Source organism: Aulonocara sp. 'chitande type north' Nkhata Bay, linkage group LG12, assembly GCF_057382095.1.
Source record: "Aulonocara sp. 'chitande type north' Nkhata Bay isolate Kocher_YH1m ecotype deep benthic linkage group LG12, A_spYH_male_GT1.1, whole genome shotgun sequence".
NCBI classification, from domain to species: Eukaryota; Metazoa; Chordata; class Actinopteri; order Cichliformes; family Cichlidae; genus Aulonocara; species Aulonocara sp. 'chitande type north' Nkhata Bay.
The window spans coordinates 28,295,330-28,422,895 of NC_141355.1; the positions used below are offsets into that span (position 1 = coordinate 28,295,330).

At 39.3% G+C, this 127,566-nt stretch overlaps 4 protein-coding genes across 11 annotated transcripts; 1 reads left to right on the plus strand and 3 right to left on the minus strand.

Annotated features, from left to right (window-relative positions):
* Positions 1-3,465: 3,465 nt before the first annotated feature.
* commd10 (COMM domain containing 10) lies at positions 3,466-69,995 on the minus strand. Its single transcript, XM_086312940.1, has 7 exons — positions 69,849-69,995; positions 67,161-67,251; positions 65,799-65,909; positions 65,325-65,480; positions 62,629-62,739; positions 4,248-4,307; positions 3,466-4,037 (listed from the first exon to the last, which is right to left on the minus strand). Exons 1-7 carry the CDS (start codon positions 69,875-69,877, stop codon positions 3,999-4,001), a joined length of 597 nt encoding a protein of 198 aa, XP_086169066.1. The 5' UTR covers positions 69,878-69,995; the 3' UTR covers positions 3,466-3,998.
* A 974-nt stretch (positions 69,996-70,969) lies between these two features.
* Positions 70,970-81,846, minus strand: ap3s1 (adaptor related protein complex 3 subunit sigma 1). 2 transcript variants are annotated; one of them, XM_086314810.1, is made up of 7 exons: positions 81,535-81,846; positions 77,756-77,847; positions 76,781-76,892; positions 76,582-76,653; positions 75,310-75,417; positions 73,832-73,873; positions 71,585-71,723 (listed from the first exon to the last, which is right to left on the minus strand). In XM_086314810.1, exons 1-6 carry the CDS (start codon positions 81,601-81,603, stop codon positions 73,838-73,840), a joined length of 489 nt encoding a protein of 162 aa, XP_086170936.1. In that variant the 5' UTR covers positions 81,604-81,846; the 3' UTR covers positions 71,585-71,723; positions 73,832-73,837. The 2 variants fall into 2 exon arrangements, with proteins under 2 accessions (XP_086170935.1, XP_086170936.1); XM_086314809.1 differs by lacking the exon at positions 73,832-73,873 and having other exon boundaries at positions 70,970-71,723; positions 81,535-81,843.
* A 4,573-nt stretch (positions 81,847-86,419) lies between these two features.
* Positions 86,420-91,522, plus strand: cdo1 (cysteine dioxygenase, type I). The gene is made up of 5 exons (XM_086314811.1): positions 86,420-86,682; positions 87,969-88,046; positions 88,726-88,883; positions 89,412-89,581; positions 90,555-91,522. Exons 1-5 carry the CDS (start codon positions 86,513-86,515, stop codon positions 90,582-90,584), a joined length of 606 nt encoding a protein of 201 aa, XP_086170937.1. The 5' UTR covers positions 86,420-86,512; the 3' UTR covers positions 90,585-91,522.
* An 18,690-nt stretch (positions 91,523-110,212) lies between these two features.
* Positions 110,213-120,715, minus strand: cep78 (centrosomal protein 78). Of its 7 annotated transcripts, none has more exons than XM_086314813.1 (17): positions 120,578-120,715; positions 119,147-119,200; positions 118,317-118,585; positions 118,041-118,216; positions 117,816-117,888; positions 117,608-117,711; positions 117,000-117,174; positions 116,791-116,904; positions 116,417-116,481; positions 116,222-116,324; positions 114,811-114,925; positions 114,551-114,593; positions 114,324-114,467; positions 114,132-114,209; positions 113,354-113,535; positions 111,829-111,976; positions 110,213-111,433 (listed from the first exon to the last, which is right to left on the minus strand). In XM_086314813.1, the coding sequence occupies exons 3-17, from the start codon at positions 118,576-118,578 to the stop codon at positions 110,837-110,839; spliced, it is 2,379 nt and encodes a 792-aa protein (XP_086170939.1). In that variant the 5' UTR covers positions 118,579-118,585; positions 119,147-119,200; positions 120,578-120,715; the 3' UTR covers positions 110,213-110,836. The 7 variants fall into 7 exon arrangements, with proteins under 7 accessions (XP_086170939.1, XP_086170938.1, XP_086170943.1 ...); XM_086314812.1 differs by having other exon boundaries at positions 120,561-120,673; XM_086314817.1 differs by having other exon boundaries at positions 118,770-119,200; positions 120,561-120,673.
* Positions 120,716-127,566: the final 6,851 nt, after the last annotated feature.

The following is a 127,566-nucleotide window of genomic DNA, read 5'->3' on the forward strand; positions in this document are numbered from 1 at the left end:
CTTCAATGAAATTGCCTCAGTTTGCCCAGATCAAGTACATTCATGTGGCACTTTCACATTCCAATGTCAAAAGTTTCAACTTTTCACATGTAAATGTGCAGTGAGGACTGCTCGCCAACTGCTGAGTCTGAAATTGAGAAAGCATCCAATTTTATACAGACGTGTTCTACTGACTAGGAAGCACCATGAGTAGAGTTTTCTCATTTGTAACAATTTGCCTCAAACTAAACTGGCGACATCCAATGACGAACCCTGCACAACCTGCAAGCCACCATTTCAATGAGCTTGGAATGAATTTCACAGGGAGATTTTTTTTTTGCAATGACCAGGCACTTTAAAGAGTATGGGTAGGTTGTGTTACTGCTTCTTTTTGTATTTGCTCAGTCTGGGTTTTTCTTGGTGTAACAGCTTGCGTAAACATTGTTGCAACTTACTTTTAAAAAGCTTCCCTATCTGCAACACATAAACCTGTTTTTTTCTACTTTACGTAGAAGGCATGACTGAGTAAAAACGAAGAGGAAAATTGAGTCAGTGTTGTGGGTAGTGGCGCACTACTGAGTTCAATTGTTTGTTGGCTTTTCTGTATCCTAGAAGGGAACTATCAGTGTCTGTCATCTGTGGCTCAGCGCTGTCAGCCCTACAGGACCACAGCCACATATGGAGGTAAGCCCATTTGAGACTTATTAAAGCTAGACAAGTACAGCATCCCCCGACTAGCTGCTTCGTAAAAAAAGTGTGTTCCTCTCTGCGTGGTGTCCAGCCTGACTTAGTTTGCCTCATAACACACACCAGAGCAAGTAAACTGCTTTGACAAGTACACGCAGAGACCCAACTCACCAGACATTAATACACAGGCATAGACACATACTCCTCCTATTCCTCTCATTGGGACTGTGTGTGCTGTATCTTGCTGGATCTCAGTGTGAGTCTCAGTGTGTGAGTGTCTTTTTTCCTCATCTTTTTTTTTTTTTTCTTTCCAGGCATCCATCTCTGCATCTCGGCCTTGCCATCTGTTCTCCATGCTGTGGAACATGGCGCTCCCTCTGGCTGCAGGCGTTTTCACATGGTGGCAAAAATTGTCAATTGTGGAGTTTTTAAAAAAAGGGAAAAAAAGCTGAGGACAGAAATTGTTTAGGATGTGGTCTAAAATGCCGCAATTCAGACGTGTGTAAGGAGTGTGTGTAAACATGTCTAGTTTTGATCTTGTTTGAAAGGTGTGGATTATTTATATATACGTCTTTGCATATTACTTTGGAAGAAATAGCAGTTTTATCTTTCCTTTTTTTTGCACTATATTTAAATAGTTTAACAGTTGCTACACTAATTGGCAATTACTGGACCTACTGCAAGCAGGGTTCCCATAGTAAAGTTTTTCCATTTTAAAAGCTGGAAGTGGCAGTAATTTTGTTTGGTTGAGTGCGTATTTTTGTTTTTATCATCTGTCTACCTGCTGATTATCCTATTAACAGAGCTTGCCACCTGCTAAAGTTGGACATAATCAGCAGTAGAACCACATGAAAAGTTGCCTTCTGACTGAAGGAGAACTTTTTGAAATGCAAATATAGTTTGAGATTTTTTTTTTTAAACATTTCCAAAGCAAAGACAGGCATGAGAAGTTTCTCCTAACGTCATATTTACGACTCAATTTCTCCACCACTAATCTGGCTTTAGAGCAGCAGCTTGGGGTTAAGAAAAGCAGCTTTCTCCCCAACATCTTTCTGCCAGGAGGAACCAGAGGGGTTCCTCAGCCAGGTGGCATTTATTATCACTCTAGTGTGTTTTGCACACGACTCATGAGATGTCTCAAATGACATATCCAAGAAGCATCCTGATCCGAACCCCAAGCCATCTTAACTGGATCCTTTGAGCTCCTCACCCTCTGGCAAAGGAAAATTCCAGGCATCCAGCAAAGAAAGCTGATGTTTTTCATTTTTGAGTGTTTCTACTGATCTAAAGCCACAGCTTACTAACACCAACACAGCAATACACCACGAATCGCCGGCTGATGTTATCCTGACTCATTAACAAGACTTCTGATGTATTTGCAATAACAACCTGATCCAAAAACAATCCCAAATAATTTGTCTTCAGAGAGCCACAGACAGAGAAACTAAGTCACAGATGGCTGGAAAGCAGCCTTACTAAATAAATGTTGGAGATCAATGTCTGAGGGCAACACATCAATATCACCAGCAAGAAGCATGAATGCTTTCTTGAAGTTAAAACGCCATCTCTTAGTAAACAAAAGAAGAATCATGACAAGGTACAATCTGTTTCTTGTATGCTCATAAATTGAACTTGTAATTAAGGCCTCAGTCACACAAGGCAAGGGGCTGGTTGTCCTGGCAACCTCTGGTTGCTAGGGAAAAATGTATATTCCCCAACTGGTTGGTGAGTGGTCGCTGTCAGCCCCCGAATTAAATTGGTCACAAAGAGGCCACAGCACCCAAAGCTTCCTTGTCATGGCTTTGGTCATTAACAGACTGGTGCAGCTGCCCATAGCTTGTATAGAAGATGTCACGATGTTTGCAAATACTTGCCAACTACTAGCTGGGCAGAAGGCAATGCTAAACAGTGTGTTGCAGTTTTCACAGTTTTGTGACTGCTCGGTTAGTAGTAAGTGTTTGTGGGCGAGTTGGTGCCTTCCATGGAAGTTTGGGCGACTATGGCAATCTGCTGGTGATTAAAGTTATTACAAGGAGGTCTCCTTTGCCACCAAATCCACCTTGTGACTGCCCGGAATCATTTTCCAATTATTTGAAGAATATACAGGCCACCCTCCCAGCCAGTGATTGGGGTCTCTGAATAGTCTCCAGGCCTGCATCACTGGGGCTTTTACAATCAATCTCACCCTAACTTCAATCTCTAGCAACCACTTGCCAGTCTGTCAGGGAGTACACATTTTTCCCTACCGGTGGTTGCTAGATGTTGACCTACTGTTCCCTCTCTGGTGCCTAACGGACTTAAAATTTCAAAAGCCATGTGACAAACACTACCATAGGTAAACAAGTTTGAACATATACACAAATAGGAACTAACACCATATACACGCCACTGACTCTACACTTTACAAATGAAATTCTTCATTTTGCCAGACAAAAAACCCCCCCCAGTCTAACAGATCGAATCACCAGAGAATGCAGAGAAGAGCTATTGGATAGATCTAATAAAGTAAATGGGTTCACTAAAGCTCCAGGGGAAAACAACACCTGGGAATTAGGGAACTTCTCAAGCTTTAGTTCAGTGTGGACGCGAGGAAATTATGCACATACAAGCATACACAAAAGGGCAGACGCACAAACAAGGACACAGTCATACACCCATGTTCTCACAGACACACAATTGTGCACACAGTCTCATACACACAATCACGCTGGAGGTCTGCTGTGCCTCCCAGAACTCCCATCTGTTGAACCAGCAGTCCAGGTTGGTCTTAATGAGAAATAATGAGCCTTCACTAAATAACAACAGCTTGGATGGATTTCACCTCCACTTCAGATTTTATTAGAATGCCATGGAGAGTAGTTCATTCTTCAAGCTACACAATGTATTTGTTGTAGTTCAAAAGACATTTTGACATTTAATTTCCTTTTTTTTTTTTCTTTCTGAGAGTACAAAGGAAACTTGAAGCTAAATGACTGTTGGCACATTTTCATCATCTACATCTTGTTATAAGGAATGTATAAGGAAAGCAAGCATTAATTTACTAGAGGGTGGAGAAAACATTATTAAACAAACTTGTTCAAGTACAACTCATACTGATGAATTTGGGGTAATTTCCCGCTATAAAATCCAGGCTCTGAGTAATGAGTGCAAAAAGGAGTTCAAAAGGGAACTCATTTCTTCAAACTTGACATATTTCTCAAATAAATCAGAGCACAAAATTTAATTGCTAGGCCTCTAACAGCTGCATGGCTGTCAGCAAAAACACCATTAACATATAGTTCGTGTGCTTGAGTGTGTCTGTGTGTGTGTGGCTGTACAAAGTCCAAAAGGCATCATGTCAGGGAATCCAGCTGTCCTTGGACGATTTCGAGCTGAAAGAAAGAGGGGAAATGATGAGTTTTTGGAGCGAATGTGTGCACAAAAGAATGACACAAAGAAGGAGAGGAAGTCTGAAAGAGATATTTAAAAAGATCGAAGTATGAAGGAGTGCAAAATGCAACATGGATACTTGGCACAAAAACACGAAGATGATGTGGCATGAAAGTGGCACGGACACACACACGAAACATAATGAAACAAACCTTGTTGTACAAATCAAGCAGTTGCTGGTGGTTAAACTCCACGAAGACATTTTCCTGAACCTGGAGAGACAGAGAGAGAAACGAGGTTAGAGACAAGCAGAGAGGCATGACATTTATGGGAGGAAACAATCGAAAAAGTAAGAAAACTTCAGAAATATACAAAAGCAGCAGCGATGAGGAGAAGCAGCGGCGATGAAAGCACATAGGTAAGAGGCATGACGCAGATTTCTCGAGCTGGCTTCTTGCGCTTTCTATAAAAGCCTTCATCAATTATTACTGGTCTCTGACCAGTATGCACCATCTTTTAAGTCTTATCCATCAGTTGTTTAAAAATACACAGAAGAAAAAAAGCTGTCCACCATCTTGCACAGGGAAAACCCATCACTGTCTCCATTCTGTTGGCTTACTTTAAAACCGTGTCACCAACCGTAGTACAAAACTACACACGACTCAATAATACAGGACACTGCTTCTTCTACACTGTCAAGCATATAAACCATCATCCGCTTTCTATATTAGAATTAAATAAATCAAATACTCTTTTTTCAGTTTATTCTTTAACAATGTTTTTTTTTCCCATTTCATAAAACAAAAAATATCAAGTAATATAGATTTGAAACACCATGAATGCAATCATGTGATAGTTTAATGAAATTAGTCCTGTTCAAGAAACATTTGCATATGCATGGTGTGACTTTTAGAGCTAAAAACATTTCGATTCATTTGTCTACATTTTTGCTTTTACCAGCAGACAGGTGTAGTGTAATGTCACAAACAGCGGGTCACCCAGGGGAAGCTCATACAGCACACTGACGTGAGGTTAGCACACTGCAGACATTCAAGAAAGAAATGTGTGATTTGAGTAATGGGGAGCCTGTGCCACAGTAGATCTTTATGTCTAACAATGCCTCTGGCTCCTGTTATAGACTCAGGAGTGAAGTCATGTTAATGATGGATCACGAAAGTTAGAGGAGCTTTTGTTTTTTTATACATTAAATGATGCATTTTTCATCTGTGAAGCTGGAATATGAAACTAAGATACATGAACAGTCCAAGTTTGCCTTTAGTTTCATAAAGTTTACTACTTTATGTGCTAATTCTTAGGTTAACACTGGAGCCTTTTTTCTCTGCAGACTCTGTAGAAAACTACAGAACCAAGGGCAACCATCACTGAACTACCATCATCATCATCGTCATCATTATCCCATCAGAAACTCAGACTCAACGATAATCCACCTATGTGAGCGGGCGTAATGGGGAGACACTTTATCAACACCCATCACAGAGAAAATGAGAACAGCAGTTTTGTAGCCAACTAAAGTGCATTTATTGATGTTACCCTAAATGTACCAAACTCTGATCCAAGAAGGATAGCAGACAGGAGGGAAAAGACAGAATGAATGAGATAGACATGAAGGGGAAAAAAAGGAATTAAATAAGTTCATGCTGAAAGGCAGTAAAACTAAATGTGGGTTTTCTGATTGTACACTCCCATCTAAAGCTCCACTCCCAGCAGTTCGGTGCTTGGAGACTAAACGGAGCTTGGGGGCTTGAAGCTAACTGGCTGGCTGGTTGGGTGGGTGGAGGGAGGCCATGTGTCATGGTAAATTAATGACAGAGATATTAATTAGAAGCTACATTAAAAGTCCATAAAAGAGAGAACAGAGGGCTGTTATCTCTTGTCAAAGCTCCCACTCGACAGCAGCTTCACAACACAAGGAAAATGTAGGACAGCCTTGAATTTAGCTACAGCTGAGGGAGCGCTGCAAGGACAGCCCAGCAGGTACTGAAACAACTAAATAAAGTGTTGTTACTGAGCGAGATAAAATGAAAAGAAGATGCACATCAAAGAAGATCTACGAGGTGATAAATCATTTCTCAGAGGAAAGACAGTTGCCGTTAGGAAATGATTTGATTTGAAGGAAAAAATTGTGCATGCAGTGAAATTAGTTGAATGATGAACACGTTTTGCTTCCAGTAGCATTAATCAGCCTCAATTCACGCAACTCCCTCCCATTGATCTCCACTGTGGCAAACACTATTATAATGAGCAGACTCCTGTGCTGCATAATAACTTATCTCGGTTAACAGTCTTTAAGTGTGCTCGGGTCACAGCAGCACCAGGAGACTTGGTGGAAAAGCAGAAATAAACACTTGTCAGCTGGCTGAGCTGCCTATTGTTTTCTGACAGAGGTAAGACAAGGGACAGCCAAAATGACGGTTGTATGTGTGTGACTGTGATCAAAACTAACCTATGAGAAGAAAAAGCGTACAACAAACCGCAGTAACGCTCGGTGTCTTCATGTGAGACTGACACTGTGTTCTGATAAGATTTTCAAAAGACTGCTGTGTGTGTGTGTGTGTGTGTGTGTGTGTGTGTGTGTGTGTGTGTGTGTGTGTGTGTGTGTGTGTGTGTGTGTTTTATCTTGGAAAACGCATTCCTAAATGTGTATGTGTATGTGAGTGTGTGTTTGGCCCATCAAATTGTTCCTCAGGGTTGAGATTTTGCCAGGCAGTAACCCAACAAGGCTCTGACAGATCTGGGCTAACACTAATGGGGATAGGATGCATCATCCTTGTCATCACAGCCCTGTACAGCCCTAAAGTAGGCGCACGCACGCACACAGATATACATAAACGTTTCATCTGTCGTAGTGCTAAAAAACAGAAAACAGGATAAACCCATTAACATAATCACAGAATCACTTGCATCTGGTGTTCCATATGCACTACATGTTAAACCGTATATAGGCTAGACACTGAGGGAAACCCAAAGCACGAGGGAGAATGAACAAGCAAAGGCGTAAATTAGCAAATAAATGACCTATAAAGTCATAAAATAAATCAACAAAACTCCTTGAAATATATCCTTGAAATGTAGGACAAACTTTTCTTCTCTCAGTGCTAAAAGCTCTCAACAATGTCACTTGTACAATTCTCAAGATGAGTCAACAAAGTCACAGAGGATAAAGACTCTTTGGGGATTACAGCATAACTCACCATGAGGACACCCTGTTAATTCTTTAGTCTCTGGACACTTGAAGCAAAATTACAACATGCACATGATTTCCACAGCTCTGGCCTTCAGTGCTATCAGTAATAACAATGTTATGTCAGTTTCTCCAATCTGGATGTGTTGTTCGATAGCAGAGAAACAAAGACAGTGAGATATTAAATGGATGCACATTATAGGAAATGTTATTTAGAAGGGAAAAAAAGGTACCATTAACGAGGAAACTGGCTGTAATGTCAATGTAACATCATTATGTAATAAATGGTTACTGATATTCTGGCTGTGTTCACTTGAACTTTTACTTTTAAATCGTGGTAGACAACCTGTCTAATTGGCAGCTTTAAAAACTGGACCCCAAACATCCACCAGATTCACCAAATTTTTTATTGCACAAAAATTGGGTTAAAATTCTGTTGTGATTATTATTATTTTCGTTATTCCATTTTTTATATATGCCTTTCATCCCCAGGACTGCCTTAATTCTTACAGGTACTGGAAACATTCCTCAGAGATTTTAGTCCATATGGACATGATAGCATCACACAGTTGCTGCAGATTTGTCAGCTTCACATCTATGATGCAAATCTCTCATTCCATCACATCTCACAGGCGCTCTTCTGACATCTGATGACTATGGGGGCTATTTGAATACAGCAAACTCACTGTCATGTACACGAAACCAGTTTAAAATGATTTTGAAGCTTTGTGACATGACACGTTATCCTGCTGGCAGCAGCCATCAGAAAATGGGTACACTGTGGTCATGAAGGGACATGATCAGAAACAGCAGTCAGGTAGGCTGTGGTGTTTAAACGATGCTCGGTTGGTACTAAAGGGCCCAAAGTGTGCCGAGGAAATATCCCCTACATCATTACACTAACACCTGGCCAAACTGCAGGTACAGAGCAGGATGGATGCATGCTTTGGTTGTTGCTGTTTTTGGCAGATTCTGACCCTACCCCAGCAGAAATAAAGGCTCATAAGACCACACACTGTTTTTCCAACCTTCTACTGGTCAGTTTTGGCAAGCCTAGGTGAACTGTATAACAATTTCCATTTCTTAGCTGACAACAATGGCACCCTTGAAGCAAACGAGCTCTAGTTGCTGCTATAGCCCATTTGCTTCAAGGTTCAACTGTTGTATTCAGAGATGCTCTTTCCCCTACTTTGTTTTGCAACAAGTGGTTATCTGAGTTATATCAGCTCGAAGAAGTATAGCCATTTTTCTCTGTTCCTCTTCGGCAATACAACCCTTTCTCTGAGAGATCTGCCACTCACTGAAAATTTTTCTTTTACCGTTTTCCCCTTCTGATGCTGGATTAGATATAAGCTATTTGTATTAAGGATAAACTGTGGCTGTTGCTCAGGAGGCAGAGCAGGTCATCTACTAATCGGAAGGTCGGTGTTTCGTTCCCTGGCTGCTCCAGTCTGCATGCTAAATATCCTTGGGCATGATACTGTGAATGTGTGCAAATGTTAGACAGAAAGCACTTAAGCACAAAAAGGGCTTATATGAATGCATGAATGGGGTATGTTGTATAAAGAGCTTTGAGTCCTCGAGTAGAAATATATAAGAACCAGTTGCACAAGTGTACCCAATGAAGTGGCTGGTGAGTGTATATAGTTTTCAGAGATGGATTTCTATGAACTTGCCACATACATTTGTTGCACCCAGGTGAGGAAACCTAGTAGCTCCAGTCATCCCCTGACTTTGTATCCAGAGCTGCAAACACCAAATCTTTAAATCTTTCACAAATACACTGAAATATTTCAAAATTAGATGTTGGAATTCATCTCTTTTTCCACCAGCATGACATTTGTGATTCATAGTGCAGGTCTGGATGAACCTTAGATAAACTTCTTAGGGTGACCCGACTTTACTGGTCCATTGACTTTCCATCGAGTGTCACAATCAGGTCAAATAAATATCGGCATATTTGTATGACAGGTGTGTTTTCTTTCGTACAACCTGTTTACTCTTGGCCTTCTGAGTTTTTTGGGTTTTTTTTTGGCTTGTCATATTTTATTTTACAGATCTTAGTATTTCTGATCTGAGACATTACTCCGAGGAACACAACAAAATTTGACCATGACCTAAAACCTAAACCCAAACTGAAGCATTTTAAACAAGAATTTCCCCTTTAAATAAATATGAAATGGAAAAACACTACTCCTCCTGAAGCTCAGAGGGGCAATCATCTACTGTCATCTAGACGAACAACGGGTAACTGCAGCACTGACGTTGAGAACAGAGCAATTTCGTGTTATTCAGCTTAAAGAGGTTTGTTGTATTCTTGAGTGTGTTCCAATTGATAAAGAAAACGACACTTTCAACAAATGGTGCTTTTATCTCATCAAGTTGTTACTGTGGCCAGTTCTAACAATTTTAAAGAGACTGTGGTGGACAACATGGAGCAGTAGCGGCTTTTAATTCACACGAGTTCATTGGAATGGGGCTAGGAGGACGCAAAAACGCACTCTTCATAAATTATTTGCTCCAGTACAATAAAGTAAAGCTTGGATTTGAAACACTTGTCAAAGGAGTGATTTTTTTCTTTCCTGAGTGCTACACAAAAACTGGATTTCTTACTTCTGACAAATATAAAACAAAGAAGGGCATGATGGGAATAAGGAATGGGAGAGTGAGTACAACATGAAAAGAAAAATAGAATGACAAAAAAAGAGAGGATGGGAGAAATGAGCAGCATACTGAAAGAGTAGAGGACAAAGTGAAGAGTCTCAAAGACAGAATAGTATCTTAAAGGGTAAAAGAATTGTGATTATCTAAGAGAAGGTTCTTTGTGACAAACAAAAAAAACCTCTTCTATTACTTAAATACAGAAATTTGCAAACCAGATATAAAAACACAGCTGTGGATAATTTCACGGAGAGCGATAGAGACTCAAAGCGGGCACTTTGTCAGCTGTCTGCTGGGTGAAGCAATCTTAAAATATGCATGGCAGGGTCGATACCAGACAGACACAATGTGAAGCAAATCAGACTCAAGTGTTGAATACAAGTGACAATCAATCTTCTGCAGAATAGTTAAATGATATGTGTGGCCGTGTGAAGGGGCATCACAGTGGTGCCGCGGTGAACACTGTCACCTCACAGCAAAACAATTTTCGTGTTTGATTGAGAGCCTTTCTGCGTGGAGTCTGCGTGCCATCCCTGTGCCCGTACAGGTTAATTGACCATAACCTCGAGTGTGAGTGAGAAGGGTTTGTACTCTCGCATTTTTGGAAGATTGTTTGCAAATTTAAAGTTAGGTTCTCAGAACAGCAGTTTTTTTGTGTTTGTGTGTCTATTTTCAAGGCACATTCTGTGAAGTTCAGGGTTGACAGCACTCACAGTCCTCTGTGCAAAAACATGCTCACTGTACAGCTTTGTTTTGCTGCTGCGCTCACGACAGTTTCAGCTGAAAATAGTTGTGAAATACGACTGCGCTCGTCTGTATCACTTCTCAAGAAGTGGCGGCATTTACAATACAAACACTGTCCTGTCATGTCTGAGGTGAAACTAATCCTAACTGTGACTAACCTAATTATTTTGATCCAGTGCCTGTGAACACAGACCCTTAAATTTTTCTGCAAGATGAATTCACGAGTTATTTTTTTAATTCTGGTGCAGCGATCATCACGTGATTACTTTCTGTAACTTCTCAGCCTGCCTCTGTCTCTGTGTGTGTAGAAGCAACCAGCTGTGCCATAGACATGACACTATCTGGGAAAAAGCATTTCCCCAGATAAGCGTTTTCCCTCTGGGGCACCCAGATACCCATGTGGAAGGTTTTTAACATGAAACTTGGCATATCTTCCAGAAATGATGTCACATTCATGAGAGGTCTTAATTAGCAGAAAGAAAAACATGAAGGTTGTGAAAAGTTAAAAAGAAAAGACTCATCCTCTTGGTATTTACACAAACTGTAAAGAGTAATAAAATATTTTTAGGCCTTGATATGTCCCACATGTTTATGGCAACTGACATAAATGATTTAAGAAGTTTTGAAGCCACTGATTCTGACAGATTTTGAGAGCATTAAAGTTGAAATATTTAGCACGAAAAAATGTTTTGCAGTTCATCTCAACCAAAACAAATGTGATGCAAAAGTTTTAATGAAAAACTTTGAATAAAAGTGTTATTAACCTGCCTTTCTGGTTCCTTTAATACGACACAAGAAAGAAAGAGTTGCTCTAATTTCACCAGCTGAAGAGCTCTGCAGTAAGAGGATACGGTACAATCTCTATGACTTTGCTGCATTACAAGTTTTCTGTGACTATGAGCTCTTTCAAAGTTTGTTCAATCGGCAGACTCTGTTGACTTTTCCAGACAAAGAAATCTCTATTCTGAAAGACAAATAGATAGATAGAAAGGGAGATGGATTATGCAGGAGGTTAAGCTGTTGGATTTTCCAGGCCCTATTCTCACCACACACACACACACACACACACACACACACACACACACACACACACACACACACACACACACACACACACACACTTGTAATTAGTGACCATCTTTTGATGGGAATACACCAGCTGTGACACCAGCTCTTGGACCTCAACTGCTGTGGAAAATATTATATTTTAATATACATAAAATGATTTTAAAAAATTTTAAAAAAACTACAGCGGCCTTGAGAGGTCAAACACATTGCAGCGTAAGAAAACACCCGCAAATAGAACAATGTTGGAAAAACCTTGCAATACACAGCGGAAATTAGGGAAGGTAATGATGCTACAGACACTCTGTAAATGGCAGAAACTGAAATATGTGAAAGATTACACTGAGACACACTTAAAAGAAGTGGAGGATTCATCGGTACTGTGAGGGGGAAAATATGCACGTTAATGTGTGTTCTTATTGCTTTATTCAGATAATACTGTAGTTACAGGCAGCTGCTCCAGCTCAGTGTTGACTCCTCTAAATCACTTCTTTTTTTCTGTTAATTTGCTGGTCTTTTCTTCAGTTTCAGTGTGTTTGACCTAAGGTAAGATGACCATGGGATCGTTGCCTGTCCCACAAGGCTGTGAAAAAAAATGTAGGTACTCAATAAAACGAATTGATATTAAAAATTACTATTGGATTAGGTATGCATTGGTAACAGCAATAGTCCCGTCTTCACCTCCTCCAGTTAAACGACTTATAACCAGCATGTTTGCAGACTGGCAGGCACTCGCAGTGGAAGTAGTTCATACCAAGTTAAGCCCCAGTCACCCAGGTTTAGATAGTGACCTAGTAGCAACCCGAAATCCTTGCGATGTCCGGTAATTGCTAAATGACCAAAATAAAAATTTTCATTTGCTAGCTTATTTTCCATTTGCGGTTGGTGTGTTGGAATACACATTTTTCCCTAGCGACCATTGGTTGCCAACCCGTCACTAGGCCTGAGTGCTCGGGGCTTTACTCAGTACTCATATCTCAGACCAGATCCATCTTCAGACTTTAACTTCATTTGAAACCACAGCTGTAAAATTTGGGCTTTGCATAACTAGCGCTGTTATTGTGTTGACAAACTATCTGGACAGACCGACATAAAAACATCTGCCAAAGTGCTCAAAACCCTCTTTGTCCTTCTTTGCCCCTCCAGGGCCAGACTTTGTCGAGATGACACACAGACACACAAGGTGAAAACAATACAAGCTGTGCTTTGGCGGGTGGTTACAAATACACCCTTCCCTTTCCTGGTTGCTATACGGTATTTTAAAATACACATATGTTCTTTGTTTCAGCTTGGCTTCACTGAACATACAGAGCATTAACAAAAAAAACAAAAAGGAGCAACAATGGAATGAGCGTTGGTTTATCTTATTCTTGTGGCTCCAAGTTGTCTTTATGCTTGACAACTCTCTGTAGCCAGTTTACAGTAAGTCCTCTGTACACCCCTGTTTGTCAGTTAGCCTAAAGTGCACGCATCACTGCAAACCTGTCTGCTTCTCTGTGTTCGTGCAAGCCAAATTTCACAAGCTCTACCTGGTGTCTCTGTTTCTTTCTGTCATCTTGCTGAAGGGTGATCAGCAGGAGTTACTGAAAGAGGATACGCTCGTCTTTCACTGTGCATGCAGACAGGTGATAAAACTGTGGCATAAAGACTGAGTGGCGTTTAGGAGAAAACAGCAATTACATCAAATACGCTGGAATCTCATCATTGTTGATGTACTTAATAAAGTTGCATACTAAAACTTCCTTTAATATCCAAATTAACAATCAAAACACATCTGTTGCATCACAGCAAAAAAACAAAGTCAAAATCAAGTGTGAGCCTAGTTTATTTATATATAAGAGTGCTTTTGGTTTGTTTGGTGGCGCATGTGTTTCCATGTAAATGGTTGTAAAGGCGCAAAGCTGTCTGTCACTAACAACTCAAATACTGGCAGGTGTGCTGACAAAACAGTCTTTAAACCTCTCAAACATTTTTGTTGTTTGCAGCACAGCCACAGGTGTGCTACATCCTGTTTCATGCCACGAGTGCTTCTGTCAATGTGTCTATCTCATCAACACTTCTGAAATTTGCCTAGATTGCAGCCACCTGATTCACCTTGTTGGATGAAGAACTCAGGTGGGAAAATCAGAGACAGGTCAAAGTTGCAGCTGAGGAGAAAAACTAATTTGTTTAAGCATTATACTGTGCTGGGGAGCTTTAAACTCATTATGGCACACCAATCAAACAAAATGTAATGTATCATAAATCTAACATGTGCTGTAACTACATTTTCGGAACAAGCACAGGGTGCCATAATAAGACAATTACAAAATGGTGACTACTGACCCTTAAAACTTCCAAAATGTCATGATCTATTAGAGCCAGCATTTCTCAAATTAAGGCATGTTGCTGGGTATTCCCTCAGCCAGTTAGTGGACAGGCACAATACATGGTATTAGTATTCAGAAGGTTTTATGGGGTAAAGCATGATTTGCAAGTAAATTGTCACTACTGATTACAAGACGTAATTAATACAAAGATGTTTCTACTCAAGAACTCCACCCAGTGAACTGAAAACTGCCCACAGGTTACAGATTATAGAATTATCCTATCCTAGCATCCAACATTTGCACTATTTTTGCGTTAACAAAAGTGCTACCTACATAGAACTTCAATAAAGTATGACATCCTATCTCTGCAAAACCACAAGACAATTACCTGCTTTTTTGTTTTGCTATTACTTGCAAAAAGGGCGACAAGGTTAAAGATTGTTTCATCTCCCTGAGCCGTCAGTGTCTGACATTTTTGTCCTCACATACACCACCATTAGGCAAAGATCAGAGTAGTTCAGTGCTCTTCAGTGCTGTGATCTAACTTTCGTTTTAGATATCTGATTGCCAGAAAAGTGAGTCGAAAACACTGAAATACTGGTATTATTTTAACTTTTTTATTTTATATTGTAGTAGTAAAATGCACAAATAATAATAGAAATGTGAAAAGCACATTTTCAGTAACATTAAATCTTTCTTTTAAAAACATACAGTGTAACAGTACACAATAGCTCTTATGTTCAGAAATGTAAAAAAAAAGAAATCACCAGCTCAATAATTAACCATGTTTAATCTTCCCATGACCCATTGAGACCATAGCCATTGAGAAAAAGCAGTCTATAGGAGCCACATATGCTCTGTGCATAAATGCTGAAAGAGGGGCAACCATTAACTGGTATCCACTCTACAACACTGCCCTGTAGCCATCACACAGTGACAGACATGGAACCTCAAAACGTCAGCCATTCACCAAAAGCCCGTTGAGTGCAACAAATAAGAGCTGTCAAAGCCAAACACTAGAAACTGTCAATCACCTCTGGTATTTATAACAGAAACGGGCACGAGCAGATATGCGCGTACACGTGCACTCCCCACACAAATACACAGAGAAGAAAAGTTATTTTCCAAAGCTCTGTGAGACTTATGACATACAATAGATGACATGATGGAAAACCCATCCTGCAAACGGTAAGTCAGGGGCCTTCTGAAAACATGTAATGGGGCCAACACGTCACTCAGACTTTCTAATTTCTTTGATTTGGAAAAAAAAAGAAGAAAAAAAAAAGCATCGAGCAATAAACTGGCCCACTGACTTTATCCCTCTTAATATTTTCTTCCTTTTCCAACTGTCCTTTTGATAAAACCCTCATTTTCTCTAAACTCTGAAAACCACAGGGAGTAACTAAAAGCATAGAAGAGTGGAGTGCACGTCAGGGGAGACAGTGGGAACTTTGACGTCAATAAAAAGATAAATAAAGAAGGCAACACAATAAACAAACTGTAGCTCTTGTTTTGGTATGAAGACAAGAGGAAGCAGCAGGTTCTAAGCCCAGCGGGTAGGATTCCTGAAAGCACACCAGGACACACACATCTCTAACTAGCCCCCACGACAACAAACAAAACATAACACATATATTATAGGCTCGTGGGGACATATATACACAAGCATGCATGGGTACAAAAGCTCACCCACCCAATAACACAAACAATAACCATATACATATTTAGGAGGAAGTAACTTAGAAGAGTTGCTTTTATGTTAAAATGCTATAAAAAGCACCGTTTGTTTGCATGTACACTAACACATCAATTACCCTCTGGATGTTATATTAGGCCATTTATTATTTAAAAGCGGTTGCTGCAATGATACAAATAAATAATTAATATTTTCCGTGTTGGTCTGGGTGAATATGTCAGTGGCCATTAATTTCTGATGAAGGACACCTGCTAAGTGGTTCCAGTTAAGCTGTCTGTTCATTGTTCTTGATTAATGGGTAGCCTCTATCTCTATCTATCTAAGTTTGCCACCGTGTTACAACAGTTAGCGAGTTAACCAGACGATACCAAATTAAATAATTCACACGAAGCACGGTCTAGAACAACGCTCACAACTGTCAGTGATCTGGTTTTTTGTTCTTATCGTAACACCACGCATCACACTGTAGAATCCTACGTCAAGGTCTTGGAGCAGCTGCTCCCTGAATTTCCTCCTGATGAAACATCTGCTTGAAAGATTGGGAAGTCCTGTGTTCAGAAAGTCGAGCGAATTTCTGCCCACTTCCACCAGGAAATTCTTACCCAACTTCAAAACGTTGGCTCAGGTGGCACTAAAACTAATTCTAGTTTTGAGTGGGGCAGTAAAGCCTAAACTCATAGTTTAGAAATTATAAATTAAACTGGACATGAAAAGCAGTCACTCTGGGGCCAAAACTTGAAAGCAAATGACAATCACCTCTGTAGGCAACCTCTTTCAAGTAAGCATCTACTTCAAGTCTTTCTTTTTTATCAAAACTGCTTGTTTAAGCACAAAGACTGTGGTGTTTTAGTAACATGGGAAAAAAATCATCTGCTTTCATGTGATGCCTCATTTTCATCTCTTCTGTCTACCCCCTTACAAATGCACACTCTGTTCTCCATCTATCCATTTTCTTTCGCTTATCAAGGTTTCTGAGAGGCTGGATCTATCCCAGCTGTCATGGGGTGGGGTGCAGCCTGGACTGGTCACCAAAGAGACAGACAACCATTCATGCTCGCATTCACATTTACGGTCCATTTAGAATCACCAGAGATTATTAGGAGAGCATGTAAACTGCACACAGAGTTGGAGCTGGTAGATTTGAACCCAGGACCCCTCTTACTGGGCCATGACAATCCTAACTGCCACACCACTGTTCCACTAATGCGCATATCTTTATACTCAGTCTGCTATGTTGGTTATTATTGTGATTGTTTCTTTTAAACTACTTCAAGTATACAAGAATTGGGATGCAACTAATAAAACAATAAAACTGTGAAATGTGCAGTTAATACACCGAGAGTCCTTCTAGCACATAGAAATGAAGCATCTCCCCTATGAAAAACTGCACTGCCGACGCTCTGAATGTGAAACTACAGGAGTTTAAAACTGCTGTGCACTCCAACAAGTCAGATAAAAAGTACAGTGTTACCAACCTACTCTTCTAGTAACCATAGTTTAACTAGATTTAATGTCAAGACTAGAAACAAGGTGTTTAAAGCCAGACAAGTGTGTTACATTATAAGTGGTGAAGAGACCAACCTCCACCCCTCAAACCTCCCTGCATCTCTTTCTATCAGTGCATCCCTCTGCCTGGTTACAAAAATGTTGTTTGACATCCAACTGTTTTTTTTGGCTCTGCCTGACAGGATGGGCAAGTGAGCAAACCATCTTTCATCCTCCACAGAGATGGAGTCAGCCTGGTGCACAGTCAACAAACTAAGAATCATAAAAACTAGACTAACGCCCACAAGGAAAACCCAAGAGGCTTTTCTGTTTGAAAAGTCTAATGATCTGCTCAAATCTGATACAATCTTTAAGAAATATCACGTCACGTACACATAATGTCTCTTGATATAAAAAACATGACAGGCTTAGACTAAATATTGTCTCCTCCACCCCTAAACCTATGAAATATCCTTATTATTTAACACCTTAGGCATTTACCCAAACCCCAACATTCAAAGCAATGCTTCGGGTCAGCCCCCTGACACAGGCCCAGAGAGCTATCAGATAATGTCAAGACATTAATGTGAGGGCAGCCTGCAGGCTCACTGGCCCCCATCACTGTGGGAGAGATGAGCACAGAGTCGTGGCTTGTCATATTCCAATGTGCCAACAAGCAGTACCCACCATGGCCAGCTGACAGCTGACTAACAACCTGCTTCATAGGTCACTCAGTTTTCTAGTTTTTAGTCTTACTCAATGCAAGATTATGTTAATTTTGTAAATTATGGTTCCTGTTATTGTCAGAAAGGAGGATGAAGCAACTTTAGGGTTGGTCGACCTGCAGATTGACAAGTTGCTACCACGCGGGCATGCAGTGTCCCTCAGTTTCTTAGTCACCTCTACCACTTACTCGTCATGACTAGTTTCAAAAGCGCTCAGCTAAATGCTTTAAAAAGTTATCTGAATAACAAATGGGTGATGTCACAATTGCCAGGACCTGCCAACACATTTGCATGTTCTAAATATTTACTTAATGTATTTTAACTAGGAATATATTTAATTTAACTACCTAAAATGTACTTTTAGCTGTTATTGTCAGCTAAGTAGTTCTGACGCAGGTTATTATTGTTCCAAATAACTGGCAGCCAAGTTGGTATCAGCTGAGCTTTGAACATCTCCTTTGGTAAACCCAGTTAGAAAGCGTCGCACACACAAATCACAAGTTTGCAGACTCACAGAGATACATCACTGCTAGTACGTGACCTCCTTCCTGTCACACATGCCATGTGGTTTCACAATCACTGCCCTCAGATTGCAGTAGCATGAGGTGAGGTTTTGCTCCGTCTCCTTCTTCCTGTTGAGGTAATTTCTGCCTCCCTGTCCCGCTTTCATCTTTCCCCCATCTCTCACTGGCAAGAAACACTACCCTTTCTTGATGTATGCTTTTTTCTTTATCTCTGTAACTTCGCCTCATCTCCTGTCTTGCCTTGCATTAAGTGACGTCTTGTTATAAACAGCCCATCAGTGAGCTGTCCATCCGTAACCTGCCCGTGGACTGACATTTATTAGGAGTCAGCTTTGCCTGCAGTCTCCCTGCCTCGTTCTGCATCCCCACATGAATACAGAGAACCAATTAGAGAAAGAACAGGGCATATGTAACGTCTACATGCTCAGAGAGGTTAAGCCACATACACAAACAGATATCTAAACAGAGACAGCAGACAGATGGAGGAATGGACAGAGAAGAAGAGGAGAAGGGGACAGAGAGCAGATGAAAGAAGATGGGAGTAGATGAGAAAGAAAAGGGTGCAGGGGAGGATTTGAATGAACCTCAATAAATAGAGAAATAGAAATACTACCTACGGTGCTAAATGGCTGCTGCAACAAAGGCAGAGAACGGAAACACACTAGCTAAATAAACACACAGCACCTTTATTCAAGAGATTAAAAACACTGGGAGACTGCAGACAAGTAAATTGTGCAGCAAACTCATTCAGCAATGATGAGTTTTGACATTTACCATGAGCAGCAGGAAGCAGCTCCTGGGGCTATACAAATAATGTCCTCAGTGGTGGACTGAATAGAACGAGGGATATTTTGCCTATTGGTTTAGTCCCACATGGATGAGGTCACCTATGTCCTGCCTGTCCAGTTTCGGTGTTTGTGCTTGTTCCTTATTTGTTTGTGTGTGTGTGTGTACAGTCCACCACATCCTGTGTTGTGGCTAGAGACAATGGGACATGACTAGGTTTCCACATCCGCCTCTTGAACCTTCGCATGCTATGCAGCAAAACACAGCGCAACACAAACACAAACACAAGTGACTTATTGATGATGAGCTCCATGTGACGGATTAATTTAGGCATGAATCACACTCGGACGAGGCAGGGAGACACAGAATGAAATAAACTCCAGTTAGGTATGACATCTGGAACAAACATTGTTCTGTCTGCCTTAACCTTACACGAACAGGTCTTCACTTTGAAAAAGTTCCTTCTGAGCCTAAAAGATCAGAAATGCAACACAGAAAGTTTATTGCAGGCACAAGTTGAGAGACTGTTTGCATTCCTTACAGCCATCACATTATCTCCCCCTGAACAAGCAAAGACTTTTCTATTACACATACATTTTCTTCCACATGTGCAACTTTGATCACGTACCTTGCAGAAGTCTAATGCCTTCAGAGTAAATCTCCCACTTTGAAAAGGAATCTGTGATCAGCTTTTTTACCTAAATTATGAGGTTTAAGAATGTAAAATTTTAATCTAGGTTTCCAGTGACAGCCTTTGAAAATATATGGTCATTGAACTTTAAATTAAAATCCCTACATACGCCGTTTACTCGCCAGCGTTTTTCCTTAATACTCCTCTTCTCGGGACGGTATAAGCAAAAGTGCTGACTGATACGTTGTGTTTTCATCATAATCGAGCTACGAAAACACATCACAAAAGACTGCCTGAAATGCAGTGAACTGGAAAAGATATTTTAGTTACCTGTCTCATACAGCGTCCAGGATCATTTAATTTCTTTGCGTTGGGATAGACTGTTTAATGTCTGAGGTTTCTGTAAGCACTATTAAAGCAGAGACACACACAGGAACAATATACCTAATATGGATACTTCTATTTTATTACCAACTATTATCACCACGTTGAAAAATATGATCCCTAATCACAGATTTTTCTCACATCATGCAGGCTGTTATTAGTTTATGTTCACAGCATAGTACCGCACAATTTCATTCTGACTGGAGGATTAATTAGCATGATGATTGAAAACGTGGAGTGTGTGCAGGACAATGCAATGCTTTTCACTCCGCACGTAGTAAACTTTATTAACAGGCAGAGTGGGTATAAACATGTGGAAAATAAATGGTTTATGTACTAATAAGTGCAAGCACACCGGTAAAGGTTTTATTTAGATTCTTAATAGTAAACCTAAATGTCTAAAAACTAAAGAGCGTGAATTACTGCGTAAACAGTAGTAGGTATGTAGGTAAACAATAAATAAACAGTGGAAGCCACTTGATCAGTGAATTCTCTGCTAAAGGCAGTGCCAATCCTAACGCTGTATCTCAAAAGTTTAACGAAAGTGATGCCAACACACACAAAAATTGATTTAGACTTCTGTGGGAAATCTACATCTTCACTCACGTAGTAACCGGACACTTCTTATATGCCTACACTGCAACCTACTACACCATGCAAGTTGTAATGGTATGTGTCGACCCAATGTGTAGTTACATTTCTCTGGAGGTGCACATCAGGTTACGTAGAAGGTTGTTGTGTAGGGTTAAAATGGGCTTCTGGTTATGGCGTAAGTTTTTATGACTTGTTTTGGCTCATTGCACTGACCAGAGGAAAACAGGCAGAATTTACATGGATGCTGAGATAATAGTCTAACCACACAGTCAGTGTAATGCCTGAGGAAAGAGTGTACAGAGGGACACAAAGACAAACAGAAAGAGACAGACAGGCAGCAACAGTGGAGCTGGGTCTGAGAGAGAACAGTGCAGCGCCTGCCAGAGGTCATTTGTCAGGCCATTAGGTTCACCAGTTAATGCAATAAAGGAATAATAACAAATTCCCCTGTAATGTCCAACACAGAGACTGGCTGTTAGTGTGGAGTCCTTTTTCACCCACCACTTCACATCCTACACACATATGAATACATGTACACACACACACACACACACACAAGCACTGTCTTTTCTTTCTGGGTTTCTTTCTTTCTTGCACACATACACACAGAGCTGACAGTCTCTAGGTGGGCAAGGGTGGGATTTTCACACGCCTCACTCCCCAGAGCACATTCAGTACAGTACAGAGCGTGGCAGCAGGACATACACACAAAGGCTGGGATTGTCGGCACCCCATAAGCCACTCACTGAACTAGAATGACAGAAACACACTGAAGCAAGGATGCACACACATACACAGGCTCCTTGGGGGCATGCCTGAACACACACACACACACACACACACACACACACACAGATTCACATTTTTCAGAAGTCAGCAGAGCAAAAGCTTTGCCTTTTGGGGCCCCACGACAAGAATGAAGACATCGCCATACAGATTCATTATTTCATCCAAAAAAAAAAAAAGCTAATTATGCAGCGATGCAATCACTCAACAACATTAAACTCACACACTCACTCTTTGGCGAGCTTTGGACTCAGGCATGTTGTTTACAAGCTCAACAAACACAATTTCAAATAGAACCAATACTCTATATGCAAATAATACCCTTATCAACCTGCAGTCAAGCCTTTGCTAACTTTAATGCATTTTGACAAAAGTTCAGCTGTTCCACTTTGATGGCCCTCCTGCAGAGTCATACATTTTTTAGGCATTTTTAGCAGTTAATTCATAAATAATGACCAAGGCCACAAAGGACTCTGGAACCTAACTGAAATAAACATCCAAATCTCACTTACTGTTCGCTGAATAAAATATTCTGCTCTCCTTATTTTATCAAGCATAGCAATATGAAAAGCTCCCTGTATCTCTGTCAAACATGGATGGTTTCTTTCAGGACTGGCTGTTGACATGCTGTGCTGAAAGATTAATAGAGAATGGATAAACAGTAGAGAGTGGCATATGCACTAAGAGTGCTAATTGTTAAATTTCCTTTCAAAGTGTGGTTTGTGCAGTTTGTTACAGACAACACTTCAGTTTTGTTTTTTTTACATTTTAAGTACATTCTTATTCTTTTCTTACTTCTTTACTTCATCCCTCAGTAGTTTAGTGTCTTCCCATTAAAGGCATTATTTAACTTTTGATGCTTTTTCTAGAAGCAAAGTGACACACTTAAAACAGCATGCCAAAATATGCTAAAAACAACAAAACTGAAATAACAAAAGTATAGATTAGCTGTCTAATAACTGACATTATCACTTCTCCAAGAAAATAAATAGAAAGATTCTTTCCGCTGCTCCCCTCCTCACAAGGCGTTCGCATACTTGATCTGGCAGATTTTATGCTGAATGCCCTTCCTGACATAACCCCCCAAAGGATTTGTGTCTCCTCCCTGTCTCGAACTGGAGACCTTCCACTTCACAGCCAAATGTGTAAACCGCTAACTATGGACTATGGACCACTGCAAGAAGGAAAATAAGTCACCCTTGAAAGATCAAATTGAAGTGCCTACAGTAATTGATCTACTTCACATGCAATGACTCCACAGGAACACAATTAAGAGGTAATAATCAGCATCCAAGCAGATTATGAGCATCTGAACTTTTAGCCTTTGTCGACCTCGATGAATACTTAAAAAGACACTGTAATTATTAATTACTGTAATGTTAACAAGTCACTTGGGGAATCAAACCCTGGACCTTTGAATCCTCCGAGAAAATTACTCACTCGTATCTCTGGGAGACGTTATTTTTCTCACTACCTACAAGTTGAGGCAACAGTATCAGATGTCCAAAACTATTTACAGTTAAAAATGCTAACAAATGTCAAATGAGTGAAAAAAACACATCTTTCTGCTTGTTTTGAATGGACTGTCAAATACTTTGGTGAGGTTTGATAAAAAATAAATAAAAATGCTGTGCATACGGTACTAATTACAGTGAGGAGGGATTCTGCCAGTGTGTTACAAATCCCAAGAAGCACCAGACTGACCCGTTGGCTTAAGACCCAGGAGATTTAGTACTTTAAGATATTTACGGATATAAACTGCAACTGCTAAGTCAGCTAATGTATCTTATTAGCTAGTCTAACCTGAAAGGATTATTAAAACTCTAAAGAAAAGAAAAAGCAGTTTAAAAAGGAACCAAACAGATGTTATGTCTAATAACTGTGTTGCTAAAGTGGTTCATCAATATAGGCTGCGTTACATTTATATTTATGAAGTGAGAAATGAACTCCCTATTGTATCTCTCACTCAGCTGAGTCGTAAGACCTGCACCTATGCAGCTCTGCATATTTTAGAGCAGATGACCAACAGAGCAAAGATGCAGATGATCCCTGAGTTTTCAAAGTCAAGTCAAAGTCAACTTTATTGTCAATTCTGCCACATGTACAGGACATACAGAGAATAGAAACTACGTTACTCTCAATCCCTAGATAAAATAGCAAATGAACATTTAAATATAAGAGTGATTAAAAAATGCAGGTAAAATAATTAAAAAGTAAAAATTTAAATAAATACAATACAATTTTACATATAACAAGAAAGCTATACAATATACAATATAATGGGTAAATGACATTGGGTGTAAACCAGGCAGAGTAGTGCAAATAGGCAAATTTGTGGGCTGAGTAGCAGCTAGAACCAGGATCTGACACTGCATTTGCATCATATGTGTGCATTGGACATGTGCACAAAACATGATATTAGTATGTGACTTTAAGTTAAATGAAAGGCACAGGTGACCCAAAATCAAAAATTTCAGACTTTTCCTCTGGCCTGTAGTACTAATCCTTCTACCTTGTTTTACCGAGGGTTGCTTATATTTTGAAATACAGGCTGTAGCTCTACCTTCTTCACTGTAGCTAGCCCAACACTAATACTGATTTCTCTGCTCTGCACTGATGACATAACATTCACTTAATTAAAGAAGCAAAATGTCAGTTTGGGCCAGAATGTTAAGAGTTCAAATAGTTGTGTTGATAAAACTCTAACAGATAAAACGAAATTAATCATTTTAAACACCAAAGCTTCCATCTAACACTGGATCTGATGAGAAATCTTATCATGGAAGATAATCCCTATGTCTTCCAGATAACTGTGTCATGACTTCACTGGAAGGCAAAATATCCCCGAATTCACTTAACGTTTCATTAAATGAGCCAAAGCCATAGCCTGCAGGTACAAAAATGCAATGTGGATTTTAAAGCAAGATAAATACAAGCTGACAGATACGTTTGTCTGCTTGTGATGAGACGAAGGGTTTCTAGTGACTTTCATAAATGGGTGAATGTCAAGCCATGATGTTTTGGAATAAATCTGGTTCACATCTTGCAGGGGCGTGCACTCGTGGTGCTTCAGAGGCAGCATCTGTGCTGATCAGTGGCCTCTTTGAGGCTAAATGACAATGACTGGGACTACCGCATCACTTCCACATCCTTTATGCATGTCTGTCACTGCTTAGCAGCCTCAACTTTAATCAAAAACACAAAAACATGCTCGGCCACAAAAAACTTCTGTGGGGTTAAAAGCAATGCAGTAATTTTTGTGGTGCCAGTGACTCTTGTGAACTTCCATGACAAATGTTCCGATTTCTCTCCTCCTTCCGTGAACTCTGTTTCTCCAACTTCACTCAAGTGAGGTGCAGCCAAATTATTATTCATCCACATGGGAATCTCTCTCTTCTTGCTCAAGGGAAATATGACAGTTCCTCAATCCCTCTATCCTACTCCTACTCCTCCCTCCCGACTGTGGTCACTGTTGTATAGAAACAGAGCCTGGTTCTGATCATTCTTCTAGCACGTCTGCAATGCGTCATCTGCCATATGCTGCGGTTGCTGGGTTCTCCATGGCTTCACAGGCTCTAAGCCTAAACCAATATACAAGGAATAAGTGCTTGTGTTATTGATTGGCTGCATTTTCACTGCCTAATGTTAATATGCATCCCCACTGCCTAAAGATTAAACCAGAAATCAATAATTCAAGCTTTCAGTGATGAGAGTTTTTCCTTAAAAAACACCACGATGTTATTTTAGACTGGCTGTGGTGGGTTTTTTCATTCATTCATTTATTAATTTACTTTTTTTGCTTGGTCATTTTCTCTGCCTAATAACTGTCCTTATACCAAGCCTCATGTGTCAGCCAGGTTCGATTATGCTTCCAGGCAGCATCGCCCAAAGCTGAGCCAACGGCAGCAAAAAGGAAACAATACACACCATAGCATCTACAAAACAGCTTTTAAATTTTTAATAACTGAATCTGGGGCACTTTCTTCATTTTTTAGAAGACACTGAAATACTTATTGAGGTTTCATATCAAAAACATCCCATCCATTTTATATATAGTACATTTATTTCTATGCTTTCTGTTGTACTGAGTACATTTTAATTCTGTGCCTGACACACTATACTTTGATATATCAGTAATTCCCCCTTTGAAGCCCAGCGTCTGATGCATGACTGATAACTGCTCACAATAAAAGAAAATACATGCAGAAGGCTTTATTAGACTCTAATTAAACCTCTCCATATGTGGTGCGGGAAGAAGCAGTGAAAGCCATTAAGTTTTTTCTACATCAAACCAGTCCCCCAACCACCTAAGCTTGACAATCTTAATGTGACAAACCAGAGCAGTTCGTGACTATTTCATTGATGTATGAACTTGAAAATTTGTAACAAAAGCCTCCAGAGAGTCTTTAAATCCAAGTGCACCCTTAAAAACTCATCTGAGACAAGGCTCAGGCACCTTTTCATCATCGCAAGAGGAATCCTGAGGTTTCAACCCTGTAGTAAATTTCTGTACTGTGAGATGCACAAAGCAAGAAAAAAATACATTTAGCTCCCACCTACAAACCTCCAACTTGTATTTCACGCTCTTTAAATTCGCCCCTTGTTGTATCTTCCAAAAAACAAGCACTGTTTAAGCTACTACCAACGTATTTTACTCATTCACTCTGTTGTTCTGCTGTGGAGCTTATGAGTATGGGATTCACAGAAAGAAAGCTGCACTTTGAGAGGAATTTGGTCAAGATGAGAAAGTCAGCTTAATGCCAGCTTAACATAAGTGGAAGCTTGTGTTTAGGCACTATGTTGTGTCTGCAAAAATCTTCTCTGTACCTGACCTCATTTTAAATATTTTCTCAACAAAGTAAATCATGAAATGACAAACTGGAGCATTAAAAGATAGAAGATACTAGGGAAAAAGAGACAAAGAGAGCATGGAAGAGGACGTGGAAATAATCCAAGAGCTGGGACAGCAAACTGATGGAAGAGGACAAAGAGAGAAGCCCAAAGATGAGCAATTTCATTTTGATTGTAAGAGAAAAAAAAGTTAATCCATTTCATAGTCACCCACCACACCACCCATCATATGTGGTCTGTGGGAGTGGCAAGGGCTGGGCTGGCCTAGATACATGCAAAATGAATAAAGCTATATTATCCTTTGATACAAGTCTTTGAAACACGTTCAGCTTCGAGCAGCATCTGTTCCCACTTTTAATCTGGTTAGGGTATTTCTCTAAATACAGCCAAGTATTATCGTCATCAGCAGGCGTTACGGATAGGGGGATGTGACATGATCAATGGAGTGCACTAATTTAGTGGAAAATAATGTCAATAATCCTTGTTAATTCAATTTCTCAGTGTACATTTTTAACTCTGTCAGCGACTGTGAGATCCGTATAGGAGCACCGGAGGAAAAACAAAACCCATATAAACACAATAATGTTGATGAATAATAAAACAGCTAATTTGGGTGTAAATCTGAGAGAAAATAGGTTTGCTATTTGGCTCATACTGTGCTCTATATCTCCAACAATCTCCCCTATGTGGCCTATTTAGCTATTTAGCCCAACTAACATCCAGCATCTGAAAAGGACCAGACCTCAAAGTGTGTGAAGCCTCTCCCCGTGCTCGTCATTACCATGTTTGTTTATCTACTGCTCACTCCCTCAAAGGAACACCCAGCCTTGTTAAGGAGGGAGAAGAAAGCTTTAAAAGTGGAAATAAGGCATACATTTGAGTCCGATCCCAGGACGATGCGCAGCGCCGAGCTATTTCCATAATGGTAGCTTAACGGGAGCTAGCCGGCTGAGCGAGGGGCACGTCGCCCTCATTAAGGCACTCGCTCAGGAACAGATTAGCGCTTCATTAACATACAGAGAGAAGCGGGGGAAATTACCACTCTCCATTTCACAGTCTGAAAGGCAGGCAAAGACCAGTTAGAGATAAGTGGTAGGGAAAAGATGGACTCAATTCAGGGGATGATAAAAATCGGTGTACGGTATAAAATTTCCTATTAAAGCATCCTGAATGTCTCTGACCATAAATGTGCATGACAGAGTTTCCTGTTTCTGTCCCCATATTTCTTTCGCTCCTTGTCAATCTCTCTTTTACTCTCTCTTTTTAACAACTTTGGCACTCTTACTGCCCCATTGCTTTTAAAAAGATACCTTCATGGCCATCATTATACATTAGTTTGAAGAGAATGCGAGTAGTTTCCCTAGGCTGTATTGCTATATCCTAATACCCTAAGTTTCTGCACAATCAGATGCATCAACAAAGCCAGACTTCCCTCTTCCTAATTAGCCTGATGCTAAACGGGAGGAAGACGAGGTAGGACAGTGTGTTGAATAATGAACCAGCATCTGAGAAGCCAACCTGCCGTTATAGCAAGTCACACTGAACATTATGAATCTTAAATTTTACTTGTAATGAGCTCCTTTAACTATCTCAAATCAACAATGTACATATGAAGGTCGTTTGATGTTCATTTAAGTTGGAAAAAGAATACCGTTGTATCGTGGTGGGTCCCTTCTGTCAAAAGTCGAAGCTCAGGGAGCACGTTTGGCAGAAAAAGATTAATTAGCCCTTTGTGAAGAATTTTAAAAGAAACCAGAGTGGTAAAAAAAAGCCTTTTAGAAAAAATATGATTAGGCTTTCTCCAGCCAATTCTCCAAATGCATATGGACAATGTTCACAACAATTTCCTATTAACCTGCCCTTCACCTTCACAGTCTCATGTCCGATCTTTACAATGATAAATTCCGCTAAAATGTATTTACTGGTTACATTTAATGCGCCTAATTAGTGAAACTACCTGTCAGAAGACGGCAGAAATAGAAATGACCCTTTTGTTAAAAACTAAAACTTACCTTAAAGAAGTGTCTAATTAGGGAAGCTACCTGCAACAGGACATTTTCACAAAAAGGGAGAATGAACTTTTCTCACCTCTAACTTCATGAAGCGACTTTTACACGTTTCTGCCCTCATGTTAGTGACCCTCACAAAATTCCATATTTTAACCTTTCTAGGATGTTTAATTAGGGAGAGGTCTGTCTTGGCGCTCTGGCCAATTAACATAAGGAAGATGTGAGCATATCCTGGATCCTCTCTGTATATAGGATAAGTATACAGCTATGCTAACTGATCCAAATGCAAACTGTAACAAAAATATTTTGAGCCCTGCTTGGCTCTAATTAGCCTCTGGAATCTAACAAAGACAACTTAGTGCTGAAGTTAACTTACCTATTTTATTCCTTGTCCCCCCCCGCTGGTATTAAATAAAGGTTGGCAGGGTTATTATTATCTACACAGTCTGAGCTGACTTTGGCCAGACGGACTCTGACTGAACAATGTGCTCCAAGTTAATAATCTGTGCTTCATTCTATATAGAAAAGAATATATATCAAAGCTCTGTGAACTACACCTCACTGAAGCCATATATTAAACTTTCAGGAGTTGTTTTAAAATCTCTGGTGTCAAAAATTATTTTTTCCATACACATTTTTATTTAACCTAAGCCAGAAGGTGAAGCATGAGATAAAAGCAAAAAAAAAAAAAAAAGTAGTCTGGTGTGACACCACACTATGTCGTATTCTCCAAAATTCAAAGCCTTAACCCATCAAATTTCAAAATAATCAACAACACAGATGATTTTTGCCTTCAGGTTTCCTTTTGTTTTTGCAGCTTATGGTGAATTAAATGACCAGTAAAAAGCTAATCTACTACTACAACATCACTTTAAGTTAGAGCTGGGCGATAGAACGATAACGATATGTATCGCGATATAACTTTTACTCGATAGAGAAATTAAGCTATCGCGATAGACCTCGCCGCTCTTGTCCTCTTAAAAAAAAAAAAAAAAAAAGGTCAGCCAATCCAAATTAAGTAGCGCAGAGCCGAACCAATCACAGCCGCAGCGTCACGTCGCGTGACTTGTTACGTACAGCACAAGTACCAAGCCGCACATGTGTTTGTTTGGGAAGCAGCCAGCGGGTAATGGAGCCAGCGCGTAATGGAGGAAATGAGTGTGCCGACTAGAAAAATCAACCGAGCGTGACCGAAGGTTACAGAAGAGAAAACAGATGATGGTTCCAATGCCGGAGAGATTGTCGAACGGAAGAGCCATAGAAGTTCCGTAGTGTGAAGGTATTTCGGCTATTTCAAGTCTGACAAAAAACAGTAGCGTGCACTGTAAATTGTGCCGAAAGCAAGTCTGGAAATACAATAAACTGGTGCATGCGTCACACTGTGCGCCACGTTATTGTTTCGGTGAAATGAATTTCTACAATACTGTTACTGTTAATTCTACTCTCTGCAGTGTTTAAATGCTTACATATACACACAGTTACTGTCCCTCAACATACGACTCTGTTCTGCTTCTATGCCCCAGCTTTGTTTACTTTTTCCCACCGAGGCTTCTAGACTTCTGATTGGCCAACATTTCTGCACGGTTAGGAATCTAGCGCCACCTGCTGCTTTGGCATGTTCATAGCAGCGTTTTCCTTCATTTCTGCCTTTATGTGTGGACGGGATTATTTTTAAAACGAAAACGGAAAATCTCAGTTTTCAAAAATACCCGTGTACGTGTGGACGTAGCCTCAGTCTCTGACTGGAAGCGCTAATTCGTCATTCGGCTTTTGTCAGACTAAAGTAACTGTTAAAACTGTTTGAAAAGCTAAGCTATACAACAAGGAGAGATTGAGAATTTCCTTTTAGTTCTCAGTTTATTTGATATTGACAAAAGTTAGTCAGTTTTGTCTGTTCTTCTGTAAAACAAACTAAGATTTATTTTTAGAATTAATATTTTGTTTCTAAGTGGAATTGACAATTTAGTAGTCTGTTTCATTTGTTCTATTTTGAAACTTAAACGCTTTAGCGGCTGCCTTTTGTGTAGTTTGCAATATTTGCCTTTATCTATCTGAAAAAGTCTCATGTTCCTTAAGTACATCTACCCTGTCGAACTTATTATGGGAAATAAATATTTAAATAAAAACAAGCTGCTGATTATTTCACATTTTACTTGTGAGCAACGGCACATTTAAATCTTACAAATATAGTTATTTGGCTTATATCGTGATAGATATCGTTATCGCCTGAAATGAAAAAAACATATCGTGATATGAAAAAATCTCATATCGCCCAGCTCTACTTTAAGTTAAAAAATAAAATGTAAGAGCTACCATTCAAATTAACCCCAGCACAACATGACCATGAATCGGATAAGTGAATAAGAAAATAGGTGGGTTGGCAGTAATATGTTTTTAACAATACTGGATATCGATTTTGATTTCGGCTTTAAAAGCTGTCCACAGTCTTGCAGTTTGGTACTTGAAATGATTTCTCGAACACGTAGGAATATTTGCAAAGGTTGTCTGAGTAGTAAGATTTCTGTGCTGCTCTGTAGCTCACATAAAAACAGAGACCTGTCGGACACCAAAACAATATAATTAACATGGAGTTAGTGGTGTAAGATACACTGGACTTTAACTACAGCCTACAGATTGTGATAACTTGCAGTTCAATAATTAAAATTCACATTTTAACCTTCTCAACTCTCACAAAATTAAATGAATTAACTTCAGCTCTCATGCAGTAGTGTTCTCCTCTCCCCGAGGAGTATGTCAGTAAGACTACAGTTGAAATTAAATGATAAATGAACCATACAGGCAGCACCACTGCTGACAGTGAGAACACTGATTTACAACATAATGAGCTCAACCTGTGCAATACGGTTCATTCAAAGTGAGACAATTGCGTCTTGCAGTATATTTTATGTTTCTCAGAGAGCAGCCACAATAGTTTATGGTAAAAGCAAGAAATCGAGTTGACTTATAACCCTTGCTGTGTAATATTAAATAAATATGGGCATTTTGGGAGGTAAGTTCTTTTCAGAAGTTTTTTTCAATACCTCTCAAAGTATAAATAGTCATAACTACTTTTCTATATGGATGCGTATCGTTTAGGTTTTATCCGATACCAGTACCAAACCGCTACTTTTGAAACGGTGCCGGTGCTTAAACGGTGCTCAAACCAGTGCTTAAAGAATGAAGAACACAAACTTTGTCCAAAAACCTCTCATGTTTAGCTGTTTTTTTGTAAAAGGATAACAATGTTAGCCTTTTCTGCAGCTATAGGGGATTTATGGTATCACTCTTGGCTGGAAGCAGTGCTTAATCAATGGAAAAAAAACCCCAAAAAAACCCACCAACTTTGTCCAAAAACCTCTCATGTTTAGCTGTTTTCCACTTTTTCTTTGGTCATTTTAGCTTTTTTGGCCAGGGTGGAGGGAGTACCTGCCATCAAACAAGAAGACAGCCGCATGTAACTACCACGGTGTTTGCTAGTTCACCTTACATGCATTAATGTAATAACGTGGTTAGCCTACTCAACGTAAATTACACACGAACAACATTAAGCTACTGTTCCAGAGAAGAACGGCTGCTGCTGCCATCATCACCCGTCATTATTTCTGCTACACTGGCAGGGCTAGGGGCCAGGACTCTCCTCTTCGGGTTCTTGGGGGATGTTGCTAACTCCGGGTCCGATAACAGGCACCACACCCGCAGTAGATGTGCTCAGTGTGAGCTCTTGCAGCAAGCTATTAAATACGGTGCTTTTCTCGGCTTTTAAAAAAACGCTATGCGTCGCCAGGTGTTTCATCAGATTTGAGGAGTTACCTCCTTTGCACAGTATCAGCTTAAAGCACTTGTTGCAGGCTGCTGAGTTTGCATCTTTTGCTGAAATAAACCGAAATGCACCGAAATAAAGCACCGAAATGTGCGCTGCTTTTTGGTCTGGTTACTACCGTTTAAGTCAGAACCGGTGCCATCCGGATACTGGTACCCATCCCTACTTTTCTATTTGTTATACAAATGAGATAAAATGTAATAATTAGACAGCCTTAAAGGTGTCTGCTGGCAGTTTTGTTTTAGTTTTTCACTGAGCCAGGATAGCTGTTTTAAACTGCTTCCTACACCAAGCTAAGCTGAGCTAAAATAAACCAAGATAAGATAAGCTGAGTTGCTTTGAGCTCTTGCTTCACATTTAACACATACAGCAAGACGCTATTTCAAAGTTTGGATTTAATCGTCAACTCAAACCAGCTTTTACTCCCATATTATCCTGATTTTATCAGAATTCTCATGAACTTGAGTAGAAATCACATTAAACATCAACTCGATAGACAAAACATTCTCAACACAGGAGCCAGTAAGATAGCAGAGGTGTCCACATTTTCAATCGTATCACATGATCTTCCTTAGCAGATGGAGGTTACACGGTTATGATGCAAGGAAACAAGTTCAATCTCACCTCCAATCTTAAAAAAGGCATCTGCTGAGCATTTACCAACAGTTAATGTTTCCAGTGCTGTAGGTGAACTCATTTTAACTTCAATATTTCATACTGGATGTCATATAGTGATATACAGTGGCAAAACAGTTAAATTATAATAATTATTAATTATTCTATTAAAAAAAAACTATTTGTATCCACTGCATCATACTGAATTATAAGTTTGGTCACGTGCAAGAAAATAATTTTTATGATTTCATTTTAATGGAGAAAGACAGAATATCCAGCTCCTGTGGACTGGCCATGTGCCCATGTGGCACAAAGATTACAATCAACTAATGCACAAGGCTGGAATATCCATCAGCAATAAGCTTGGTGAGAAGGTGACAACGCCTGGTGCGATTATTTGGGAACTTAAATAAATATAAAATGACCGTCAGTCTCACTCGGTCTGGAGCTCTGAACAAGAACCTCCTTCTTTCACCCAGAACATAACAATGACCCAAAACATACCGCCAAGACAACAAAGGCAGAGCTAAAAGAAGAAGCTTATTGAGATCACAGAGTGGCCCAGCCAGTCTCCAGACTTGAATCCTATAGAAAATCTGTGGAGGGAGCTGAAAGCAGCTGCCAAGAAATCAAAAAGATTTAAAAAGTTTCAGTCAAGAGTCATCTTTTGCTTAGAGGTCAAATAGTAGCATGCAAATCAATTTTGCAATCAAGTCTTTCTCCATTAAAATGAAACTACCATAAAACTTAGACACTGTTTATTTCTTTGAATGTGAGCAAACTTGCAAATTCAGCATGGAATCAAACAATTATATTCCCCCCAGTTTACCTAATCAGTATTTTACTAGTTATTTAAATATTGTTGTGAAAAAGATCCCAACCTCCTCACCTAGTCTAAATAGAAGAGTAAACATTCATTCATTCATTATTCAGATTAACTGAATAATTTCACATGCAAAGGGAACATATGTCACAATTTCAGCATGCTTTAAAATGATGCATTCCTGAAATAAAATTCAACCCCATAAAATAACATCACAGACTCAGCTCATCCCAATGCAGTAGCCTAGTTTCTGTTTCTCTCTTTCAACATCTCACAGAGGGGGGAAGAAAGATATGAAAGCTTTGATTGTACTTTATCCTTGAAGTATGAAAAAGTAAACGCACAGAGAGAGAGAACGGGGGAAAAAAAGGTGGGAAAGGAGCTTCAGGTGCCATCCAGATTCCACCGCTATCTTTTAGTCTTTCATGACCAAATCAAAACATATCTAGTGTCTCGTCTTTATTGTCAATCCCTTTAATGTCTTTTCCCCTGCTTCAGCTCCTCCATCCATCCATCAACCCATGTTTTTCTAACCTTAAAGCACACAAAGGCTCATGCACAGACAAATAAACACTAAATAGTATCCCATCCATCTCACACTAACAGCCATAACCACACACTTATTACGCAGAAACAACACATGCCCGTGCGCTTACACATGCACGCCTGCATATGCCACCCATTCAGAGAGACACACACCTCAACCACCTTTAACCATTCCTGTCTCCACACTCAAGTCGTGATGGCTGCTTCCAAGATGTGGGAGACAGTAGACGCGTAGCCTCTGCTGAGCCTCCTGAAATGCAAGAGTTGTTTTTCAGCCAGGCTTTCACGATCTCAGGTCAAATATGCTTGCTGCTGAAGGCATTTCATCATCTCGCAAATTTTAGAAAGGTCTATGAAAGGTTTTCCGATGTTTCGAGTCCAGGTTGCGTGCTGTCTCTTTCAAAAATGGATGACTTCTGTCAACTTAAGTGCCTTGCTGGAAATGCAATTCCAAGCTGAACCATTTACCTGCGTGGGTGTGTTCAGGTGCTATCCAACTTTAAAAGTCTTTGTGGTGTCAGTGTTAATAAGAAACTTTATTCCATGCTGCAAGTACAAAATATGAACTCAACCCTTAGACTAATGTGACAGCCATCCAATTTGAGATAGTCCAGATAACTTTGTAGGTTTAAAAACTGTAAAAGCAAGAGTGAAACATGCCTTCAGATAGAATTAACTAAATATTAAACCAATGGTGACAAAGATGAAGTGTTAAAATGTGGGGTGTATGTTGGGGTAACTGTCTCCCTCTGAGGGTTTCTCCCATCTCTGCTGTGACTAAAAGGATTGCAGAGACTTTTTTTTTTTTGACGTAATAGCAGAGAGAGGAAACAGCCTTCTTGGAAGCAACTGCCAAAATGATTTTTCCATCCTTGCCACCCCCTTTGCCACCTTCCTCCTCCTCCTCATCTCCTTTCTCCTCCTCCTCCTCCTCACTAACCTATCTCTTCATACTGCTCTTCACACCAATGTGTCTTTTTTAGAGCCTTCAGAGGCTGGGTGTCTTATCGAGGTTTCCCAGGTCTACGGGCAAAGCTGAGGAGAAGCTACTGTCAACTCCTCTCTCTGCTATCAGCCCCGTGGCAGTCACAATGACACTGACATGCATACTCAAGCAAGCACATTACCACACGCACACAAATGCACGCACGCACACACACACACAAGGGAATTTATCAATCCCAAACAAAAGTCTGCTTTAGACTGGAGTCATTTTCCCAGAGGGCTGCAGCAGAAAGAAAAATTGTGCTTAATGGACATTATTGTAAAAGTGCTTTATGAAATCTGTCAAAAGGCTACCAGACCAGTAAATAGAGCAGGGTGAAGCTTACAAGAAGCCGACACCTTATTCAAATAAGATGCTGAACACATCTAAATCCTATCCAGTCGGTGAAAAGCAATGCATAAAAAGCACATTCTTGCCAAAATGATTTCAAGAAACAAAGAACAGGACCATTTATTTTTTTCTCCTCAGTTGCCTCAAAATGATGTAATTGACTATGTTTCTCAGTGTTAATAAGACAAAACAAAAAGATCCTTTACCAACTGTTTTAACTCCATATATCAGCTGTTTGTTTACTTCGTTGCTGTCATTTCACGGCTAACTGTCATGTTTGTCTCTCTTAAAAACAAAGAACAGTCAATGAAGAATCTAGACTGTGTTTATTATTATAACGTGGTTAACTACAAATTTGTGATGAGTCATGTCATAGACAAAAAAGTACGCTGTGAAATCTTCCTGTTCCTCAAATTTACATAAGATCTCTGATAACAAAAAAAAAAACAGAGAATGGAGAGCCATTCCAAGAATGAGGCAACATGAAAAGACATGCAGACACTTTAGTTCTTGGTCCATTGTTCTCTCACCCTTTGCCAGCGTGTTTATCAGATGAGCAATGTGAACCACTCCCACTGGCTTAATTGGTGACCCATGTATCTCATACAGTAAACAAACACTCTGAAATAACTTATTACGCCCTGTGCCATGTTATTAATGTGTGTGTGTGCGCGCGTGTGTGTGTGTTAAAGGGAGGCTGAGTTGGAAGGAGAAAAGGTGGGTGTGCTGTAGCATGACAGAGAAAAACATTCTCACAAATTAAAATTACTACACTAAAATGGGCTTCGCTTAGCAGAAGGCAGCCAAAGAAATTAACAAGCATGTCAGAAAATTCAGCCAGGATCATCTATCTACATCATCAGAGGTTCCTAACTGAGAGAGTTTGTCATTAATATTGCTTAACATAAAGAGACTTTTAATATATGTAGATATTTATATATAAAATGAGTAATATCATAAGAGACACCACAAGCCTCCACACTTTAAGTCTTTAAGTAATGTTAGATATGTTACATGCTCCTTGGGGAAATTTGTCTTCTTCATTTGACCCATCCAATCTAATTAGAGGCAGCAGGCACTCACAGTGCAGCACCCAGTGGCCAGCTCCAGCTCCTTGGTCAAGGGCAACAGCAGGAGTATTCCCAATATCTAACACGGTGTGAGAGAAAAATGGCACACACAGTGAAAGCGAATGCAGAGAGGACAAGTAAAGTTTTTCCTCTCTCTTCTGTTCTGTCTTTATTTAACCTACTTCTCTATATCTAGGAGAAAATTGAAAACAATATCAACTTCATGCAAAGCGAGTTTAATATTGCCTTGGAGAGTTGGGGCATGTGACATTTAGCTCTGGTAACCTTTGCTTTCTGTGGCTTTACTCTCAAAGCTGCAGGCAAAGTTAAATCCCAGCAGTTTTGTTTACACGGCGTCCAGTTTTCCTGACATGCACAACAGGATGTGTGTGTGTGTGGGGGGGGGGGGGGGGGGGGGAGAATCACTTGCAGGATGCATTTAATCAATAACAACCGCTGCAAGTTGTTTGTGTAAAAAGATGTGCAACACCAACATGTGTATGTTACATGTCCAAGAAAGGTTGCCCGTTTTGCTGTTGTACAGAAACTTAAATATATATATGAAGGGGCCAAAGTCTGTGAAACGTAGAGGAAGAAGACGCCTACATAAACAAGTGGGTTCTGACACTTGTACTAGACTTAGAACAATGAGGATTACTTCTCAACACCCACCAACACTGGCATGTTCTGGCCTATCTGACAAGCTGTCATCTTCTACATTGTTCACTCTGTGCAATTGCACAGTGACAAATGGTATGAACAAAACTGTGTAGGAGAATAGCACAGATTTAAGAGAAAAAATGTCAAACTACAGTACATAATCTCTGCTACTGGCAATCATTTAAACAGCTAAGCTAGAGCCATGTGCACTGAATCTACCTACACATCAAATATCGAGCTGAACGCCACATCTGCACTGTCAGATATCTTCAATGGTAATCCTTCGCCATTCATATCAACTGTACAATGCTAATGCTAATACTGAAAAACAGTGCCAACAGCTACTGCCCTTCTTTAAACAATAAGTTGGCTGTCTTTCATGCGACAGTGTCAGTTTTATTTGGCTCTCAACAACACATTATACAAACTGAAAATTAATGCAACCTTCAAGCTGTTGAACCATCACCAAGTCACAGCTGGGAGCCACTTGGAAGGCTTTTATAGTTGCTTTAAAATGGGGGATATATTCAGAGCACTAGGGGGAATTACAGCTGAGTGTGTGTGTGTGTGTGTGTGTGTGTGTGTGTGTGTGTGTGTGTGTGTGTGTGTATGCATTACTCATTTAGTGGGGACATAAATCCGTTTATATAGTCACAGTTGAAGGGCTTTCCTTTTTTCTTTTTAAATAAACAAGAAATATGACAATTAAATTAATTAAATAAAATTTTATTTTGTCCAGTCTAATGATGGCCTCCTTCACTTTCATTGACATTTCTTTGGAGAATTCAGTTCAACGCTTGGATCCAACTTCAGATCTTCTATCTGCTTAACTTGTCATGAAATAATGAGGGAACATGCTTCACCTGGACCTCATGACTGCTTAATTGTCCAATTAACTTTTCAGCCCTTGAAACTGTGGGACTGTGTATAAAAATCACTCATTCCTCAACAGTTAATTCAATACTTACATTAAACCCTTCAAGTTAAATGCACTCCAATCACATCTTGATGGTCTAGAGACAAAATCACCAAATATTACCAGAACTTTGTGCTGTCCAAATACTTTAGGACCTCACTGCACCTGTACCTTGTTTGTGTGATGAAAAGCATGTGTGCTAGAAATGTTACAGCTGCAATAAAGAGGTGAAACTGGAGCCTTCTGATGTGTGACCTGTGGCTTTTTTTGCATTCAAAATGTTGACTTGCTTTGAGCCCAATACCTTCCCTGTGTTTTCTTGGTATGGATGTGTGTGTATTTTCTTCTACGTTGCTTATCTGTACCTAAAGCATAAAGTTTAGGGTACGCATCCCGATGAATGTGTCCTCGCAAACACAAAGAAACCAACAAGTGCGGAGTGTGTGCACTGCACATCTGTTTGCACATAATGTTTGAACATGAGAGAGCGTGTGAGTCTATGCATGTGTGTGCACCATCATTAGAGGAAGGTCAGTGTGACACCCTGTATGCTTTATAAATAATGTAAAACAGCACAGGAATTAGACTTTGTAATTATAACTCTTCACAGCACTATGGCTGCTCTTTGCATGTATACATGTGTGCATTATGAGCATCTGTGTCTTTGTGTGTGTTTGTCTAATCTCTAATTAGCTCCAAGAGAATACACTGCCTACTAAAGTGTTGCATTACTTATTGCTGGGGATGAGGGAAGTGGTGGAGGGCTAAAAATGCCTCGGTTCATTATCATTTGTCTCGTGTAGTTTATGTGGCTGTTTTAAAGAAATTCACAAAAGGAATACGTGAGAGAAAGAAAATGGGGAGAAAAGAAAGACAACATTTAGAAATATGCAAGCTCACAGGCTTATACTCTATTTGTATGAATGAGCATGAGTGAATGGCTCATGTTTATAAAGTGAGCCTGGCAGTGAGTGTATGTGAGTGTTGCACTTGTAATCATATTCATCCCTGTCAGGTCAGCCACAGTTTACACTGCCACTTTCAATCTAGCGGCTGTGACTTCGCTTTAAACAGCACACACATGGTATTTGGCTGCTATTCTAATGACATTTAACGCTGACCGATAGGGACTGCATGTCACTCTAATTAGAAGCGTTCCCCTGTATGGCTAACTGTTAGACTAACATCGACTCCTCCCTGCAAATTTGGGGATGAATTATTGAAAAGGGCAAAGCTGAGCACCTTGATGAGGATGGCACATTTGGCTGGCTGAACGGTCAAACTGACACAGCTCAGAGAAAGAGAATAAAGGCCATCACTATCACACTAGTTCAGAGTGCAGCTTTGTGTGGAACCTGGACCTTATCATAGAAACTACTGGCAATCCATCCCAAAGATGACCTAAAAGCCAGAAGTTACCAAAGTTCAAATTAACATCAAATTTTGAACAGCTGCCTTCGTGGTCGTATTTATCAGAAACCAGCATTATGGCTCAGCCACACTAGAGTAAAAACAGGATGGCAACTCCCTCGTGATTAGGAATAACTGGTGTTTGCACAGTAATTACAATTAATTTATGTCCACATTCAGCAACAGACTGCTGGCATTTGGGGTGAACAAGTGGTTGTCCAGAGGTTGACTCACAAGACAACTGCATGGCTCACCTGGTCGGACTAAATCTGTCTTCAAACAGTCGCAGTTTGAGAACTGACTGTAATCACCTTCAGACAGACTGACGAAGATTTGCAAATAATCACAGTCTAGTTTATAAATGCAGACACTGTCCTAAACATTCAGTCAGTGTGTGCACCACAATTCATTTATGACGCATCTCTTTTCAATAACGGACTTTGCTGAACTGGTTGTCAACTGGTTGTATGAGTTTCTGGCTGAAGTTACTGCGAAGTCCCGTTTAATGAGAATTTCTATGCATACAGATGCAATACATTTGCAATTTCCACAAAGTTACCGTAATCGCTGTATGATCAGAAACAGTTCTCATATAACTGCCAACTTGACTGGATAGCGGACATATTACTAGTCATATTATTGTTTTATCGTAGTCTTGATAATTGGTCACAGTAACTTTGGTCATGCCACAGTTTCCAACCTCTGTTTTCCCTACTGTGACTAGGGCAGAGCAATTTGGCCAAAAATATTTATCACGATATATATTTGAAAATTTGCAAATACTTTACAACTCCACAACTTTATTAGTGCAAAAAAACCCATCAATATATTTTCACTTAAACAAGCAGCTGTTTTTTATGTGCATTAAAGCTATATAAAAATTTAACAGTGCAAATGCAAATTCCTTGCTGACAGTTTAACCAAAAGGCATTTCCAGTGGAAATTGGCCGACAGGTCCTCATCATAACCATGTATAATATCCACAAAACTTAAAAAGAGGTTATACACACACACACAATACCGTAATATTATGTTGAAGAACAGTACATATCACTCCGCGAGGCTCCTGACTACAGTAGCCGTAATGCTGCGACAATCCATCAAGCGGAGGGGCTTCGTAGCTTAGCAAAGTCGTACTAAAACATTTTTTGACAGATTTTCAAGCGCCGTGTACGACATAAAATGGGTTCGAGGTCAGTAAGCACGACCAGAATTCATACATAAGACACACGGGATTATACGATTTTTCAGAAAATCAAAGGATTGATTTTAAGTGTGCCTTATTTTCTGAAAAACATGGTAATAACGACGGCCCGCTTGCATGCTCTACCAAAAATAGTGCTTTGGTGTGTATCTGACGGATGAAAGCCAAACCAGTTCCACACCACTGAAGTTCATTTTTTCAAACCAGTTCTGGTTCATCTATTTCATTCAACGATCCGCTTTCGCCCTTCTCATTCTCCGTTGCCGCCATGCTTTTTCCGCCATGTGCGAATGAAAACAAAGGCACTGCGCATGCGCGTTTTACCCATATTCTATCGCGATATTTCACTTTCTTATCATTGCCCAACATTATACTGGTATTACCGTGAACGGTATGATATGGCCCAGTCCTAACTGTGACTGTAGCATTAGGTATTAAAATGTTTTGAATGCAAAGGGTGTAGCTTCAGTGCACCTAGCAGCAAGAGCTTAATGGCCCTCATTTACTAATATGTGTGTAGAAATCTTCTTATCCTGTGCAAATAACAAGTGTGTACACAAAATTACCGCCGAATTTATGAAAGGTGCACACTTGTGTATTTGGTTCTTACCACTATTTGCACATTAATAAATCAGAACCAATAGCTTTGTCTATTTTCCATACAATCTGTGTACCATCTAGATATTGCCACGACCTAATTCCTCTAAACTTGTTTGCTTCCTGGTGAAGCAAAGGCAATGTTGTGAGACAAAAATCTACACCTCGCAGGAAAGAAAGCTTGAGTGTGTGTGTGTGTGAGAGAGAAAGAGTGTTGAGTGTTGCGTGTGTATGTGACTTTGTCACAAAATGTACTTAAAATTGAGGGTGGCACTCCACAAAAATGCACCCCCCCCCCAGGAGCCAGAGGCAGACAGAGATGGATGCAGGAGAACTGGGCCATCCACAAACCCCAAGAGTACCGAAGACCTAAGGCCACACATCTCGGTGATATCTGTGCTCCCATCCTAGTAAGAGAAGGAGCCACGGCCAAGGGGTGGAAGTCCCAGAGGACCAGAGTCGACTGGTGCGAGCAGAGATCAGGCTCCCAGGGCTCCAGGTGCCCAAGAACCGCCCAGAACCCGGTAGAGCAGTTTATTAGTCAGTGTAAATGTTTTTTTGAGGACACTGTAAAAAGAACCAATACATGTGCAAGTACCAGCCTGTTTTTATAAAACCATAATATGTAAGTGAACTGCAATAAGCGATATGGTGTGTTTTTGCTGGATGTCACTTGAATTCTTAAAGGCTGCAGAAAAAAGATCAGACTACCTCAAAGTGTCCGGTGAGGTGTTGATAATCAATTGTACATTCAGACATAATCGAATAAATGTACTTCTTTGTTTTCAGTAGCAGACGCAGGGAAACAAAACAAATTCATTGATATGCCTTCAGCTACCGTGGGGACATTTACTTAAATGACTAAACTGAGATGACTGAAGATTGAAATCTAATTTGTTGCTTTGCTACATTCCAAAAGCTTTCTTACCGATCGCTTTGATGGCTGAATCCAAATTTTGCTACAGAGCAACCCAAATAACTAAAAGATTCAGTGCAGTTGTAGATCCTGAATATGTGTATAAACCTCTTTCATGTGTGAGCGTGAGAGAAATAAAGAGTGTGTTAGCCGTTCCCAAGTGATGATTGACGCCGCTGATGACAGAACGGTGGCATCGGATTCTTTTCCGTCTTGCTCCCAAGGCTCCTGACCCACCTAATTGGTTTTCATTGTTTAAAAGACCAAACCATGAAAGGCACCACTGTCAATCTGACGGCTTTCACTTTCAGATTAGGCTCTCTCTATTATTTATAACTGACAAGAAACTTTCTGATATACTCTCTCAAATATACAGACAACAATCCCAACTTGTCTACATACAGACCACATTTTGGTGATCACATATGCGCACTTATGCTTTCTCTGCGAGCGTGCGCGCACACAGAGTGTAAGTACGTTCAGAGACAGCCAGCACACCCTGACACAGCAAAGAGAATATATGACCAAAGGGACTTTTTCAGTGTGTCTGTGTGTGATTGTTTGTGGATGTGGTATGTTTGAGAGAGGAAAATGAAGATGGACAGTGTGTGTTTGCATATGTATGTATTTCAGAAGGAGACAGACTGATTTTGTGAGTGTGTGTATGTGTGTCTGTGTGTGTTCAAAGCCTTCATATTTTGCCTCTGTACAGACTCTGCAGAACTGCTTGACAGTGCAGAACTACCGACACTTATACAAGTTCTGTGAGAGTTTTTGCTCCAGACAATACAGAAAAGGCTCATTCTAATGATCAAAGCACTAGAATAACCCAAGGAAATGTCACTACATAATCCTGGACATTAAAAATAACCTCATAAATTCTTGTTTAACTTTGCTGAGCACAAAAATAAACACCACGCACAATGGACTCGGAGGCTTAAATGTTAAATTCCAATCAGAGAAATATTTGACATAAAATAAATGTCTCTTCCCTCAAAATGACTTTCCCATCGCCACAAATAGGCTAAACTTCAACAACTCCTCTGACAGCTACACAAACATCCTCCCGTTCAGCCTGTTCCACATCAGCACGTTAGCTAACGGCTGAAAAAATAGTCAAAACCACTACAAACAACATTTTCCTTCCTGCTATGCATCTAATCTGCACCTATCTCCACATCAGGGATACAAATTTAGCACAGATTGAGTCGTACTTTGACAGGAGGCTAGATGCTGTGAAGCTATCTTTCTAGGTTGGTGGAACCCCAGTATGCAGTCTGATAACATCAGATACATCTCAAACCAGGAGAAGGTCCGACTCCACCTACTTCCACCTACACATGTTCAAGGTATTCACTACACAAACACATACACACACCTCTTTTATCCCAAGCTCTGTTCCCTCTTTAAGATGCCAATCAAACATTGATAAGCACTTGCTTTTAGACTTACAGTGACAGCATCCTTCTCTACCTGCCTGTCTATTGTCCTTTCTTCTTTACACAGTTCTGACAATATGAGTTTTGTCAATATTGCATAGCAGCCTCTCTTTCATTCTCCCTCTTTTTTCCTACTGTGATAGTGATCCTAGCGATAAAGCTTGCCTCTATTATTAGCAGAGTAATAGAGGGCTGTGGTTGTGAGGATCTGACAAGGAGATGATAACAGAAGTGCTTACTCCTCTGTTCTCCCCGTTCTCCTCCTATATCATTTAGAAAATAGTTGCAGTGCCGCAGCAGATCATGGCTGGCTAATGGCCTTAGAACATAACTGCTGCCACAGTAAGACACACTTACCATTACTCAATTTGTACAGACATTAAAAAGAACATCATTAAATGTAAGAATGTATCTGTTATTTCACTACTCAAACATGCTCCAATAAATATTTGTGACCAGGCACAAGGACCAGAAGCCAAATTAAGAGGTGTAATTAAGAAAGAGTGAGACTTGAGCTGTGCAGGCCTAGGGCTGCTTTCAGGATTGAGCTTCCTATTACGAACTCGCAGCTGCTTTGTCTGAATGTGCATACCTCCTGGTTTTGGCAGCTCTCAACCAAAACATGCATCTTTTTCTTTTGAAATTGCCAGTGGGTGCATTTCCAGACATACTTATCTTCTGTTACAAATTATTTTCTTTGGAGAAGCTCCAGATCTGATACCTGGCGACATCAAGGAGTTAAAATTAGGTCTACAACATTAGGCTTTAGGGGAGTGTGCTCATTCAGTCCCGAAATACAGATCACATTTTGTCTGCCCAGCAATGTAACATCCATGGAATAAAGTAAAGACCCTAGTTGAAGAAGGAAACCACTTTATTTGTAGTTGGGTCTAATTTCAATAACAATATGCAAATGTAGACAAGTAAAATACTGAAATCTGAGAAAACAAAGCCAACACCGCATCACAGTAAAAGAGGGAAGGAAACAAAAGCAGTCATTGTTAGAACAGCAAAAGTAACCATCACCAGTCAAAGTTATGGTCACTTTTAACAAACAGACTGGGTAAAACTGTTATAAATGAGTTCATCTTAGTGTATCTGAGGGTTTCTTTACAACTTGTAACATGTCACGCCTTTTGCTGTCAAGTATTTTCAATTTTATTGCTCTTATTTTATTCACTAACCTTTAGTGTAATTAATTTGTATATTTTAATCAATTTTTTGTCTTTTTTCATTAATTTAACAAAGGGTTTCTTTGAAGCTTTTTCTTAACTGCTCATTTTTTTAACACTGTGTGTAATTACCAGTTTGTTCAATCGTCTGTGAAGTACTCTGAAATACACTATCCTTCATAAAAGATCTTATACAGCACAAAGCCTGATTGATGTTCACTTAGTCCGTACAATGCTGTTATTACCAGCATGAATTTTTTGTATGGCGTCCAACAACAACAGAAGACAACACAACATAATGTAGTAGTGTGGCAGTGAAGAAAACGAATGAACAGACATGAATTAAGATTTCAGCAGACACGACGTAAAATGGACCACATCCCAGTTTCAAAATATGTGTGAAAAAGTCCTGTTAAGAACGTGTGTGAAGTTTCTCTATCTGTTAAGCTCAGAAAAAGAACTATAAACCACGAGCTTATTTCCACAGGCTAATGATTATTACACTGCAAGTATTCCTGAGCCTGTTCTGAGAGAAAGGTCAATAAGAGGTGCTTTTTGTATGAGTTTGGCTCTGACAGCATCACTGAAGACAACCAAGACCTGCATAGATTTCTAGGGGGTATTTATTTGAGCGCTGTGGGTGACTATGGAAAGCGTTCAGAATAAAAAAGGAATAGTTCTCCAAGAGACCACCTGCTGTGTGTCTCTACACTGAGTTTTCTGCTATGCATCTGTTACTTACATACACACAATTTAGGCTCGGTTTGAACACATTCACCTCAAATTGTGTGCTTCTCTGTGTGTTTGTGTGTCTGCATCGAGTCTAGCGCTCTCAAGTGTGTGTTCCACCAAGTCTAAGAAGGTGACATATCGGCAGAGCTTCCTGTATCTATAATTCATAGTGCAGCCTCTAAACAAAGAACTGAGTGCTCGACTCCCATCAGATATGCTACAGGGGAACTGACACGGTTGCAAAAGCTGCAAACAAAATATAGCTGGATAGCTAGGACCTGGAGCTAATAAGAGGTATTACAGACTGTGATAACAGAAAAGAGTACACAGACTGACAAGCAGGCTGACAGCCACATGTGGAATAAGGAATACTATTTTCTTTCTGTCTCTTTTTCTCGCTGCCTTGATGGATTTTCTCTGACCCACATTATCAGGAAACAGACAGGCAGACGTGTAAACAAGTTCAAATATGACTCAGTGTGCTGTCTACACTGAAACAAAGGCTCTTTCAACGCACTGCAATATTTCCTTTGTTGTGATAAACACCTGTAATCACCCCGTGCTCACAATGAGGACAATCATGCAATATTTAGAAACTCAAACTCCAATCATTCTCCGAGGGAAGATGCAACATTTATACCTGTTGTGTGCTGAGGTTTGTCTTCATGCTACACAGGTAGAGGTTTGTCGCATTAGTCAAGCAAACCACTCAACCCTGCCGAAGGAAACATTGTGCACCTTTTTCTTTAAAACACGGGGTGGGGCGGGCACAGATCATTTCAAATAAGAGAACAGCCAGAGTGCAAATATTGAACATAGCACAAAGGTGAATAACTGTAGAGCTGAGAAGATGAAAAGCTTATTTGTGTGAGAAAAATTAATAATCTGCAATTCTTTTTAAATCAACTGAAATGTTTAAGTAATCTTTCATCTGTTTTATATAATTAGCCAGTGAATACATGTGGATTTTACAGAGTTAATATAGATGTTCCCTCTGACCACACTGACAGAGGTATATGCAAACACTTCTAGTCTCAAAATGTGTTCATGGTGTTCTGCTTGTTGGTACTCGCAGTTGCGTGGAAAATGAACAGAGAGTTTAAGAATTTATCTTCTGCCTGCTGTTTGTAGCTGTGCATGTTTGTGAGTTTGGACATGTCTTCAACAAAAAACATGAACCCTTAAATTTATTATTTGCAGAAGTTCAGACAGACCGAAGTTAATCTTAAACAAAGACAATCAACAAATTAATATTCTGTGTTTAAATCTATAAACCTATTTCAAGTTCCGACATTTGCCTTTCCTAGAAAACAAAATTTATTGGTGCAAATAATGAACACTCTAGTCACACACTCTCTGAACACTAAGATGCAATGATGGCAGCATATAGCACCAACCTCACATCTGTTCCTGTGAGTCTGTGTCCTCTTAATTAAATAGCTCCATATTGTTAATAGCAGGTGACAAATGTGATTCTCTCAAACACAAATTGTCATGGGCTTCTGATAACAATGAGATGCTTGCTGCAATTATCGCACAGATGAAGGAGCCAGGCAGAAGGGAATATGTTCATTAAGACGGTACAAGGAAAAATAACTTGTTAGAAGAAGACAAAAAGAGGTGGAAAAAGAAGGATAGGTGATTGCAAAGTTGGTAAGATACATTTAGATTGGTGTAGACGAGACATCGGCAATGATGGAGTGGGAAAAAAGTGGCTTTTTCACCACTGATGGAAGAATCATTCCTCGTCTATTCAGATGTAACTGGCTCATCCTTCAGTACAGCCAAAAATAGCTTCCTCGCCAATTGCACATGGTACATTCCCCATCTCATTCATTCTGTTCAACACAATCAGAGGATGAAGGAAAGTAAAGGATGTTGGGATTATAATTCATATAAATATGTAAACATGTGCAACAGCATAAGACTAGTACAGGACTGTGATATGTTCACTACGGTGCAATAATGTTCCACAAGTGTAAGATTTTTTATAAAATTTGCTGTGATTACTTCTGGTTGTAGAAAACTGTCACATTTGCATGAAATGATTCATTTATTTCTTTAAAAAAATCTGTTTTTATTAGTTAAATTATCATGATAACTGATAATGATTTATTAAAAATAAATAAAGCAAAACAAGGTTTCGAATTTAAAAAAAAAAGTATTATTAATAAACTCCCAGAAAGGTCTGTACATCAACACTCCCCATCCCAGCCAAGAGTCTGGCTGATTTTGCCAAGAAGAAAAGGAAAAAACCCAAAAGAAAGCTGTGCCAAGCTTGTAGCAAAATTTCCACAAAGACCTGAGTCTGTCAGTGCTGCCAAAGGCGGTACAACCAAGTACTAAGTAAAGGGTCTGAATACTTCATATTTTATATACCCAAATATACTGTTCTGTAAGTTTTACTGTGAGAAAATTAATACAATATAGAGTGGTGTGTTTAAATTAATGTGAAATATATTAAATTAATTAAGGTGCATATTAAATATTACAAAATTGAAAGGGTCTGAAAAAGGGCCAAGTATACAGGTATTCACTGAGTGAACACAAGACTTGATGTATTGTGCATTCAGAGTTACTCCTGCATACTTTGGTTGTAACAAGAGGCTATTTTGGTTACCGTTTCCTTCCCACTAGCTTGAAGAAGTCTGGACATTCTCCTCCGACCTCTGACATCAACAAGGTATTTTCGCCCATAGAACTACTATTCACTGGATATTTTCTCTGTTTCAGAAATGCGTCTGTAAACCACTGAAGTGGTTGTACAGGAAAATCTCTGTAGATCAATAGCTTTTTAAACAGTCAGACCAGTTGGTTCGCCACCAACAATGTCAAGTAATTTAAATCACCTTTCTATGTGACTGGCTGATTAGATACATCCATTAAAGACCAGTTGAACAGGTGTACCTAACACCTTCGTAGCCAGTGAGTGTATATAAAGCACAACTTTAACGTTTTGCAAGTTTGTCAGTACTCCTGATGATGCTTGATATTGGCACCAAAACCAGGGTTTGGGGCAGTTATATAACACTCTTTTTAAAACGACTGGGCCATCAGGACTTATAAACACTGACAAAGGCCAAACTGTAAACAAAGGCAAGAGTAGTTGGAGAAATGTAACTAATGTGCAAGTGGAAACAGATTTAACAGCAAAAAAGCAACAAGTACAGTATATCCTATTAGAATGGCACCTGTCTGGAAGTAGCCTGGTGCTTTCACATTGTTTGTTGACACCGCCCACGTTGCTTAGTTGGAGGGTGACACTGAAAGGACGCAAATCATATTAGGCACCTAAAAATTACTGAGTCCTGAACTGGAATGACTGGAGCTGGCAGCTTATCCGTGGGCAGAGGAAATGCTGCCTGTGTGGACCATTTATCCAGTGCTATTCAGCATCTGATTTTCAGATCAACCCTCGCAATGCTTTCAGCTCATTTAGGCTATGCCCACACCAATGAGATACAATTAAAATGCCTTAAACAGGTGAAGAAGATTTTTTGGAATACTGCCTAAATTATTTTTTTTAAGTTGAGGGCACAAGGGTAGTCTGATATGTTGTTTTTAAGCAGCTTAATTTTTAAGCAGTAAAATCTTCCCTAATTAAAAACTAAATAAATAAATCAGACTTTTTAGAAGTTCGATTGAAATCAGTCAAAGTTTGTCCAATTTTCAACATCACACTTGTCTAAGTTACTCACTGGATTGGGTTTGAGTTAAGAAGTCACAAATCTTGCTCAGTGCTGAAGGCGCTCATCTTCAGCACATATTTTGAGTTCAAACTCTCAGCAGAAGCATTTCAAAATAAAATTTCAAGTACTTCTAGTGAATTACTTTACCTCAAATGCATTCGACAGCTGAAACAGCAGTCGAAGAACAAGCCGTTTATTTCTCATAAACATTAGTATTGATCACATTTATGTATTTATCCAAAAATCTTCAATAAACCAACTTTATTTATGATGTAATGTTAACTTTAAATTAATGTTTACTAATGCAATGAATATTGGGAAAAAAAAAAAGAGTTATAAGAGGCATCTACCCTAAAGTTATTTTCCACAAACTCAAGGCAACTAAATGCTGGCACTGCATTGTGCATCATGTGGAGCTGAAGCAAGTCGTGTGTAACTTGAAGCCACTTTTGAATTTCTCATGAACAATTACTGAATGACTTTATTAAACCATTTAAATGTGTCTGGCAGCACTGCAGACATAAACAATGCTCTTCTGGTGCCTTCCTGACAAAGTAGAAGCTTAATGAGTGTTTGTTCACTGAGCTGCACTCATTGAGCTTATTGTTAATACCAGTAAAACTGCCAAGGAAGACAATTTTGGGAGAATCAGGTCAGGATATTTTTCCACAGCTGTCCTTTCTAACATGCAGAGCACCTGCAGGAAACACACTAATTACTTGTATATACTTCTCATTAACACTTTGTTAGAAGCTCACATCATCAGCTTGTATCGAACAGCTGCAGTTCCTTGCGTTTTCACCCACATGCTGATCTAACACAGTCCGTTATTTCCTCAAATTCTTTTTTTAAACCCACAACACTCATGTTTAAGAGCATCTAAATCAGGAGGCTTGACGCTGCGAGCCAGGGAAAATGGAGACACGATCAGCTCAAGCGCCAAGACAAACAAGCCAAGGAACACGAGCCGCTTGTGAGCCATAACAGGATCATTATGGTGGTGGCAGCTAGGTACCCTCGCCTGATATGCAGAAACAGGGAAGATGCCATGTCATGTACCAGTCTCTGCTGCCAAGCTCATACACTCTGTCTCCTTTCCAACAGGTCTGGGAAATAACGTTCCCACTGATGTGCAGCTACCACGGGAAAGCTGCAAAGACTATATATTGACTGCATGATGTGAACTAATTTAAGAGCTCTAAATTTTGGGCTCCTTTTGCATAAAACCCCCATGTTTGACAAGCCCCAAGTTGTACAAGCAAATTTAAAGTTTCCTCCATCAGACCCGATGCTCACCTCTGAATCTGCTTACTACAACATGATATCGAGACAGCACAGCTAAAAAAAAATCTGTGTCAAACCTTAATCATCTAAATGTGTGTGGGGTGAGTTGAGGAAGAAGTGCAGCTAGCCAACATCTTATAGCACGGGCCTTAACTAAGGCTTGGTGTGCCAGATTTGAGCATGAGAGGCACTCAACCCCTTCAGCCAGGGCCTCCATTTTGAAACAGTAGGCATTTTAATGTATTAAGTTGGCACAAGGTTAGAGTGGAGGTCATGGGTAAATGAGCTGGGTCCGTTAAGGAGAGAGAGAGAGAGGCTCGCAGAGGACGAGTAACGGCTGCTATTCACCACTGCAGGCCTGCTTCTCTCTGCTATGTGGCAGCCCTAGACGATTACCAAGGCAGCCACCCTGTGCCCCTATGGTATGTAGACACTGTCGCTCTCATACACAAGGAAAGAGAAGGGGGAGTACTGAAATGTGCGTGTGAGAGAGAGACAGAAAAAGAGATATGGGGTGGGGTGGGTTGAGGGGCAGTTTACAGTACAGCTTGCAAGAGACAATAGCCGTGATCCTTCCAATACAGCAAAACATTCCATCTCGACCGAACAACACAAAGCTAGATATAAATATGGTGTCATCAACAAATACTGTAGCTATGAGAAGAGACAATGAAGTGTTCCCACTTCTTTCCTGTTCTATAGTTAATGCCAAAATACAAAATCTATTTATTGAACACGGCTGGTTGGAAACCTAAAAATGTAAGAATCAAAAGGAAGGAGAAAAACAGGTATTCAATGTCAGGTCAAGTGTAGTTTTCACTTAAAACCCCAATTTTGAAAACACGGAGATGTTTTGCAAAATGTAAAAAAACGAACAATAAAAAAAACCCAGAATGCAATGATTTGCAAATCTCATAAACTTTTGTCTTATTTACAATAGAACAAAACAATAACAATAATCTGTCATTTTTAAAACTGATGGTCTGTCTACAAACTGTGCAACAATTTCAGAATAAAGCCCCTAAACATAAAATTGAAAATTCTTTGAATAACTTATCGTCTACAGTATAATATCATCAAAGTATTCAGAGAATCTGGAGAAATCTCTGCGCGCAAAAGACAAAGTTAAACAAAAATAGTGGATCCCCGTCACTTCTGGCTTGCACTGTATTAAAAATCAGGCATGACGGAAAACACTGCACGGACTTGATGATTTCTTAAAAAGATTCCAGAAATCACTAACTGTGTATACAGTTTGCTGTGCGATCCAAAAAATGCTGGTTAAAGTGCTATCAAGCAAAGTTATATAAGAACATGCTGCTGCCTTCTTTGGGCCAGAGCTCATTTTAAATGAACTGAGGAAAAGTGGAAAACTGTTCTGTGGTCAGATTAATCAAAATTTGAAATTATTTTTGGAAAACATCTCGTCCTCCGTGCTAAAAATTACAGAGAGACCATCTGGCTTGTTATCAGTGCTCAGTTCAAAAGGCTGCATCTCTGATCGTATGGGGGTGCATTAATGCCTATGGACCTAGCAGCTTGCACATTTGGAAAGGTGCCAACAGTGCTGAAAGGTATATACAGGTTTTAGAGAAACATATGCTCCCATCCAGACAACATCTCTTTCTTGGAAAGCCTTACATATTTCAGCAAGACAATGATAAACCAAATACTGCCGCTACTACATCACCATGGCTTTGCAGTAGAAGAGGTGGACCTGCAGTCCAGACCTGTCACCAACTAAAATTTCATGCATCATGAAATAAAAAATACAACAAAAAAGACTTGGACATCTTTCCTCTCCCAAAAGTCCAGAAACTGACTTCAGACGTTTACAGGCTGTTAAAAGAAAAGTGGAAGTGACACAATGGTAAATGTGGCCCTTTCCCAACGTTTTGAGACATGCTACTGCCGTCAAAAGTGAAATGACCTTGTTTGTTAAAATGTTCATTTCCTTAGTTTAGACATTTAATATGTTTTTAATGTTCTATTGTAAATAAAATATGAATTTATGAGGTTTAAAAATAAGCACTTTCTGTGATTATTTACCTTTTTACACAGCGTCCCAGCGTTTTTTTGTTTGTTTTCTTGATTGGGGTTATATTTCTTTGTTCTTTAATCACTACACGTCCATGCTACAGTAGCGTTTGGCCTCTTGGTGCAGATGACTATGAAATGAAAATGATTCAAAGCTTTTTAGAGAGCTGTAGGTACATATAGGCACAAAAGAGGTCATTTTAGCCTATTACTAAGTGGTTGCTAGGAAACATGATGACATCATGATCTCTGATATGTACCTTCAGCCACCTAAGATGTACTTGCAACACACAGACAGAGATGTCGTGTATTACAGTACAATACTTGTGTGTATTTAAAATGGCCATTTCTTGTACGGCTTCCTGTTTTTAGACACCATTTGAGATGCTTGATTCATTTTTGTTAAATCAGAAAACAGGTTTTATAGAAAATCGTGTTTATTTGTCCATCTCACAAATGCAACGGATCGCATATGCTTCTGATCAGTCAATACAGCTGTCTGCACAGCAGGAGCAACATTTGGTGTTCCACTGGTGCTTTACAGTTGCAGTCAAGAGCCTAATTGAATCCATATACGTCTATACATGTGTACTGTGTATACATCTATACCCATGGTGCAGGTGAAGCAAATAAATTCCACTCTGAACATATAAAGTAATTTCAAAAGTACTGCTTTATCTTCCAACAGTCAAATACCAGTGTATCATCAAAGAGGGTGGGCATTCAATAAGAAACTGGTGACAATTTGTTGATATAGGCAGAGGGAGCAGTCTTTGCCCTATCATATATCAGTGTCAGGCTGCAACCCACTCATTATAATCATTATTTCAAGGCAGGCAAAAAGCCTATAGCTCAGATCCTTTCATTGTGATTACATCTCGTCACAGTGTGATGCAAGCCGACAAAGACAGCTCGGAAAACAAAAGAACACAGCGACAAATACAATAGAAACCAGAAGAATAAACATCCAAACCTGTTCCTGATGCGACGATATGTCTACATTACTATCAATATCTGGCATTTGAATAAAACAAAAACAGCCTTTTCATTCTGTATGCCTATCAGATAACTTTCACTGGAATGAATGGATGTGATTTGGCTCTATGCTTCTGCAATCAGTGCGTCTTGTTTAAACTCAAATAGTTCAGCCAAGTAGCAGAGCATCTTCTCAAAAATAAATGCCAAAAAAAAATGAAACGATGAACAGAAAAAACACACACGCACATCTGAAAATGGCACTCTTAAGCATTTCCACCAGCTTCTACAAAATGGCCAACAGATTAACAGGGGATTAATGATTACTTCACAAATTGGGTGTAAAACAAAACAGGCTGAATAACCAAAGAGAAATAAAAGCTGATCACAGGAGTGGGAGATGTGAGAATAAAAGGGAGACGTTAAATCAATGAGATTTAAGTGGAAGTTGCAGTTGGATTTGCAGGGTTGACGGTTCGCCTATCTGGGTGTCAAGCATGTACCGTGGGTGTGCTAAACAACATCCAAACATACCCAAATCCCCCAGGCGCCTTTTAAGAGGCGAAAGAATTTGGGAAGGGGATTGGCTGAGGAAAACAGGAGTGGAGGTTGGGGAGAGAGCGGGGTGGACAGGAGAGATATAGAGAGTGTGTAATGGGGAGATCGAATCAATGGGTACCCCCGGAGCAAATAGGAGCCATGACATCATCGTATGGCAAGCAGCAAGGAGTGGGGTGGCGAGAAGTTGGGGGGAGAAAGAGAGAGAGAGAGCGAGAGAGCAAAGGCAGAGACGAGAGGACCCACAGTCACCCATTCTGCATCTCGGGGCCCATCCACTAGAATGGATAAGAGCTGAACAATGCACTCTGAATGAATGGGATCCCAAATCCCAGAGGAGAAAAACAAATCACCAGTGGGAAAGTGGAAGGGCGAGGGAGAGATGGAGAACGAGACAGAGAGAGATGGAGAGAGAAAGGGAGACCCTTAAAAAGATGTGCACACAAAGCAACAAAGCATCTTGGGACATGTAGAGCAAGGCAAGTAGAGACTGAGACAAAGCTGCTTTTGTCCTTCCCGGCTGGTGGGTGGCTTGGTGTGAAGGATTTGAACGTGGTACCATTTACATCAAAGCTCTCAAATATATTGATTGGGCCATGTAATCCCTCAAATGGAAAAATGAAAAGGTTGGATCTACACCGGATGAGTTGTTTTTTGGGTCTACATGACGACAGCATGTGGGAGGCAAGAATGAGGCCTTACGTAACTTGTCAGGAGGACTTTGAATTGCGTTCAAAGTTTGCCCGGCATCTTCGTGATGCCGGTTTGACAGAGACACGTGAGGCAAGCAGGGATGTTCAGGGAGGCTCTGATCACAGCACCTCCTCGCAGAAGTCAAAAAGGGATGTTTAATTGCGCGCCTCATCACACAGTGTTAATAAATAAAGTCACAGCCTTCACCGAGAGGGCTCAAAACGTGTGCCGAGTGTGTATTGTTGTGTGCTTTCGAGCACAGAGCTTTCATTCCTCCGTCATTACAGCACCGGTGCTATATGCCAAAACAGAGAAAATAAATTAGAATCACACAACAAAAAAACTCTTTCATGTTGGATGCCTTGATAAGAAAAACAAGCAGGTTTCCACAAACTACATTTAGTTGTCTTATAGTTTGGAGCTAGCTAGGGACAACTTGACACACAAAAAAAAAATAATAATACAAATTTATGAGATTCACTCATAAAAAAATCACGAATAAAAGATAGGAGAGAAAAAAAAGTAGGTCGTGAAATTTATTTGGGGATCGATAAAAAGGAAAAGTGCTGAAAGCGTGGACTGGAGTAAAACTATGCAAATTTGGAAGAATCAGACAGAATAAGACCCAGAAATGTGAATCAGGAATCAGAAATATGCTCTTTCTGAAAAGAAGCACTTGCCTAGGAATGAGCACAATTAACAGCAAGCTTATTTGATGCTTAGAAACACTCTGCCTACGAGAAAGAAGCCGCTCTCCCGAGTCCAAATTTTATTGAGAGCTGTTTAAACTACCACAGCATCATCCACCATCCTTCAGGAACAGTGACGCAAAACAAGCTCAATTGTTCCCTTTCCAGACGCTACAACAAGTGGACTGTTGACTGTTTTACTTTGGTTACAGTTTTGTGTTATACTATAGTGATCTGTTTGTACTCTGTGACATTTAAGAAGCAGGTGAGTACAGTTAAAATGACAGATGCATTTAAACATGATTTATATAGCAAAAAGCTGAGATTGTGAGGTCTAAAGCGAGCCCAGACATTGAAAACAGGACCAGAGGAGACACTTGTTAATAAAAATGTAATCTGTTAGTGGACTGAAATTACCAGGAGTGAAATACTGTATCTCTATGAGATCAGAGGTGCTGACCCTAATCTCTAACCTCTGAACTTCTTTTAATTAAGAAAGTATTTTCTCTACACTTACTCTAGCTACATTTTTCAATCAATTAATTGATTAGTCTACAAACTGTCAGAAACTGTGATAAATCCTTGTTTTCTGAAGCCCACAGTAAAATTCTCAAATTGCTCCTTTTATCAAACTAAACATCTGTTAAAGTTAAACGATAAAAAACAGCAAACATTTACATTTGAGAAGCCAGATATAGCAAATATTTGCCATTTTCAATTTATAATTACAAATTACAAAACCCCCCAAAACAAATTCCTATTATCTCAGGTGACAGACACTTAGAGAAGATCCTCCTCTAGTTTGAGCTTCTCCTCTTCTCTCCTTCATGTGTATATATTCCCTCTTATTTATAATGGGGAGGACATCGCTAGGTTTGTTAAAACTGTTTGAGTTTAAAGAAACATTTTATTTTTATCGTTAAAAGTTTTTTAGAGTGAGGAGGCTCTAAGGCCAGCAGGGTGTTGTATCAACCAGTCACTTGAGCCCCATAGTGAAATGAAAAACAACAAGACTGAATGAAACAAGTACTTGGGCGGCGTCCAGTGGAAACTCCAGCTCTAGGGGAAAAGCTATTCCCGCTTACAAGTTTTTGATTGAATAGGCCATAGGAAGAACATAAGAAAAATCTGTTGGGAAAAGTCTGGGATTTGTCTCAAAGCTGCATTTAGTACATTTTTTCCCCTTTGAGGCTTAAAAACTCAGAAGAGCTTTGCTTTATCAATTCTCATCAAGTCTGTCTGAAGCTATCAAGCAAAGATATCCTTTGAAGTCAGAGCCAGCATGTAGAGGGTACATTAGCTCACTAGCTCTTACCCCGTGCTTTTGCAGCCTAGCATGTGCACAATAAATATTAAAATCGACAGAGTCTGTCAAGTCAAGTCAAGTCAAGTTTATTTATAGAGCACATTTAAAAACAACCAAGGCTGACCAAAGTGCTGTACAGTAAATACAGATAAAAATACAATAGAACACAATTTCGTAATAACACCTCGCTGATAAAAATAAAAAAAAAATATATAAAACAAATAAATTAAACCTTTCTAAAAGCCAATGAAAAGAGGTGAGTTTTAAGAGCGGTTTTAAAAGTTTCTAGGCTTTTGGAGAGTCTGACGTGAGGAGGTAAACTGTTCCACAGTCTGGGTGCAGCCACAGCAAACGCCCTCTCTCCCTTTGTCTTTAATTTATTAGTCTGCCTTGCAAGTGGATGTTCCGTATTATAATTTTCACCCTAGCCTTTGGTCAGCAGGGCAGTGGCTCATCCTAACGCCAAAAGATAGAGACAGACACCAAGAGCGGTAAAAGATTTTAATTTTAAGACATCAGAATTTCCGTTTTATGAATCTATGTTTAGAAAACAAAGTTAAGCATCCAAAGGTTTTTTAAATGAATCAGTCTATCTTAAGGTGGTCGCAAGTAGCACCGCTAAAAGGGGTCAAAAGGCTGATTTGTAATATTGTTTTACAAGCTAACAAAAATTTTAAACAAATGCAGGCTGTGCCCACTTGAGTATAGCCACTTGTACTTTCCTCCATGGAATATCTGTCTTTTCATCGAATTATTTATCCGAGCCTTTCAAAACAGAAAAAGATCCAGTGTGCTCCTTTAAATGAGTGAGTGGATATTACATCCTTAGCAGTGCTTAAAGCCTCCTCAAAAAGCCTCCATCAGAAGTGGGTTTTCTCTCTGTCCTATTCCCAAAGCGTTGTGCCGCACAAATTAATAGTGCAACTGATTGACGTGTTTACACTAAGCTGCTTATTCTGTGGCCAAATATTTTGAGTATGACTAATGGCCCTGCAAATGCTTACCTTACATCATATGCTTAAAAGGATCGTTTGATACTGTGTCTTTATTTTTTTTTTGTCTCATACATATACTTTAGAAATTATGGCTGCCAATACAAAACATGCCCAAAATTTCAAATAATGAAGTTGGAATATGTACAAATAATTCTTGTGCTCTAAAAACTCAGGCTTCACTCTGGTCTAAACACTGAGATTCAGACAATCTTTCTTCTATACGATGTCAAACACAGTTCCTAAATATGATCACAGTCATGGCACAATGAAGGTACACTATCTGTCAATTTAAATGTTTTATACAGGGCATAAGTTTTAAAAAAATCTACTCGTATTGGTCTAAAAATGAATTCAGTGCCAGGTCAGATCAACAACATATGGCACATAACATCACATAAAGCCATTATTTATTTAGTGTGATTAAACAAACCCCGAGATTAAACAAAACCAGCTTCAGCAGAAATAACCTGAATTGTTTGCTGTGTAACTTTATTAGTCGTTCAATCATTGTGAAGGAATTTTGGCGCGCTCTTTTTTACAGCTTCAGTTTATTGAGGTCATTTGTTTCCCCACAGCTCTCTTAAGGTCCTGGCACAGCACTTAAGTCAGGATGAGGTCTTGACTTTGACCGGACAACTGCAACACCTTGACTATTTCGTTTTTCAGCCATTCTGTTGCCGGTATGCTTGGCATGATTGTCCTGTACCAAAACAAAATATTGCCTAGCTTCAGCTGTCGGACAGATGGCCTCACATTAGACAGAGGAGTTCATGGTCGACTCAGTGACTATGAGGTTGCTGTGGCTGCAGAACAAACCAAAATCGTCACACCTCCAACACCATGCTTGACAACTACTTGATTTAATAAACAGTACATGGCTGCTACTTACCCTCATAACTCCTGTGAAAGCATTAACTTTACTTAGTTTTTCACACTGTCTGGTTTGCGTTCAAATCCTTTGCTTTTGAGAGGCAGCCAGTGTTTCCGCACCTCAGAGATAAATAAGATAAATAAAGATGTGAATAATGCAGAGTTCCTGCAGTTTAGTTCAAGAATAATTCACTTTAATGTTTTACTTTCAGCGCCCTTTTTATCTTTGCCTTTCTTTTATCTATTATTGAAATATTCTCCTCTTGCATGTTTGCTTTCTGTGAGCTGTGTCTTTTTACAAATTCAATAATCACAGAAAAATAATGATATCTTGTTAAATACTTTGTGGCCCAGTCATGGTGTGATCATGAAAACATATGGCTAAAAAAAGATCTCACTTCCTCAAGTTTTCAACACTTACGTTTTTGTCTCTGCTGCTGTACAAAATTGTGCCATCTGGTTTGTTAGCATGTTGGTTTGTTGTACTAGAGATGCAAATACATAAATTTATGAAACTAAGAATCTTGTTTTTTTTGTCAATTTCTTTCATTCATAACCTACCGGCATATTTGAAGATTTTCAAAAAGTTTTGCACTGAAGGATAAAGTCAGTAACTTGGAGAATGAAAGGGAGATGTCCATTTGGTTCTACAAACTCAAGCAGTCCAGTATGCATACAGCAGATGCTGGGTAGAAAGCCAGTATCTGTTTTACACATCATTATTTCTCTAAAGGCAAAAGTCTCACAAACAACACACCTCTGACATAAAATGGAAAAAACTATGCATTTATATCTCAAGGTCTATGCAGCTGGAAATGTTTAATCGGGTTATCTGCAGTCTAGCTAGCATGCCAACAAAAACCTTCTCGAAATACAGATAAAAGCAGACATTCCTGTTTCTCAGAAGCTCAGAAACACTTCCTGTTGTAAAGTCGCATGCCATACACACGACTATTAAGAGGACTTCACATAGCCTAATGCAAACTGCATAAAAAATTTCAGCAAATTCTCACTCTCATCTTTCAGTTGCCGTTCTCGAGTTTTCTTTGTAGTCTTTTCTCTATTGTTTGTCCTTGCTATCACCTTCTGCTGCATCCTGATCTTCTCCCTTCCATCATCTGCTCGCATCAAGTTTTCCCCCAAACTTTTCTTTCCTTTTGACAGCAGATCAATCAAGTCATTTTTCTGTCTCAGCCCCCTCCCCACTGGGATAACAATGCAACAGGTCTTGCGTCATACCTTCACTGAACGAGGCCAATCTCACCGGTCCTTATGAGGGTAAACTAGAGCTCTCACTCCTGAAATATTAAGGAGTGCATGAGAAGACATTTATGCCTTGTGCCGATGTACTGCAGTGCTTCCTCGGTTTTCATATCTGAAACAGCAACTTTTCACCAAACCCGATACAAATTCAGTTATGAGGAAAATATCATCTCACATGGGTGAGGTCACACAATTATTGAAACAGAAACTATAATCCATAAATTCCGTGTTGGTCCACACACTTTAGAGACAGAGGGTGTTATGAAGATCTTCCCCTGATATTATATACTTCAATAAAACACAGAAACAAATATAAAAATCCACTCCACTCACTTTTAATTTCAAGTATGCCATCTAACATCTTATCCACTCTACTGCAGATACACTGTACGTCACATATAGTTTGGAGAATGAGATGTGAAGCCCCCTGGCAGTCCTCCTCCTCAGGAAGAGTGCTAATGAAGTAGGAGGCCAGTCGGATGAGAGAGTCTTACTCTCCACTTAGGTTCCAAGCAATCAATAAAACACAAAGTGCCACTGTTGCCATCCCCTTACACATCTTTTGCTTTCTGTTCTTGATCCCAATTTTCTTCAGTATTTCTATCCTCTTTAATTGTTTTACTTGTTTTCACTCCCTCTCTCACCTTTATATTTCAATATTTCTGTCCTTGTCACCTCTTAATTCTCTGCTTTCTTCCATTTGCTGTTTTCCCTTCCCCTCGCCATTAGACAGCCAGCAGTGACGGTGCTATAAATCTGTGCTGTAATTAGTATGACACTTGCAGCAGAATTTCATTTCTATTCACAACTAATTTACTTCTCTGTCATTGCAGTGTTTTGACATCTCAAAAGTTTTACTGAGGGATTCTCAGAGTTTGGAAGCAAACAAACTTACTGTCAAGAAACTCTAATCAGAAAGCACCAATGGAAATTTAAAAGAAAAGTGCACGCTCAAAGTACCTTAATACAAACTTAAACGAGGAATCTTATCCATCTCAGACACTTCACTGCCCCTGAGGGCTGCTTACCAAACTGTGAGGCAACAGTGCCCCCTGTAGGTCAACGGTGAACGTGCACCTCAATGATGTTCAGTGAAGTTACACTTTTAACCAGCCTTGTTTTAGCCCCCCAGCTATCTCCTCCCACAAGGGAAATTGTGCAAGTGGATTTAAATAAATTAATACCTCTTCTGCAAAGCCTAGGGAGAACACAGAAGAAAACCACAAAAAAATAAAATAACGTACCGCTGTTGCATTCACAAAGATAAAGCAAAACACATATTTTTTTCTGGCTAACGCCTATAGGGCCGCATTTAAGATGACAGCAATTTGAATATGTCATGCCTAATTCTACGTTCAGACTGAGCCGACATTCTCTAGGGTCTGAATACAAAGCAGTGTGCGAGAAAGACACTTGACTAGTCAGCTGGAACACCACTATCCAGGCTGTGGGGATAATCAGTCTCACCATTCTGAGACAAAAACTGCTTTACAAGAAACCGTTCAAGTGCCCAAAGACCAAAAATCAATTTTTAGTATCTGTGCCAACAAACAAAAGTCGTGTGCACCACTCATAGTCGGCAGAATACATTTCAAGTATTTCTCAAAAATAAATAAATAAAATAAAATCAACAACATTTCACTAAGTATGTGTTCATGTTTGAGGCTGAGCTTGTTAGGAGAATTAAATCATTAAGACTCAAGAAAATGTTTCAATTAAATCTCAAACTTCAAAGGTTGAAAATCATTTAATGTTAAAAAGACACTGTCTTTTGAGTTCTGATTGCTTCCACTACAGCTACAGAGCTCTACCTCTCCCAGTGGAAAAAGAATAAATGAGTGAGGGAGGCTCATGAGGTCTCAGTTATCAGAGTAAGTACATGGTTTTAGCTAATTGGGATCCAAACAAACTCTGAATAAAAATAAATAGAAACAGGAAAATGCTTTGATAGAAAACAAAAGGTCAAAACAATATGTAGCTCATGCTTCTTGGAGTTTTCCTTTAGAAGAGAAAATATTTAAGGTTAATTAGATTTCTGCTTAATTATTTGTCCTACTATTTGTGGGTAAAACTTGCCTATTAAGAATCTTAATGAAGAAACTCACTAGTGACCTCAATAAGGCAGGCGCCGAGACTAAATCATATTCCACCAGAGCTTAGATGCTGGGCATTCAAACAATTCAGTGCTGGTAACAAAACAATGCCCCAACACACTGACCAATTTCAACCACACAATAAGTCTCTCAAGAGAACAAAAGGACCCACGAGGTTTCTGATAACAAGCTCCCTGATCTCTGATCCATACACTACAGTTACCCTGGAGCTAGATGCAAGTCTACCTCTGGGTCAAGACAGAGACCAGAGGGATTAGCAAAAGAACAGAGAAAGACTGATGGTGCCTCTTAATTGACATTTACAAAGAACAGCTCTGTGATCAAAGTGCACAATAAGTCTTGGAGCCAATAGGATGTTTACAATAGATAAGTAAAGCTATAAGAAAAGCAGACTGTCTGTATGTGTCCATACCTCAGAGTCTTCACCCTGGAGCCCCAGCTGGAGGACAGCACTGGGAGACTTCAGTCTGGCATGGCTGGACTGAGCCATCTGCAGGTTCAACTGCCAGCCAACATACTCCAGCTGAAACACACAAACAGAGTTTTAGAATTAACATAACCGTAAAAATAAAGCCTCACACTTCAGTTTAATAACTGCCTCAGGCAGCTTTTCAAAGACTTAAAAAAGTGTTTTTCCCATAAAATAATTGCTATTTTATTATTACTTCTGCCTCATCCTCATTATCTTGGTACTTTTGACCTGATTTTTTTATTATCCTTCATTTCCTTCTCATTGTTTTTCCCTCTTTTTTTTTTTACTGTTTTATATTTCCAAAGCACTTATTAGTCAAATTAATCAGCATTGCATATTCAATATTTCAATATTTTTTCAATATTTTCATCTGTTCGTGTTAACATTTTGCCATATCACTTTGTTACAAGGACAAATTTGTACACATTTGTGTAGACTTTTACTTTATCCCTTCATCCAAACTTTTCTCCAACAAAAGTGAAAAAAAAGACGGTCTGCGTGATGTGATGTGAACTTGTAAAACTTGCAGCGTCTCCTTATACCAACCTCACCAATTCCCCCACCTGCTTGGCTGATTTAATGACAGACACTTCACCAGTCAGCTGAAGCAGTGTGATAGATTAGCAGCGGTGAGTCAAGGCGGGGCAGTTAAGTGTTTTATGATGCAGGGAGAGGCCATAATAATAAACCATGTGTGACTTATTGGTTGTGGATGCATCACAGCACAGGTGTGAGGTGGGGAAGGACTGAAATACGTTTATTTATACTGCAGAAACATTCAAATTAGCAGGAATAAACATTACAACTCTGCGGTCGTTGGTCTTTAAGTTTCTTTACATGTAAAGGAATAAATCTGAATACATTTAATAAACACCTGCATATTTTATTATCTTGCATAAGATCGGTCAAAATAAATGAGCATTCTAATAGTACATTACATAGGCATTGCTTTCTAACACATTTCTGCTTTTTCTGCTTGATCGTCGGTCAGTTTGCTCATTTTTAGATAAAAAAACAGGGAATGAAAGGAACTGTCCCGACAACCTCACATGAAGGAAAAATTCTTAATTCTTAATTAAAACAGCAAATAGCCCATTCAATCACACAACAGCCAGTAGCAAGCATAGAGATTAACTTGAGGTCCTGTTCCCACATGTGTGACATTTATATTATTTTGGTATTTAGTTCTCACAACTATTTAGATCGCTGGGGTGATGCGGTCTGTGATTATTTGTAAGACCGTTGCTCGTTTCTGCTGTGCATTCAAAAAACGATTTACTTAATTTGTCAATCATGACACACACACGTATATTTGACACGAGCACTGAGCTTACAGCTACATCTCGCAGTTATTTTCCTTATTGATTCATCTGCTGATTGTTTTGTCGTTTGCTCTGTAAAATGCCAGAACACAGTGGAAAATGTCATTTATAATTGCCCAAGGTGGGATCTTCAAATGTCAGCTTTTTGTCCAACCAACCAAAGATATTGCATTTACAATTGTGATATTATCAGTGAAGAAAAAAAAGAACCAAGTCCTGATATTCCAGAGGCTGAACTCTACAAATTCTTTGATACGCGCAATTAATTGCTTAATCAAAAGCGATGCCAGTTAACGTTCAGTTGGTTGACTAATACTTGCAGCTTTATTTTTCACACCCAGTTTTGATATTGAGCAAGAAATAAGAAATTTATGGCTTTATGTTCAATGAGCATGTGGCAGAAATGACAAGATGCCTGCTGAATAGAAATGGTGTGTATGAATATGAGACTCAATTTAATCTCAAATGTGCATGTGAGACAAAACATATTAATTTAATTATTACAGTATTAGTATAATTACGACTCTATTCTCAAGGATCAATAGCTGTCACATCCTTCCATGTATAAATTCATTAGGGAGCGAGGGGAAGATTTGCCAGACATGAGCAGGTGAGACATATAAATGTCTGACAACAGCAACGGCCCCAGCATAATGTGCATGCTGAGTATTTATTCCGCGTTTGATCTTAATTCCCTCGTCTCTGAAAGGAATGCTGTTTGAAGTGTCGCTCTTTAATCAAGTTATAGAGCGAAACAAGTTTAGAAATTAATGAAACAACTTGTGTGAGCTTTGAAAGAAGTCTTTGTAATCCATATGGCTGGAAAGAATTCACACAAAAGCAGGTCAGTCTTAATGTGGACAGTCTGATGCTTATTTTCAATTCAGTATCACATTATGAATTCAATAGAACTCGGCTCGCGATGAAAATAAAATAGAACGGGCGGCTTTGGGTTTTAAAGACGTTATAGCAGGTGTAGTCAAAGTTCAGGTATATCAACACTAATAATGTTCCCAAAATATTACACTGTGTACAGTGTTGCTTGCTTTTACTGTTCCTCCACAGACTTACTGCAACTGAAATTTCTCATTTACACCAGCACAGGCACAACTGGTGCATGAATGGCAAGAATAACTGGTTTACAAGCACCGTAAACAAGCAATGTAGTTTCTGCATCAGTGGTAAAACTCTTGTTTGGATATATTGTTTGTAAAACATAAATAACAAACTGTAAAGGGTTTGCTGTGTATATTCTGCTAAATAAAAATAAGCAGTCTGATGCTAACGAGGACAAAAAACAAACTTAGACTGTACCTTCTTCGGGGCAAACAAATTACATTTCAGTTTCTCCACCAGTTCGGGTCCAGTAGTTGCCCAGGTCTGAGAGAACACCTCAGCCTTCTCTGGGGTTAGATGGACCATCTCCAGCTGTTGTTGCAAAGAGGCTGGCTTTACATTATGATACACTGCCTAGTAAAGGTGATGAGAGAAGAGGACAGGATGTGTTAATCAGCATCAAATGTATTCATTTATATCGGGTTATTGTGCAGTTACAGTTATAAAAGAACAATCCATTTAATCTAATACCAAACACAACATTGGAAATACAACTACTCGCAACACAACAGTGACCCCAGGTGGAGAAATAGGCTCACTGTGTGATTCAAAAGCTACAGTACACACTCCATGCCAATCTCCTCATATTAAGATATTTAGAAAATATGCAAAATGTGCATCATTTGAGTCACTTTTTATGTGCACTGCAGGAAAAACAATGTGACCACTCACTTGCTCTAATATAAAGGCAGAAGTTTCCAAGACTAGGTTGAGAGCATTTTTATCCAATGAGAGAGCAGCCTGGAGTTTTTCCTCCTCTTCCTCACTGAACGTCCGCTCTCCCTGTGTAGAAAAAAATCCAATGCAATGTAAAAGCATCCTGAAATAATAACTAAATATATGAATGAAAAGACACTGTCTGCTTGACAATCAAAACATTTTCAGAATTAGCTTTAAAACACAGTATGTGGGTGTCAGTGTTAATCTGACAAGTCTGACAACAACAAAGGTTTTCCTTGAAAGGAGCTTATATTCATAAGCAACATACAGTATTAATCTCATGTTACTCACACTGTTTTGCTGCGCGCAGCTCCTCTGCTGCCACTCGTGAGTGACAGTCAGTTCAGTCAACAAACAGATTTTTATTATAGTTTTATTTTGGATATTTTTAAAGCAAAATGTGGAACATTGCAGTATCACAATTACCAAAGTTAAGTCCTTGTCACTCTGCTTTCTTCAACTTATCCAATTCAGGGTCATATAGCAGCTAAAGCCAATGTCCTATCTCAGTAGTCATAGGGTAAGAAAGGAGGTACATCCTGGATAGGTTGCCAGTTTATCAGGGCTAACATTGAGAGACAGAGAGAAAACCATTCACACCAACGGCCAATTTAGAATTGCCAGCTAACCTAACATGAACATGGCTTTGGAGGAATCCAGAGTACCTGGACATAACCCACAAAGCAAGAACGTCACAGGTTTGAATGCTTCTGAGTTTGCAAGTTCTCTCTGGGCCTGTGAGCCAATGGTGCTAACTACTGTACCACTGTGCCACCAGTTAAGTAAATAAAGCCCCTAATCTTTATTTAATGTGGATGGTAGGTCATGGATAGACTGAGGCTTGTAGCAATTGAAATCAGACATGCAAAAGGTTGAAAAACTGCTACTGTATGAATAAAAAACAAAGCATAAACTAACAAGGAGTTAAAATATTCATTCTAATTTCATAAATATCAACAAAACAATTCATCCGCTAGGCTGAATTGCAGCATAAGAACATTAAATAATATGATCGCCTGTTGATACATGTCAAAATATCTATTTCATTAAATATTATTATTTTAAAAAGTTGCACTGCCTCCTATTAGCACTTCAAAAAAAATAAAGAAACCACCCAAAGAGTCCCTTGAATAAAACATTTAGTTTGACGAGTCAATCTTGTGACAAACCAGAAAGATTTGCAGATCCAGGTCTGCATGTGCATTAATTAGAGTCAAGTGTGAGCGATGCTCCAGTAAGTCTTTATGCATGCACGACAGCTGTGCTGCGAAGCCTCTCATCTTTGGCACAGATAACATTGTGCAGTCTCCATACCTTCAGATGAAGCTTCTGTATGATGCGGGAGATCAGTCTGGAGAACTTGTTCACATCAATTGCATTGATGAAAGTCACTGCTTCTTTTATGCTGTTTAAGAAAAAAATAAGAGTCACACGTGTTAATGACAATGATGTAGGACATTCTCAGATCTCATAAAGTCCTGATGGTTTTGTACCAAAGTAGCAGATCTCACAAGGTAAAAAAGAACATCAGCTGTAGTGTGAAGAGTGCATAGCAGCGTAAAATGAGGCTGTGTACTACAGAGTGAATGTAAAATTCTGGGACAATACTAATAATAATGTGTTTTGATTTTATTGTAATTTATTTCATGTTTTTAAGCCAGACAGATGCATGAATGATTCTTGTAAAAAAATAACTGAAATTTAAAGGTCTTTCATTTCTTCATCACTACATTTGAGCATCTAGCTCAAAATTAAAATTACGCACCTACTTCGGTTTACTAGCAACATATCAGTAAAATCACTGGGTACAAAAACAGCATCTTAGAGAGACAGAGACTATCAGAGGTAAAGATTGGCAGAAGTTCACCAATCTCCACAAAGAGAATCTGGAGAAATCTCTGTGCACGAGGGACAATTAAAAACAGGCGTGATTCTGTCATAGAAATCACTGCATGGGCTCAAGAATACGTCTGTGAATGCAGTTCCCATGCCATCCACAAATGCAGATTAAAGCTCTAGCATATAAGAAGAATTCACATGTTAAGATGATCCCGAAATGCTGCTATCTTCTCTGCGCCAAAGCTTAATTCAAATCGACTGAGACAAAATGGAAAACTGCTCTAATGAATCCAGGTTTGAAATTCTTTTTGGAAAAACATGGACGCCACATCATCTGGGCTAAGAAGAAAAGGATCAATGAGCTTGTTATCAGCACTAAGGTCAAATGCCTGCTTCCCTGATGGTATGTGTGTGCATATGTGCACCGGCAACTTGCACATCTGGAATGTCTAAACCCATATATACCTTTCAGTGCTGAAGGGTATATGCTTCCATCCAGATGATGACTTTTTCAAGGAAGGCCTTCTCATATTTCAACATGACAATGGAAAACTGAATACTGCACTTAATACAACAGCACGGCTTTGTAGTAAAAGAGAACTTTCACCAACTGAAAACATCTGGAGCATCATGATTTAGAAAATACGGCAAAAAAGTCTCAGGACTGTTGAGCAGCTAAAATCCCAAAGGTCAAACAACTTGTCTCCTCAGTTGCCAGATGTTTATGTACTGTTGTTATAAGAGACAATACCATGAAATTAACTTTCATGAAATAATGAAAAGTCTTAGTTTACAAATTTGATTTTTTTTTCTGTTATATTATTCCCAGATCATTTCCCATTGTTTTATTTAATACTGCACAATATCCCAGATAGACAGACATCTGTGCATCTATCTATGGTTGAGTGCACTGGCTCCTGGAAGAGATCTATCCTCTTGGGCTACATGGGCTAAAGGTTATCACAGAGTAAAGCCTGATGGAAACGGGAATATTAAGACTGTTACAAATACAGATAATCAATTATTTAAAAATCCAACATGCTGAAATACTGGCTGATATTTTTTTTCATTCAGACCCACTAAACATAAACATATTTCCCTAATTTTTATAGTATGTAGTTATTTATGTACTCGTTTACACTCAGTTTGGCTCATTTGTAGTATTTGTATTTCTTTCCAAAAGGGAAGTTGCAGAGTGCCCTCGGGTGGACCAGTTATGCAACATCAACACTCATAATATGGTTGAAGGGTGTTTCAGCAGTCTCTTCTTTACTCTTTCAATGTTAATTTATTAGTCGTTATAAACTGCGATACTAATAGACAGGCTGCAGATAAACCAGCCAGGCTATGTCCGTTAGAACCATTTTCTCAGCGATCCTGCTTCACAACCAGATTCAAAACCTGCAAGAAAAATACCCCAAACAGCATAGTAGTGACACCACATCCCCTTATTGCAGGATTCAGGGGTTCAGGCCTTTTTGTTTTGTTTAGGGTTTGTTTTTTTAAATCTATCTTGATCGTAAACTGGCCTTTTCTTTCATCAAAAAGTTTAAAAAATATATTTAAATCTCTTGCAGCTATACTACATATAGTAACAGAAAGTCTAAATGGGTAAAAGTTTTTTTATTCAAATCGATTACATGATATGATTTCAACTGTCTTATTAAGTGGTTTAAAGGCGGCCAATACTTCTGCCCAGTTTCAAGTTATAGTAGTTTTGTTTTTTAAGCATAAGTAACTTTAAGTAACTTGTACAGACTTAACTCTAAATATATCCTTGTGGGATTTTACTTAACCCGGCACCCCAGTAGTATTTTTATTCTACAAAGACACTGCTTAAGTGTCATTAAGTCATTGTGCGCATAAGTTCGACCACTGTACCAAAGTATGACTCGTTTACTCCAGCCCACCAACATACTTGCTAATGTTACCATACCAGACTGAGCAAACGTGTAAGGCTAAAATGGAAGAAGGCGCATTTGTGCAATTCAATCTCACCAAAATGTAAAAAAGATAAATATAGATACCCTTTGCTAACATGTATTAATGCAACAAATTACAATATCGACTTTCGGCATGCCTTCGTATGCTATAGGTAGCTCAGGCTTTGCTACAAGATAAAATGTCGTTACATGTAATTTTTTTTTACATGGGGGGTCCCACCTTTGTGTTTCTTTTATAATGGAAGTCATTGTAGTCTGCGTCCTTAAAAATAGTGTTTGAAGAATTGAAAAGCGTCAAAGCCACAGCAGCATCCTCACACTGTTGACATTCCGGCTTCCTGTTGTCACAAGACAAGTCATGTGACCGTCAAAGCTGCGCGGAGATGCGCAGTCACGGCAGAGAGTGGATCCGCGCTGGCTGCTGTTAGCCTGCTGGATGGAGGGAAATCATTTACTTGCATTAAAAAAAAAAAACGAAAACTTACTGCTGACATTTGTCATCATGTCACTTTCTGCAAAATAAAGTTTCTGTGAGATTTTGTTTTGCGTAAAAACTGCGCACAGTGAATCTCTAGTCACTACGGAATCAGCATTGGACAAATCAGTGCCTGTCCTGCAAGAAAAGCGCTAAGAAAAAAAAAAAAAAACCCGGCAAAAGCACATAAAATGTATTTTATGCTTTATCTGACATTTACCAGAACAAATTTAGGGCTCTGCTGGGTTTTTTTTTTTTAAACCTCCCCCTTGCAAATGGACTGTTGTTCTGATAAAAGCCCAAATACAATCATGATAATACGTCATTTTAGTTTACTGGTTTTAGTTTTCTGTTTAACTTGTTTTTAGGCAATAAAGGCGCGACATACTGGATAAGAAGGTTTTTGGGTGAGTTTTGTATGTTTTTGTCCCAAATTTATTTTAAATTGTCCATTGCACTGTTCTTTTTCTCCACCTCCGTGGTTTAAAGTTAAGATTTGATAACCCAAAAATGTTTTATGAGTTGACTTGACAAAAGTAAAGTACAGTGGATCTGAGAATTTGTAATAAATGTTAGGCAGCATATTTATTTTAAACATTTAGTTAAATGTAATGTACCACATACATATTTAGCCAAGTATCAGGGGTGATTTGTAGCAGGAGGAACAAGTGTGAAAGGGAAGGTCTAGATGATAGTGAGACTTCTTGTGATAGATGGTTTGGAGACAGTGGCACTGGCAAAAAGACAGGAGGCCGAGCCAGGAGAAACCGGGATAGGGTGAGACGGAGGCAGATAATCCACCATGGTGACTCCCAACAGGAGCAGCTGACATAAGATCTTTATAAAAATGAAGTAAGCCAAGCACACAGGTTTCGTTTTGACGTTTATTATGTTGAAAAAAGAAGAGAAAATAAGTCATATACACACAAAAATTAAGAGCATCATTTGGTAAGACATGGTGAATCTTTGAAAAATACTTTGCATACAAATAAAAGAAAAATCATTTCATATATATTTTTCTGTCACACAGCATATCTTCAACATAATAATCTTCTGTACCCTAAATCTCTCAATACTGTACTAAACTGGTTCCAATTTTGGATTCGAAATATTTTTGCTTTCACTTCTACTTGACTGATTCTCTTAGTCTGGAAAAAAACAAACTCGTAAGACTGCCCCAAAAGGTCACTTCCTGCCACGCAATTCTCTTTCAAGTAAACACTTTAGCCGATTCCAGTGAGCTGAAAGTCATGAGCCAACCTTCAGTGAGGCGTAAGGAATGTACCATTCATAAATAAATACTTACTTTTACTTCAAACTGAGAAAAATAACACAAGAAGAAAGAGAAAGCACACGTACAAGGAGTGTCAGATCACACAGTACCTTGAAGATTTATAGTTTTGATAAAAGTTGGTGAATTGAGGTTGTGGTAAACAGATTGCATCACTGTAAACATTGGCTGACATCTGCAGGTTCGGGATCTCGCTGCCACTATTTGAAGGAGGGTAAATTTGGCACTTTTATGCTGATGTCACCAATGTTGATGTTTCTGGGCATTTCCGGGAGGTTCATGTTCTTTACAGCTGATACGGCACGAGCGGGCGCTCCTGCAATACCGGCCTATACACACACACACACAAAAAACACACACAAGGAGGGTTGATAAGACAAACCAGTGAAGCAGAAAACATGCCGTTACAGGACGAGACACTGAAAAGTGAACACTCGACACACACAGTGCTAAACAAAGTACTAGACAATCAACTGCTGACAAAATGCAAAAGCACTGACAGCTCCTGAGACAGACAACATGTGCAAATGTACATTCAGATGCCTTCATAGCTTCATACGCACATGCATTATTTTTCTTATTTTCTCGAGAATGATTGGATCACAACCAGAGCCAATTATGCGTCAACGGTGAGGACATACTGTACTACACCATTCACTGATTTTGAGCACTACTTCACATTCATCAAATGGACAAAAGGCAGCATTGCTTGGAAAGTGAACCCACCGGACTCTTGAGGACCGATAAGGTTAAAATGGAAGGAGAGAATTGGGTAAAGCAGAAGAATGGATTTTGATATGAAGACGGTAATGATGTTCGGATAGATAGGTGGGTAGATTTCAGAAAATGTACAATGTTTGCTTTAGGAGTAATAGTACAGGTGATACTATACCTCTAGTGAGTTGAATTACCTCTGGGAGCCTACACATGACAGTAGCTAACATTTTTCTGTCTAAATACATATGAACAAAAAAAAAAAAAAAAAAAAAAAAAATAGTGTGTCATTTGCATGTGTGCTGTGTTAACTACTGATGATAGGAAAAGGCTGTAAGCCTACTAGCACTAAACTACAATGGGAGATCTGTTTTCAGTTACAGAGGAGGCACTTCACTCTAACACAATGAATCTCAATGTGAAATTATATAAGAGAAATTGAGCGTTTTTAAAGGGAAGAAACCAGCCAAGTATAGTTTTTATGATCAATAACACAGATCTGAATACTGAATGATTTGATGTTTTTGTCTCAAGTACGAGCAGACATTTGAGAATCAGTGCGGTTAGAGAACCCCCAGCTGAATCTTTGAAAGACAGACCCAAAAATGACCAAAAGGATAGAAAACTGCATGATCGCTGCCTCGCTAGAAATGAACACCCTTGTAAATAATTTCAGAGCCTGACACGCAAGGTACGCTTGGAATGGAGATTAATCCACTTCATGTTTCATAAGGTTATTTCAATAGGCTGTTTGTCTTAGGGGGTGTCCCTCCCTCTGCCAGGAGTCAAGGAGACTTGTGTTAGACGGAAAGATAACCGTGTTGTTAATCGAAAGGAATGCTGAGCCAGCAAATTGGCTCGGCATTAACAGTGAAGGATACTTTGTTGCTTTGCAGCAGGTCGCCTGAAGGCCTGCTGTGCAAATCCATTATAGTGGGTTTTTAATAAAGTACTGCGTGACGAACACACACAGAAATAGCAACGCCAGCTTCGTGTCACATAACTGCAGTTTGATTCTGTGCTTCACCTTCAAGCTCCTCCAAAGCTCGCTGTGCATGTGTAAAAACAATGTTTCACTGTTTAAAAAGGGACATTTTTGCTAGAAATGTTCTTGGCTTGGACTTCTATTATTATCTTGTTTCTGCTGCGCAACACACAATCCTACAGTAAAGTCTCGAGCCACCCCTCATTTCTTTATATTTTGCTTCAAAGCAAAAATTGGTGTTTAACAATAGTTCTCCGTGCTGCACCTAGATCCCATTTTCCAAATAAAAATAGAACTCAAGACTTTTTAGCGAATAGCCCAGTATACAATCCCAGACAAACTGCACTTTGGTGACCTTTAGAGATACTAGTTGGTTTTACATAGACAAGGTAAAACATTTCTTTGTTTCTATCTATGCAAAGCTAAGTTATCCACCTGCTACATAAAAACCACTCACACATAAAACTTTTATCTTTTTATTTAGTTTTTTTTATTAGAAAGACAGCATGCTACTACATCTCTAGACTGCAATTTCAACGACCGCGACCGTTTTTGTTCCTGATTAAGGAGGGAAACATTTTTGGGTCTGCCACGAAAGATTCCTACTGTATGTTAGTGACGTCACTTTACTTCAACATGGAGGGCCATATGAAGAGACTCAAGAGGGTGGGGGGGGTGGGGGGGGGGGTGGTAAACTGCAGTTAAGGTTACAGTACTTGGTTGTAAATTTAGCAGTACCTGTGTCTACCTGTCCTGCCTGGTAGACTGAAAGATAAACGTCTGTAAAGAGAGAGAGAGAAAGAGAAGAATGGAAAGAACTGGACAGGGTCAGGAAAAAGAGGAATGAGGAATGTTAAAGCAGATTAAAGTAATTACAGTTTATCTCCACAGAAAAAAAGTGATAGGACCTATCATACACCACAACTGTAAACTGTATACTACAATTATGTATAGCTGCGAAATATAGAGATATTACGTGACAAGAACGTGCGTTTTGAAATGCGATTAATATCATAATCGTTCCTTGCCAGTCGTGGAGAAGAACGGCTCGTTCCTCGGTCTCCAGAGACTGACCTATAATAGAACGGTGCCACTTTCAATTAGCATCAGTGTGATAAACGAACTCTGTGGTCTACGATAGGTCCAAGAGGGAAGAGACAGAGCAGCTCAGATGATCGTAGAACAGTAAAAGATCTGCTTACAGAAGGTCAATCGAAAAGGAAGAGTCTGTCTGCTTAAAATCACACAATGCAGCTCAGATTATTAAAAAATATATACACTTTTTTAAAAAAAAGAAAAAAAAGGAAATCTACTGTTAGAGCACACAATTAATCAGCCAGTTAAAAACCTGAACATGAAACCCTTCAGTTTGTCAAGGAAGCAAACAAAGTAGAAACAAATTTGTATGACTTTGTGACTTTCGCTGTAAGAGTAAAACAGGATTTCACCAAAACTCTGACTCAATGCTGATACATTACTGCAGCGTGCTGCAAGTACTTTGGAAACAAAGGGCCAAATCATTAGTGCAGTTCGATTTTAGGACTATCAGATGCTACAATCCACATTATTTTGCAAATAAGTGATTTCATAAAATTGTCTCTGGCTGTCTGTCAAATTAAACTTTTCAATTCGTAAAATGAATGTTTCTCTGCTAGCAAAAGCTGTGTGCAAAGCAAAGCAATGTCCTTGCATAGAGCAGTTATCTAAGCAAGGACACTGGCTTGTAGATGCAAGAAAACAAGTCTGAAAAGCATTTACTACAACACGGACAGCGCAGAAACTTCACATTCTCTTCTAAAATAAAGAGCATATAAAGACACAGCCTGGAACCAGCATATTTTCACTACTGTATTTCAAATATAGATGATATGGCTGATTTTATGGTCACTGAATCTGGAGGTGCTTTGGAAAATGGTACAGTTAAGTCTTCATAGAAATGGTAGAAGTGATGACTATGGCTGTATAGTATACTGAGAGATACAGGAGAGAATATGTTGAGTCTTGATCTGAGTTGAGAGCAGTGCAGCAGCAGGAAAAGAGACCAAAAAAAAAAAAAAGAGCACAAACACTCAAGAGTGGGTAGGGAGCATCCACAAGGTCACTGGAGAATAGCATGCAGGGTGCAGCATACACACATGCCTGCATACTGTATACACCACCTCAGAGTTTGGCGGTAGCATCAAGACATACAGTTGAACTGTCAGGGTCACGCTTACCTCAGACTTCTCCATCTTGTTCTGGGCATCCACCTGCGTGATGATTTCATTCATGTTGGTCTCCAGGACCATCCCACCCATTACCATCTCGGCCAGAATGTTGTGGACCTGAGAGGAATTACCGGTAGACGTGAATCTAATCGTCACGCAAAACTTTTTCCTCATACTGCAGCATTACAGTGCTGTGAGAAAGTCTTGAGACACCCCTTATTCTGTGTATTGTTCTGTATCAACATGACATGTCTCGGCATGGTGTGTGGGCCTGGATAAAGAAATGGGAAAAATCCAACAAAGACCTGACTGATACATCTGGCCCTTCGCCTGATCCATCTACTGTTTGTCAAAGCCTCATCGGAAACAGTCTGAATGCAAGGGTGGCTGCCATGAAGCCATTCATAAGGAAGGAAAATGTGGAGAAAAGACTGATGTATGCCAAACTGCACAAGAACTGGACTAAAAATCAGTGGCAACAGTTCTGATGGAGTGATAAATCCAAATGTGACATTTCTGATTCAATTCTCATCAATATGCACAGAGGTGCAACAGTGAGTGTCAAAAGCCATCTTTAAAACACAGAGGAGGCTCTGTGACGGCTTTGGATCTTGACAAAATTGATGGAATTTTGGACGTAAAAAATCACCATCAAATTTTGAACCACCATGCAAAATCATCTGGAAAGCATTCAAATAAAAGCTTTGGTTGTCCTCCAAGAAGCCTGGAGAATTATTGCTGAAGATTCCTTAAAGAAATTCAAAGAAAGCTTGTCTAAGAGAGTTCAGGTTGTACCAAATATCAATTTTCAAAGCTGTTATTGCCTCACATACTTCATTTCCAAGTTTGCACCCATTTCCCATTTTCTTTGCTAAATATAAAAGTAAAGTATGTGACCTTTCTAAGTGTTTTATTCTTAAAATAACAATGCAGGGATTCTTCTGGTTTTTGTGGCTCCCCCTTAACCAAGTTTAACCAGAACCAAAGCAGGATTGCCTGAATTATCAAACAAAACAATGAGGGTGAATAGACAACATTTGTAGCCAAACTACAGTTCAATCTCAATCGGTCCCCTAAACACTGAATTAACTATATAAGAACAAAAATGCCGCTACACAACATGTTATGGAACAAGGCAGGTTATCAAATTTTGTACCATAACATGAGTCACTAATGGCTACAACTGATTTCTGATTTCATAGGAGGTCGAGGTCGTTCCGAGGCTCAAACAAATGGTATTATAAACATGTTACATCACAAAGAGACAAATGAATTTATTACCTTGTCGACATGGAAAATTAAGTCAAGCTCACAGACGTTCTCAAAGCACTTGTCCAGCGTTTCCACAAATACCTGCAAACAAAATAGAAGAAAGGGCTTGTAGACCTAAAGGAACACAGTCTGCAAGAAAGATCCTGAAAGCACACCGACAACTATGGTGAAAGAGACGGTGGCATTATTGTTTTTCCCAGGCTTTTACCTGGATTAAGTCTAAAATTCCTAGTTCGCTCTCTGAGGAGTCGACACAAAAGACAAAGTACAATGTGGCGTAGTGTCTGTAGATCAGCTTGTAGTCTGATCCTCCAATCAACCTGAAAAACAAGAGGCAAGAAAACATTAGAGAAATTGCTCCTCATGAAATATATAATGAGGCCTGTCAGGCATGCCATAGAAACTACGCTCTACTATACACTTAGATAAGGGAATCTTAATGTATGCTAATCTTTTGAACGTACGCACAAGGTTCACGGGGAGTTTAACACTCAGAGAGAACTCTGAACCCTGAGAATGACCTGATTTAACTAGTATGAAGTAAACACAGATAAAGACGTGAAGAAAAATAACAAGATCTTTTCAGTTATTATGAGTCAGTGTAACGGTAGTACACAACATATACAAGCGTGAAAAGATAGAAACTGGTAGTGGTTATTCAGCCTCTTGCTGGGTTTGATAAGAAATCACAGTTTCTGTTAACAACAGGAAATGTAGGAACTCTCCCTCGGTATTATGCAATTATTAAATAAAATGAGTAAATGAAATTAGTTTTGGGTTGTGGGCTTTTTTATGCGTTTGTTGTGCTCTCCATTCAGTGACTTGATTCTTATTAGGTTTTTTTGCTACGGATATTTTTTCATTACCCTTCAATTTTGCAAAGTGTAATGAGACAAAAAAAAAAAATATGCAAGAGCAACTGCGAGCAGTGGTGTTTCACAGCTCCACGCCTAGTTCCTCATTCGTGAATGTTAAATGAAGATCAAACGAACACCGTTGCTATTGATTGCCATTCATACAGCCCTCCGAGCTTTCCTTTGGAGAGTGAAATTAAGTCCTGTAATGTTGCGTCAAAGTCAATTATCTTCTGGAGTAGATTACTTCCACTAAAGCCTGCTTCTTTAGCATTTAGACACAGTCGCGTATGCACAAACAGGCTCAACCGAGCAACCTCATAACTTACATTCCTCCTTCGAGGAAATTGCAGACATTCTCATCTCTTTTTGAGACCAAGTGGAAGGTTTCCCTGATGATCTGTTGCTCTGTGTCTTCATTCTGGAGGACGAATTAGGAAACAACAGGCTGTTAAACACAGCGACAGTAAACAACGTGATGTTTGCCCACTTAATTGCTTCCAGTGAGCCAGTTCATTACTATTAGCCAGAAGACTGGTCTGACAGGATATTAATGGTTCCTCTCACCTCTCCCTTTTTGTTTTTTTATTAAATACGTGTATTCCTAAGTAGCTAAAAATAAAAGATTTATATAACAAACACATTTTTCAAAATCAAATATACAATACCCAGAGGTCACAGAGGCTCTTACTAAACCATGTCAGGGAGGCTTATCTCTGCAAAGAGATGAGATTATGTTCAAAGCATCCAATATCCTTAGGCATGTTTGAATGAATAAGGGAACAAAATCTTCTTCATCAGATTGTTCTGTCTTTTAAATCATATTGAGGGCTCACAGAAAGGATCTAAAAAGACAGTCTCTGCACTGTCAATACAAGCTCAACAACCTTGCTAAAAATCTGCTTTACTGCAACTCTAACAATGACACAGTCTCACCAAAAGGTGCTAACGTCCTCTCTGGATCTTTAACAGTTCAGTGAGTAAAGGGAGAGCAGAGGGTGACCAGTATGCAGCTGGCTAAAAATCAGTCATGTGATGTGCAGCATGGGACTTAATGATACAGTCACAAAGCAGAGCAGAGCAGTGAGCCTATTGCAGAAACAGCAGCAGCTTTTAAACATGTCAGAGTTTGAGAGTTTCCCCATCTGGTTACATGAACCTGCAAATCTATTTGAAATTCTGGAGGTTCACAAGCAGCAACACAGTATAAGTTACATTTAAGGACCAACAGGAGGCTAAATAAATAACACGATAATATATGTTAACATATTTCATGTGGTAGCCAAACATACCAGAAACCCTAAGATTATAGAAGGAGATTTTTAATTACTAGTATTCAAATTTTAAACCGTTAAAAATATTACCAGGTGAAGCGATTTTCCCGTTACGATACTGAGAAAATCGTTATCAATAACGGCCACCAGAAAATATCTGCGCCCTACTCACCTTTTTCAATCCCCCTCCACCTGAGGACTAACCAGTTATGGTGAAACCACACCCACTGTAACAATTGTTGGAAATTGATATCACCATGGTGACAAATGCAAGTCAAAACAATGATCAAAACTACATATGATGGTCCCTATACAGCATTTTCCATTATGCAGTAGTTAGTATGCCAACGGGGGGCCAAAGAAGGTCAGCCAATGAGCCTGTGACACAGGACATGGCTGCCTAAGAGTGCAAAAAAGATCTACTACAGCACAAGATGCTGACAACCCTAATGCTGCCTGTCATAGAAAGTTGAACCTTTATTTGTATGGGGCCTGTGTAGCCACAGACCACCACAGAAACCACCAGCAATGAGATCAGAACAGAACAGTGTAAAAAGGAGAACTGGTCTGAACATTTACACCACATGTGCCATCAGGTCTGTGTTGCATTATTTACCTGTGGAAAGAAGGCAGCCAGTTGCACTATAGGAACTGGCTTGCCAGCATAGCCATTGTGTTAAACTCTGTGCAACATCCAACTGGGAAACGGTGGCTGGCAGTTATGTTTATGCTACATTAACAGATAGCGTATATCCTTTCACTGCAACAGTTTTCACTGATGCAGATGTGTTATTCAGCAGAATAATGTGCTCAGCAACACTGCAAAAAATAACTCTGGAATGGGAATATGACAGAGGTCAGCGTCACTGTGCTTGATAGCACAGGACACCTTCAGAGCTGTTTTGGAGGTCAGAGCTGTTTTGACAGCCTGGACGAAGGGGAGCTACAAAATATTAGGCAGGTGGTTTTAATGGTGCAGCTTTCACAGTGCATGTTCATCCACCAGCCTCCACTCATGGGTCTGCACATCTCTCCTAAAGCATGTTTTAGCACATTGTTACTTTAACACGAGAACCACGACGTCCTCATCAAAAAAAATAAATCATAAAATAAGCAAAGCAACTTTTTGTAAAAGCAGTAGCACAAAAAAAAAGTCTATACTGCTACGTAAAAGTTATGGCTTACATTACTTACTGATGATGAATGAATTATATATAGGGAGAATTTTTATGTGCACATATTTCTCCCTCCTCTCAGACTGGACACATGCTTTGGGTTTATGTCTGAGCCAGCAGGCTGGCTTTAACAACCAGAACAACGCCTCTTCAGCTCTGCCACTCAACGCAGACACACACACACACACACATATAAGGCACAGCCACACTAAGACAAACAACATACCGAGGCTTAACAATAAACTCTTATCAATTAACCGAGTCCTAAAGATAGTTTTCACAGTCAGTCGGATGTGTGAAATTGTATATGCAGCCAGCCTGTAAGCCGACACCTCAACTGGTAACATAACAGATGGCATCTACATGGACTACTTCTAATCCAATCAATTTGTGTTTACCCTCCTGAAATACAAACGCATTAATGTCCATCTCAATAAATAATTATGCAACATGGAAAATGAATCTGAACAAATATTTATAAGGTTAAATTCATTTGCTGCTTTCTATTTTGAAACCCCTTTTAGAGATTCTGCTTTTTCTGATTTCTGATTCTAAAAATGATGCATACTGCCAGACTGACTAATCAATCAAATTACCACTTGGTATATACTTATGTTTTTAAATACAGACTGCTGGGTGATGCCCATCATCTGTTTTCTTAAATCGAATCTTTTCGGGATGTTGTTCTACCCTAAAAACATTCAGTTATCTAGACTGAGATCAAATCGGAAATCTGCATTTATGAGTTCCAGCTGAATCCATCTCCAGTGCTTCTAAATCCACTATTGAACAGCGCAACGAAACTCACATGTGAAAAGCAGGTGCTTGGAAAGTGTGCAGAATTTTTAAGCAGGTTCAACTTTTTTCTGGCAATTCATCTGTTAATCAACTTTTGTTTGTGTGTGTCCCCAATTTGTCCCCAAGAGTTCATTCAGGGAGCTGGACCAACGCATGTGCAACCTTGTTATTGTGATACCTACATAAAAAGAAGGCGGCCGTCTTGAGGTATAAATCCAATTATAAGACCAAGCCAGCACAGCTCACACAGCAAATGACATTACATAACCTGGCATTTGTTCCCTGTAGCTTTTTAAACAGAGCAGGTAGCCTGCTTTAGTGATGCCAACTTACAGGCAATAATCTCATGGCATCAGTGATGGGATGGACTGAGCACGAGTCACTCACAAGGGCCACAGCTATTACAGTCATGTGACACAAACAGTAAACCTGCTTCGGGCTGTGCATCACACAGACTGTATATAGGCTGCATGAGATTAGATTTAATAAGCTAAGTGAATAAAACGGAGCTCACTCCTGTTCACGCAGCCTCAGTGGGAATGTGATAGCCTCGCTTCGGCTTGCACACGTTTAATTATTCATATTTTTAAAGGCCAGCGTGGATCAGAGTGGCATCTTATAGCCTACATCAGTTTGAAACAACTGCACATTATTGAAGTACCCACAGCTTCCCATTCAAACAGTGTGCAGCACAGTGTCATTAATGCTGACAGTGATTGAATTTTTTTAAAAGTGTCCTCAGCACAGCTGTACAGCTTGTGATATTTTTTTTTTTTAAATTAACCGTTTCCACGTTGACCCGTGAATCTTACATATGTGCAGCAAATAAATGAAAAATATTAAGAAGAAATTTTCACTCACATAATGTTCGTAGAATTTAGAAAGCCTTGGTTTGCCGTGGTTGTTGAATATTAAAATGGCTTTTATCATGATTGTAGCGGATCAGAATGAGGCGGGGAAGAGAAAGGGATCAGTCTGCGAAAGACTGGTGTCCGTCAGCTCCGGTGAACCCAGATCTGAGCGGGATTCACGGCTAAAGCCCGTCTCGATTTAAGGTTAGTAAACGGGATAGCTTCGAGCTACACTCTGCTACTCCTTCATCGTCTCTTTACGGAAATATTCCACGTCAAGGACCAGTCATGCTCTCCTCCTCCTGCTACAGCAGCCGAGATGGCTCAAACTTTGCTGTGGGTAAATGCAAATCACGGGGTTAAAAAAAGAAGAAGAAGAAGAAAGAGCGTTTATTGATTTGTTCCTCATTCTAAGAGTGATTCTCTCCACATCCACTGGGGTCAGCCCAAGCATTTTCTTAATCACTGAACTTATTTTACTGTGATCACCATTTTTAATATTAAGTTGATGTTTCTTCATCTTCTTCATCTTAGTGGAACTTAGATTACCCCTAAAAAGTCCTGAAAACTTATTAGAGTAACTTTAAAGGTAGGATAATATTCATGACAGTGACATCTTTGGCCAGTTAACCTAAAGCACATATCTCTGGACAATGAGATGCAGGTGGTCAACGGCGTCACCAAGGGGGGCGTGGCCACTGGCCAGCCACCAAGATTATCCTATGTTGCTAATAATGTTAATAAACGTGATTACAAGAGAGCAGAAGGCACCCAACAATCAATCGATCACTTAAAAAAGATTATTATGGATTTCAAATCTTTTATCTTATTTTCATCTTATTTGGTTAAATGTTGGTCACTATTTTCAGTGATATCAGCTTTAATAGCAGGAAATTAAGTAGGTATATAATAAGCTATATTTGACAACAGCATAATAAAACTAGAAATTTTGTTTTTAGTGTGCCACACCAATATTTTTAGTGGCCCCCAACTAGCCACCCCAATGAAAAAATTCTGGAGGTGCACCTGGGTGAAGTAACTAGAGGAAATCCACCCAAGCACCCGGGAGAGCATGTAAACTCTACACAGTTTCAAACTAACCGTCTTGCCATGAAAACACAGGACTAACCCTGAAGCACTGAATGCCAAATGAAAATTTTATCCAAAGTTCACAAGGTTGATTATCTGGGAATATTTTATATATTGTTAGTGCATTCTCCAAAAAATTGCATTTGGGTCTGGTGACATTAGAGGAAACGTGATGAGGTCACAAACACTGACCAGGTTAACAAAGGACCAAGAATTCAATCATCAAATTTCATGACGATATAAAAATATGAGATATAGCCATGCTCAAGAAGACAACAGTAAAATGTGCTGTAGTCTTGTTTATGTTCTTAGTTAAACTTTTAACTTTGAAGGAACATTATTTGAAATTATAAACATAAGAATTTTTAACATTTGTCAGTGTTTGGAAATGTTGCCTCACAACTTGGCACACATTTAGCCTTTGTGTCTTTATACAAGCTTTTAATGTTTCATTTAATTTAAACATGTTTTTAATCGTTTTTTGGTCCATCCATCCATTCTCTTCCATTTATCCACATTTTGCAAAGGGGGCTGGAGCTTATCTCATCTGTCATAGGGCAAGAGAGGCCAGGTAGACCCTGTAAAGATCACCAGTCTATTGCATGGTCAACACATTTGTGCTTAATTTTATGACACAAACCTTTTTGATTTTGTGTTAGAAAAAACTGGTTTAAAAGTAACTTAACTCTAAGGCAACTTGTTTTTTAAGTTAGAAATTCCACATTTTTCACAGGATCACATCATTGATCCTGGCCGATTTCAGTAATATTTATTATAGTAAACGTTAGAAAATCTGGTCCTCTAATGGTTTTTATATGGTTTAATGTAAACATCTGCACGAAAAATGCTATGCAGTCTAAAGTCCTCTTGCACTAAAAACACAAACTTGAACGATGATTTAGGCAGCCAGCAACTGTTTTTTGTTGTCACCATACAGCATACAAAAAGAAGGCTGTCTTTTAAAAAGATGAATTTACAAAGAAAACTCAGCATTGTAAAAAAAGACAAACAAATGCAGTCATATGAAAAGTTTACACCAGATGCTGTGCAGTCCCATGAAAAACTGCGTTCACCCTTATATTATAAATGAGTAAATAGCAGCCAGGTGCTGCTAATCAAATGCAATTCACTGACTGATAACCAATAAGTGTGACAACCTCTATAAAACCAGAAGTTCTGGCACTTTGCTCCTCTGGAACATACAGGTTGTGTGAACACTGAATGTTAAAGTTCATAGTAGAAGAATTAATAAGAGACTGAAACCTGATTGAAAGAGGTCAACACCAGAAAGCTTCTTCTTTCTATAAAAAACATGGCAGCACAGCTTATGTTTGCAAAGCTGTCTCTGAACTTCTGAAGGACGTGACCGAAGTGCTGATGTCTGTCATATTTCACAGGACCACATTTGGCAAAAAACAAGCACAGCTTATCAATGCAAACACTTCATACCACGTCGAGTACAGTGGTGGAGGGGTGATGATTGGGTATGTTTTGCAGTCATGAGACCTGGGAACCTTGCAGTCATTGATTTGACCATGAACTCCTCTTTATAAATATCTCTATAAATATACATATGAGGCCATCTGTCCAAAAGTTAAGGCATGGATGAAACTGGGTCGTGCTACAGGACAATAATAGCAGCAGCAAATCTAAACCAGAATGACTGAAAAAGAAAAATCAAGGTGTTGCAACAGACCACTGAAGGTACAGACCACTGAAGGTACAGACCACTGAAGGTACAGACCACTGAAGGTACAGACCTCAACTTGGCTGAAATGCTGTGACAGGAGAGCTGTGCATAAGCAAGTGTCTGCAAACCTCAATGAACTGAAGCAACATTGTAAAGAAGCTTGGCCAAAATTCCTCTACAACAATGTGGGAGACTGACAGTCATACAGAAAACAATTCCTTCAAGTTATTGCTGCCAAAGGAGCTTCTCGAAGCTACTGAATTCTGGAGTGTTTTTGGGGTTTTTTGCAGGGTTTTGGGGGGGCTTTTTCCTCAATGTGGGCAGCTCCACCTTGGTAATCAAGATTCAAAGTTTCAGCCACAAGGTGGAGCAAAACTTCATTTTACAATGCTGATGTGGCAGCTCAGAGGAAAACTTGGCACATTGTGATGCAAAGAAAGTTCTCCACTCTTGGTTCTAGTAAACACGAACATGATGCTTCCTCAGACAGGTTGGATTTTCCTCTAAAGTACAGATATGTGTTGAATGACAGAAAACAAATGCAGAGTATTCCTGCTGGAAAAACCTGAGCTCAGCCATGGATTTAGACTCTAATCTGAAGTCAAAGTAAATAAATAAAACAAATGATAACAATTAAGTTTTGTGATAAAATTAAAAAAACAACAACAACAATTACATAGATTTATGTAAGTTATGTAGGAAAAATGTAAAAACTGTCTTTTTCATCTCCATTTGAGCATGACATGGTGACCAAACTTAGCTCTCTAGTATCTTTTTATCTTTTATATTTTAATCAGTCACTGCACTGTACAAACTATTTATTAATTTATTTATTTCCCGTATTGACACACACTTTTGTCACACTTTATTTTTGAGACAAGCATGTGGAGGACTGGAAAAGAATCACCTGTGTGGAATGTGTTACGTGTCTTAAGAAAAATGTGCATTAAGGTGGGACTCACTGATAAACAGCTGCTAGAACACAGTGTGAAGATGTTGGCAATCTCATCCAAAATATTTCTCTGACTGGTTCTCTTTGTCTCTATTTGAAAGGAAAAATTTCACAGACAAGAAAATGAAAGCATTTAATCTTTTTGATCTCCAGATTATGTCACATTTTATGATCACAAAGGTGCATAGATTTGAATCAACCTTTATTTCCACTTATGCTGACAATCAGCTGGTTATGTTTGTTTATGAGTCTCCCATCATAACATATCCTGCTCTGGTACTTTTCCACCAGTGATAACCTACACCCAGGAAAGAAAAAACCCCAGTCCGTGCTCATTGCACAATCTGTAATTAAGTATTCACCCATTTTTTTTTCAAATAGATAACAGCTACTTAAGTTGCCTTCTTGAATTAATTATTTTATTTTATTTTTATTTTTATTACTGGATTGCATTTATTAAAGGATTTTCTTTTTCTTCTTCTCTTTGCATAGTTTATAATTTACATATATAAAAACTTGTTGTAGCTTTTTTATTTTTAAAAAAGCAAGCATTTTTTCAATACATCTCTACAGTATTAATCTAATGACTTCGTGAAACTAAATCACTTCATGCAACTAAATCAAAGCTAAGCTAAAGACAAACACTATTAAAATATACAGTAATATATGCAGACACACATTTTATGTCTCCCATAACATGACTGCTGCCAATCAAACGTTTTTCCCACGTTTTCTCCTCCATCCTGATTCAGTTCTGCAACAAATGGATCAATTCAGAGGAGAGCGCCCACAAAAAGAGGGGAGAAAGGCCATTACTAGAGGAATGTCTCGGTGGGAGAAGAAAAGGAGACAGAAAGACACAAGAGGTGTCTGTGTTTTGACAACGTGGTGGAGCCGGCCTCAGAGAGGATTAGTCCAAGTTGTTAAAGTGTGAGATTAACGGATATCTTAGTCAGAACATACAAAAACATAAAATTCACCTCTATAAAGTAAGTGTGGTGAAAATACAACCCCGTGTTTCTGTAACTTTCCAGCGAGAGAATATTCAAAATTTCAATTGGACTGTTAGATGTGGGCGTTCACCATTTTCCGTAATGGTACAGTCCGTCTCCAGCTCCCCCCCCCCAAAGAAAAATTGCGGCGCCGGCCTATAAAAACTAAAGGACTGTGCAAACTAGAAAGTCTTCACCACCTGAAGTTTTAACTGAAGCGACATACCTGAGAGAGAAAAAAAAAACTCTCCTCTTCAGCACAGCGATGGAGCAAACCGAGGTGGTCAAACCAGAAACCCTGGACGACTTGATAAAAATCCTGCACAGCATTTTCGAGAGTGACTGCATCAATGTTGAGGAGGTTCAGAATTTAATGGAGTCATATGAGAGCAATCCTCAGGAGTGGATGAAGTATGCAAAATTTGACCAATACAGGTAAAATATTCGTGTTTCTGTTTGTTTTGGGGGTTTTCAACACCTACCCACCCAGATATTCCTCATCTATGCTGTTGTCCTTTGGACTTTTGCACCTTGACCTAGTGTCGTGTTGCTTTATCGATATTCAAAATTATATTTACTCTATCATGTTTTTGTTTACCCTAAACATGTGTCATGAGTCCCTTTTCTTTCCTTTTTTAAATTGAAAAGGTACTCTTGAAAAAAAATGCTGTGGCAAACTTCTGCATGCATTTGCTCAGTAGCTAAAAGCATTATTTTTTTTGAATGAAAGCGGCTGATTTATTTATTTATTTTCATTTAGGTGACAAAACTGCTGCTCTAAGGTTTTACTTTGAAAAGAAAATTGCTTGGCCTATATTAGTGTGCTTTATTTTGAAAGGTCGTGTTACAATGAGGAGATATGCAAACCAGTTCATTCCTCAGTTCTCTGTTCTATTCAAAACTTTAAAGAGCCCCCCCGTCCCAGTCTTTTGATTAGTGAGGGTTCAATGGAAGGCGGGTGTGTGCCATCCAATCAACACCGAGAACTGATACACACCCGCTGATTTTTGGCAAATGGGACAAGTTTGGTCTCTGCCGGGCAGACTTTCTTTTTCCAGCCTGGTTAAAATTGTTGAGCAATAAATTTCAAACAAAAAGTATAATATTTCATTAAATCTAGTTCAGGAAACAAATTAGTTTTATTGCCTGAACCCTAACCAAAGTGTGACTGAAAATTTTGAATAGTCATTAAAAGAGCGTTTTTGTTTTGTTTTTTGTTTGTTTGTTTGTTTGTTAGAAAGTCCTGAAAGCCACTAGTTTCCCAATCTCACAACTGCATCTGCTTGCTAATGTTTGCACACGTTGCAATTGCACAGTCCAGAAAATACAGGCCTAGTAAGAACACAGACACAAAAGTGGAGGGTATGAGGTTTTCTGTATGAGGACTATTGGACAATGATTAAAACTCTTCTGTTTCTTTGTGGGTTCCAGCTGGATGACGTGAAAGCTTCTTGGATTTCCAAAATAAAATTGATTTGTATTAATGTAATGTACAGCTTATTGTGAAAACGTTATTTCAAGTCAATCATCAGTTTTCTGCATTTAAGAAAAGAAAAGGAATTTAATCACTTGAAAATCAAATATATTTTGACAAGACATTTAAATCAAAAAAGCTCCAAACTGCTTGTAAATTCAGCCCTTCACTCCTCTGTAACTGTATAGTTGTGACATAATGCATCATATTTTTCCATGTACATTTGACATATTTCTCATTCCTGCAGATACACAAGGAACTTGGTTGATAAGGGTAATGGGAAGTTCAATCTCATGGTTCTCTGCTGGGGTGAAGGCCACGGCAGGTAAGATATTTGTATCTTTAAAAATAAATAACATCATTATAATTCATATAAAATAATCTGATCAGAAAACTGAATTTGTTTAAACCTTTAATAATAAGATTTCTGTTTCGGGGTTTCAGTCATGTTACAAGCCTATACTCTTAGATACTGTAGGCCACATGGCCATGTTTCTCACTGGCAATTATTGCATTAGTTAATAAAGATAACAAAGTCCAATGTTCTACACACTGACAGATTATGTAAATAGACATTGTTTGATATCTTATGTCCCACTTTGTCAGCAAATGTCACCTGATAATTCCTGGATGTGTTGCAAATCTTTTTATATGATTACGTATTAAAAGATGCAGATCAGCAGCTGTCTTTTTTTCACACAAGAAAAGACTGTTTTATCACATGGCTGTACCAGTACTAGTGTTTTAAAACAGGGACTTGTTAAGTAAGACTGTTCTGGGAATTTCTTTTGTTCTCTTGAACATACAGTATTGGTGATATGATATGGGGCATGACTTCTAAACATAGCTGTTCAAAGTATGTTTAGCTCTTGCCGTGAAAACTTAAGATTTGCCTCGTCTTCCCAATTTTTATTTTTATTTTTTAACATCCTCATCATCTTGTCTAATTTTTATGAAGAGAGCAGTGTTGTCATATTCTGACAGTGTTCTTTAACGCTTTGCAGTAGTATCCATGACCACACAGAGTCCCACTGCTTCATGAAGCTCCTGCAGGGTCAGCTGAAGGAGACGCTGTTCGAGTGGCCAGAGAGCAAATCACACGGCGATATGGTCCAAAAGTCACAAAGAATTCTTCAGGAAAACAAGGTTGCTTACATAAATGGTGAGACACCAAACTGTCTGACTATCTTTTTTTTTTTTTTTAAACCAGAGCTTGTTCTCCAACAGAATTTAGATCTGTGCTGATATCTTGATATCTGTCTATGGAGTCATTTTAACTGGTGCTTCATTTTACTCACATCTTTATTATGCCTATGCAGTGTTCAATACAATAGACCAAACGAACGTATGTGATCATTCGAGATATGCTAATGTGAAATTTCCTTGAAACTTAGGCAAGGCTGTTAAATGTGTGGCTTCTCTGTCAGCGTGCAGTAAAACCCAAGTTTCCAACCTCTGCAGTTACATAATGTCTAATTGGTCTCACAGGCAGCTGTAAATTTACAATGAACTTTTTCTTCTTCTTTTTTTTTTTTTCCCTTCAAATCCCTGCCTGGCGTGTATGTCCGTGAGGCAAATAGAGCTCTGGTGTCATGTTTCTGCCTTTAACTGTTGTTGAGCCATGTTTTACAGCATTCCAATGTTACAGGTATGCTGTTTGTTCATACATGTGTACGTGTGTGTGTTTTAGACTCCATTGGTCTGCATCGTGTGGAAAATGTCAGCCACACTGAGTGTGCAGTAAGCTTGCACTTGTACAGTCCCCCTTTCGAGACCTGCCAGACATTTGACCAGCGGACAGGACACAAGAACTCTGTCAAGATGACCTTCTGGAGCAAATATGGAGAAAGGACTCCATTTGTAAGCAGTTTTTTTTTTTTTGTTTGTTTTTTTTGTTTTTAAATTACTTTAATACACATAGATTGAGTGAAACCTTCCGATTCATGCTTTGACCCCCCCAGAAAGGCTTGAGTACTGAAACTTAAAACTCACAAAGATGCATTTGTCAGGTGCATAAAATCAAATCTAGTCAGCGTGCATTACAAATTACAATGTAGCTCTGTTACTGTACAGTGGGCACACTGCTTACTCCATTCCCCGCTTCCCCATGTCTCACCCAGCAAAAATACCTTCTAAGCAGGAAATGGGAAGAGCTAATACTTTCTTGCTTTTTTCATTAAGCAGAGCCCATAAAGAATGAAGGCAGCACTCCTTTAAGATTCAAGAATTAGTAGAAAGTTTCCATTTCCTTTCCTTCCTTTACTTTATTGTGCTTCCAAATGCTTCAGCTTTAACAAAAAGTTGCTTGAGTGAACAGAAGAGTTGGGTATTGAACATATAAGAGTGTTAAAGTTCAGACAGACAGAGGGAGAGAATAATCAATAAAGGTCAATTTATTATAAACTAGAATCAGCTCGTCAAGGTCTTCAATAAATTAGTTATTAATAATTACACAAAGGGGGAAAAACAAGACCAATTACACTGTCGGACCTCCGCCTGTTTTGGCCGCCCTGCCAAAGAGCATCAGCCTTATCTTAAATCTACAAGTTGCATAAGCATACCTTGGTCATAACACTGTTAATTAAGTTCATTTGATTGCAACACCAAACATGCAAGATAAGATAAGTATATCTGTGTGAGCACACAGTGAACCTAGCGCGGCATACGTCCATAGTTCTCAACAACTGTTCGAGGCTATTTTACAGACATTACATGTCTCCGTTTAGACCATGACTGTAAACATTCCTGTTTTAGCTTTGCTCAGGACTTGACATAAAGGAAAATGTGACCTTATCTTAGTCTAAAATTGTCTTTCTTCCCAACCCTTTCTTAGGAAACCACAGTTTCGCAAGAGAACAACTAAAGGGCACCAAAAGAGACTCCAGATGATGAAGACATTTGAAGTGACAATGTTATGATATTGAGTCAACGGGAAACTGCTGGTGAAGCGAAAATGTGGACCTATGACTAAGCAACCTATTTAAAAATCAGGAGTTGGCTAGTTCAAAAGGACAACCCAGTAATTAGAATGGCTTTATCACTGCCCAGTGTGAGCTTGGCAAATACTGATGAGCACAGGACGAATGCATGAATAGGCTTGGACATGGATTGAATCTGCCTTTTGTTTGCTGGGCCTGAGGAGACCCTTTTCCAATAACAACATTCCTGTCTATCCATGACCTGTGTAACCACACTGTGACGTTATGGCCAATAGTCAAAGACTAGACCTTTAGATTTTCCTAAATTTTATGTATTTCCAGATTTTTTTTTGGGGGGAGGAGGAGGATCTTAAATCTGGTTTGATCTCAATGATGTACTTTTATAGTTGTATTTACTGTTGATTTACGCCACTGACAATTGTCTTAACACCTGTTGAAAATTGTAATGAAATGTAACATTGTTTGTACAGTCTAACAAGTTGGGTTTTTTTTGTTTTTTTTTTTGCATTTGGAAAATTAGTTGTAAAGCTTTAGTGCTGCGTTGTTTTTAAAGTGTCACGCTTGTAATTTATTTGCAGGATCTTACGTACACTGAAAGAGTGTTTAAATCTGCTCTTAAATGTGTTCATATTAAAGGTTTGACCAGGCGAAGTGAAGCGACTACTTTTATTGGCAGAAAATATATTTAGGTTACTTTCTCTCGGGATTTTAGCGTATTGTGATTGTAACTGCATTTGTTTAGTGTTTAACTTCACAGCAAACCACTTATTATAGTGCTGTCAACATGCTAGTTTTCTGATGCAGTAATTGATACATCTGGCCATAACTGAAGTCCATTAAACACCATTATTGTTTGCAGAAAGTTTCAATCTGTTTTGTCTTTATTTTTCATGTTCTGAATTTTCTTCAATGCTTATTGTTATTCATAGAATTTTTTTTTTTTTTTTTTTTTTTTTTAAGCTTAAATTTCGTTGGATAAACCTTTACAATCACTTAAATCGCATCTCTCTAACCAGGTACAGTATTAGTAATGAAACCTGTGGGTCGATAACATTTGGCGCGTTGGCTGGTAATTATAAGCTGCCTGTATGGAAATCTACATTTGGCCAAAGTACATTTGGGGTATTTGTTGCCTTACAAAATTAAAGGTGGGTCTAACTGGGATCTTTTAAAAATCAAACAGAAACCATTTTTAAATATTAACCAATCATGTAACCATGAATAACTTGCTGTCTTGTTAGGGTATTTCAGTCCGTCCTATCATTTGTTGTGTTTGATTTTTGTGTTTTAGGATGCCTTTTGATTTTCTTCTGTTTTAAAGATCCATTTGGGGACGGGCATTGCAGACTAGATTAGGCAATAAATGCTGTGGTGTGTTCCCTGATTCATGTTACATACTTGTCCTTATGTAAAAATGAACAAAACTAAGACAAACTCAGTCACTATACTCACATACAAATTCTGCCTAGAATTCCACATAGTGTATTTGAGAGACATTATCAAAAGTTTCAGCGTTACAACACCAAAGCAACACAGTGAAGTTTGAATTTCTAACCTTTAATATCTCCTGCTGATGTATTATACACTCACAGGCACTTTATTTGACACATTTTGTCAATACCATGTCAGAGTCCCTATTCTTCATGGTATTAAGTTGAAAAGGTTCCTTGGAGATTGTATTTCATATTCAAATGATCGCATCACACAATTTCTGCAAAATAATCAGCTGCACATAGCAAACCTCCCATTCCACTACATCCTAAAGGTGCACTGTTGGATTAATATTGGTTGTATATGGAGGTCATTTGAGTACAATGAAATCACTGTCATGTTCAAGACACTTGAGATAATCTGACTTTGTGACATATCCTACCGGAAGCAGGCATCAGACAATGGGTACAATGGGTGGTCATGAAGTGATGGCCGTAGTCAGCAACAATACTTTGATTAAACATTAAACCCTCACCACAGGCAACGTGGTGGCATGGTGGTTAGCACTGTTATCTCACAGCAAGAAGGTCCTGAGTTCAATAATACCATCAGGCTGGGATCTTTCTGTGTGGAGTTTGGATGTTCTCCCTGTGTTTTTGTGTGGGCTCTATCCAGGTACTCCGGCTTCCTCCCACATTCCAAAGACATGGAGTTAGTGGGGTTAGGTTAATTGGAAACTCTTAATTGCCCATGAGTGTGAATGGTTGTCTGTCTCTATGTGTTAGCCGTGTGACAGACTGGCGACCTGTCCAGAGTGTACCCTACCTCTTGCCCTAAGACAGCTGGGATAGGCTCCAGCAGCTGCAGCTCACAGAATATTTTCTTTTTTCCCGACCATTCTCTCTAAATCCTTGAGATGGTTGTGCAGGAACAGAGTAGAACTTAGCAGACCGGCAGATTCTGAAATAAAGTTCAAAGTCACTTAAACCACCTTTTTCCCCATGTCTACATGACTTGAGTTGTTGGCATGCCATTGGCTGAGTAGACATCTGAAACAAGCAGTTGGATGGATATAGATAATTTGGTGGCTCTATATACAGAGCGATGCAACACCCGTGCCAACTCACTGATTATATCTTCATAGTCACATAAAAGTACTCCAGCATTATATTTGCAGGTGACAATAGCATGGTACCAGCATGCAAAGAAAGCAAACAGCTGCATTGATGTACACGTTTCTATGTGTACTTTGGTTAGAGGGAAATATTGATTGGCCATTAACTTGACTAGCAAAAACATTTTGGTAAAAGTGCGCTGATAACAATATTAAGGAACCAGAGATCAAGGTCTGCCGCATTTTACTGGCAAGCCAACAAGTGTATTAAGTGTACCACTTGTGAATCAGAAAGATAACATGCTACTGAAAAGTAAAGCGTACGTGCACAGAAACAGCAGGCTTCATCATGTTCCCTGTGTCAGTTTCACATGCCCAGTTAGACTACTGCAGACTATTGCAGTCAATGACCAGATAACACAGTAGGTAATAGTGCACGAGGTAAGTGCACTTTAATCTGTTCCTCTATGTTGCATTTTGGGTGTTCTTTGCACAAACATATGGCTTCTTAGTCTCTGTCCTTTTATTCATTTTTGTACATTGTATAATGTTATTTGTATATAAAAAGATGACAATGAACAGTGTAGTTTCCACAAGATAGGAAAATGAGTCAGTTTACGCAAAGAGGAACAAATGAAATGTTTTCATACTCATATAAAAGTGACAATTTTGGCCAGAAGGTTACATATCCTCATCATGTGCATGAATATCATGGTCATTTTGGGCTTTTAATTATTTCATTGAGCTGTTCTTTTTCCAGGGTACAGCACACATCTTTAACCCTCTGGGGTCCAGGGTATAATTGGCCGTTTTTGACTACTTTTGATTTTACCTCTATATTTCACCTTTAAAATATGTTTTTCTTGCCTTGTTTGGTATCATTATTTTCGGCACAACCTCAAATATCTGAAATTTGAGTTGTTTTTTCATTTTGGTATACTATATTAGCACAGTTGATCTAAATTCAGACAAAAAATTCAAAATCCGAGTAGAAAAAAGTTATATTTTTTTACTGTAAAACCTACAAACATGTTTAACGAATCATTTTCATGACTTGAAATGCAAATAGAAATTGTACATTTCTAAAAATTATGCACAAGTTTTGCAAACAACAAAGTTATACGGTACTATTTACCTAAAAATGCAGCCAAGGCCTCAGGCGTTTTTTATATAACTATTTAAATCTATTTACAGAACAATCAGGTGTGCTGTATCAAATAAGAAGGCACACAAATTATTTGTGCCAGTCCAAAAAATGTAGTTTGTGTTCAGTATAAGACAGAGGAGAACACCAAAGGCCCAAACCCTGCAGGTCTGACAGCAGTTGCATGAGTCCAGTTTTCCGTGTGGGAACAGCGTTTACACTGGAATCTGCCTTTGACGGCTTTTTTAGAGCAAATATGAAATTCAGCAGTATAACTGACACACAATACAAGACAATAACTACACAACAAACTAACTACAGCCTCCAAACACGCTAAACGTCACTAATGTCTCACATATGAAAACTTGCTCTCTCTCTCTCTGTCTTCTGCTCGCCCGCTTTCCGTCGCGGGTGTCACTCCTAAAAACTTCCCCCTTCTCCCTAAACAACAAAATGTCACATGTTGCCTTATCCTTTTTTTCGTTTGGCTGACATGGTAAACTCTAACACCAATAGGGAAGGGGTGTTTTTTCTTTTTTCACTCGTAAGCTTAGAGTGTTTGCTAGCGCTGTCTGTAGAAAACGCCGTTTTTACCGTCCTTCCCGCTGTAAACACCACTGTTTTGTTCAGAAAAAAAACATCGGGTGTATTTTTTTATCATAACTCTGGTTTTACGTGGCCCATCGACACAATTCAAAAACTGGTATATATTTTTAAGTCCGCACTTTCGACCCAAGTTGAAATGGAGACTGTCGTGCTGCACCTTGTAGCTGTGTCGTCTTAAATTTGTCATGTGATGTTGACGCGCCGGCGTGTCCGGCGACCTCAGAGGGTTAATGACTTAAAAAAAAAAAAAAAGAACTATGTTCAAAAGTTTGAACTCACAATCCACAAGAGTCTAAAGTATACATATGCAGACATGCACTTACTTAAATCCTTTAATAACTGGTGCTAAAAGTTGTACAACACATATTAACTCCACTTTGAATTGACCTCTCATTAATGATCATGACTGGCTACAACTGGTAGTTTCTCTCTTTTCGCATAAAAGCCTTCAAGCTCCACGGAAATTTGCAGCTGACCACATGGACAAGCTAAATATCTTCTGGAGAAAAGTGTAATTGACAAATGAGAGAGATTGGGCTATTTGGCCACAGTGACAATAGGTTTGGATGAGTAAAGTTGAGGTTTTCAAGCCAAATAAGTCTCCGGGCCAGTCTTGGTAGCCGGGGATCAGTCCACCAGGGCATCCGCTCCTGGCTGCCGCCCGGCTCACAATGCACCCAACCCCTACGGTGCCTCCTGCTGGTGGTGGGCCTGCAGGAAGATGGGCCCATGTCCCTTTTTCGGGCTGGGCCCAGTTGGGCCCTATGAACTAAGGCCTGGCCACCATATGCTCGCCCTCGGGCACCCTCCCTGGGCCTGGCTCCAGGGCTGGGCCCCGGTAAACCTATCCCGGGCAGGGTAAACTGTTCCTCCGGTGATATTCTCACAAGGGTCTTCTGAATCGCTCTTTGTCTGGTCCCTCACCCAGGACCAATTTGGCATGGGAGACCCTACAAGGGGGCAAAAGCCCCCAGACAACATGGCTCCTGAGATCCCTGAAACACACAAACCTCTCCACCACGATGTGGTAGCGATTTGCAGAGGGGACAGTGACCAGAGGTGGTGTATGTTTACCAACTGTCAAGCATGGTGGTGGTAGCATAATGCTCTGGTGTTGTTTGGCTGTCAGTGGTACTGATTAATTGCTGAAGGTGGATGGAACAACGAGGAAGGATGTCTACCTCCAGATTCTTAATCTCAAACCAACAGCTAGACAGTTGAAACATGGAGGCAACTGGGTGTCCCAACAGGACCCAAACAGACATAAAAACTGGCTAACATTAAAATTCTGGTATAGCCTTCCCAAAGCCCAGACTTCAATGTCATTGAAAATGTGTGGTCTATACTTAAAAACTGGGTCTGTGCCAGGAAACCAACCAATTCAGAATTCTAATAACTGTGCCAAGAAGTGTGGTCAAATATGAAACTAGAATCATGCCAGAAGCTTGCTGATGGCTGTCAAAAGCATGTGGTTGAGGTGAAGCTTTCTAAGGGACATTTAACCAAATGCACATGGGGGTTTATCTGTATATTTGAGCCTGTATGGATACTTTTGATCGTGTGTAGAGCAAGGCAAGGCAAGGCAAGGCAAATTTATTTGTATAGCACAATTCAACAACAAGGTGATTCGAGCAGAGAAAATCCAAGATAAATTCAAAGTTGTGCATCCAATTCTTCTGTTTTTAAGTCATTAAGGATGTATGCTGTACAGTCATTCCACACTGGAAAAAGAACAGACTTTTGACCATTGCTGTATACGCTTTTGAAACGTATTTCGTTGACTTTGCTCTCCTCTCTCCAAACAAACGTCATTAGTTGCATTTCTTCACTATTTACCTTTGGAGAGGTAAATCACAGTGTTCTCACAGGAATGTGAGTTTGTTCCAAATAAATGTTCCCAGATTTTCCTATAACAAGTCAACAATGGCCTACAGCCAGTGTTGCATAACAATGAAGCAATCGCTTTGATTATCCCGGAAAGACTCCAGTTTTATATGAGGGCACGATTAGCATGAGTGAGAGTAAAGAAATTGCTCCTATCAAACAAGAACATTGTGAACACAACTTATCTGTTAATATTAGACTATGACACAAATGCTTCATGGACTTAAAAAAACTCTTTATCATTCACATGTTCATGAGAAGACTTGATGTGTCAGCAATTAAGACAACTGGTGCATTTGATACTCGCACAGCATTTATTTATATTCATTTATTTATTTAGATACATTGTTCTACATATTTGTTATGTACCATATTTCAACTGATGATGTGGTGAGTCCCTTTCCTTTCCATTTTGTGGATTTAAACATTTCTGGAAAAAGTGCTGAAAGATAATATCATGTAATTTCCTCAGTGTACATGTTGATCTTGGATGATATTTTTGGCCCAGACAGAAGACAGTTTGGCACCTTGTAGTAAAAATGTTCTGCAGAAATATTTGGAAGTGTGTCAGTTCTTGTTGTGGTGTTTTTTTTTTGTTAGGTAAGTTTTGATACAGAGTCTCCACCTTGGATTGTTCTCTGTGTTCCCACATTCTCACCACTTAAATATTGCAGTGTTGGAGCAGCTGTAGTTGTGGGGAAGCCATAAACCTTAAAGACAGGTTTCACATTGTTTTTTGTTTTTTTTAACCAACTACTAGCGCTGAGATTGAAAATGCAGAGAATAGGAGTGTGTCCTATGATAATAACAGCGATAACAATAAGCCAGGCTTCTAAAACTTTCTAGCACACCAGAAGAAACTGAAAAGCTAATTTACTTATCGAAGCGGCCTCTGTACATTGATAGTGAAACACTCATTCACAAATATGTTGCACTGTACACTTGGCAGCCCAGTTTTTATTACAGAGTCATAAAATATGTTTTCTCTGCATTGTCAGGCCTTTTAGGTCATCACTTTATGTAAATATTAAAGTCCACATTTGGTCGTTTATATTTTTCTTTCATGTTCTAGGCTTTACTGTATAAAGTCATGTATCTTGATGCCAGAAAGATGTTTCATATTTATTTGGTGAAAGTGAAATTTCTTGCTAAAAACTGACTGCTCAATATTTTGTGTGCCTATGTGTAAACATGTTGCCTGCATTGTAATTAAACCAAGACTGGCCTTCAATTGAAGAAACTTGTATCTTGTATCCACTAGCTACTTTATCTGTCTATACACAGTACTGTGTCTTGACTCACTCCTTATTTCTTTGTATTTTTGTAGGAAAATGGGAAAAAAGGTGCAGCAATTATTTTTAAACATATGCAAATATAGAATAAAGCACATAAGGCAAAAACAGTTAACAATACTAATAAACTTGAAAGTCCACCTTTCTTCGGCAACACAGCCTGAGCTCTCTTAGGCCAGCTTTCTTGTCATTTCTTTAAGTAGTCTTCCGGAAAAGTTCTCCAGACTTCTTGAAGGACATTCAAAGTTCTTCTTTGGATGTTGGCTGCTTTTTGTTCCATTGTCCATCAACATGGTTCCACACTGCTTCATTGATGTTGAGGTCCGGCTTCATCCCGACGTTTTGTCACGTCCCGCGGCATTCCTGAGGAACACGAAAGGTGACCTTCCTCGTTCTAATGGTATGCGCCGGGTTATGGATGAAATCCAGTGGAATAACGCTCCTGCAGTAGTAAACATTGCAGCCATGTATTCCAGCCCTAAACCTAACCTTCTCCCTAACCCTAACCTTATTCCTAACCTTAACCAGCAGTTTAATGATGTGAAATAGTGTTTTCGGAAGAGTTTAAAAAATAAAAATAAAAAATGAACGAGCATGTGTAGATTGAGTCCAAAGGGTTGTCATATTTCCTAATTTTTCCGATGTCGTCATTTAGTAATGTGTTGGGTGGCCGAAAATGTAATATGTTGACAATTTGTCACCTAGCATAGAATGTTAGGCTTTGGGATGAGAATGTGTTGGCACGGCCAATCCATGTGTTTTTCTAGGTATGGTTTGACTGCATTGAGAGTATGTTGTGGACCACTGCCATACTGAAAAGAAAAACAAAACAAAACAAAACAATGTCATTCGGATGCTTTTCAGATTGAATGGTGGAACAAAATCTAACCATACTTTTCTGAGTTAACGATTCCACAAAGTTTGACAAGATCCCTAACATCACTGGCTGAAATATAGCCTCAAACTATGACAAACCCACCACCATATTTTACACATGGCTGTAGTCGCTGAATCTGATAGCATTGTGTTGGTGTTGCTCCTGGAGCAAAAAAACTAATGTTGGTTCATGTTTTACATTGTGAATTGACCAATCGCATTGTAGTGTTGTCATAGTTTTGCAATATTTGAGTCACACCATACACCAAACCGTAACCCTAACCACAATCACATCTTAATCCCCAACCTAGCACGTTTTTCCCGGACTCGACATTAGCAAGTTTTTTTTTTTCTTTCCGGAAAGTATGACATAACAGTGTGATTGGTCAGTTGCAATGTTGACCTTGGACAAACATTGGCTATATCCCAATTCAGGGTCTGCAGCCTTAAAGGCTGCATTTTTTACATCACAGTGACGCGACGAAGGCTGTCCCAATTCAAAGGCTGCTCGAAATGCAGCCCTCAAATGTGTCCTTCATTTCCCTGAATTTTAAGGCTGTGACGGTGAACGAATCGTTCAATACTCGTGAATCATGATTCACAAGCGCAACTGACTCACTGACTCATCCCTGTTGCTGTTAGCAAACTAATTCCATTAGTAGAAATATATGTAGCTTATAATTAAAATTGTAGGGAAAAAAAACCCAACAGCCAGTTTATTACCAAAACCATTCCTGCTCTGAACTGGAAGAAAAAACCCTGAGTAGAAGTTCACATCAAGACAATAGCTCCTCAGTTCACAGTAGCATCGCTCTGCTAACATGCTAACAGCACATTTGAGGTACTCACCCCCTCCCTCCTGTGCTGAAATTCAACATTATGCACTCCACACTGTATATAAATGCCACTTGTTTTGCACATATTCAACTCTGTATATTTTATATATTTTATTATTATTATTATTATTTTATTTTATTTTTTTACTATTTAATTTGTAAAAATGTGTATACATACACACACACACACACGTAGGAAAATATTTAGTATACACATCCAGAAATGCATACACTATTATATATTGTACATATATTTATTAGTTTCAGGTTGGCCATTTTTGTATTTTGCTCGTTTGTGTTGTTGTGTTTGCACATCTCTGTTGCTTGTGGGGCTCGCACACAAGAATTTCACTCGCATGTGCTGTGCCAGTGTGCCTGCACATGTGATGTGACAATAAAAAGTGATTTGATTTGATTTGATTTGATTTGATTTGATTTGAATCATAGCATAAGCCAGGGCTCGGCAACCTGCGTCTCCGGAACCGCATGCGGCTCTTTAGTCCTTATAGTGCGGCTCCGAGTGGTTTGGGAAAGTATTTAGCTGAATTGTATTTTATTTATGTTAGTTCTTTTTTAACTCGTAGTTCTAAATTGGAAGATTATTGTGATATTGAAATACAAAACTATAATTATATTCTATTATTTCTTCATCACTCAAAATAAGCGTCACACTCGCGGAAGCCTATACCCGCCGAAACACCGTGCATTTACCGAGACTTTCAACCCCAGGTGGGTCAATTATGAATCTTTGGATCCACATTATGTCAACAGCTATTCTCCACCGTGAACTACGTTAAAACAAACACCGCTCACACCTCACAGATGACAGCTTACAGTCCTGCATAAAGATGAAAGTGACTTCGTACAGCCCCGATTTGCAGACGCTGTGCGCAGAGGTTCAGGAGCAGAACTCCCATTGTAAACATACCACGGCCGACCCGACGATGTTTCCATGAACACGCTGTACAGCTTCTCTTTATTGACCACTTTTCACACATGGTTGCTGTACGCATACAGCCGGCAGTAGCTTTTCAGCTCACAGCCTGACACACACCAACACAACATAGATAGCACAGATGTTAAATCGGCAAGGTGTGATTGCTGGTGCCGCTCAGGTGCGTCCGCCTCCCCTGCAGTGGCGCAGCAGACCACGCCTTGCCACACACATTAACCAGGTGAAATACATATTTAGGCAGAATTTTGTAAATATTTATTTATTTATTTATTTAGTTAGTTAGTTAGTTAGTTAGTTAGTTAGTTAGTTAGTTTTTTAGCAGCGGTTCGCAGCCGAGTGTGAAGCAGCGGGAATGAGGATCAGCACCTCCAAATCTGAGGCCATGGTTCTCAGCCGGAAAAGGGTGGAGTGCCCACTCCGGGTCGGGGATGAGTTCCTGCCCCAAGTGGAGGAGTTCAAGTATCTCGGGGTCTTGTTCTCGAGTGATGGGAGAAGGGAGCCGGAGATCGACAGACGGATTGGGGCTGCAGCTGCAGTAATGCGGACGTTGCACCAGTCCGTCGTGGTGAAGAGGGAGCTGAGTGTAAAAGCGAAGCTCTCAATTTACCGGTCGATCTACGTCCCTACCCTCACCTATGGCCACGAGCTGTGGGTAGTGACCGAAAGAACGAGATCGCGGATACAAGCGGCAGAAATGAGCTTCCTCCGAAGGGTGGCTGGCCTCTCCCTTAGAGATAGGGTGAGAAGTTCGGCCATCCGGGAGGGGCTCAGAGTAGAGCAGCTGCTGCTCCACATCGAAAGGAGCCAGCTGAGGTGGTTCGGGCATCTGACAAGGATGCCCCCTGGGCGCCTCCTGGGTGAGGTGTTCCAGGCATGTCCCACCGGGAGGAGGCCCCGGGGCAGACCCAGGACACGCTGGAGAGATTATATCTCTCAGCTGGCCTGGGAACGCCTTGGTATTCCCCCGGACAAGCTGGAGGAGGTGGCTGGGGAGAGGGAGGTCTGGGCCTCTTTGCTTAGGCTGCTGCCCCCGCGACCTGACCGGACAAAGCGGATGAAGATGGATGGATGGATGGAGTTCAAAATGTGTTAATTACATAAATAAAATGTAATTTTCTTTGCAGCACTTCATGGATTTCATAAGCAACACACCTTAGTTGTTCACACAAAGCATAAAGTTAAAAAACAATATATACAGTGTTATCTTCATTTTAGATGTCAAAAGGTATTTGCGGCACCCAGTGTTTTCTTTTGCGTGGAAACTGGGTCCAAATGGCTCTTTTGCTGTTAAAGGTTGCTGACCCCTGGCATAAGCGAATAACTCAGGACTCACTAACCCCCTTCCTCCTGGCTCATAGCTCAAACGAGTTGAACGAATCACTGACTCACTCACTCACCCCCTCCCTCCTGGCTCACAGCTTCTTTTCTTCTTCTTGGTTGGCAACCAATGTTAAGGCACTTTACCGCCCCCTGGCTCACAGCTCAGTGGACATTTAGATGAGAAAATATATATTTGACACTTTTAAGGAAAATACCAATAAACTAAAATAAAAATAAATAAATATTCCCTTTAGAGTTTTTTTGCCCTTTTTTGCTCTAAAGAAAATAGTTGTTTTCGTTTACGATCATTCATCTTAGCAGTAGGATTTACATTAAAAGAGAAACAAATTAAGTTTGAGTGAAAATATACATTTTTGCCCTCTCTGGTCAATTGACTCAGTGACTCAAATGACTCAAGAAACCCAATTCACTTTGGTGAGTGACTCATTAAAACTCGATTCAGTAAAAAGAATCGAATTTACCATCACTAGTGTAGACTTCGTGGCCCAACATATCCCACAATTCATAGCGCTGCAGTCGGTGTGGATAATTTTGCCGCAGATGGCAGAAGCAGAGAGGCCGAAGAGTAAACTGTTAAAAGTAAGTACTGAATATTATGTCACTCATTTATGTGAAAATGTTTAATAATGAGGAACATTAAAACATTACTTTGGTCACATGTCGGCAAAGTCGCCATTAGCGATGTTTGTACTTTCAGCGTTTACTTGGTTTTAAAGCCTTTAAAATATAATAATACAATAGCTGACCTTAATCTTACAGAGAATCTGATGATTTTATGGATAATTAAAGTCAGTCATATATCCACAAACACAACAGGCTGAAAGTCAGTGATGCTGCTCGGTTTGAAGTCCTGAATATCACGGCACAAGCAGGATCCACTGCACTGTTAATGTTAGTTATTTTGTTATATTGCTGCCTCTGTTCGGTGGTGTCCAGCCAAACGGACTTTAACGTGTGTTTGAACTCGTTAAGCTGAAAGAAAGATGCTTTAATCACAGGAGTCACACATGTGTCCACTGTACCATCTGGGAACTTTTCTTGTTTAGCACAAACACTAAATCCTCCTTCTCTTGTGCTGTTTTGTAGCAGTGTATACACCTGAGACTGTCACCTGTCTGTCTGTCCTGCACTCGCTCTCTGTTTCTTTCTCTCCGATTGTGTAATAAAAGTATGAACATGTAGTTATAAGTTACACTTGTGTTTGAATCCTGCAGCTTATCACACATTTGATTTCCATGTGTGACAACTGCAAGTGTCCAGAGTGAGGACAGACTGAGGGACCCACTGCTGCACATCATCTGTGAGGCTTTGCACCCCTGATGATCCACCAGGACAAACTCAGCAGTGTGTGAGGAAGAGGAGGAGGAAGAGCCAGCAGCAGCTGACAGATGGAGAGAATAGACAGACTGTTCCCTGTTTGTGAAGGACTGCTAGAAAAGTTTAAAAATAACTAATTGTCTGTCCTGAATCAGTCTTATTAGGTAATGTTCAAATAATTTTATCATTCCAGTGTTTTCAGTGTGGGAGAAAGTACTCAGGGCCTTCAAGTTACACACTATGAAAGGCAGAAACAAGTTTCATTTCATTTTTCATTTCATTTATTTGTTCATTTTCAGGCACAACAAATACCTATATTGAACATAAAATGCACAAAACAAAAAACAGAAATTGCCTGAAAAAGGAGTGGGACGAAGAAAACTTATTAAATCCCACCCCTATACTCACTCATCAACAAAAAAAAACAATAAACTTCCCGCAGCTACGCCCATCATTGCATACAGACCCATCAACAGCCCCGGGCACATACAAGCATCTAAACGGCAGCTCGCAAACAACAATTAGAGCCTTCATAACTGAATACAGAATATATAAATTATAAATTGCATTACCACAGGTAACAGGCAGTAATAACTACAAGTAACAAACACACATACATATACATACATATATGTACACACACGTACATATATGTACATACATACGCACACTTTTTTTTTCTTTTTTTTTTTTTTGGAATCCATACCAGCAATGGTAAGAGAACAGACATTACAGAGCACACTAAAAACCATCATTGAGTATACTGTGACCAGACCAACTGTTTGTAGAGAAATTTAAATCTATGAATATTTTTGCATTGTTTCAATTGTAAACTCAGACTGTTCCAGATTTTCACACCACATACAGACACACAAAAACCTTTACGGGTTGTTCGAGTTCTGGGTAATTTGAATTCTCCAAAGCCTCTCACATTATAAACCTTTTCTCGAATTTCAAATCTAGTTTGTAAATTTGCCGGTAAAAGTTTAGTAAAAGCTTTATAAAAAATTATGGATGTATTGTAATTAACCAGATCCTGGAATTTAAGTAACTTTGCCTGAAGAAAGAGTTTGTGAGTATGATCTAGATAACCAGCCTTGTGAATAATACGCAGTGCTCGTTTCTGTACTGTGACTAATGGATTAGTTGTATTTTTATATGTATTTCCCCACACTTCCACACAATATGTAAGCTATGGAAGAACCAGGGTACAGTACAGAGTACGAAGTGCATCTTTATCAAGGAATTGTTTCACTTTGTTCAAAACTGCGAGGCTTCTGGAAATTTTGGTTTTTATGTGTCTGACGTGGGGTTTCCATGAAATTTTGTTATCAATTATAACTCCCAAAAATTTGTTTTCACTCACATTATCAATTGGTACACCTTCAATGATAATTGGTAATTCTATATTATATTTTAAATTACCAAAAAACATTGCTTTAGTTTTATTTATATTTAATGATAATTTATTTATGTCCATCCATTTTTTTAAATTAATTTTAGCTCCCTGTTTACGGTCATTACAAGATCAGTATAATCATCGCTACTGAAAAATATGTTGGTGTCATCTGCGAACAGTATGAGTTTAAGTACTTGAGAAACATCAAAAATATCATTTATGTATACATTGAAAAGTTTTGGTCCCAACACTGACCCTTGGGGAACACCACATGTAATACCAAGTTTCTCTGAGTGGTAATGCCCTATGCTAACATATTGTTCCCGACTCGTTAGGTAACTTTTTAACCAGTTACCAGCTTTCCCTCGAATACCATATCTTTCCAATTTATCCAATAAAATTGAGTGATTGATTGTGTCGAAGGCCTTTTTGAGATCAACAAAAATACCAACTGCATATTTATTTTTATCCAGTGTATCAGTAATTTCTTCTACTGCCTCAATTATCGCCATTGAAGTGGTTCTTTGCGTTCTGAAACCATACTGACCAACATTTATTATTTGATGTTTTTCCAAGGAATTTTTCTAATCTTGAATTAAAAAGTTTTTCTAGAATTTTTGAGAATTGAGGCAGTAGAGAAATAGGCCTATAATTGGTGAAACTGTGTTTGTCATTACTTTTATATAGTGGTATTACTTTCGCAATTTTCATTTTTTTTTTGGAAAACAACCAGACTGAAATGATAAATTACAGATATATGTTAAGGGACTAGCAATATTCAGAATAACCTGTTTAACTACAGACATATTTATTTGATGATAATCCATTGAAGACTTACTTTTACATTTGAATGTGATATTTATTACTTCTTGCTCATTTGTAGCTGAGAGGAACAATGAAAAGGGATTTGATTTTATATTACTGATATTTTCATTTTTATGACACGGGATGTCCGCTGCTAGTTCAGGGCCAACATTTATGAAGAATTTATTGAACCCAAGTTTAATATTCAGAAACCTAAAGTATGTATCAGCAGCAGAATGGACCTAAAAATAAATGTTTGTTTCAGTTCTATGAAGCTTTGAGTATTTTGGATCAGTAGTACTGCTGTGTTTGTTGCATCATATTGCTGTAATTGTTTATATGCTTTATATATTCTGGGGTAAGTTGATCTATAGTGTTACATCATATTTTATAAGGATGTTATGTGTTTGTATACTTTCTGCCCAGTTTGACCCATTTAGCAGAGGTCAGCCTGTTTAAGGCTCTGATATCTATTCTGTATGACTTAAAGCAGTTATGACGTGGTCTGATTTTCTCACCCAATGAAGGAATATTTTATATATCGGTCTACTCTTCATTCTATCAGAAACAGTTATCACAGCTCGTACATTTGCTTTTTACACATAAATGTAAGCATTGAGCCAAATGTAGTAATGCTAACATACTGAAGGAACAACATTTGTCTCTTATATATAATACATCTATATATACACTGTCAAAGATACTCGTCTTTGAGTGAAGATTTAAGGTGATAGGAACGATAAATAAATGCAACTTGAATCTTTACTGAAGCTCAGTATTTGACACGGAGTTCAAACTCCCTGCTGTAATGACTAATAATGATTAATATAATAACTATAATATTGCCCATATTATATTTACATTACCAAAGTGAGATGACTTTAATCTCATGAACAACATTAGCTAATTGTTATTTACTAGCTAATCTTAAAATGACTGTTCAGTACAGAAATGAAGCCCAACAATCATGTTTTTACAGTCCCATGGTCTCAGCCTCAGATACTTATCAAATCACACAGAGCTCATGTAGAAACAATTGAACTAAATGTGTTCTCCTTCATTTCTGTCAAACAAAGCTGTATGACACGTTTCCAGCTGTTAGTATCATAATAATAATAATAATAATAATAATGGATTGGATTTATATAGCGCTTTTCAAGGCACCCAAAGCGCTTTACAATGCCACTATTCATTCACTCTCGCATTCACACACTGATGGAGGCAAGCTATGGTTGTAGCCACAGCTGCCCTGGGGCAGACTGACAGAAGCGAGGCTGCCATATCACGCCATCGGCCCCTCCGGCCAACACCAGTAGGCAGTAGGGTAGTGTCTTTCCCAAGGACACAACGACCAGGACAGAGAGCCCGGGGATCGAACCGGATACAGCCATTATGTTGATCTAGGAACAACACCAACACAGGAGTATCAGATAGACCACTGTAAACACTCACTGTTGTACCTTTCTCCCGACTTTCTCCTGTATACTAACCTTGGTTTTTCCCCCCTTTGTTTCCCTTCCCTGAATCAACTGATGAATCAACTGAAAGGTCAGCCACAACTCCCAGTGTCTGTTTCAGGTCTTTGCTGTATTTTTTATATTTTTTATCAATATGATTTTCAGATACTGTTCATCTGTTAGAGACAGTTTTTGTGTTAGGCCATTCCACTTTTGTCCTATCATAAGCTACCTAGTCCCACAAGGGGAAATTTCCTTCATGTACTCAGTTTCCTTAATTTTTTAAATGATACTTTGATGACCATGCCAAGACATATTCCAAGAGATCAGCTAATAGCTCTGTGGGAAACACCTCGATGGTGCAAAAACATGTATTTTATGTGTCAAACATTGTTAGGTTTTGCATTTGTTATAGGTTAAAAATAAAAACAATTTCCTGAAAATGGTCAAGACTGGACTGGAAACAAATGAAAAAAAGCTAACGTCCAAAGAGCTATTTTGAAGAACCCCAGAAAGCCCGAAGAATTAGACATGAGTCGTGCCGCACAAGTTTAGATAAAATAAAGACCTTAATTCACTGAAATCTCAGCCAAAATAAGAGATACCACAACCAAAATTTACCATAGAAAATAGTTTGCTCCAGTTTCTCCACTTCCAGAAATTCTGCTGGACCCTGCAGTGGACTTGAACACTGCAATGCTCATCAGGATACAGCTCTGACTGTAACTAGAGATCCACATTAGAGAAAAGACAATGGAAACAAACATTAAACTTTAGAAGCACAAGAGCATCCCCAAATGAGCTTGCATTGGTTGTAGGTAACATGATAGGACATAGTGGCAGGAGATTCATATCTGACATATTGTAAAGTCTAGCTCCTTGAACACTAAATATCAAGAAATGAAGAATGGGTCACAATTTTGCACAGTACTGTAAATAAACAAAAAGATGAGTTAACAATACTTGTTATAAAGTGATATCTAAAATATTGGAAATCTAGTAACCACCATAGCCGAAGCAGCAAATCTCTTTAGTGTTTGTAGATAAATTCAACTTTTAAACTAAAATTTACTCATCTCACTGAGTCAAACTCATTCTCACAAAGAAGTGGATAGACTGACAATTCTGCTGAAATGAGCAGAAGCTGCAGGGAATTGTGCTGATAAGAGGTCAACAGGCTGAAAATTCTGCAAAAAAGAGGTGAATCATCAGAATTTCTGCTGAAAAGAGATGAATCAGCAGAATTTCTGCTCAAAAGTTTTTTCTGAAAACAGATGAGATTTGTGCTGATAAGAGGTGAAAAGGCTGAAAATTTTGCAGAAGAGGTGAATAAGCAGAATTTGGGCTGAAAAGAGGTGAAAATTCTGAAAATTTTGCTGAAAAAAGGTGAATGAGCAGAATTTCTGCTGAAAATAGTTTTTTTTCTGAAAACAGCAGAAAAAACTAAAAATTTAAGGGGTGAAAAAGTTGAAATCTGTGTTGAAAAGTTTAACTGTTAACTGAAAGAAATGTTGCCATAAGCGGGATTTGAACCCAGGCCTCCCAGTCTGAGAATGGCTGCTCATCTCACTGAGCTAAAACACAGCTCAGCCCGGCAAGGAAAATCAGTGACCACACTGATAATGTGGAAGAAATGGGCAAAAAAATATTGCATGAAACATTCAATATCTCAAAAAGTATAGAAGATACACAAGATATCCGTGTATCTTCTTCAAGATATTTATTAGATATTTATAAAGAGATCAGAGGAGCTGCAGTGTTTTGCAGAAATGGCGCATCCCCGTGAGCAGTTATACTAGCAGCATGACACAAGGTAGGCTGAATTTGTAGCCAATCAGCCGAAACATACAGTCACAGAAAGATATCTGGAGCAACAAGAATAACAGGGATTTCAGAAATATGAGCAAGGTCTGGGATTTGCTGGAAAGTTGCAAAAAGAGAGATATCACTCAATTTCATGTCTCAGACGTCATAAACAGAAAAACAAAGTCAACATGTACACTTACTGATCACAACTACTAGCAGATATAGCTACCTCCCCCCCCCCCCCCCCCCCCCAAAAAAAACATAAAAAGTTACAAAATTAATGTAATTAATCAACCTATTTTACATATATTTCTGTATTCCAATTAATTCTGTGTCAAAATATCTGGAAACATATAAAAATTGAAACTGAAATTGGAAGCATTACGCACAATCTGTCACCTCTCCAGAGATCCGTTCTGTTTTCGGTTGACGTTTGGTGCTTACGTGTTAGGATAATGTGTCAGAACTCTGTGTGCGGGCGTGCGGAGGTGAGGATCCAAATGCAGGACTCAAGAAGACTGAATTGCAACTGAACTACAGCTTTATTGCTGGCGATGAACAAAACATGAACTGAACAATGAATGCTGAGAACGGAAACACACAGGCACAATCTGAGAGTATGACGGGACGCTGAACACTGCAGGACAAGTACACAGGCAGGAACACGAGGGAGCGAGGAACAGGTGGGAACATCCCGGAGAAATTAGACTTAACGAGACAGAGGATGCGAAACTAGAAACACTGATATAAGATCTGAACCTTCAAAATAAAACAGGAAATCCACAGACAGAATACAGACAGGGAACAGAAGGAACACAGTACAGAGGCCAGGGTGACATCAGGGGCAAACGAATACACAAGCTAAGAAATACAGACCCACAAAAGTCGCGCTTTGCTCACAGTGAGTCAGGACTCCAAAAAAAACAAAAACAAAAACTGGAGTTTAAATATTCACACAAAAAATATTTCAAAAGTACTTTAGTTGTTTTCCCAGCAGGGATTTGTTTAATTTTCTTACCCTTGTGACACTTTAAGTTGGATTTTGAAAAATAACCTATCAAAAAGATGGTTCCTGACAATGAGAATAAAAGTTATGTTAAGGTTGCATTACTCAGTAGGCAGCTGTTCTTGTGGTTCATATCAGATAGAAGATCACACTAACTCTAAGTCATTAAATATTAATAATAGTTTTCTGTATTGCACATGATGAACAAACAGTTTATGTATGAGCACATGTTGACAATGTTAAATGTCAAGTTTAGAATAAAGATAAGAACACTTTATTAGGTGTAAAATTGCAAAATAGTTTATTATAAACTAAATTTAAAGCAAAATAACAGGAACATTAAATTGTGCCATTATATATCATAGAGCCTTAAAAAAAACCCCCTCTAAATATAAAAAATCTGTCATTTAAAAAAATTACTTTAATGTCCAAAGCTACAAATAAGTAAGAGCACATGTGAAACAAGGAATGACACTTTGCTTTAAGCTCCCATGCAATGTCTTGAAATTGTAAACTTTCTAGTATTTGATTGATTGCTACAAGAATCAGGATTATACTCGAAGAAACAGAGTTACAGATTTGAGAATGTCGCACTGAATTAAACTGCAGATTCCCTGCACTTTATGAAAAACTTCAATAAGACTGTAAATGTAAATCTAAAATGTAAAAACAATAATATAAGGCTAATTTTTTAAATCACTTATTTATTTGGGTTTAAATGCAAAAAACATTTTGTTTCCCTAAACTGAAATGATTTGGACTGAAAATGCAAAAAAAAGAAAAAGAAAAAAAGAACAAAACATTTATAAAGGTGACAAAAAAAAAAAATCTACAATTTAAACGCAGCGAATATCTAAACATAGAAGAAAAGGCACTGACACACAGGGAGAAAGTTTATGGTCGCCTAGTTAGGATTCATTATCTGACTGAACCCCCAGATTCTCCAGAGATCTGACCTGCTCTAGAGCGCCTCTCGTAGAAGGGGCTTTCCTCTCTGACCCTTCTGATCCTGACTGACCTACTGTCACCAGCCTTCCATTTCCCCTGTTCCTTGACCCTACTGATCCTACAGACTCTTTGTCGCTTAAAATGTCACTAACACTTGCAGACGAACCACCTCGAGATCCATTGCTATGAGAAGCACGGTTGTAAGTGTAGCTGTTGCTGAAGCTGTATCCATGGGAACTGTTGTTTCTGTGAGAGTTGCTGTTGCTCGTGGGGTGGCTTGGCCGAGTCTGGGAAGTTTTACCAAAGGAAATATTATCAAAGGACTTTTGGCTATAAAAACTGTGTTCAGAGCCTGAGTCGTGCTGGGTGTCAGGCTTTGAAAAATGATTTGCTTCCTCTTCTACATCCACTACACCACTTGCTGCTGGTGCAGAAGCCTGAGTGAAAGTTACATCAAGTGACCTTTCTTTATGAAGGGCTGCTCTAGTAGGGGATGGAGACTTGTGCAATCTGGTGTCAGACAATCCAACGGGGTAGGCAGATGGGGCACCTCCTACCTAAAAACCAGAAATTACATTTGATGAGACAATGTGAAAAACGATTCTATTCTAACTATTCTAATCAAAACTAAAACTGAAGTAACATTAATAATGTCTCATTAACAGATACTCCTCTCATCCTGAGCTGCAAAAGAGAATGTGAATGCATTAAACTATAATTCTTGAACCTAACAATCTGTAGTCAAAGTTAATCTACATTTCTGCTTGATGTGCTTACAAATCTAATGTCCACCATTATCACAGAGGGCAAGTCTACAGTGCTGTGAAGCAATGATTTATTTATCCACAATTTGCGTACAGATTTGTGCGCAAATTGGCTTATGCAAACTTTAAAATATTCACCCCACCTGCCAACAGAACATGCTTCCAAAGTTTGCTCTGCATATTCTTACCAAAGACAGAGCATCGATCCTGTAACGCCCTCCAGGCGGTGATGTCGCACCATGCAAAAGTGGTTCTATTGTGGAGGAAAGCTGAGGTTTTCCCAGAGGGTGGAAATCTGACTTGTCAATTCCAGCCATTGAAGCTAGCTGACCTAAGCTACAAGAAATTAAAAAAAAGACATGCAATCAATTAAAAATGAACTTCCAGAGTAGATAACCAGCTAATACCAGCCTACCTTTTTCCTACAACAAATGCAAATAAAAAAATGATTATGGTAAGATGTGACTAAGATAATAAGATATTGGGTACACTGGTGGTGTAACGGTGTGAGGGGATATTTTCTTTGAAGCCCTTTATAACTGCACCACAGCTAATCTGACTACTCTCACTGATCCCTTTATGATCCCAGTGTACTCACCTTCTGATGGCTGCTTTCAGCATGATAACGTCATATTAGTCTTTGAACATGACAATGAGTTCACTGTACTCAAAGAGCCTCCACAGTCACCAGATCTTAATCCAGCAGAGCATATGTTTGCTTAATCTATTCTATTAATAATTAAGGTAGTTCTGAAAGCAAAAATGGGTTCAACCTTGTGCAAGAAGATGCACCTAACTAAGTGGCTAGTGGGCGCATTTTAGATTTAAAAAGATTCCAGAATGATACCCTGACTGAGTGAGTAACTGACTCAAAGATGACTGCGAAATTATACCTAACCCATGGGCTTTGGTTTCCACGTATTAATCCAAGAAATGACAATGACAAACCTAGAGTTTCGTTTTGAATGAAACCCATCCTGTCAGAATTAAACTGCAGAATCAATATCAAATTGGCCAATATTAAAATTAACTTCAGATATTTCCGAAAGAAACTGAAATCTAAGATGCACACCTTTTTTAAATATCACTAGTCTAATATTTTAGAAAATACACCTGTTTGACATCTTATCCCAAGTCAAATACGAGCCATTAACTACACAACCTGTGGTTTTGCCAAACATAACAATTTAATGATACATCACTAACAGAAGTGTGTAATCTGAGTATATGCTCTTTCTATACCACTTGAATGTACTTACTCTTGCAGACCACATTGTTACACTATAAATGATAAGAGCTACAATAATAAGCTGCTTCATCGTGCAGCTGAAATATTAAAGCTACACAAAAGTTTACTCACAGGGTGCCAGACTGTAATACTCTACAAAAATCAAGCAAACACTTTTCTGCAATGTTTTGTACGATGCACAAAGATAACTTTATAAAAAATAAAATATAATAAATAACTGTAGGTATCGTCCTAAAACACACATTAAATGTAACAAGGGGAAGAAAGACAGTTAAATATAAGCCACTTAAAATGGGGATCCATTCAAAACAAAACTAAAGGCCAACTTCTGGCTCAAGAAGTGGAAAAAAGCACACCCACACATAATGAAACTGAAAGACTTTTAAAGAACGGATTTTCAGTAAACCACGTAGGTCCTGTGACAACAGTGGCATTTTGTAATTGCTGCCATTAAAAATACCCACCCAGCATCTTTGAGCAAATCCAGGAAAGCGTGAAACTTAGTGAATGATGTCTCAATGCTCTCCAGAATTGCCTCATCTTCAAGAGCACTGGAAGCCGGTGGTGCTAATGCAGAGCCACTGGCAGCAAGTGCCTCTGACAGGGAGTGATTGGCATCTCGAAGACGAGCATTCTCCAGCTCATACTGAACAGAAATTACATAAAGAATAAAGGCACAGTCTTATTTATTCATTAAAAAAAACAACCAAAAAACACGACTGTTCAATAAAACTGACTCTTCAATAAAGGACGAGCTGTTGCATTACTTCATGAAAAATCAATAAGTACCTCCCACCTGACTCACAAAGAATCACACTATTTTCTATAAACAACTTTGAGAATCAAATAACATGGGAAATAACACAGTTTCAATAGCAAAAGTACACCAATTAAACCAACATGCTGTTTTCTGTTAATTCCCTGGAGTAAATTTAAAACAACTTTAGATTTGCAGCCACTAGAATGCATCTCTCTTGCACTTATGAGGGCTCAAAATTGCTGGTCAAGAATAACAGATAAAAAAAAAAATGTAAAAATGTTGACCCATTTTTGTGTATTTCAAGGGTCTGTGATTTGGAACATGTTGGTCAAATTAATTTTCAAAGATTTTAAGAAATCAGCTGATTGTGAGAGGGTTGATTTTCTATGGATTTTCTATGATTAAAACTTGCAATAAAAGGAAAACATTAAAAATAAATAACAGGCATAAATTTATCTGTATGTATTACAGATTTTATTTACCTCCATGAGCCTGGACTCAGCCTTCAGTCTGGCCCTCCGCTCTTCTCCGAGCCTCATACGGCACTCGTTTAGCTCCATCTACAGGGCATGGATCAGAAGAGCAGTGTGTGAGGTGGTTTTGTTTAATGAACTCTTCACATACCACATCTTTGACTTTAGAAGCAGCAAAAACACATTACAAAAATGACTAACCTGTATTTGTTCAAACCTCCGCGAAATGAATCTGTCCTGACGATTAAGAGAAGATGGTCTCGGTTCCACTTCCACCACTTCCTCTTCATCATCCTCCTCTGCCTCTGAATCAGACTCCATGGTAACTTTCACTGTGGCTGCACCCTAATAAGATATTAACATTAATGCTGCTGTTTAGGGCTCTTTATTCATTACGCTGCATTACACACAGACACAAGACAGCTTACCTGAAAGCTATGGTCTGTTACAGTAATTCCAGGAGGCAAACCTCTGCAGAAGCAAAAACATAGTATTAGTCTCTACATGACTATAATAAACAGTGAATGCTTTTTAAACATATAATTACATTCCCTACAGGTTTCCATATGCAGAAAAAATAAACTTCCAGACCCCCAAAACACACACACAATCCAAACTATCTTCCAAACTTATTAATGGAACATAGTTTTTGTTGTTTGCTTGTTGTTTCTTCTGAACATATCTTCACCTTTGGCGTCCAGCTCGTGCAGCAGCACGCCAAGGCACATGGGGGGTGCGTGATGGCTTAGGTTTCAGAGCAGCAGCTGAACTCCGTCCACCAGGAGATGGTCCTTTATGAGTGGCTGCAAAGAGAAGACATGTCCATGAATTCTGAGAAATCTTCACCTCTAAGAAGGGCGCAGCGTTGATGATGCAAAGTCCTCATAGTATTATGAACTGTACTTTATCACCATTTATTAAAAGTGCCTTGAGGTGTCTGTTGTGATTCGGCACTATATAAATGAATAATAATCAATCCATCCATCGTCTTTTGCCATCCAATTCAGGGACGTGGGGGGTCTGGAGTCTATCCTAGGAGTCTCAGGGCGAGAGGCAAGGTACACCCTGGACAGGCCGCCAGTCTGCCACAGGGCTAACACACAGAGAGAGACAACCATTCACACTCGCATCCACACATATGGGCAATTAACCATCATCAATTAACCTAACCTCGCTAACTGCATGTCTTTGGACTGCAGGAGGAAGCCGTAGGAACCCACACAAACATGGGGAGAACATGCAAACACCACACAGAAAGACCCTGGCCTGAGAGAGGACTTGAACTCAGGGCCTTGCTGTGAGGCAACAGTGCTAATCACTGCATCACTAGGCATTAATGTGCATTAATAATATTTAATTAAACTGAACAATGATAAATGACAAACTGATAAATCTTTGCTCACAGAAAATTGTTAGGTCCCTCCCAATAATAACACAAGATATGCGCAAAATAGTGGAAGTGATTATAATGGCCAGCAGAACATGTGTGTGGGCTTTCCATGAATTAATCAATGCAAAAATGATAAGAACTACATGCTTTGTGAAACTAGCAGATATTACTTGCTTCTAACAAGCAGGGTATAAACATCACACGCAAATAGATGAAAGACTAATTAATCTAGGTGAGTATCTACTGAAATCATCCTATAAATAAGGGCAAAGTCAACTAAACCATAATCAAACACATCACAAATTCAAGATTATTTTTGCACCTATCAGCAGGAGAAACAAAATAAAATCACAATGAATTCAGTTCTTACCATGTCTCCAGATGACTTAAAAATTTAATTTGAGAAGTTGAAAAGACACAGAGAATAAGCAATACTATCTCAAACAGACTGAAAGAAATCCTCCAGTGAATTTACACTGCACACATGCATGCACAAAAACCCCCAACATAAAACAGAGAAATGTGCCTATGCTCATAAAAATAAATGAATAAATATCTGTTTTTAATAGGCTGATTTTAGGTGTACAACCAGAAATACTGAATTTACTGTGTTTTGTCTGACTAGGGAGACAATAACATGGAGTTACATGCAGTCTGTCTGTGTTTATCTGGAACATGGAACAAGAAAAATGTATGTATACATAAATACCTATTCTAAATGCAGCTTTCCCTCTGACTGTACTGGGTAATGCTCTCCTCCTTGGACCAGAAGCTCTCTGTGGTTCTGACGCTGCAGGCTTGATCCAGCAATACTGCAGGACAACATAAGGAAGACACATGCATACAAATACACCACCTAGAGCAATGGTTCCCCCCCCCCGGAATATTTCTCCCAAAAACTTACCTCTGGTGACTGTCCATGACCATTCATTAGTACTTTCTCTATTATAGTTTTAATTAGGAGTTTATCTGAAAGGAAAACTCAAAATCAGTGAAGATTAAGTACCAGAAACATTTCTAGAAATTTATGTTTCGTTGGTTTAGAGATGAACTACTACATGACTGATGTAATTACAGTATTACTCAAATGATCTTTCTACAATTGGAAAGTGCCACGCACACACAGAATTTGGTTTGCATTAATATGTCAAATGGAAACGTAAAAACAAACCAGCTCAAGCAGTGGAACGAACAATATTTTATCAGATTGGGAAAAGTGCTATTAAGTCTGGAAAAAAACAAGAAAATGCTATTGCCTTGACTTAGGTAGCAACTTACCAACTAACGGGTTACCACGGATATCCAGCACACACAAAGAAGAATTCGTTTTCAAGGCTTCTAGCAAACGACGAGCGCCTTCGTTGGAAAGACCACATCTTTGCAGGTCCACAGCTGTTTTACAAGCCAAAAATCAGAAACAGAAATCCTATCAAAAATTTGTACAATAAGGAAAACAACAAACACCACAAACTCACAAATCTACTAACCTTTAACCCAGAGGTCTTCAGCAAGTTCACTCGCAAGAGCCGCAGCACCCCGGTCCCCAATTAAAGTGTTACAGTTAAGTGTGACACGGCGAAGACCTCCCATACCCTCAAACTGCGGCTGTCGATACCTCAGAGACTCCGCCCACGCCGTACCATGTCTTTGCATACCCTGATGCTTTAAGATAAATAAAAGGATTCTTACAAAAGTTGTGATGAAAAATTTTAAGACTCTTCCACTTCTATTACTGAACGAAAAGGCCCACATTGTCTTATTCTATCTTTTATTACATAATGTTCTGACTAACTGATAACTTCTCTCTCTAAATCTTCTAGGTTTAAGCTGCATATACACTGGAAGCGATTCAAGGCCACGTTTTGACTAGAGACCATAGAAAGTGAACAAGTAAAATCGCTTCCAGTGTGTATACAGCTTTACAATCCCTCTGTCAAAAAACATGCTGCTGTAATCTGCACTGTGCACCTCAATTTTTTTCCCTAACAAACTTTTTTAACAATTATTATCTGGATAGTTTACAATTATTAAATAATCATCTCTCAATAAAAAATAAAATAGACTGCCAGATGACACTGAAAATCAAATACTATACCTTGATAATATTGGCCATGTGCTCTGCCCCCCTCCAGGTAAGACTGCATCCACTAAAATCCACTGCCCTGATGTTAGCAGAATACTTAACGCTTTGGCAAATGACTAAAATATATAGAAACATAGAGAACACACAGTTACACAGGTAACATACAATACAAACTCCTTTCCTGAACAAAATTAGGAGACAGTAATATAATTGCACATACCCTCTAAGCCCTCATCACTGATTGGACAGTTAATCAGAGATAGGTTTTCCAAGGAAGTGCTTTTTGCCAAACCCTAGATTAGGATCATTTCAACAAAGAACTTGTTTTAATAAATGTCCATTCTAAGAGTGAACAAAAAAGCAAAAACCACAGAAAAAGTTCTGAATAACATTTTTAAAAATTAAACAGTTACAATGCTTTGCTTTTAAAATGCTCTGCTTTCACCTTTGTTAGGGTGATGAGGTCCCTTTCTCTCAGTGGAAGTCCATTGAGCTGCAGCGTCTTGAGGTTGGGAGAGACAGTGAGGCACTCTCTGAGGGCCTTGCACAGCTTTAATGTCATATCCTTGGAGCGAATAGCTGGAATCTTCCTCCTGAAGCTAGATTTAAGATATCTTCTATCTGAAACCAATGGTGACATTGTTGTTTTAAGTAAAATCTGAAAATCAACAAGTTTCTAACATAGACAATTAAAATCGTATAAACTGTTTCAATAACGTACCTGCCTCTCCAGAAGCCAAACTAGCTTGGTATGTGCTACTTATTGCTATGTGGTGCAGGTGTTTATTAATGGATATAGAGCTGAGAACGGGTGGCCAGTCTGTTAGCTTCAGCTTGTCTCCATTAAAGTCCAGCATCCCTTTGTTGAGGTTCATTTTAACTGCAGGAAGGGGGACAGATTCCTGCCTGGCACAGGCAAACTCATAGTAAGCCATAAAGTCCTGAGCACCCTGCCGCCGAATCTGAGCACTGTCCGGGGCCATCTTTGATCTAGGAATAAAAATATTCAAAGTAAGACAAAGAGAACTATTTAAATTGGTAGGAGTACTTCAAGATCACAGTAATGGAAAAACAGCACACATCACGGCAACTTTACTTTCACACCATATCGTATTTTTCATACGATTGCTTCAATTTAAGTAGAAAATTCTCCTATTTCTGTGTATATGATTACATCTTTGTCTTCTTCCTGAAGCTGGTCCTTTCAAGGGTCGACACAGAGGATCACGTGCCTCCATCTCACCCCATCTCTAGCATCCCGTTCTGTCACACCAACCCTCTGCATGTCCTCCTTTACTACACCAAGAACCTCCTCTGAAGTCTTCCTCTTTCCCTCCTGCCTGGCAGCTTCATATTCAACATCTTTTATCCAATATTGTCCAAACTACTCTTTAATTTCACCTCCAAAACACTTAACCTGAGCCGTCTTTCTGATATACTTTTCTGATCTTGTCTATCCTGTCCACCACCTTAGAAACCTTTGCTTTCACTGCTGTTATCCTTCTGTCACAAATCAACACCTGACACTCGTCTCCAACCACTCCACCCTACCTGCACTCGCTTCTTCACCTCTCTCGTGCACTGTCCTTTGCCCTCGATTGTTGACTGCAGGTATTTAAATATATATATAATTAGACATCTGCTGAAAAAGTTCTCATTCTTAAACAAGTGCTTGTTCAAAGGGGTTCTCTGATTCTTTCAATTTTCTTTATATTATAGCTATAAAAATGACACTGAATTGAAATTGAACTGAATTAATTTACAAAACTTGTTCAACTTTATTCACGTATTGCTATATCATAACATTTACAGACACAGCAACAAGTATGTGGGGTGGCCATATGCGAGCCACTAAAAATATTGAGGTGGCACACCAGAAACAGAATTTACAGTTGGGTATGAAAGTACATTATATTATTTTATTTTGATTAAATCCAGTTGTGTAATGCATGAAGTCACAATTAAAAACAGCAGCTCTAGACCCTGATGCTGACATTCACTGCTAGCATAGACAGTCTTTGGTTGCTAGGAGCCGAGCTGAGCTAACGCCACTGGTTTAACCTTAGCTCTAGGTTACTTGAAAATATGACAAAATAATTAATCTAAAAGAATGATATTCCTACTTAATTTCCTGCTAATAAAGTTTATATCATGTCTATGAAGGTATTAAAGTTTATATCACTGAAAATAGGTAAATATGAAAACCAAATGAGATTTTGAAATCTATATTAATCAGTTTTAACTGATCGACTGATCAATTAATTGAGTGGAAGTCCCAGGATGGCTTCACTGACTCTCAGCAGAGCTGACTAGAAGCAGCTTAAGATTCACTCTCCCAGACTGGAGTTCACTTTAACAGCAAACTTGTTCATGAAATACAAATAAATATTAGATCATTAGATTTCCATGTTGGCCCTGAGATGCACAGTGATCTGTCCAGGGACTGGCACCAGCTTTTCTGCACCCTTATTACATTATTCCCAACATAGGGCAGTCAGGGGGAGCCACTGGGGGTGCCAGCAAATTTTGGGGCTTAGCCAGTGCCTCCTCTGGGCCCGCAGAACAAATAAGCTATCAAAATATTTCGATAGCTTTGTTATGTAACTGGCCAGTTATCACTATTAAGCCAAGCCATAACCAGCCCTTCATCTGAAGACCATACACAGATCACAAGTTTTCGTTAACATTTCAATGTTAACCTTACAATAAAGCTAATCGTTGACTTTCACTGATTTTGAATCTTCACCAATTATCTATGCACAGTGTAACCGCTTTCTCTCATTAAGTGCAGAGCGCTATGGTTAAACCAGTGGCGTTAGCTCAGCTCGGCTCCTAGCAACCAAAGACTGTCTATGCTAACAGTCAATGTCAGCATCAGGGTCTAGAGCTGCTGTTTTTAATTGTGACTTCATGCATTACACAACTGGATTTAATCAAAATAAAATAATATAATGTACTTTCATACCCAACTAAAGACTATACCGTCGCGGGACTGATGTATGACTTTTCCTCGACGTTGCTTGACAACTTCAGCGGTCTGTTATTGTTGACAACATAAACGACCGCTCAAAAGTGGCGCTGTAGTGCCAGCAAACCCACGCCCACTTCTTCTTCAGTGTACCATTTGCAGCTCTAGCCAGAGATCTGCTGCCATCTATCAAAGCGGAGCGGTAAAACATATCACAGGGAGTCACAGCCAATGACTGTACGGTCATAACCTATTTAGAGAAGCTTGAGTACATAATAAACTATCCAGTTGTAAAACAGATGACACAGAAGTTAAAACAGAAGTTAATCTGCATTCCCCACTGGGCCTAAATTTTAGGAAATAAATGTGTACAATAACCGTTTTGGCTAAGCAAATTTGTGCAAAAATGGATTTGGATTTAAATGCACTGATATAGATATCCCTATTCTGGTGAATCAACCACTCCTAGTTGAATGAATGTGATGTTAAAAGTTTCTTTCTGCCATTTAGAAATCAGAAATCAGAAAGGGTTTTATTGCCAAATGTTGAGCAGGTTTACAACATTAGGAAATTGCTGCGGTACTTAGTGCAGCACTGCGGTACTTAGTGCGTTATAGTTAAACTGTGGATGCTCCAATTCTACTTAAAGGAACACACAGCCACTCTCCATATCCTGTTTGGGAGGAACAGCCACAACCTTCAATTACGTCATTCTAAGAAGTGAATTCAGTGAAACAGTCTTCTATGTAATCATTTCCTTTTTGGTCATTTTGTTGACTGCTTTAGCACTACCTTTATGCGATTTTGAAGCAGATACAATATTCACATCATTTATGACTTGAAAAAGATAATAATACTAGAAATTAATGTTGTATTTTTACGTTTTGTATAATGTATTTAAACAATTCCAATACAGTAAAAATTAGGGCATTTGACAGCTCTAAAATGCACTAAACTATTTTTTAAAGACTCTCTCATATTCACATTACACAGTCAACTTTCTTGAAAGTTGTCCAGGATGAGACAATGAACTTTCTTTCTTGGGGCCATCAGTCAGGTGGCACGTCTCACATGTAAGAAAGCATTGTCTTTGTTTGGCAGACTGCAGGGAAAGGCTGCATTGAGCAGTTGTGTTTGTTGAATGTAAGATAAACAGATTTGTGAAATATTTTCATATCTAATCTTGGTTAATGTCTAAACGACCGCTCAAAAGTGGCGCTAACCGTAGACAGAGTGTCAGAGTGGGTAAGAACACCTCTTCCACCCTTGTGGTCAACACCGGTGCCCCTCAGGGGTGTGTTCTGAGCCCTCTGCTATACACTCTCTTCACCCATGACTGTATTTCCTCCTGCGCGTCCAATCTCATTGTTAAGTTTGCAGATGACACTACAGTGCTCGGACTTATATCCAACAATGATGAGACAAACTATAGGACAGAGGTGCAACAACTAGAGTCATGGTGCCACGACAATAACTTGGTCTTAAACACCAAAAAGACCAAGGAGATCATTGTAGATTTCCGGAAGAGGGGTCATAACAACCATCTGCCTCTCTTCATTGGCAGTGAGGCGGTGGAGAGGGTGAGCAGTTTTAAATTCTTGGGGGTAACTGTGACCGAGGACCTGTCCTGGGGCAACCATATCACCTCAGTTGTACGGAAGGCCCAACAGCGCCTCTACTACCTGAGGAGACTGCGGAGCGCACACATTCCCAGATCTCTGATGTTGAACTTCTACAACTGTGCCATCAGCAGCGTTCTGACGTATGGATTTCTAGTGTGGTTCCCCAGCTGCACCAAGGCCGATCAGCAAGCACTCCAGCGGGTGGTGAAAGAAGCTGGCAGAATTATTGGAACAAGTCTGCCAGAGATCAGTAATATCTTCCCCACTCGCTGTCTGAGGAGGGTGCACAGTATCCTGCGGGACCAACATCACCCTGCGCGCCACCTTTTCCATCTGCTGCCCTCAGGGAGAAGGTACAGGTCTATACAGGCCAGAACATCCAGACTGGCCAACAGCCTGTATCCACAGGCTGTGAGGCTCCTGAACTCTCTGCCCCCCTCTCACGGACAATAACCATATCCAACTTCTCAATAGCAATGAACTGGTCTGCATTGGTGCATCATATCTTTATTCTCTTCCCCCTCCTGCCCCCCCCCCCCTCTTTCTTAAATAGATAACTATCATATCTGATATCATATCTCACAGTACAATAATATTGAATGGGTTGCATTGTTGTATTTTGTCATGTTTCTCAGGTCTTTGTCTGAATTTCTACGAACATTATTGCTAAGGATTGTCTTATTGCATTGGAGTCACACTGGGTTAAATATGTACACTTGGGTTTTAAGGGGTATTTATTATTTTCTTCTTTTTTTGGGGTTGTATGGAAGCCCCAAACGCAATTTCATTGTTCTTGACAATGACAATAAATAAATAAATACTAAATACTAAATACTAATGGGTTGGCATGGCAGAGTTTCTTTACTCAGGAGGATTTGTGAAGTAGCTGGTCTGTTGGTGGTAATCAAATATTGTGGGGTGTGCCGAGTTCCTGTTGATGCTCACTCTAGATTATTTCAGAGCTTTTTCTTTCAAATATTTCAATTAATAATATCTTTTAATATTTAGGCTACTCATGTCTTGAATATGATTAAGATTTTACTGGTCCTCATCCCCAGATCAAACCCTTACCCACTTATTTTAAGTGTGATCCTCATGACTTTACCTCAGCTGAGTGCCAGTGGACTGACACACTTGTATGGTATGACATGAGGAACTCACAACTATGTGAACAAGAGTTACAAACTCTCACTCACAAACATCACCGACTGCATAACCAGTGGGCCGTAGAACTCATTCACAAAACAATGCTACCCTTCCAAAAAAAAACACAGAATAGGACATGCATATCTGCATTTTTCACATAGTACCACTAATTCTGTTTTCTTTCTGCTCTGAGTGTGAGGGTGCTAAAGGTTTCCAGCACTATCTTTCCATCTTTCTTTTTCATCCCACATTCACCATATATTTATATATATATATATATATACATATATATATATATATATATACATACACACACACATATATACATACATACATACATGAATTCCCTTCTCGGCCCTGCGGGCAGTCTTTTATTCAAGCCAGGGTCCCGACATCTTTGTCCAGATGTTGTTCCTGGAATATGTTGGAGCCAATCCCCTAGCTTAGGAATCACCACACCTAGTGCTCCGATTACCGTTGGGACCACTGTTACCTTCACCCTCCACATCTTCTCCAGCTCTTCTCTGAGCCCTTGGTACTTCTCGAGTTTCTAGTGTTCCTTCTTTCTGATGTTGCTGTCATTTAGAACCCCTACATCTATCACTACGGCTCTCTTCTTCCACTTGTCTACCACCAGTATATCTGGTTGCTTTGCCATCACCATTTTGCCGGCCACTTAGTTATGCCGTTCTGTGTATGCCCTGCCTGCTAGCATCTTGCGCCCTGCTGTTATGTGCTGAATTGTCTCAGGGGCATTTTTACACAGCCTTCATATGGGCTCTTGCCTGGTGTGATGTCCTTTATTCCAGCTTCGTCCAGCCATTGGCAGGATTTCTGGATGTCAGCCACCTCCTCTATCTGCCGGTGGTACATACCGTGCAGGAGGTTGTCCTTCCATGATGGTTTCTCCTCTTCCTCCTCTTTCTTGGGTTTCTGCTGCCTGAGGTATTCACTGAGCACGTGGTTAGTTGGGGTAATCTTCCTGATGTATTCGTGGATGTTCGCTGCATCATCATGGACTGTGGTACTGACACTCACTTGTCCCCAGCCTCCTTCTTTCCACTTAGCATGTAGGGGTGGCTGTAGCTCAGGTGGTAGAGCAGCTCAGCCATTAACCAGAAGGTCGGTGGTTTGATTCCAGTCTGCATGCCAAATATCCTTGGGCAAGATACTAACCCCATGTTGCTCTGCAATGCATCCATCAGAGTGTGAATGTGTATGATTGTTAGATAGAGCACTTAAGAGTTTAGAAGAAGTGCTTGTGTGAATGGGTGTGATTGGGTGAATGAATTAGCTGTATAAAGCGCTTTGAGTGCTCAGACAGAGCAGAAAAGCGCTATATAAGAACCAGTCCGTATACCATGTATGTACGACTACACGCCTCTGGAGAGGGCGTCGCAAGTTCGATTCCCATCTGGGGGTGTCTGTATCCAGTAAGGGTCCTAGACTAGACCCGCCCATGCTAACTAGGCCTACCTACCTACCGCAGACATGAGCGAGAGACAGAAATATGAAGTCATATCAGCTCGGATGTTGCCCGGATCAACAAGGTCTGTGTCAGATGTCGAGGAACCAGGGCAACCGGATCAGAATTGGGCTACTGGGGGCATTGGTGGGCAAGAGATCAAATATATATAATCGCCACAGCATAATGTACATTATTTATGAATAAAGTGAAAATAACATTAAACATGAGACTTAAGTTTGGCTGCTTTGACAGTTACAGTCTGCACTTTGAGTTGTTGTTTTTTGTGTTTTTTGTTTTGTTTGTAGAAACTGTTCTGTGGTCAACCCACAGAAGGGACACAAAGAGGAACCTGTATTTTAGACCAGTGTACACCGGTAGCTGTGAATCCTCTTGGTCTTGGCAGCCTCAGTGACTCTGCTGAATTCAGTCACAAACGTCTCACCAACACTGCACATATTGTGATGGTAAAAAATAAATATAGAACTTAAATATATAAAAAAATACTTTTGTTTTATGATGTTGTCAAAACACCCTTTCCCCTTAGCGTGTCCAGTGGTGCCAGTTAAGTTGAACACTGTTGCTAATGCCTGGAATGCCACTGTGGTATCACAGAGTAAGTATGAGAGCTATTCCTTCTTGCTTGCCAAGTAGACCTTACCAACCATTAAAAAAATATATATCAGTAATTTGTGCACATTTAACTTAACGCAACATAAATGTATTTATAAAAAACACTGAAAAACAACTCACATTGACAAAAGAAGGTTGATTTAAAATGTATTTAGTGAAAGTAATGATTTTATCTTTCTAAACTTTAGGTTGAATGCTTGCAACTGAGTTAAGTGTATTGTTTGGAAGTCTATAGGCAACCTTCTGTAAGCATGAAAGGTCCTCTAATGATGAAAGAGACTTGTTGAAATATAGTTTCCCATATATATTCTGTTTTAAAAATAGATGCAATTTTGTATACTTGTTACTTATAGTTTAAACAATTTTAACAAACACACAACACAGAGAATTTTTAAGCATAAGATGAAGCTAAATGTGGACACACAACAGAGAAAAATAGCTGTGTGCCTTGGTATTACCAGGTTGAACCATCAGGGGAAGTAAGGAGTGAAAGGCAAGAAAGGCAGAGCCACAGTGGCTCAAAGTGGCCTCCAGAAAATGCAGTCACCAAGAGGTGGAGTGGCTCAGAGGCAGAGGTCAGCCAGGTCAAAAAATTTAACAGGACGGTCAGATGAACTAGTCTTATTGATTAACGTAGTAGATCCTTTAATCTGCTGTCATGGTGGCATTGAAAACAAGTATATGAACTTGCAGCAATGGAAGGCAATACCATGGCAACCCACTGACACACCTGAAACTACCACTGAAATCAGACAAAGGGAAAGAGCGAGTGAGGGACGGAAAGAACGCCTACTTAGAGGGGAGAGGCTGAATACTTAAGCATTTAAAATGGTGTGGCATTTTTCCAAACAACATCCATTTGTGGTTTCCTAACTGGTGAAAGCAGATAAAGCTAAGTTGTAAATGAATTAGAAGTGCCAGTGATTCATCATCCACAGAAGCTGGAGAAACAGGAGATGGGGAAGAACTTACAGTAAACACTCTATATTCACATTAAAAGCAGTAAACAGAATAAACACTTGCTAAATGTATTTTCAAACTCCAGACTTGGAATTTCGAGAACCACACCCAAGGTTGCCAAACCAATAACCAGGAGATAAACATTTTCCTGCTGTTTCCATAAACCAGCCTGTTCTGTTTAGAACCTTTTGGCAAATTTAACTCCCTGTTACGGCCCTAGCTGGGCCTCCTGATACTGCCCTTGTGTGGGCGTGGTGTTTTTCTCCGCCTCCTCCTCTTCTGCTCCACCCCTCTGTCTCTCTCTTGCTCTTCTCTCTCCCCAGGACACAGCTGCTGCTCATTGGACTCATTTACCACCTGGGCCCAGTCAGCAATCACCTCTCTGAGGTCATATAAGCTGGGGATGAGCTGTGAGCAGGGGGTGGGGTGTCTCTGCTTGGTGTGTAGCCTGCCTGCCTGCCTGCCTGCCTGCCTGCCTGCCTGCCTGCCTGCCTGCCTGCCTGCCTGCCTGCCTGCCTGCCTGCCTGCCTGCCTGCCTGCCTGCCTGCCTGCCTGCCTGCCTGCCTGCCTGCCTGCCTGCCTGCCTGCCTGCCTGCCTGCCTGCCTGCCTCATAGAATTCAACTTTATTGTCATTGCACAGGTACAGGGCAACGAAATGCAGTTTGCATCCATCCAGAAGTGCTTTAGTGATATAGATATATTACAATATATATTAGCAATAATATAGATATGTGAGTATATTACAGAAATAGCTGCTTTACGTGAGTAGTGTGGGCCTTGGCAGCAGTAAAGCTGCTGTTAGTGACAGGGTGAGCTTGTGGGCCCCTGGAAGTGCCTCCTCGTGGAGTTTTTGTTTGGTTGTTGTGTTCTTTGTTGTTGCAACCTTTTTTTCCCTTTTTTTTGGCATGTTATTGTAATACGGCGTTGCTGGCTCCTTATGTTATGATTATCTACAATAAAGACTGTTATTTACTAAGAACACCTGTCTGTTTTCCTTTCATTCTGTTCTGGACTCATTTGTTACTGGTTCCCTCACTCGCATGCCTAGACCCCTTCGGGGGGGACGTAACACTCCCTTATACAGTAATGTACACATATCAACATCATTAAACATCTGGTAGTCATACTGACTTTGGCAGCAGAGGTTTCCCTGAACTTCATCGACTGTGAGAAGAC

Excerpts from the sequence above, each read along its gene's own strand:
- commd10 (XM_086312940.1), bottom strand. The coding sequence starts at position 69,877 with ATGACTTCCATTATAAAAGAAACACAAAG. Across the intron at positions 65,481-65,798 it reads CTGCCTTTATATTAGAGCAA|GCAGTGTATCATAATGTAAA; the intron begins GTGAGTGGTCAC and ends CACCTTTACTAG. Across the intron at positions 62,740-65,324 it reads ATTTGTTTGCCCCGAAGAAG|CTGGAGTATGTTGGCTGGCA; the intron begins GTACAGTCTAAG and ends TGTGTGTTTCAG.
- cep78 (XM_086314813.1), bottom strand. The coding sequence starts at position 118,578 with ATGGCCCCGGACAGTGCTCAGATTCGGCGGCAGGGTGCTCAGGACTTT. Across the intron at positions 117,712-117,815 it reads CAGTGATGAGGGCTTAGAGG|TCATTTGCCAAAGCGTTAAG; the intron begins GTATGTGCAATT and ends TATATATTTTAG. Across the intron at positions 114,468-114,550 it reads TAACAGACCATAGCTTTCAG|GGTGCAGCCACAGTGAAAGT; the intron begins GTAAGCTGTCTT and ends ATATCTTATTAG.
- ap3s1 (XM_086314809.1), bottom strand. The coding sequence starts at position 81,603 with ATGATAAAAGCCATTTTAATATTCAACAACCACGGCAAACCAAGGCTT. Across the intron at positions 77,848-81,534 it reads CTAAATTCTACGAACATTAT|AATGAAGACACAGAGCAACA; the intron begins GTGAGTGAAAAT and ends TTCGTCCTCCAG. Across the intron at positions 75,418-76,581 it reads TAATTTTCCATGTCGACAAG|GTCCACAACATTCTGGCCGA; the intron begins GTAATAAATTCA and ends AATTCCTCTCAG.
- cdo1 (XM_086314811.1), top strand. The coding sequence starts at position 86,513 with ATGGAGCAAACCGAGGTGGTCAAACCAGAAACCCTGGACGACTTGATA. Across the intron at positions 88,047-88,725 it reads TGGGGTGAAGGCCACGGCAG|TAGTATCCATGACCACACAG; the intron begins GTAAGATATTTG and ends AACGCTTTGCAG. Across the intron at positions 89,582-90,554 it reads ATGGAGAAAGGACTCCATTT|GAAACCACAGTTTCGCAAGA; the intron begins GTAAGCAGTTTT and ends ACCCTTTCTTAG.